The sequence below is a fragment of the Anomaloglossus baeobatrachus genome, chromosome 3 (genome assembly GCF_048569485.1).
Source record: "Anomaloglossus baeobatrachus isolate aAnoBae1 chromosome 3, aAnoBae1.hap1, whole genome shotgun sequence".
Lineage (NCBI taxonomy): Eukaryota > Metazoa > Chordata > Amphibia > Anura > Aromobatidae > Anomaloglossus > Anomaloglossus baeobatrachus.
Genome location: NC_134355.1, coordinates 290,879,351 through 291,023,529, shown reverse-complemented (window position 1 = coordinate 291,023,529; position 144,179 = coordinate 290,879,351). Strand labels below are relative to the sequence as shown.

Here is a 144,179-nt window from a genome sequence, read left to right as displayed (position 1 = left end):
GTTTCTCCTTGATATGTGTTATGTTTGTTATTCGGTACGAATAAACAAATAATAGAAATTATTGGTCATAAAGAATCCAAAGCCGAATATTTGACTATTCGTCCATCTTTAATGTTTAACACATACTCATTACAGCAAATTAAAATGAATTCAGAATATAAATTAATAATATTACTTCATGACAGCTGCATGGGTGATTGATGGTGAAGAGTGGCCCATGAAGGGGAGCCAAAGGCCAAATTGCCTTAAGCACAAGTGGCGTGCCGGGCAAGGAGTGATCTTACAGCTCTACTGCACAGTTTAGGCACTGGAGCCACAGGAATCTGATCTTAGCTTACTGTCTGGCGCTTTGTCTGTAACACAGGTGTGTGGCTTCATGACATCAGCACATCAAATGCCTGTGTCATTTAGAAAGTTCCCGACAAGAAAAGAAAGATGCAGTGCAGTAAGGGAACATATGGAGAGCTGAGTGATTTTTTCTTTTAAATACACTGGGGAGAGGACAATGAGGAAGGTTCAGAGGATGATTGGGATCAGAGTAAGGCATGGATAAGGGACTACGGCATTTTATAATGAACAGGGGAGGAGAATATTAGATATGGATTTCAAATGAATTGGATGGTGGGGGAGGATGCTAAGTACCTAATAGCGTTCTCCTCCATCCCACAGTTCATTATATGGCTGTGATTGCGTCCTCTCCACCCCACAATTCATTATAAGCCCTGATAGTAACCTTTGCACCCCCAATTCATTATATGGCACTGATAGCGTGCTCCACACCCCGCAATTCATTATACAGACCTAATGGAATTTTCCCCACTGCACAAATAATGGTAAGGCTCTAATAGCATCTCACACTCTCACAAGATATTACATGGCCTTCATAGCATCCTCCACACCACACAATTCATTATTTGGCCCTCATAGCATCCTCCTCCCTACAAGTCAATACATGACCCTGAATGTGTCTTTCCCACTTCACAATTCATTATATGGCCCTGATAGTGTCCGCCACATCCCACAATTCATTATATGACTCTGATAGCAACCTTCCCACCTTACAATTCATTATAAGGCCCTAATTGTATTTTCCTGCCCTTTTGACGATATCAGGGACTTAAAATTTATTGAGGAGTGGGCGAGGCAGGAGTAAGGGGGATAGCATACTTTGTAATGATTTAGTTATTTTTTTGTAGCCCATTCCAGTCTTGTGTAGGTCTATGATCTTGTCCCTGACATCCTTAGAAAGCTCTTTCGTCTTGCCCATGTTGTAGAGTTTAGAGTCTGACTGATTAATTGAGTGTGTGGACAGGAGTCTTTATACAGGTGACAATTTATGACAGCTGTCTTTAATGTAGGTAACGAGTTGATTACGAGCGTCTAGCCCGTGTGTAAGAGCCAGAACTCTTAATGGCTGGTAGGGGATCAAATACTTATTTCTCTCTGCATAATGCAAATACATTTCTATAATTTATGCAATGTGATTTTCTGGCTTTTATTTTGGATATTCTATCTTTCACTGTTAAAATTAACCTACCCTTAAAATTATAGACTGTTCATGACTTTGTCAGTGAGCAAACTTACAAAATCAGCAAGGGATCACATAATTATTTCCTTCATGTACATATCCATGAAAAATCAAATATCCGAGAATGAGATTTGTGATGCTCAAAGCATGAGCTTTTTTGATCTGATTATAAGGAATAGGATACACACCATGGGTCTGTGTACTATCTGAGAAAAACATCAGGCAGCACACTGACACTTCACACACATGAAGGAATGTAGCTTTTTTATGGATAGTACAGTTTATAAGTACTTATTGTACTTACTATGTAAAGGGCTGTTCTTACATAGTTTCCTCTTTTATTATACATAACAATGTCCCTTATTAGCATCCTCTCTCATTATGTTTGGCGTTATCCCTTATTATTTTTACATCCTCTCTTGTTATGTATAGCATCGTCCTTTAGGCCTTATTCACGCATCAGTATTTTTATATTAGTGTTTGTTTGTCAAAGGCAGGGGTGGAACTTAACAGAGAAATATTATAATTTAAAGATTAATACCTGTTCTGTGTTTTTGAAGCACAAATACTGATGAAATACTGATCAAAAATACTGATGTGTGAATGAGGCCTTACATTGTATATTCTCATTATTTTTATTATTCACAGCATCCTCTTTTAATAACATAATCCTTCTTTGTTAGATATAAAATAACAAAAGAATCCGATGTGTAAGAGACTGTGCTGTACATAATAAATGAGGGCACTATGTAATATATATACATGTGTATACATACTGTATATACATATATATCTATAGCTTTGTTGCCATAAAAGGAGGGGGGCACAGACATAATTTCTTGCACAGGGGCCCCAAACTATCAGTGTCCACCCCTGCTCTTTGACATTGCAAAAGGTACAAAATGTAAAAAATGGTAATATAATATGTACAGTACTGTACACAGAATTTAGGCAGTAGTGTAAAAACAGTAAATAATTTAATTTGATCAATTCACATTATCAATGGAAAGTGAGTAAAAAAAGTGAAATCTAAATTAAATCAATATTTTAGTGTGACCACCTTTTGCCTTCAACAGCATTAAAGCATCAATTCCTCTAGGAGAGCTAACCACAGATTTTCAGTGTGATTTTATGTACACCAAAATCTGAATTTTTTAACAATTTTTGCAACATTTTGAAAAATATGCAATTATTTGTTTTTAAAAAAAAAATCATAGAAATCTTATAAGACAGAAAAAAATAATTTTTTTGGACTTTTCCCAAAAATTTGGATCAATTTGTCATAAAAAATGTTTGCAAATACCACCTGATAAAAAAAAGTGAATAAAAAACCTCAAATGATGAATCAGGCCCCTTAAATATATTTATTTGTCCAATTGATAGCGCCAAATGATTTGTCTTTTGTCATCTTGTTTTTTTTAATAGTGGAAACTTAGTAAAGAAAAGTTTCCATTATGAACTTTATTTTGTTTATTTTTTATTTAAAATATTTTACAAGGAATAATGAGGAACTTGATTTTGAATACAAAATAAATGTTATTAATATCAAAGTGTATTTTGCCCAAAATTTGTTTTCCTTTTTATAAGTCAAATACTGCATAAGTGGCAATAAATGAAAAACAATATCAAAGATCTCTCATACATATCATTAAAACTTAATGATACGCTCATATATTCTTATTATCAATGTCGAGGTAAAATCTGATTGCTTTTGGGACTTAAAACCCCTAAGCATTATATTGGTCTTCTAGCGACTGTCTAGCTACTTGGCTATTTATAGAAAAACTGATTCATATCTTGTGTCAAATGAATGAAAATATTGATTTGTGGTCCATTTCAGTGCAGCAGAAAAAAGTAATGTTATTTTATAAATCTTTTGAGTCAAATATTGTGATATATAGGTAGGCTTTCCTTTACAGATGTTATATCAGTGTTTTTCTCTCTGCTTTTCATCACTGTTTTTCAATTTGGTAATGTTTTGGTATTGATTATATTTTTTGACACAGATATATTTTCTGTTGGGAATGAAAAGAAAAACAATATCAAGAGAAGAAGAAAATAGAATTTCAAAATGATACACTCTGTCTTTGGGCTTACACTTAACTATACCTTTTTGAAATCTATTCTTATTACATCACACTTCCATTGAGGCGCTTAACATGCAACTAAAATGATACATGATACAAAGTATTATTTTAATACTTCAAAATCTTTAGAAATGTTCACACTGAGTTATTTTTACTTAGGTTTCAAAGCAGATTTATTTAAAAATCCACATAAAAACGAATAAAAAACTCTTTGATATGGATTTTGACATGATTCCCCTTGAAAACCCATATAAACTCTGAACTCTGATCTCTGTATGTAAATTGGTTTGTTACCCCACGGTTAACCCTAGATAACCATGACCTTTTTTCCTACTGTTGTCCCAACTCAGACCTCCCTATTTTAACTTGCAAAATCAGTAAAAACAATTGAATAAAAAAAAAACCCATACAAAAAAATTCTGTGTTAAGATATTCTTAGCATTACTAGCCAATATGCTATCTTCTTTGAATCTGAACACCTAATGACTTTAGGCCCCTATAAGAAATCCTAATCCTTCTCAGGGAAGTCCGTGTTACTGTTTGGGCTCAGCCACCCGGATAGTGATATCATTTTAAAAAAAAAAAAAAAAAAAAAAAGGGAAAGAGAGAGAAAATAAATAAAGCCAGACCGTTATACTTACCGACCTTCCTGCAGCATGTCTCACTACTTCCAGGTCTGATCATATTCACTGCTTGCCCCACTCACCATCAGTTCCGGCTTCTGAGATTGGTTGCAGGCAAACTGCGCCCCCACCCTGTGTGACAGCATCTGGGATTGGTTGGAATCACACACACTGTCTCTGTCCCTATAGTGGAGTTAAAAAATATTAAAAAAAGGCATAGGGTCCCCAGTGCTTGTGATACCCAGTGCAGATAAAGCAGATGGCTACAGGCTACAGCTCCCAGCTGTGTGCTTATTTTGGCTGTGTATCAAAATAAGAGGGACCCTATGTGGCTTTTTAAAATTATTTACATAAATAATTTTAAAAAACGGCCTTTGGTCCCCCCAATTTTTATACTTAACCATGATAAAGCCAACAGCTCGGGGCTGGTATTCTCAGGCTGCTGAAGCCCATGATTATTGGCTCCCCCTGGCTAAAAATAGCAGCCTGCAGCCGCTGCAAAATTGTTGCATCCATTAGATTGCCCTGTTGCAGTTGCAATTGAGGTAATATAAGGGGTTAAAGTGAACCTGTCAGGTGCAATATGCACCCAGAACCAGGAGTAGTTCTGGTTGCATATTGCTAATCCCTGCCTGACCGTCCCCATATCTAGTAGAATCGAAAAGAGATCTTTAAGGTCCAGTCACACTAAGCAACTTACCAGCGATCCCAACAACGATAGGGATCGCTGGTAAGTTGCTAGGAGGTTGCTGGTGAGATGTCACACTGCGACGCTCCAGCGATCCCACCAGCAACCTGACCTGGCAGGGATCGCTGGAGCGTCGCTACACGAGTTGCTGGTGAGCTCACCAGCAACCAGTGACCAGCCACACGTGCAGAGAGCAGGGAGCAGCGCACACTGAGCGCTGGCTCCCTGCTCTCCTAGTACAGCACACATCGGGTTAATTACCCGATGTGTGCTGCAGCTACATGTGCACAGAGCAGGGAGCAGCGCACAATGCTTAGCGCTGGCTCCCTGCTCTCCTGGCTACAGCACACATCGGGTTAATTAACCCGATGTGTCCTGCAGCTACACGTGCACAGAGCAGGAGCCGGCACTGACAGTGAGAACGGCGGAGGCTGGTATCAAAGGTAAATATCGGGTAACCAAGGACAGGGCTTCTTGGTTACCCGATGTTTACATTGGTTACCAGCCTCCGCAGAAGCCGGCTCCTGCTGCCTGCACATTTAGTTGTTGCTGTCTCGCTGTCACACACAGCGATGTGTGTGTCGCGGGCGGGGAGGAGGGTGTCAGCACACCGCGCTCACCCCTTCTGCTCGGGTCCGGCAGTTGCTCCTGGTGGCTCGAGCCGTGGACCGGATCCCGGGGTGTCTCAAGCGACACTCCTCGCCCGTGAGTGTAAGGGGGTGTTTGTTGGGTGTGGGGATTGTTATAGTTCGTGACGCCACCCACGGTTGTGGTGATTGCACCACCGCTGCTCAGTGTGGGGGTCCCGGGGATGGTGATGCGGAGCAGCCAGGTGTTGTGTTGCCCCTCCGTGGGTAGGGGTTGGTGATCCCGGGGCCCGGTGATGAGATGTGAAGTGTAGGGCCTGGAGGGCGCAGGGGCGCGGGGGCAGCGCTGTGCCTTGCGGCACTATGGTACTCACTCAGCCTGACACACGGATACAGTTTGTACGGTAAACCAACGGCTGGTAGGACGGTCCCACAGACGGCTGCACCTGCACTCCCGGTAGGTAACGGTGACGTTTCTCTTCCTTGCACCTGTGTTGTCTGATGGTAGCGGTGGATTCCCTCCGGTTACCCGCTCCCCGACTGCAATCTGGGCCGGAGGAGCTCTACACTTTGCCCGCAGGCGCTGGCCCTGGGGAAACTTGTGCCTTGGCGGTGGCGGTGTCTCCCCGGTAATGGTCGGGCTGTTGCCGTCAATCGGGACTTGGTTGCTGGGGGATCTGCGTCCCCGTCACTGACGGATTTGGCAAATCTGGCGACTCCTAGCCTTGCCGGGGTCCGAGAGGCCCCTGCCCTGGTGCTGACTGTCCTTCGGAACACTGCTCCAGACCACCGGGCACACAGCCAACGGGGTCCTTCCAGGAACTTCCAAACTGTCCCCCTCCAAACAGTCACCGCCGTCGCTGACCTTGCTGTTCTGGCCCTACACAAAGCTGGGCTCTCAGGCTTTCTTTCCTTCTGTCACTTTGCTTGCTTTCCTCCTTTACTCCCTTCACTTTCACTTTGTTGTTTACTTTAGCCCCTGCCTGGGCTACTCCTCACTCCTTCCACTTCCTCCTCCCTCACTCGACTCTCCCTGGACTCTAACTGCTGTTCACTCTTTCATGTCCCTCACTGGACTGCCTGGTTTCTTCCTGCCTCCAGAGTTGTGAGCTCCTTGGTGGGCGGAGCCAACCGCCTGGCCCACCCCCTGGTGTGCATCATCAACCTCTGGAGGAAGGCAACAAGGATTTCTGGTTAGCAGGTGTGCCTACCTGGAGTGTGGGGTGTGGTGGTGTTGTGACCTGTGTTCCCTGGCTTGCCCAGGGCGACACATTCCCCCTTAGCAAAATGCAGACCGTCCGCGGGCTGCCGTCCTACACCGGTTTTATTTTTCTGTAAAAGGGGGTAACAGGGTTAAACAAACATCAATAACATTTTTAATCATAAACTCTTCCCAAGACGGGAGGCACATTTTCTTAAACGTTGCAACGGTATATGGTCACGGTTTCCGCTCTCTCCCACCCAAGCAACCTGGCCCTGATGCTGCCCCTAAAACCCAGGCAGCACCCCTTGACCCACAGTCCAGCACAAGTTACCCGAGCGGGATCTGTCCTTCCCCTCCAGAGGGTAGCCACCGGTTCCTTTGGTGGCTGGGCCCTGGCCTGCTCTGCTCAGGGCCCTCCCTCCAACCTGCCTCTCCGGAGGCGGTATTGCGGAAACGGTAACGGTACCCAACATATTTACAAGCCACTTAACGTTTGTGGTGCCCTGCAAGTTCACGGGCTTGTCCATGGCTAGTTCCCATGCATTTTAAACTTTAAACGGTCCCCACGGGGACAACGGTGCCAGCTCCAGCCGGTTGCAAATCACAAATCAAATCAGGTGAAACTTCGGTAATTATCATTTTCTTATCATTCTTTAAATTTTTCAAACACACTGACTTCTGGTCCCAACGGGGACAACTTTTAGGCGGAGGACCGCCGGCTTAGCAGTCCATCCTCAATCGTGGGGCTCTAGCACCACCTTCACATGGTGCACCGCTCTGGACCCCAATGGTAGCTCGCTGCAGGTGATCTTCTTCCATATTCATGCGGGCATGCACATCCGCTCTACACCCCTCTCGGGCATCGATCTCCCTGCGCAGCTGCTGTTGCCGTCGCTCCCAGCCGGGAGCACTTTCTTTTTGCTCCGGTTCAGCGTGTGCGAGGGACGGGCCCAGCCAGAGTCCCTCCGTGTCGGCTACGACCGGCACCTTCAGTAATGAGGGACCCCGCTGTGACATGGCCTGCTCTGCCTCTTGGCAGCTGCATCCCCGCCGTGCCTCCGGTGCATCTTTGCTGACGGGCTCAGCCTTTGGCTCCTTCCATAGAAGCGGTTCAGGGTCGTCATGAGCTTCTGCTGCAGGTCGGTCCGCCGGGGCAGATTGGCAGGGTACCGCTACCGGTGGTGGTGGTAGCGGGCCTAGTGGCGGGGCAGCAGCAGCTAACGCGGGTAGTGGGAGAGGCAACAGGGTGAACGGGTGTAGGCCGGGCCCCTCAGCCGCAGCGGCCGATCCCTCGGGAATACAGGGACGTGGGTCTCTTACCCGTTCCTCCAAATCTTCCTCCACCTCGCATCTCCACATAGCAGCCACCACTTCCACCATGTCGGCCTCCCGCTCCTCCAGGAGGAGCTGCCTGTGGACCTGCAGACGGCTGCTTAGCTGGACGGTCCGGACTTCCACCCACGCCGCCATGCCAGGCGCGGGGACCACGGTGTTGTTGGTCGGACTCAGCATCTTTAGCAGCGGCCTCTTCCAGGAACCAGTAAATGGCCGCAGGGTCCTGGCGTCCCTGCTTCCACAGCCGCGCTTACATGCGGCCAGCCGCCATCGCGTCCCCCTTAGCTCTTTCCGGCCCCTCCTCTCTCGGGGCGGGGTTTTGGCCTTCGCGCCTCTACTGCTCGAGAAGACGCTCGAGCGGGAACTTTTCGCGCCAAAGATGGCGGCTTCTGAAATTTTTCTGCCGGATGCCTCCGGCGGTAACAAGGCGCACCTCTACCTGACGGCAGAGCGGTAAGATCCTGTTCGTGACGCCAAGTTGTCGCGGGCGGGGAGGAGGGTGTCAGCACACCGCGCTCACCCCTTCTGCTCGGGTCCGGCAGTTGCTCCTGGTGGCTCGAGCCGTGGGCCGGATCCCGGGGTGTCTCGAGCGACACTCCTCGCCCGTGAGTGTAAGGGGGTGTTTGTTGGGTGTGGGGATTGTTATAGTTCGTGACGCCACCCACGGTTGTGGTGATTGCACCACCGCTGCTCAGTGTGGGGGTCCCGGGGATGGTGATGCGGAGCAGCCAGGTGTTGTGTTGCCCCTCCGTGGGTAGGGGTTGGTGATCCCGGGGCCCGGTGATGAGATGTGAAGTGTAGGGCCTGGAGGGCGCAGGGGCGCGGGGGCAGCGCTGTGCCTTGCGGCACTATGGTACTCACTCAGCCTGACACACGGACACAGTTTGTACGGTAAACCAACGGCTGGTAGGACGGTCCCACAGACGGCTGCACCTGCACTCCCGGTAGGTAACGGTGACGTTTCTCTTCCTTGCACCTGTGTTGTCTGATGGTAGCGGTGGATTCCCTCCGGTTACCCGCTCCCCGACTGCAATCTGGGCCGGAGGAGCTCTACACTTTGCCCGCAGGTGCTGGCCCTGGGGAAACTTGTGCCTTGGCGGTGGCGGTGTCTCCCCGGTAATGGTCGGGCTGTTGCCGTCAATCGGGACTTGGTTGCTGGGGGATCTGCGTCCCCGTCACTGACGGATTTGGCAAATCTGGCGACTCCTAGCCTTGCCGGGGTCCGAGAGGCCCCTGCCCTGGTGCTGACTGTCCTTCGGAACACTGCTCCAGACCACCGGGCACACAGCCAACAGGGTCCTTCCAGGAACTTCCAAACTGTCCCCCTCCAAACAGTCACCGCCGTCGCTGACCTTGCTGTTCTGGCCCTACACAAAGCTGGGCTCTCAGGCTTTCTTTCCTTCTGTCACTTTGCTTGCTTTCCTCCTTTACTCCCTTCACTTTCACTTTGTTGTTTACTTTAGCCCCTGCCGGTGGCTCGGAGCAGGGGATGGCGACCACAGGGGATGTTGGTGTACTCTCTGTTAGTAAAACACACAAGTCTCTGGTAAACCAAGGTGATGGTGTCCGGTGACGCGGCCGGTCGCGTTCGGGTCCCTCACCCGGCTGGTGGTCTCTATCCTTTTCCTGCACTGCTTTGTGTAAGGTGGACATTCCTAGTGTGAAACTCAGGAGTCCGCTCCCGGCTGGATGTGGCCTAAGGAGCCATACCCGCTGACGCTGACCCGTGGGATCTATGGGCCCAGGCGGTGACCTCTTATCCCTTATCGGTGGGCTGTTGTCTTCTATGAGGGACTTTGGGTGGGACAGGACCTCTAGTCCTGGCCTCAATCGGTTAATTAACCAGTTCCACTTGGTTCTGGTCCTGGCTTCAGGGTCCGAGTCCCCCCATTTATGCTCCGGTTTCTGGGTCAGTTCCCTGTGTCAGTGCCGGTGGGCTACAACCCTGTCCTGGTCCACCTTGGTTCTGCCGAGCCGTCTTCCCATCTCCTGCTGACGGAGACCACCGTCTGCCTCCTAGCCAATGGCACCATGGCTCCTATCCTGGTACCGTCCAACTTATACTTCACTGCTGGAGCTACACTTAGCTCCAGCCCACACTCCTCTCCAAACTCCTTTCTGCCCTTAACTGCCTGTTTTTCCTGCTCCGGGCTATCTGGACCCCTGGGTGGGCATGTCCCAACCGCCTGGTCACGCCCACTCATGTGTCTATCTTTCCCTAAGGGGGGGTGACTAGGGTTTTCTGGTGGGCTGTGTGTTTCCTAGTGAGGGAACGGTGTTATGCGGGGCCTAACTGTGACTACCTGGTTTTGCCAGGGCGTCACACTCCCCCTTGGTTAAACACGGACCATCTGCGGGCTGTCCGACCACCACCATTTATTTAACTGGTAAAAGAGGTAAAAAGAATAAAACAGTTACAAGTATAATAACATATGTACAATTAGGTATACTTTGTTTTCTTCCCTTACTGGAGGCTTGTTACTTAAACGTTGCACATTCAAAACCGGGACGGGACGGACCGGGTCCTTCTCAATTCACCCACGCAAAACAACCTATCCCTGATGCCACCTCTAAAACACAGGTTGGCACCCCTTGCCCAAGTCCAGGGTAGGTCTGGGTGTTGCCCAAACGGGCTAGGTAAAAAGTTCCTTACCCGGCATTCCTTTTTTAAGGGCCCCATGTCCAGGAGACCCCTGACCCAGAGGGTAGTGACCGGTTTTGCTTGTGATAGGGCCTCGGCCGACTCTACCGCAGGCCAATCCTCCAACCAGCCTCTCCAGAGACTGCAGCTTGGTGATACGCTTGGTCAGGGATTATTTACAAGACCCAAAGGTTTATGGGCTGGCTCGCAAGTTCTAAGCCATTGTCTTTTTGAACTTTAAAACGGGACTGTGAAACAACATCAGGTGGTCCCAACGGGGGACTTCAACTTTTTGGTAGCTGGGAACTGCTACCTAAACATCTTAATCTGGTGATGACTTCAATTGATTGGCATTCATTAACACTTATATTTACATAATAAACAGACACCACTCACTAGATTGCGGTCTCTCTGTACCTCAGTGGTGGCTGACCCAAGTTAGGGTGTCACTTGGAAATCCAGACCCTGCCTCCGTGCACAATTTAGTTGTCTGTTGTGGCCCTTAGGCATGAAGCTGTTGGGGCCCCGCTACCTGTGTGTAGGGCAGCTGTGCTCTTGATGGCTGGCACTTAGGATTCCAGTTGGGTTGTTTTATATGGAGAGCTCTATCCCCCGCGTTGTGCTGATGCCTTCAATCTCTGAGCTCTTAGGGAAGTTCATAAAGATACTCTCCCTACCAGGTTAACTATCAGGACGTTGAATCGGTTCCTGACCTAGGGTCCTGTACCCCATCGTGCTCGGTACCGGTCCGTTTATTGGGCTTGCTGATGCTGACAGTCCTCCAAGACTATGTCCGTTGCACCCTTTCCAATGTGACTACTACCGGTCCCCAACTCCTGTGGTCCCGGACCACCATCTGCGACCCAACCTTAGTCTTGCTCCCCGAGAGCTACTACTCCCAGCTCCTCACTCTTTGAGGGCTCTCACTGAATTACTCTGCTCTCTACTACCTCCCTCCAACAGTCTGCCTGACCCCTAGGTGGATGGCTCTACCCAGCTTGACCATCCCACTGGTGTGTCTGACAGGTATGATGTGAGGTGTGGTTGGGATTTGTAGTGCTGATTGTGTGACACCGGTTATTGGGAACCTGGAACCATGGGGGTTGCGTCCTGCACCCTGGGGGACAGGATGTAGCACCCTGATATAGTCAGGGGCGCTACAATGTTATATATGGACAACCCTGAAAAATCGTATCAACAACAATCTAATGTCAAGCACTTTTAATTTCATTGCTCATATTTTGGTTTCTATTTTGCATATGAAATTATTTTGGTTCAATAAAAACTTTTTCGTAAGGTGAAGCATTTTTTTCTATGTAGATTACTGTTTTCTTAATGTCACCAGTATATTTCCTACACCTTATAACAATGATGCTGCTCCATGGAAACTATACTTGCTACAGAAAAACTATATACATTTTATAAATCAGGACAAAAAGATGATTCAGAAAAGTACAAAGTCACCTGCGATGATTACAAAACATATTTTTTTGTAGACCTGTGTTATGGAATCCAATGACGATACAGTTCAGCTCACACATACAGCTAGCCATAAACAGAGCATTTCCAGAGGAAAGGCAGGGTTTTCTTTTTTTTTGGACATAGTACATCCAAAAACATTGCTTTTCCCATTAGTGAGAGCAATTCAGAGACGGCAAGTAGCTCTCACTGGGGTACCGGCTCCCATCATTCAGTGAAGAGAAACTATGCTTTGTGTTTGATGTTTCATGAACGACACATCCAAGCACCCGTGATACTCGGCTGAGCACCTAGTGCAACCGAGCACCCTAATGTTCTATTGAGTATCGAGCAGTGGCAAGCTCGCTCGCCCATCATTACTAGCAACATGTTCAAATAATTCACAAGAGTCTGTTTAGAGTAGAGATTCTGATGAAACCACTTTCAGTGAATGTGAAATAAGTTCCTTTAATGGTGGCTATGGTAAAAAGACTGTATGGGAACCAAGTCAAGAAAACCAAGGCAGAGGCTAGAAAGAAGACCAAATTCTATAACCAAAAATCACCTGCTAGATGTCCTTTTGTGCCACAGCTAAGGAGAGCTGCAGGATGGGAGCCTCAGCGGGAAAGTAGGCATAAAAAAGGTCTGAGTAAAGTGCTTGGAGCAAATTAAGGAGACAGACTACTGATCAGGGTAAAGTACTGGTAGGCAGTAGTCAGAGTCAGAGAGCTTAGACTAAAGGAGTAACTTCCCGGAAGTGGAAAGCAACAACTGCAGCCAGCCAAACTAAGGGCGGCTTTGCACACTACGACATCGCAGCTGCGATGTCAGTGGGGTCAAATCGAAAGTGACGCACATCCGGCGTCACTTGCGATGTTGTAGTGTGTAAATCCTAGATGATACGATGAACGAGCGCAAAAGCGTCGTTATCGTATCATCGGTGCAGGCTCCGACATTTCCATAATGCCGGTGCTGCGACGGGTACGATGTTGTTCCTCGTTCCTGCGGCAGCACACATCGCTGTGTGAGCAGCCGCAGGAGCGAGGAACATCTCCTACCTGCCGCCGGCCACAATGCGGAAGGAGGGAGGTGGGCGGGATGTTTACATCCTGCTCATCTCCGCCCCTCCGCCGCTATTGGCCGCCTGCCATGTGACGTCGCTATGACACCACACGACCCGCCCCCTTAGGAAGGAGGTGGGTCGCCGGCCAGAGCGACGGTCACAGGGCAGGTGAGTGCCTGTGAAGCTGGCGTAGCGATAATTTTAGCTACGCCAGCTATCACAAGATATTGTACCTGCGACGGGGGCGGGGACTATCGCGTGCGACATCGCAGCATCGGCTTGCGATGTCGCAACGTGCAAAGCCCGCCTAAGGCCTCTTTCACACGTACGTGCCTCCGGTATGTGTTTGGCAGTTTTCTCACGTACCGGAGACACGTACACACATAGACCTATGTATTCCTACGGTTTTGGACACACGTAAGTATTTTCGCACGGAATGTGTGTCCATTCCGTACTTACGTGTATCCATGTGTTTCTCACGGCAACATGTCCGTTTTCTCTCCGGCATCACTGGTGTCACACGGAACGCAAACATGTCACACGTAATGCAAACGAAAGAGGGAGAAAAGCTACTGCACATGGAAAAGATGCACACCAGTAATGAAAGATAAAAAAGAAGCCTTTATTGGGTACGAAATGTTAAAAACATTAAAACCAAAGTGCAACATAAAAGACAAACAAGAGGTGAGGTCAGCCCGCCCTGGGCCATAAACAATAAATATAAGAATGGCAGTGCCGTGCACCTGAGTGCCAAAATACAATGCTGAAAGACAGTCAATATGCAGTGTGTGACAACAGGTAATGCAAAGGTCGTATGTAGCAAGTCAAAATATATGATGCATGAAAATGGCCAGTACCGGAATAATGAGCACAACAAGTACAAAGTGCACCAGACTGATGCAAAGTAGTAAATGGAACACTTATATATACATGGGTATCAATAATTAGCCTGAAGCACAATACACAAGGTGAGTGTCTAGCAATGAATATGCTGGGCCCACTTTTTGAGTGCAAAGCAATATGTAAGGATATTACAAGCGATACTACGGCGGGCTAGCAGCGCACAGAACGGGCACAATGGGATACATGGGTCACCAGGGTATATGGACAAATACCAGAAGATAACCTAAGACGAATTGCACAGGATCATAAGCGGATAATGTGCATACTAGACCTGCTCGGCGGGTGCAGATGATAGAGTAATGCAGGCAAAAGCATCAGGTGGCCAGCATTTAGATCCTGAAAGTAGGACGTGTGCACCGCTGCTAGACCTCAATGTGGATAAAAATATATATATCCTGGTGGCCAAAAGCACAATACGTGCGGGTGGAGAGGTCAAAAGAGGGGAGACCAGAGGCCAGCAATGGAGAGTTAGGCACAAATAAGGTGCAGCAATTTGCCCAGGGTGGCTAGGCCAACGCGTATCGCCGCGAGAGCGGCTTCCTCAGGGAAAGTGCGAAAGTTCCTGCAAAGGCAACGTTATTTATGACGAAAGTAATAATTAGTAAAGTACACAGACCTGTGAGGACGTGGAACGGAGTGTGTGTGGCTGGATGGCGCCATCATGACGCGTGCGCAGTACACTGCTACGGAGCGGTGTAGCGATCAAAAAGAGAAGGTAAGCGATGGAATACCAGGGGGCGGAGTAGACGTCAGTAATGGCAAAGGTAAGACATATTAACGCAGGCGCGGCAGAGAACTGCGGAGTAATACAATAGAAGGGAAGCACTGAGAGCAAAAAAAGCTTACATGAATGATAGCGCTGATGAATATTATAATATATGGGTCCCTGAACAGGAAATGTAATCAAGAAATCAAACATACCAGTGGTACATAAGGTAAAACATGAAGAAATAAATAAATCAGAAACTAATAAAGATGCAAAATTACAGGGGGTGTGGTTTCAGCATTGTATAATGGTCACAGGCCACACATGTAAGATGGTCAGGGACTTCTCAAAAAGAAGGGTATATGAACACAGACACTTGCCATAGAGTGAAAATACACAATATATATAATGGAAAGAGTCTTAATAATTATGGCTTGATGAGTTGAAAACAGGAACAGTCTAGTGGTCAAATCACAGCCAATTTGGAAGGTGGCTATAGGCAGCTCCATCAGCTGAAGTTGTCTTTATATATCTGATAATATCTTCTTAGGTCCGAAGTATATGTCAAAAACCAAGATGTTATGGTGTAATGTGGAATCCATACGAATGCTGGAAGAAGAGAGATGGTAAAAAAAAAAAAAAAAGGGAAAGGGTTAAACGGAAAATCAACCCAAAAAACCTGTGAAAAGTAATTCCTCGTTCAGCCCCATGGGTGCGACAGAATGTAAATTATAAATCCAACGAGACTCGTGTTGGAGCAGCCACCTAGTACAGGAACCCCCCTTGCATTACCAATGTATTTCTGCAGGCCAATGATCATAGAACCCCGTGGGTTACCATGATGGTTAGACACAAAATACGAGGCCACAGAAGTAAGGGTTTTACCTTTAAGGACATCCGAGGCCGCCAAGTTGATTGTTGAGAAGTGCTTCTGGATGCGCTTCCGGAGTTCCTGCGTAGTTTGACCCACATAGATTTTATTACAGGGGCAAATGATACAGTAAATTACATTTCTTGTTTTACAATTAATGTAGGCACTGAGGCGATGGTTAGTGGAGTCTAGTGGATTACAGAACGTATTAAGTGTTGCATGCATGTACTCACATACATTGCAATCTCCGCAAGGAAAAGAACCCCTTAAGATGATGCCCCACTGTAGTCGGGTTGGAGGTCGAGTGAAGTGGCTATGAGTCAGAAGATCTCTCAAATTGGGGGCTCGACGGGCAGTTAAAAGAGGATGGGAAGAGACCACCATAGAAGTTTGTGAATCGGTAGTGAGGATGGGCCAGTGTTTCTGTAGGATTCATCTTACCTTCTGCCAACTGTTGTTATAGGTGGTGATGAATCTGGTGTATTTCTCTTGGGTCTTAGATCTGGCCTGAATCAAGGATGCCTGGGTCTCTTTTTTAGCCCTCTGATGTGCCCGTGCAATGATCTTACGTGGATACCCACGATCCAAGAACCTGTGGGTGAGACCGCTGGCTTGTTGGTCAAAATCCTCCAACTCACTGCAGTTACGTCTCACACGTAAGAATTGTCCAGTGGGAATACCTGTTTTAATGTGGGGAGGATGGAAGCTCGAGAAATGGAGGAGACTATTAGTTGCCGTCGTCTTTCTATACAGGCATGTGGACAGACTTCGATCCTTGATGGAGATGATCAAATCCAAGAAGGTGACCGCTGCAGACGAGATCGTATGGGAGAGGAAAATATTCAAGTTATTGTTGTTCAAGTCCGTAATAAATGACACACATTCCTCCTCTGAGCCCTCCCACACAAAGATGATGTCGTCGATGTAGCGGTACCAATGTGATATCCGCTCATGAAATACTCGGGATTGAAAGACTACAGTGGCCTCCCACCACCCTAAAAACAAGTTAGCGAATGAGGGCGCACAACGTGCACCCATAGCCACTCCAGAAACTTGGTTGTAAAAGGTGCGGTCAAACAAAAAATAATTATGTTTAAGGATGAAGTCCAATAAATCGACCAAAAAAGAATCATGCATACGGTCTGAACCACATTGTTGATCCAAGAAATATGAGACGGCCCTCATGCCCTCGTGGTGCCGGATGTTCGTATAAAGAGACTCCACATCACAAGTAACCAAGAGGGCATGGGGTTTCAAAACTACCTCGTTACAGACTCGTACACAATGAGATGTATCTTGTATGAACGATGGCAAGTTAGAAACCAACGGTTGGAGAAAAAAATCGACATACGTGCCGGCCTTCTCACACAGGCTGCCAATGCTGGCAACAATGGGGCGGCCCGGAGGTTTCTCAATGGACTTGTGCACCTTAGGTAACAGATAAAATGTGGGTACAACAGGGTCAGTGACCCACATGTACTCTTTTTCCTTTTGGGAAATGATACCTAGGCGACAAGCAGAGTGTAAAAGATGGTATAATTTGTGCCAAAAACCGTGGTAGGATCCGATGGTAGTTTCACGTAAAAGGAGGAATTGTTGAGTTGTCTTGAAGCCTCGTCCAAGTACATGGACGTAGGCCACAAGACAACATTACCTCCTTTGTCAGCCTCCTTGATGAGAAAGTTGTTGTTATTTTTCAGGTTGTAAATGGCTTGACTCTCTGCAGTGGTGACATTGGAGGCCTCAACGTGTTTGAGAGAAAGTTTGGCAATATCAGATTTCACCAACTCAAAAAAGATTTTAATGGCCGGTACCAAAGAGAAAGAGGGTGTGGCGGTGGACTTGTTGCAATGTGGGAATCGTCTCCTACCTTGAGCCTCCGTATTCTCTTCCAAGAGATCCAATAGGTCCTGGAACGTTTGGTGATCATCCGTTGGAAGTCCATCAAGGATCTGAGGTCTGTTATGGATCACCTGGAAGGTAATGTTGCGGCAGAAAAGGTATAAATCTTTAATCAAAGAAAAATGATCTACCTGGCGAGTCGGAGAAAAGGTCAGACCCCTCTCAAGTACAGACGTTTCCTGGGGTGAGAGTTGATAGTCAGAAAGATTAATGATCCATAAAGGGTCACTTACCTGAACAGTTTCAGATGTTGCTGTGGCATCCTCACCTCCACTTAGAATCGATGTTTGACACCTCTGAACGGGGGTCTGTGATTTCCATGCTTGGCCTTTCTGGCCGGATTTGTTCTTATGGCCGCCTCGTCTGACCCTACGTCTGGGTCGCTGCTTGTGGACAAAAAATCACTTGAACTATTCCCAGGTGTAATAGTGGGACCAGCCATGATGGTATTGTGGGTCCTGTTGGATCTGGCTCCTCTCTGGTTGCCTCTATGACGCCATTTGAAAGCTGTTCTACTGTCAAAGTCCATCTTGTCCCTCTGGTACTTGCCACATTTTTTGTCAATGATGTCTTTTTCGTATTTGTCCATCTGTTCCTTAAGTTTTATTTGAAAACCGCTCACCTGTGCCTGATCCTCTAATCTGGTTAATTTCATTTCTAGATCCTTGATATTGGTTTTTGTGGTGGCGAGCAGGATTCTGTCATGCTCCAAGAGCATATTGATGAGAATATTGGAGCATTTTAGCAGTCCCTGCTCCCAGGTGTCCTTAAAGGCCAGAGAGGGTTCCCAAGCAGGGAAAATATTGACTCGGAGGCCCCGAGGAACAATACCAGCCCTGAGGTACTCCTCAAGGCTGCGGATGTTCCACCATAGGTGTATGCCGGTTTTGTGGGCTGATGTAAGGTCAGAAGTCAATAAGGAAAAATCGTCAGAGACAGCTGGGATGACTCCATGGGAGAAGATGTTATTAGAGCGGGCCAGCCAAGAGGCCTCTCTGGAGTCCCAATCCATGTCAATAATTAAAAGGGGGGGGGAATCCTCACGAGGGGATGTGTACCAAAATTGTATATAAATGGACAGTGTATATTAAACCAACAATACAACTATTGAGAAAAAGTCCTGTGTGCAATAGCACAGTGTGCAGCTCCAAGAAAAAATGCCTACCACACCCAGAGTGGGGGGGAGGCACGAAGTGAAGTGTGGAACAAGGGAGGTAGGAGCGCACCACTTAAATCAGGAATGAGTGAAGTATGACGTATAACAAAAGAGGGAGAAAAGCTACTGCACATGGAAAAGATGCACACCAGTAATGAAAGATAAAAAAGAAGCCTTTATTGGGTACGAAATGTTAAAAACATTAAAACCAAAGTGCAACATAAAATGGTCGGATGTGTTCCATGCGACACTCACCGGAGAAAAGACATGTGTCTGTGAGAAAAAAACAACCCTTCTCCTGCCCTGCTGTCTCTGCCGCTGCTGTTACTTGCTGCCGACCGCGGCTCATTATGCTCATTGAATATTCACTTCACTGCAGCCGGAAGCAGCAGCAGCGGGGAGTCGTCAGGACCGGAGACCAAAGATCAGCACCACAGACAGCGATGCCAGGGAAAGGTGAGTGGAAAGTTCTCGTTCTCCGTGTGTTATCACGGATAACACACGGAGAACACACGTGTGCCATACACACGGCCCACCGAGGGCAATACACACCTTTGACATGTCCGTGAAAAACGTGCGTGATTTTCACGGACGTGTGAAAGAGGCCTAAATCAGTGATATAAGTGCTAATGTACTTGAAATTGTTCTAGCCCAGGGTTGGGGAACCTTTTTACTGCTGGGAGCCATTTGGAAATTTCTGCCAACCTTTGGGGGTCGCACAAAATTATCAATGTGAAAATGAATTGGCTATATTTGGTCAAACAGTTAATTAACTCACCCCTACTGTGGTAGCTGGAGCTGCTTCTCTTTTGTGCGCCTGTGATGTTCGGTGATACTTGTGTTGCTTCTCACAACTGCTTTTCCAGGTTTGTCACAGTCTGGAGCGCAGGCAACTCTTTGTGATAAAAGGATTGGTAGACCATATACATCACACAACAGACACAGGGACTGGTGTATATAAATCACAAGAGACACATACATGACTGAAGGGGCTGTTGGCATATACATCCCATAAGAGACCCTGGGATATTTGTATATACATCACTTAGGGACGCTGAGACTCCTGTATATACATCACAGGAGACACCTACATCACAGGAGACACTGGGGGCACATCCATCACACGAGGGGCTGGGGACAGGTATATGCCCCAAGCCCCCTGCTGTGATGTGTATGCTTTCAGACTCTCATTTGATGTATATGCGCCCAGCCCCTCCTGTGAGGTATATGCTCCCGGTCCCTCCTGTGAGGTATATTCGCCCAGCCCCTCCTGTGAGAGATATGCTTCCAGTCCCTCCTATGGGATATATGCTCCCAGCCACTCCTGTGAGATATATGCCCCCAGCCCCTCCTGTGAGATATATTCACCAGCTCTTCCTGTGATGTTTATGCCCCCAGCCATTCCTGTGATGTGAAATTGCCTCATACTGAGGCATACTGAGGCAATTTCCAGGACACACATATGGCCTCTATACTATAAGTGTTATCTATTGACTATCCCTCAGATTGATTTGTTTTCTCATGATTTTGCACCTTATCTAGCATAAGCACTTTATCTAAAGGCTGCTTGAGACTATTATGCACCTTATATAGCATTTGCACTTTATCCTGCATATGCACTTTATCTATTGCCAGCCTATCATAATTTTTGCTATGCACTTTACTCAGCACAAGCACTTTCTAATGTCTACTGTAATATAATGGTGCTGAATGGTACTGCTGTGCACCTTTCACATCTTTGTGAGGGTAAAGGTAGGGAAGTTCAGGGATAGACTTCGGAGAGTGGGGGCGCCACATCGTCTATATTGTTAGGGTGCCGACCCCCATGCTAGGTAGTGGACAGGAGGGAGTTATATCCTTGAGGTGTGATCTCTACCCTCCTCCCTTTTTACTTTGCACATTAGTTCACTGTGGTTATTTCGATGGTTTCAAGCAGTGCTTTTTTTGTAAAAAAATATTTGCTGGTAAGCATCTCTGAGACGAGGAGCGGGGGGGGGGGTGGTTTGCTGTTAGGCGCAGGCAGCCAAGATTGAGGAGGGGGGGTGGGGAGGTCAGCCGGCGGCCGAATTTGAGGAGTGGGAGGGAGTGCTGTCGTTGCTGTCGTGCTGCCGGGAGATCCTGTCCACGGTTTACTACATACTGCATACGGTACTGTATGCTGGATAGAGAGGCAGGGGGTGCAGAACTACAAGGCTCAGCATACTCCATCCACTAGTGTATGCAGGAGAGAGAGGCCGGGGGAGCAGAACTACAAGGCTCAGCATACTCCATCCACTAGTGTATGCAGGAGACCAGACAGCAGCTGCCGAATTACAAGGCTCAGCATCCTTCAACCAAGACTGTAGGCAGGAGTTTTTTGCCCAAAAACATATGTAAAATGTAAAAAAAAAAAATTATGTGGGCTTTGCCATATTTTTGTATGCTAGCCAGGTAGAGCATGCAGGTACGGGCTGCCCCCAACCCCCAGCTGCCTATTTGCACCCGGCTGAGAACCAAAAATATAGGGAAGCCCTTTTAATTATTTCATGAATTTCATGAAATAATTTAAGAAAAAAAAAATGACATGGGCTTCGCACAAATTTTGTGTCCAGCCAGTTACAACTAGGCAGCTGGGGATTAGAATCCGCAGCGCAGAGTGCCCAAGCTTTCTGGGCACCCCTGCTGCGAATTGCAGTCCGCAGCCTCCCCAAAAAATGGCGCTTTCATAGAAGCGCCATATTCTGGTGCTTTATCCAACTCTTCTAGCGGCTCTGGAGCTGGGTGGCTCACTGGGTAATAAGGGGTTAGGGCCAGCTGTATATTATCAACTGGCTCTAAGCCCGAAATTCATGGTGTCACGCCAATATTAGACATGGCCACCATAAATTTCTTGTAAAGATAAAAAAAAACATAAGACAAAGAAAATATTTTTATTAGAAACTAGCTGTACTACCCGGCTTCGCCCGGGTTAATAACTGTTGTTAACAAAATAGAATGTATTAACATTCCCGGGATAGAATGTATAAATAGAATGTATTAACGCCCAGGATAGTAACTGTCTCTCTGTTTCTCTCCCATTCTCTGTCTGTCTTCCCCTCTGTCTCTCTCTCTCTTTGTATGTCTGTCTGTCTCTTTCCTTGTCTGACTCTGACTGTCTCTGTCTCTTTCTTTGTCTGTCTCAATCTCTTTCCCTGTCTGTCTATCTATCTCTGTCACTTTCCCTGTCTGTCTCTTTCCCTCGCTTTCCCTGTCTGTCTCTTTCCCTCTCTTTCCCTGTCTGTCTCTTTCCCTCTTTCCCTCTGTCTCTTTCCCTGTGTCTGTCTCTTTACCTGTCTTTGTCTGTCTCTTAACCTGTCTCTCTCATTTCCTCTCTTTCCCTGTCTGTTTCTTTCCCTGTCAGTCTGTCTCTCTGTCTCTTTGTGTCTGTCTTTACCCTGTCTATGTCTGTTTCTTACCCTGTCTGTGTCTGCCTCTTTCCCTGTCTGTCTCTTTCCCTGGCTGCATTGTGACACGCCAACATTCCATTTAAGGGCGTGGCTGTGCATTCTTCTGAAGTTCTGGCTGCCCTGTGGCTCCCAGCTCCATTCGCTTTAATGGAGGCAGGTTTTTTGGCGAATAACTGTAAAGCGCGAGGTTAACATTTCCCCTCGAAACATAGCCTATGATGCTCTCGGGGTTCAGAAGTGTGAGTGTGCAAAGTTTTGTGGCTGTAGCTGCGACGGTGCGGATGCCAATCCCGGACATACACACACACACACATACACACACACATTCAGCTTTATATATTAGATAAAACACAACACAATTAGTGACTCCATCTTTATTGAAATAAAGAACCCCCCTCCGCAGTAATCCTGGGTCAAGGGTCCCGCGTCGTCCAATCCGGATCCAATATCATTTGATCGGTTTGCTGGAAGGCAAAGCGATCAGATGATGTAAGGTTAAAGGACATGAATCACATCACACAGCAGCTGATTGTATAAACGGCTTTTATACAATCAGCTGATGCATCAGTGCAAAAAAAAAACTACTCACATGTCTGCAAAATCCCAGGACACGTCTGATCGCTCCAGGAGCCGCCGGTAATCAGCTGCTGCAGTCACCTCAGAGTATCACCTGATCGCTTAAACTATCTGGGCTTTAAAAAGCCGGCCCCACCACTGGACTTAGACTGTCAGCTGATGCCGTAGCGTGACTGCACCAGCTGATTACCGGCAGGTCCTGAAGCCGATCATACGTGTCCTGTGCAGCAGACCGGTAAGTGTGAGATTTTTTTTTCTAGTGTTCCCGCTTAGCAGCTGGGAGCGGACATGGCGCCGGTGGTAGCAGGGGGAAGAAGGGGAGAAGGGGGGGGGGGGTGAGCACTGACCAGCTCTTTGGGGGGTAATCCACTATTCATTACCTTGCATTATAAAGACCTACATGGCAATGTATTCTGGTATGAGGTTATTTATATTACTCACTTATATACAGTAGCACTATTAATTCCACAGCGAATAACAGATGTGATCATCACTGTCCCTAATGGGGCTCACAATCTAAATTTTCTATCAGTATGTCTTTGGAGTGTGGAAGGAAACCAGAGAATCCAGAGGAAACCCACGCAAACATGAGGAGAACATACAAACTCCTTGCAGATGTTGTCCTGAGATTTTAACCCAGGACCCCAGGATTGCAGTGCTAACCACTGAGCCACTGTGCTGACCCACATTTTACATGACTTTTTTTTCCACTAGATATTAACTATTTTCATCATTTAAGTGAAACCTTCACTTCTTCCCCAAGGAGAAAAGGAATGACCAATAGAATGTCAAATCTAAGCAGATCTGCCATTTTTCCCTTTTCTTGCTGTAAGGCCTCATTCAGACAAATGTAAGAAATGTAAAGATGCTGACTGTATGCCAAAGCAGATAGTATTCAGACAACACAAAGACCAATGCAAGTCAATGTGGTAGATGAAAATTTTTACAGACGGTTTACAGATGGTTTGCGTAAAAAAAAAAGTAAAAAAATTGCAGCATGCTCTACTTTGATCCGTGATTTTTGGGATCAGACTCACACATCATAAGTCAATGGGTGTGCAAGAATCGGAATACATAAGGGTTACATCAGTAAGTCAATCGTTTTTCATGAATCCATTGCAATTATTAAGGTATACTGTATTTGGCCTATTATATTTTTAAATGTTGCTATACACTCCTCAACATGGAGACTGCAAAACCAAGAAAGAAAAGTCATTTAAATATGGAAATCACAGGATCGATGGACCTGACATCCCAGATTTGTGCGATGGGAGATAATCTCGGAGACACTGCAATCCATAGAAGCACGGCCACGCATGTTCTTAGATTTGATGGCAGATTTCATATCATCCACAAATGACAGACCCACAAAAGTCCATCTGCTTTCCCAACTGACAGAAAACAGTGGTAGAAACTAAAGATAAGCGAACCTTTCAAAGTTTGGTTCACTGAGCCTTGCCGAACAAACCCTATGTTCTCTGAACTGTTTGCCGAACTGAAAGCTAACCATTTAGAACCCCATAGGATTCAATAGGAAGCCAAATTTAAGTTAGATAAAACACCTTTGAGTGGTCAAAAAGCGTCCAAAACAGCAAAAACAAGTTTTACAGTGCAGCCCCACTGTTGTGACATAGCCATCAGCTTCCTAGACTATTGACATAAGAAATATTGAGGGGAATTAGAGACATGTGTAGGGCTGGTGCTCCGACACCTTTGCCAGTACAGACAAGACACAACTTGTAGACCCACTTTGGAGTCTTGATATTTAAAAACATCTCAGGCAAACAGTGGGACAGTGGAATCAATTGCCCCCTCCATTCTACCATAGTGTCTTTGCACAGCCGTGAGGTATGCTCCATGCACCACATGGGATGTGGCCTGGCATTTCCATTTTAAAAATCAAAAGGTGAATGAGTGACAGGATTAGGCCTCTTGCTCCCACACCCCTGCCAGTAGAGGCAAGACACAGCTTGGAGACTCATCTTGGAGTATTGATATTTAAAAACATTTCAGGCAGAAAGAGGGACAGTTGAATCAGTTGCTTCTCCCTCCCATTTCCCCATAGTGTCTTTGCAGAGCAGTGAGGTATGGTCCATGCAACCCATAGGATGTGGCCTGGCATTTCCATTTTTAAAAGTGAGTTCACAGCATCCATGCCTTCTGAAGCAGCGCATCCATGCAGGAATAGTGGCCTATAAATTTCTGTACCACCAGGTTGAGGATGTAAGCCTCAATCAGGTTAACATCCACCTTCCCCTTAGAAACAGATGTTTTGCAACTCTACACCCACACCTGTCAGACACCTGACACAAAATATAGATTCTTTATTTCCTGCCTGAGACAGCAATATTGGAAAGGCACTAAAAAGCACCAATATTTAGAAATATGGTTCACTGGCAAATTTTACACAGGCACTAAAAAGCTACAATGCCTAGAAATGTGGTTCACTGGCTAATTTTGAGCAGGCACTAAAAAATGTCAATACCTATTTAGTTAGTTCACTGGCAAATTTTGAGCAGGCACTAATAGGTACCAATACCTTGAAATGTTGTTCACTGGCTAATTTTGAACAGGCACTAATAAGTACCAATACCTAGAATTGGGGTTCAGTGGGTAACTTGGAGCAGACACTTAAAAGTGCCAAAACCTACTTAGCTAGTTCACCAGCAAATTTAGAGTAGGCACTACTAAGTAACAATACCTAGAAATGTGGTTCACTGGGTAATTTGAAACAGGCAGTAGTAAGTAGCAATACCTATTAAGAGTATTTACTGGCATCTCTTTAGCAGGCACTTACAATGCCAATTTGTAGCACACACCTTTCCCTACACTGCACTCCCCTATTCTACACTATCGCTCTCCTATCTATCTCAACTACCTAGGGTTAAACCCCTAGCTAAGCTAACAGTCTAGCAGCAGTGCACCTTCCCTAATCTGTAATATTCCACAATGATGCAGATGTTGCATGTTCTCCTTTTATTTGCAGTAGGACATGTGAGTTATGCAGCCAATGACACAAGCCCTTGTATATGATCCTTGTGAATGTTTTCTGCACTGTGATTGGCTGAAAGAACATCTTCAAATAAAGTTAAGAATGAAAAAAAAGTTGTCGATCCTCTTTATTCTCTCTAAGTCCCCACCCCCTCCACTCATTAAACACACCTCCTGTTCATCAGATAGCACCACAATCCTATCCAAAAGCATAACAGGTTACAGAGGCATAGCTAGGGGTTCAGCTCAGAGGGGGCAAAGCTTCTGAGTGGGCCCCTAATCAGGTAACCATATTTACAACTATAGTGCCGCACCTTAAAGGCTTGTGTTGGATCGCACTTGGACCAATATTATCCAAAGAGGCAGTGCACATGTTTGATTTTGTCCTTGGACCAAGTGGTGGAGAAAAAAAAACATTTCAGCATGCATGCACACACTGGTACAATTAAGGGTAGAATTAGGGCCGTAGTTGGCATACATATTGCTCTAAGCACTTAAATTGATCACGTCCCCTACCAGTAAGTGTGACTAAAGCAGTAAAACATGGGGAGGGCACCACCTACAGGATCTTAATAATCCAATAATAGTAACCAGACAGGGATTACCTCAACACACCAATATAAACATGTATCTGGAGAGAAAGGTGGTGTGCAAAAAGCAAGGGATACACCTGTATACGTGTACAAAAAGGTCTTTATTATAAAGCAAACAATCATGTGAACACAAACATATTAAAACCACTTAAAAAGGCATACAAAAAAGCCTATATGTACTTTGTTTATCCCCTGTAAGAGATAAAACATCGCCCTGGCAATATGAATGGTCACAAAGGCTATCCACATAGGGCTGCATACAATATGTAAGGGATCCTAGTGGTGAGACATAGTAGTTGGCATAGTTATAAGCATATTAGAATAAACAGCAAAAAACATTTGCACAAAACATAACAAATGCCATATCTACATAAACCACAGCATCAATATAAGATGTCAGTATTAGTAACAGCAATAATGATACAAGGATCCCTAAGATAGCAGAGTTACCAGCCCAAGCTGGATTTACCAAGAGTCAGGATCCATATAATAGCCAGGGTGGGATAGAATATTCCCCACGCGTATCGCTGTCACCTGGGACAGCTTTGTCAGGGGTAGAGTGTGCCCACATAGAGGGTTGGGGTTTAAATAACCCAGCGATTACCTTAACAGCTGTTTGTAGATCCACCTGATAATCAAAACCGCCGCGTTTGGTATGTCCCCGGCGTCCCGGAAGTCACATGCACGCTACCGTTCAATCAGGAAGAGGAAAGGGATTTCTGAGTGTTTTCGGGTACCGCGCATGCGCGGGACTCCAAAAAGATGGTGGCCGCCATATATGGAAAGTCTGACTAAAGCCTCATGCAGGTATGGCTAGGAGTATGCAAATTGCACACTTGTAGTGATGCTAGCTTACTCTCACCACTAGCAGTGGAAAACCCTGACAGCGCACTGTAGGCATGCTATCAGGATTCACAAGTCTGCAGTCACAGGTGATTAAACGAAGGCTGATCGGCTTTTGTCTAATATAAAAGCTACCTTAGATCCATGTGCCATATTAGTTGACTTATCTGATTGGAATTGTCTCACCTCATTCTTTTTCAACTGGCCCAGATGCCATGATAACTTTGGACATCCACAGCTCATCTTCACAGACTTCCATCTTCTTGGGTTTTCAACAACAAGTTTAACACGATGATCTAAAAAATAACAGTGTCATGATAATTACACATAAGTAAAAAATATCTGCACATGCTATTCACTAAATAATAAAGTTGAGCGATGTTCGAGTCGAACGGTTCGCCAATTTCATGTTCGGGTGATTTTGGGGGGTGTTCGAGTCGTTCGACGAACTCGAACGATTTGCTTAAAGTTCGGCAGTTCGAGTTACGTTCGAGAATGGTTCGATCACCAAAAGCGTGGCTTTTCACATTAAGTATTTGCACACGTTGCGTATCTGCATGCGTCCTGCGTCCCCAGCACAATCCCTCTCTCTTTCTTACTCACCGATCACGGGCGCGGCGCTGCACGGCTGTCACAAATCTCCGGCGGCTTTTCCTCTTTTGAAAATGGCTGCCACTTGATTATTCAATCAGGTATTCCGTGCCTCCCCACCGACCGGCGCCCATGATTGGTTGCAGTCAGACACGCCCCCACGATGAGTGACAGCTGTCTCACTGCGACCAATCACAGCCGCTGGTGGGTGGGTCTATATCATGCAGTAAAATAAATAAATAAATTTAAAAAAAAAAAATGTGGTCCCCCCCAATTTTGATATCAGCCAGGATAAAGCCACACGGCTGGAGGCTGGTATTGTCAGAATGGAGAGTGCCACGTTATGGGGAGCCTACCACCCTAACAATATCACCCAGCAGCCGCCCGGAATTGCCGCATCCATTAGAGGCAACAGTCCCGGGACTCTACGCAGCTTATCCCGAATTGCCCTGGTGCGGTGGCAATCGGGGTAATAAGAAGTTAATCATGGCAGGCGTCTCCCTGAGATACCTTCCATGATTAAACTGTAAGTGAAAGTAAATAAACACATACAACGAAAAATCCTTTATTTGGAATAAAAGACAAAAAAACACCCTCTTTCACAATTTTATTAAAATCCCCAAATACCCCTCCAGGTCCAAAGTAATCCACATGACACTGTCAGCTCTGCTACATGAAGATGACAGGGAGCACCATAGAACACGATCGCTGTGTCCTCTCCACGTAGCATCTGAAGTGAATCGCACTGTCACCAGAGACTTCACTCTGCAATGCAGACGTCAAGATTACCAAATCTGCCTATGTTTTGCATTAGAAGCAGTGGCTGAATGGTTAGAGCTCTTGCCTAAGAAGCATTAGTTCACGAGTTCAAATCCCACCCGTCCTGGGAAAGAATTTAATTTATTTAAAATTATAATTCTTATTTATTCATTTATAATTATAATTTAATTTAATTATGCATTGAGGGAAGGATGATGGGGGTTGTAGTGCCTGCGGTGATGATGGTGGTTGTAGTGCTTGCGGTGATGAGTGCAGTACTGCCGGTGTTTGCCAGTCCGTCCGTCCGTCCGTCTGACCGTCCGTCCGTCCGACCGACCGTCCGTCCGTCTGACCGTCCGACCGACCGTCCGTCCGTCCATCCTTGCAGCTGAACAATCTACTTCTAGATTCTCTACTGCAGTATAGAGCTAAAGATTACCAAATCTGCCTATGTTTCCTATTAGAGCCAGTGGCTCAATGGTTAGAGCTCTCGCCTAATAAGCATTAACTCACGAGTTCAAGTCCTGGCCACCCCGGTAAAGAATTTACTTTATTTTAAATTATAATTATTATTTATATTTCGAATTTAATTTAATTATGCACTGAGGGGAGGAGCCGGACATCAGCTGTGAGCCGCGGGACACATCTCTAAAATCGGAGCAGTTCACGGAATGAGGCTGCATTGCTCTCTCCTCTCTCTCTTCTCTCTCTTCTCTCTCTTCTCTCTCTCCCTCTCTCTCTTTTTCTCTCTCTCTTTCTCTCCCCTCTCTTTCTCCCCTCTCTCTTTTTCTCTTTCTCTCTCTCCTCTCTCTCTCTTTTCTCTCTCCTCTCTCTTCTCTCCTCTTCTCTCCTCTTCTCTCCTCTCTCTCTTCTCTCTTCTCTCTCCTCTATCTCTTTTTTCTATCTGTCTTCTCTCTCTCCATCTCTCTTCCCTCTCCTCTCTCTCTCGCTCCTCTCTCTTTTCTCTCTCTCCTCGCTCTACTCTCTCTTATCTCTCTCCTCTCTCTCTTCTCTCTTCTCTCTCTTCTCTCTCGCTCCCTCTCTCTTCTCTTTTCTCTCTCTTTTCTCTCTCTTTTCTCTCTCTTTTCTCTCTCTTCTCTCTCTCTTTGTTCTCTCTCTCTTCTCTATCTTCTCTCTCTTCTTTCTCTCTCTCAGACCTGGCGATAATCAGTTGATGCGGTCACCTGACGGAATCAGCTGACACTATAAGTCGTGCAATGAGGCCGGCTTTTTACCGCCCGGCCGGCTAAACTATCAGCTGCTGTCGGACAGGAGTCTGCACTGAAGTGTGTAGTTTGTTTGTTTTTTTTGCACTGATGCATCAGCTGATTGTAAAAAAGCCGTATATACAATTAGCTGCTGTGTCATGTGATTCAGGCCCTTGAACCTGACACATCATCTGATCGCTTTGCCTTCCAGCAAACTGATCAGATGATATTGGATAAGGATTGGACAGCGTGAGACCCTTGACCCAGGATTACTGCGGAGGGGGGTTCTTTATTTCAATAAAGATGGAGTCACTAATTGTGTTGTGTTTTATTTCTAATAAAAATATTTTTCTGTGTTGTGTTTTTTTTTTATCTGTACTAGAAATTCATGGTGGCTATCTCTAATTTTGGCATAACACCATGAATTTCGGGCTTAGGGCCAGATGATAATGTGGCTAGGGCTAGCTTTATATTATTACCCAGCGAGCCACCCGTCACCAGGGCAGCTGCAAGAGTTGGATACAGCGCCAGAAGATGGCGCTTCTATGAAAGCGCCATTTTCTGGGGCGGCTGCAGACTGCAGTTCACAGCAGGGGTGCCCAGAAAGCTTGGGCATCCTGAACTGCGGATTCCAATCACCAGCTGCCTAATTGTACCTGGCTGGACACAAAAATTGGGCGAAGCCCACGTCATTTTTTTTTTAATTATTTCATGAAATTCGTGAAATAATTAAAAAAAAAAAGGGCTTCCCTCTATTTTTTGTTCCCAGCCGGGTACAAATAGGCAGCTGGGGGTTGGGGGCAGCCCGTAGCTGCCTGCTGTACCTGGCTATCATACAAAAACATGGCGAAGCCCACGTAATTTTTTTGGTGGGCAAAAAACTCCTGCATCCAGTCCTGGATTGAGTATGCTGAGCATTGTAGTTCTGCAGCTGCTGTCTGCTGCTTGTCTGTATGGAGGAGAGCAGACAGCAGCTGCAGAACTACAAGGCTCAGCATGCTTCATTCACTAGTGTATGCAGGAGAGCAGACAGCAGCTGCTGTCCCGAGCTTTCTGGGCCCCTCTGCTACGAATTGCAGTTTGCAATCGCCCCAGAAAATGGCGCTTTCATAGAAGCGCCATCATCTGGCGCTGTATCCAACTCTTCCAGCAGCCCTGAAGCCGGGTGGCTCGCTGGGTAATAATGGGTTAATTCTAGCTTTGTTTTAATAGCTAGTATTAAGCCAGAGATTCTTAATGTCAGGCAAGTTTGACCTGGCCATTAAGAATCTCCAATAAAGGGTTAAAAAAAGACACCACACAGAGAAAAAATACTTTAATAGAAATAAATACACAGACACACTAAGAGACTCCATGTTTATTACTCCCTCTCATCCCTCCACGATGCATGGTCTTCTGTCTTCTTTCTCCTTCAACCCATGCAGCTCTGCTACATCAGACAGCAGTGCATGGGAGGAAGACGCTGCTGTTTACTGTGCAGTCTAATCACTCAGTGAGTGAGCAGAAGCTGCGAGCTGTAAGCGGTGACATCACTGCTGACACCCTTGCTAAAGTAATCTGACAGGCGTGTTACTATAGCAACAGTGCTCCGATTACGTGCTTCCCGGTGCCGCAATTCACTGGCTGTGGCAGCCAGTCCTTGCTTGTGGATGCAGGTATGGGGAAGCCGACCATGTGCCAGAGTATCTCCCCAGTGCATGGAGATGCACAAAGGAGCACCGCGTACCGGAGAGATGCACTGACAGGACCTAGCATGACGTCTAGCCATGTGACCAGCCTGTAGCCAATGAGATAATACACATGTGACTGGTCACAAGCTATTTTGACGTCACAAAAGGTCCTATCATCAGTACTGGTTACCGGGAGGACGCAGTGATTATCGGAAAGAAAAGCGGCGGGAGACAGAGTGCAGAACGCGTTGCGGGGACCTGTAAGTGTAATGGCAATGTTTATTAACTGTATGTGTACACGTATAATGTGTTTTTATGTGTTTGTGTTTGCCTGACATTGTTTTCAATGGGGTTCAAAGGGGTTCGTCAAACGTTCGCTGAACGGAGCCTCCATTCAACGAACTGAACTCGAACTCTAGGGGGGTGGCTCATCTCTACTAAATAACCCTTATACAGTGCACCTGAAAAAAGTTTGTCCCACTGCACTCTCTGACCAAAAAGAAACCCCCACACTGTCCCTCTTATGATACATGGCCTCCACACTGTCCAACTCATACACTACAACCACTGCACCATCCTTTCCCTATGAAAAATGGCCCCCACATTGTCTTTCCTTATGAAAAATATCCGTCAAATCATCCCCCCTCATGAACAATGTCCTATATGGGGTCCATACAACATAATGTACCTGCGATATGAATAATGGCCTCCACACTGTTCACATCTTCCGTGCCCCTTCTCCGTACTGTGCCGCCTTTTAACACCGCACAGCCTCTACAATATCTCACACAGCCAGCACCCCCATGTCCCACACACCTTGGATATCTATATTCCACACACCCTGCTCGCCAAATACCACATAGCCTGCACCCTCATATCCTACAAAGTCTGTGCCTTCATATCCCACACAGCCTGCACCCTCATTTTCCACATACCCTGCACCTCCATATCCCATACAGCCTGCACCCCCATATCCCATGCAGCGTGTGTAATGCCCCTGTAGCTTGGACGTTACAGGGTATTGTATAATATCCTTGCCGGGCAGTAAGAGGTCACCCTGGTAAATTCACACACACAGAAGCAGCCACCAGGAAGGAGTTAATAATTTTCCAGCACCAAGCTTAGGTTTACATAACACATCCTGTCTCTTAAATGAGTGGGAAGCAGGTGGCCTCACACATATAGGTCACCATGACAACGTGTTGAATTCCTGTGAGGGTGGAAACCTGAGCTGGGAGCAAGTTGCAGGGAAGATAGGAAATCCAGTCAGAACCATCTGAGATGTGAAACAGCACAGACCTCTGCAGAGACAGCTCCTGTAGAGGGGAACCAGCCAGACCAAGGCTAGTAACACCTAGAGAAAGGGGAACCGGTACGGGTTATCATGGGGAATGTACCTGCTAGCACCTGTGGACCCTGGCTGCTACAGGAGAGAGAGAGAAAGAGAGGCGGGCGAGTTCCCAAGAGCTCCATGCCACGGGGACCGCAACAATATGCACATGAAGGAAAGACCCTCAGATTACCCTGCCAGACCCTGCCTCTGACCTGCCCGGGACTGACCGGAGGCTACAACAGTGAGGACCAGCACCCGGGTGCGACTTTGAACAGACCAAGTGAATAAAAGCATCTGGAACCCGCACCCGGTGACTCTGTGCCATCGCTCTGTGCCTCGGTTCTCCCGTGGACTGCCACCCCCAGTTCTCACTAACCTCCCAGGGCTTCTCCGCTCCACCCGTGGGGAGTGATACCATCCCAGCTGCACCTAACACCTGCCCCGGAGAGAGACTGTGCTGCAGCAGCTAATCACCTGGTCGCATACCACGGGTGGCGCTGCTAGCAACCCCTGTTCCCGTTTAATACCGCTCCTGGGGAAGAGAAGAGTTGAAGGGGAGGTCAGAGGCGGAGGAGGCCGTGCTCCATTTGCCGCTGCAACCGGGGACATGCTCACCAGGAACCCAGTCATCCTCCTTCCATTACCTCCTTGTTACACCGGACTATCAAACTCTTTTAATGAAACCTGCCGGGGTAGCGGAAGTCGGGTCAGGCCACTCACAGCTGACCCTGAAAACCACTGGCCCGGTGACCGTGTAAGGCATGCAGGCTCCGGCGTGGGCGTTTCACATGCAACGTCATATCTCATTCAAACAAAAAAGTGAGCCGGAGTATGAGATGGTATACATGGTACTTGTGAGACCATTTTCACACTGGCCATGAGACAAAGAGAAACCAAGGAAAAAATTGTGAAAAAATACCCTGCTGTAACTAAATAAAAGCATAGTGCATATAAACATAGGGTACTTAGTAAACACTGTTTTTGATCAAAAAAAGCATAAAGCTATCCCACCAACGCCAAGGTGTACCCAGTTGGGATAGTACCTACACTCTCTAATATTAAAACCTTACCATGGGTCTAAAATAGGCCTCAATGTGGCTAAGGGCTGAGAGCGACCGGGTCCCAACAGGACACACACAGTCAGGGGGATTCACAGAATGAAATGTCCAGCTCGCTGAGAAGGGGGCCACTCCCTGTTTGTACTGAATACAAAAAAACTACATAAAAACAAAAAAGTGAGCCGGAGTATGAGATGGTATACATGGTACTTGTGAGACCATGTTCACACTGGCCATGAGACAAAGAGAAACCAAGGAAAAAATTGTGAAAAAATACCCTGCTGTAACTAAATAAAAGCATAGTGCATATAAACATAGGGTACTTAGTAAACACTGTTTTTGATCAAAAAAAGCATAAAGCTATCCCACCAACGCCAAGGTGTACCCAGTTGGGATAGTACCTACACTCTCTAATATTAAAACCTTACCATGGGTCTAAAATAGGCCTCAATGTGGCTAAGGGCTGAGAGCGACCGGGTCCCAACAGGACACACACAGTCAGGGGGATTCACAGAATGAAATGTCCAGCTCGCTGAGAAGGGGGCCACTCCCTGTTTGTACTGAATACAAAAAAACTACATAAAAACAAAAAAGTGAGCCGGAGTATGAGATGGTATACATGGTACTTGTGAGACCATGTTCACACTGACCATGAGACAAAGAGAAACCAAGGAAAAAATTGTGAAAAAATACCCTGCTGTAACTAAATAAAAGCATAGTGCATATAAACATAGGGTACTTAGTAAACACTGTTTTTGATCAAAAAAAGCATAAAGCTATCCCACCAACGCCAAGGTGTACCCAGTTGGGATAGTACCTACACTCTCTAATATTAAAACCTTACCATGGGTCTAAAATAGGCCTCAATGTGGCTAAGGGCTGAGAGCGACCGGGTCCCAACAGGACACACACAGTCAGGGGGATTCACAGAATGAAATGTCCAGCTCGCTGAGAAGGGGGCCACTCCCTGTTTGTACTGAATACAAAAAAACTACATAAAAACAAAAAAGTGAGCCGGAGTATGAGATGGTATACATGGTACTTGTGAGACCATGTTCACACTGGCCATGAGACAAAGAGAAACCAAGGAAAAAATTGTGAAAAAATACCCTGCTGTAACTAAATAAAAGCATAGTGCATATAAACATAGGGTACTTAATAAACACTGTTTTTGATCAAAAAAAGCATAAAGCTATCCCACCAACGCCAAGGTGTACCCAGTTGGGATAGTACCTACACTCTCTAATATTAAAACCTTACCATGGGTCTAAAATAGGCCTCAATGTGGCTAAGGGCTGAGAGCGACCGGGTCCCAACAGGACACACACAGTCAGGGGGATTCACAGAATGAAATGTCCAGCTCGCTGAGAAGGGGGCCACTCCCTGTTTGTACTGAATACAAAAAAACTACATAAAAACAAAAAAGTGAGCTGGAGTATGAGATGGTATACATGGTACTTGTGAGACCATGTTCACACTGGCCATGAGACAAAGAGAAACCAAGGAAAAAATTGTGAAAAAATACCCTGCTGTAACTAAATAAAAGCATAGTGCATATAAACATAGGGTACTTAGTAAACACTGTTTTTGATCAAAAAAAGCATAAAGCTATCCCACCAACGCCAAGGTGTACCCAGTTGGGATAGTACCTACACTCTCTAATATTAAAACCTTACCATGGGTCTAAAATAGGCCTCAATGTGGCTAAGGGCTGAGAGCGACCGGGTCCCAACAGGACACACACAGTCATGTGTCAGGGGGACTGTCATATCTCATTCAGCCTGCACCTCCATATCCCACAGAGACTGCACCCCCATATCCCACACAGCTTGCACCCCCATATCCCTCATAGCTTGCATCCTCATATTCCACACACCATGCACCCTCATATACTACACAACCTGCACCCTCATATTCCACACACCCATCACCACCATATCCCACAAACTCTTCACCCTCAAATTTTACACAGCCTGCACCCTCATATTCCACACACTCTCTACCCCCATATCCCACACAACCTGCACCCTCATATCTCACCCACCCTGCACCCTCATATTCCACACACCCTGCACCTTTCTATCCTACATACCCTGCACGCTCATATCCCACACACCCTGCCCCCATATCTCACACAGCCTGTACCCCAACTTACCCCTCTTGCAAACACTCTGCACCCTTTCACACCCCTCTTTCACTGTCTGTACCACTTATATGCATTGCCCTCCAAACCTCCCCATTTCCCGCTCATCAGGTCAAAGGCACAAAGCGACCACCCCTTCTGCTCCCTCTCCCCTGGTAGAATCAGTTATCGAACAAAACTGAACATTGCAAACTTTTGTGAAAAGTGCTCGGATTATCAAGCCCGAATCAAACAAGCGGCTCATACCAAATTTGAAATTGGCTAACCTTTATAGAGCAAGTTTGCTTGGGAGAAAATGCAGGAAAAATTCAATTCTACTGTTACTGTTAAAATGACCCTATTATTTGCCATTTACACATCTATTACCCCAATAACTTTCAGACGTGATTTAGATAATCAAATAGTCTTAGGGAACACCCAAAAGATTCCAACTTAATGATAAATTTATTTAAAGCTAAAATGTTTGTGCTGTTTGACAACAGCATCTGAACTTTATCCTGTGCTCCATTTGCAATACAATTTGTAATCTCACATAATTCAAAGTTATAATCATTATGGGTTTACAATTGAATAAAGTACTATGATATTGAAGTGACTAGCCAGGGAGGCCTCTGGCTGTGTAGTCGTGGCAGCTCTGTATTCAAGGCACATCCCCGACTTCATCACTTCTTCAATGCTGGGACAGTGTGTGTCAGTATCTTCATCGGCCGATGCACAAAGAGTCTTCAGGCAAAAGTTGAGATGCATAAAAACTGACATTTATTCACACATAAAAACACTCCGGACAGCAGATTCCGGCAATCTTGGTGGAGCTGGGGACAACCTGCCCAAACGCGCCCTCTGGTGGGGATATGCCCTAGATACTCCTCTTCTCTGAGCTCCCACTCTCCGGTCAAGCACTCACTGGACCCACACCAGCGGAATAGACCCTGAGGTTGCGTCCACCTCCTTATCTCCGGTGTCCCCTGGTGTTCCGCTCACACTCTCACACTTGCCGCTGCAGGTGTTCCCTGTCTGCTGTCCCGGATCCTTCTCCCCACACACACACAATCTCTCCCTAGATATCCGGCCGACTCCTCCTCCCCGGTGGCAACAGCCGTCCCACCCGACCACTAGGGGGTGCCCTAATACACAAAAATCACATACAGTAATAAAATTCAACATTTTTAATAATAACAATGCCGGGTAACTATGCTGAACTAGTAGGGGGTAGGCCCACCCACTACATGATCGCAGCTCAATTTTAAAGCCAATTTCTTGTTAATACACAATAAGTTCTTCATAGATTTATTATGTTTGCTTTGTGTAACGTAGGATAAGAAGCTGTACTTTTAGGACAAATATGTGTAGAACATTTCCCTGGAGTCAAGTTCAACATTAATGTGCCAGCAAACAGAATAGGGCAATAGGGCATTTAGACAATTCTTTGAAAAGGTAAATATTTACTTACAAGGTTGATTATATATACCATGTGGGAAAGCAACAGATGCTCAAATCAGATCAGAGTGAACCAGGCATTATAAGGGGACGAATCAGCAGATTTATCTACGCTTCATTGATCATGACCATATTCCCTGAGATGACTATGCTATTGTTACTGGTGCCAGTATTGGCATTAGGCAGTCCTGAAGTGTCCAGTAACAATGAGCAATACCCACCATTGTGGGAATTTGTCATTGAAAAGCTGACAGATTTCAGCAGTCATGATAACAAAGTTGTCATCGATCCCTTGGATTATCTCCAGAGGATGGCAATGTATAAAATATTGCTATTGTCCACTGCACCATTCTTGGATATGAACGAACCAGGTAACAAAAGGAACATCCTTTGGGGATTGCCTCTGCAACACGGATGGCAGTATCTTACAGGTAATGTAATCTGTATTACAGGGTCTTTGAGAGTCTAGTTTTTTATATATACCTTGGATTATCAAGGTGTGGTCATGTATGATAGCTTTAAATTGGGATGTGACCTTATATAATTCATTATGTGAAATAAATTCAAACTCTTGAAAAATTCTGATTTCCCCTTGAAATATGACTAAAATTTACATAACAATGTGGGGGTAAAATTCTAATTTTCCATTGAAATATGATTAAAATTTACATAACAATGTGGGGCACTTTTATTATTTTGGTTTAGAAATGTAATGCTATGTGCCAGTAGCATAGCTAGCGGGGGGGCAGAGGGTGCGGTCTCCCCGGGCCCCGTGCTCAGAGGGGGCCCACTCAGAGCTACAATTCTATGAACTGTATCAGTGACACTGCACCTTTAAATACAGTGGCTTGGCCACGTCACGAGGTTTAGGTCCTATCACACAGCGCACTGTTTGCAGAGGATTCCCTGCTGCTATTTCTCCAGGACCTGTGCGGTGCTCAGTGCCGGCTCCGCCTCCTTCTCCCTCCGTTGTCTCAGTGATTTCCTCCGGCCTCAGGCTGCTGGTAAGAGGCAGAGAGTATCTAAGATTGTGTGCAGTGGGGGAGGGGAGAGATTTACTGTGGTGACAGGGGGCTGTGTCCATTACTGTCCAGTGTGGAGACCTGATAACGTATGTACTGAGGGGATGTCTGTGTGTATGGGGGGAAGGGGAGCTGTATATTATAAAGGCCTGATAACATCATGTATATACTGAGGGGATGTGTGTTGGGAGAAGGGAGGCTATATATTATAATATATATTATAAGGGCCTGATAACATGTTGTGTGGGCTAATCATACTTTGTATAGGGGAGTTGTGGGCCTATTATAATGTATATAGGGGAGCTGTGGGCCCATCATACTGTGTATAGAGGAACTGTGGGCCCCTTATACTATGTATAAGGGAGTTATGGGCCCGTTAGACTGTGAATAGGGAGGTGTGGGTCCATTACACTGTATAGGGAGCTGTGGGCTAATTACACTGTGTATAGGGAGCTCCAGGCCCATCATACTGTGTATAGAGGAGCTGTGGGCCCATCATACTGTGTATAGGGGAGTTGTGAGCTCAATACACTGTGTATAGGGAGGTGTGGGTCCATTACACTGTATAGCGAGCTGTGAGCTCAATACACTGTGTATAGGGAGCTGTGGGGACATCATACAGTGTATAGAGAAATGTGGGGACATCATACTCTGTATAGAGAACGACAGAGCCCATCATATTGTGAATTGAGAGCTGTGCCTGGGAGACTCAGAAGACATTGTGACCGTCACAGGCACACTGCGGGCATTATTACACTCCAGGGGCAAAATGTGGGCACTTTTCTAGGGCACTTGCCAAGGGCAGTAATATTTTTGAAGGGGCAATTTTACCATCTAGAGGGCACAAATGAGGCATTATTATCATGTGGGGGTACAGTGGTGGGATTACTATGTGGGGAGGTAAGAGGAGCACTGTTATTGTACCACACAGCAGGTGAAGTAATAGGGGCACATATGGCAGCAGGGTCTCAGTATTGGGGTATCAGGAGGATGAGGGGTTTGTGCAGATTGGGAATAGATGGGTTGAGGCTTGAAATGTGAGATGTCAGATGAGTCTTTGTTGTAATCTGTGCAGATGAGTCCTGCCTTGAGAAGTCATCATGTCGGGCTGGGCCAGAAAGAAAAGACGAGGAAAGTGAAAGAGTTCATCAGAAAGAACATTAGCTGTAAGTCACCCCCTATAACTGTACTATAATCTCTCACATGTATTGCAGGACTGATATCTACCACTATATGGTCACCATATGGCGATAATATCAGTGTTGGCCTTTATGTAGATGTATTTTCAGTAACAGTGTGGTCATCTGCTGAGGTTCCTGTATACCTATTATTAAGGAGTGATACTATAGTTGTTAACTAGTTAGGGGCCCATTCAGATGTTTCGCCCCCCCTGAGCTCAATCACTAGCTACGCCACTGCTATGTGGCCAGGCTGAGTTTTTGTGCAGAAATTTTCTGCGCCAAAATCTGCACCTTGTGGCAGAAAAACGCATGCGTTTTTGGTGTGTTGTTGCCCCATACGTTGTTTAAGTGAAGTCAATGGCTGGAGCGGCTACAAAACTCAGTAAAAAAAGTACCAACATTTGACATGCTGTGGATTTTTTCTACTCCCAAATCTGCAAGGAAAAAAGAAAAAATACAGCACTTCAGAATTCTTATTGACTTGGCTGGCATAAGATTACACTTGCGTTTTTGTCACAAACTGCACTAAAAACGCATCAAAAACACACCGTCCACACACAACCTAAATGTACTTAGAAAACATCAGTCTGCCATTTCAGGTGTTAGTGAATATTAGTGAATGCTCAAGTATGTTGCCGTCTCTGTCACATTCATTTATGCACTGACGTTGTGTACCTTGCACATAGTAAAGAGGACCTGAAAGTGGAATCATGCTTCCCAAACACACACAGAACCAATCACATGCTGTATGCTTTACTCTAAAACTTCTATTGTTTATCGTTTTAGTGTAAATGTACCGCCCCGTGCTCGGCCGAGCCGCTCGGGTCCATGCTCGTTCGGTGGGTGATTCCAGCGCCTCCGGCACCCGGGGGTCACATCGCTCTGAAGGGAAGCTGGCGCTACGAGAAGGAGGGTGATCTTCGGTGGGGATGTTCATGGCCGCGGCCGTGGGTTTAGGGATGTAAGTTCGTGACGCCACCCACGGGTTGTGGTGAATATGGACACCACCGCTGCCGTTAACTAGGCTCCCGGGGATGGTGTTGTGCAGCCTGGTGTTGACCCTCTGTGGGCAGGGGGTGATGGCCCGGTGGTTGTGAGGTGCGGGCGTGTTGGTGCGGTGCGCGGCCCGAGGGCACTGTTGTACTCACTATGACAGATACACTGGAGTCTCTGGTAAACCAAAAGGATGATGGTCGGTGCCCGCAGCCGGCTGCGCTTGGTCCCCCACCCGGTTCGGTGGTTCCCGCCTTTCTCCTGCACCTCGCTTTGTAGAATTTGACTGCCTATGCTTCAGCAACGGTAGTCCGCTCCCGGCTTTATGTATGTCGGGGAACCCTTTTGCCCACAGGCACTGGCTCGTGGGATCTCTCTGCCTGTGCGGTGGCTTTCTACACCCTCGGTGAGCTGTTGCCGTCTTTCGGGTCTTGGGACGGGAAAGGACCTAAGGTCCAGACCTCAATCAGTAAATTCGACGTGGTCCAGTGGCTTATGGACCTCGTTCTGGGTCTGAGTACCCCTCCTGGAGCTCTGGTTTCCAGTTGGTTCCCCACTTCGGTACCGGTGGGCCACTACCCTGTCCCGGTCCCTTACGGTTCCACCAGCCGTCTTCTCGGCTCCTGCAGGCGGCAACCACCGTCTGCCTCCTTGTCACAGGGTATCTGGGCTACGACCCAGACCCCTGACAGACGTTTACTCTTTACTACTACACTCTTTCACCTCCAAAACTGATCTGTTTGTGTTTTTCCCGCCTCAGGCTATCCGAACTCCTCGGTGGACGTGGCCAACCGCCTGGCTCCGCCCCTGATGTGAACATCAAGACCTCAGAGGGGTGACTCAGGGTTTTTAGGTTGGCTGCTGTTACCTTGTTAGGGGAAGGATGTTTGTGCAAGGGCCTACCTGTGACTACCTGGCTAGTCCAGGTCGTCACATAAACATACTTTGCACTGAGCCACAGGACATGCATCTTGGTCAACTAGTCCAAGACCGGTCCCAGGGATGCCAACTTGAGTTTTTATTTTTTCTGGACAGTTTATCAAAAAACACAGACATACAATAATTTTTAGGACACAATGTAAATCCATAATAAGTCATTCTAATTTTAAGTGATGCCTGTCTATAGCCCAAAATGCTGCTATAAAGACATCAGCTGCAGTCACGGTAAACTGTAAAGTGATGATAATTACAATCAAAAAGATCTGTATAAGTTTCTTCTTCGGCTACAAAAAAAATCACAGACACCTTAATTTTTTTTTTAACAAACAGGGCAAAGTAAGGGTCTAAAGGTGGCTTTACACGCTACGACATTGCTAAAGTGATGTTGTTGGGGTCACGGATTTTGTGACACACATCTGGCCGCGTTAGTGATGTTGTTGCGTGTGACACCTAATAGCGATTTTGAATCGTTGCAAAAACGTTCAAAATTGCTAATCAGTGACATCCCCCCTAAGCTCAATTTTCGTTGCTGCTCCAGTAACGATGTTGTTCGTTGTTTCTGCGGCAGCACACATCGCTACGTGTGACACCGCAGGAACGAGGAACCTCTCCTTACCTGCGTCCCACCAGCAATTAGGAAGGAAGGAGGTGGGCGGGATGTTCGTCCCGCTCATCTCCGCCCCTCTGCTTTGATTGGAACACCGAACGAACCGCCCCCTTAGAAAGGAGGCAGTTCGCCGGTCACAGCGACGTTGCTAAGCAGGTAAGTAGTGTGACGGGTCCACGTGATGTTGTGCGCCACAGGCAGCGATATGTCCGTGACATAGAAAAGATGGGGGCGGGTACGCACTCTAGCGATCTCGCTAGTCAGATCATAGCATGTAAAGGGCTTCAAGGCTCTCTACACAGTAGAAAAAGGATTTTTCTCAAGAAATTTCTTGAGAGTCTAAGGCTAAGAACGCACTTTGCGTTCACCTACTTGCTGTTCTAAACGCACGTTTTGGGCTTAATTGATTTGACCAAAGTCTTTTTCAGAACTTTAGTGCTGAAAACGTATGCGTATTTATCGCATTTTAGATGCGTTTTCAGCGCTTTTTACATGCTTTTTAACCTGCGTTTTGACAGATGTGTTTTGAACATCAAGACACTGCTAAATAAAGTTTAAACAGTGAAACAATGAAAAAAAGAGAAAAAAAAGGAACACATAGAATTTTAGAAATAATTTAGAAAATAGAAATAATGATTAAAATTATAGCGGTAATATACTATTTTTGGAAAAATAGCAATAATTTATTATTTTTCTTTAATTTAATTGTTGGACTATGTGTGTGTGTAAAGGGACATATGAAATCATTATTTTAATGTCCAAAAAGCATGAGTTTTGGTAGTCCAAAACGCATGTTTTCTGCACATAAAAAGCAGGTAAAACGCAGGAATTTGTAGGAATCTTGGTTTTTGCAATTTCTCATTGACTTCAATGTTAGCAAAACGCACCCAAAATGGCAAAAACAACTGACATGCTGCTTCTTTGAACGCATTGTTTTTGCCACAAAATATGCAAATTAAACGCAGCATTTAGAAACGCAAAGTGCGGTCTGAAAATCACCATTTTCCATTGACTTTGCTGTGAAATAAAAACGCATGCCTCTCAAAACGGACCTAAAAAGCACCTGAAACGCAGGTGGAAACGCAAAGTGCGTTCTTAGCCTAAAAGATTGGCGCACTTGCGGTCAAAAACGTACCGAAAACCGCATGCGTTTTTACAGCTTTTTTGATGTGTTTTTGATGCGTTTTTTGATGTGTTTTTTCCACAAGTTGGTCCCAGTGTTTTTTACCATTATCTATCTTTTACGGACTTTCTTGGAATTTGTGATCGGTTGACAACCTTGGCTGATTGAGGCTATTTCTCCCTGCCCTGCTCCTTTAGATCGCAGGTCTCTTCCTTAGTGTGTATAATGAGAGGCCAGTCAGTCTATGAGAGTGAGGCATGTAGAGCCAGCCAGTCTTTCATATTATGTTTTCACTGAAACACCAATGCGTTTCGAAGTAAAGCACATTACTGCAAAAACACAGTCAGTGTATGATCCATGCCACCTGTGGTTTGTACAGCATGAATCTGCTGTCAGATCCCTTTTAGGCACTGTTCACATGTCCGTGTTTCCGACACATTTGGCATCCGTATTTTCATGTCTACCATAAATACCCATATTAACCTACGGTGATCTTTACATGTCCATGTTTTCTACCATACCGTATGTCTTTGTGAACCACAGAGATGACAAGGGCCAATATAAGTCTATAGGCCTGTGAAAAACATGTACATCACACAGATGACATCAATGTACCATCTGTATGCTGTACATGTGTAACATTCAAAAGTATAGGAGAAGCTTTGTAATTGCATTCTTTCTTTATCCATATAGTGAAAAATGGATTGTACATTGATGACACAGTGATGACACATAGCTGGTACACTGATGGAAAACACTGATGACCGGTACTACTTTTTGACAAACATGTTTTATACACACGTGTGAAGGGACCTTAATCCCTTCCCCCGGCGATTTTCCGTTTTTTCGTTTCCCTTCTTCCGAGAGCTGTAACGTTTTCATTTTTCCATCTATCTTGCCATATGAGGGCTTATTTTTGTGGGAAAAGTTGTACTTTTAAATGAAAACATGAGTTTACCATATAGTGTACTGTAAAATGGCAAAAAAATTCCAAGTGCGGAAAAATTGCAAAAAAAGTGCAATTGCACGATTATTTGGGGGGCATTTTATTCAACGTATTATCTATATGTGAAACATGCAGGGCACACAGGTAAATCACAGAATAATTCAAGCAACAACTCATGAATGATGAGAACAGAATAGACAGAGTCTTTCAATTTGCTTAATAAGAAGAGCCCATACAAGCCAAAGTTTAGAAAGATATTAAATATTTTATTAAAGTGCTGTTGGGTACAAAAATACATAAATATACATAAGGACCAGAGGGAAAGGTGCTGAAGGGGAAAGAACCCCACGTGTCCCGGAAAGTGAAAAGGGAAGATTATTTCTCAGCCGTGATCATAGAGGGATTGTTATGGGCAATTGCTCAAGGCCATAAGCAGAGCTGCGTCATAACATAATGAAAAGGAATCCACATGAGGTGAAAAAACCTTCCATGTGCCGTATAGTAAAAAGCAGCACTACTCACCTACTCAGATCACTAAATACCGGGATAAACACGGGGGGACCGGCGTCCCAAAACGTGTTTCGCGTTCAGGTATGCTTCGTCGGGGGACGGATAAAAAGTGTGTGCATGCACTGACCTTATATAGGCACACAAAATACCTCCGGGATCCACCCTCTATGTACGCGTAATGGGGAGTCCTGGAGACCGGAAAACCGCCCAGGTTCAGAGTCCACAGTGGGGACCGGATGGAAGAAAACTTCCTGTGACGTCACCAGTGTTGTTCCGGCCCCGCTGTTAAGGACGCCACCGCAGCGATGTCCAGGCAACAGGCACGCACCATGACGCGTCGCAGGGTACTGCCCCCCTCCCTAACATGAGAAACTGACGCTTATTACCAAGGTGAGGAGAATGTTCTCCGTATAACCCGGCCAGGGATCCCCTGCCCCTTCACAGAAAAGGACGCCACTGCAGTGATGTCTAGGCAACGGGCACGCCCCATGACGCCTCCCAAAATAGCCACCCCTCCTTCCCCGGCAAAAAGCAGCTGCTGCTTACTTCAAAAATAGAGGAGAGATTCTTCATATAATGCAGAGGGGGAAGCCCCCACCCCCCAGAGAGAGCCCATCCATTGATTATCCCACACCACAGGGGAAAACCACAATGTAATAGAAGGAGAACAGAAAGATGCAGGAGAATCCAACATACCCTATCAAGCTACCAATATAGGAGGGAGATAGGGAAAGAGACAGAATACAACATACAATGCAAAAATCATTCCTAACGCATATAACAACTATTAATTTTATTTTATTATCTATATGGTAAACCTGATGTTTCGATGTGATGCCTCAGGTTGGTACAACTTTGTAGACAACAAACATGTATAGGTTTATTGTTATCTAAGGGGTTAAAAAAATTCAGAAGTTGTCCTAACAAAGTGGTACAATTTTTGTGCCATTTTCCAAAACCCGTAGCATTCTCATTTTTTGGCGTATGGGGCTCATACAGCTTATTTTTTGCATTTTGAGCTGACGTTTTTAATTGTACTATTTTTGGACAGATGCTACCTTTAGATCGCCTTTTATTGCATTTTGTACAAAATTTGCAGCAACCAAAAACGTAATTTTGGCATTTGGAATATTTTTTCCTCTATGCTATTTACCAATCAGATTAATTGATCTTATATTTTGATAGATCGGGCATTTCTGAACACAGTGATACCAAATATGTGTATATTTTTTATTTTTTTAACCCTTTAGGTTTCAATGGGGCAAAATGGAGGTGAGTTAAACTTTTAGGTTTTTTTTATTTTTTTACATTTTTTAAAACTTTTTTATTTTATTTTACTCGGTCCCCTAGGGGACTGTAAAGATTAGCAGTCTGATTGCTTGTTCATTTCTCCTGATCATAGCTGCACATCTCAGACCAGAAGAAATGCTGCTCTTCCCTAACAGCCAGTGCTCTACCGGCTGTAAGAGAAAGTGACTCATGGTAGCACAGGAGTCATCACATGACCCTGTGCTACTGTTGCAACTATCGGCTCCCCATGATCACATCATGGGGCCTTCAATGGCGGAGAGGAATGGAGATTTCCCCACCGTTGCTATTTACATCGCTCTGTGACAGCAAGATCTAAGGGGTTAACAGGCGCGAGTGGATCATGGATCCACCTGCACCTGATAGCCGCACATGTCTGCTGTTCAAATCAACTGACATGTGCGGGACTCTGCCAGCTCACTGCAGCAGCCAGCGGTGATTAAGGCATCTTGAGCCATGGCGTGCTCAGTACGTCCAATGTCGTAAAGGGGTTAATTAAAAAAAATTAAATGCTAGTGCATTGATATGGTATGATATTTTAATTATGTTATCTATAGATCTACCTATATAAATATATATTTGTAAACATCATATATATATTGTAGGGATATAACTCACTCGTTTGTGGTGTGAGGTGGGCATAGGGAGCTGTTTCAGTAAAAAATCCTGGCTGGTTCATTTAGACTTCATAAACCATTTAAGATAACAAAATGAAAATAGCCTTTTTCTACACAAAGTGAAAATATAAGGCAAATAGTCCACACCACTGTGTGGGTTCGCCCACTCAGATTAATGTACAGCTCTCATTCCCAAGCAAGGAAAAATAACAGTGGAGATCTGCAGACCTCCACACTCAGAGACCTAATAAATCTACCTGAACTTTCTTAAGTCTTCCAGACCACACCCCGGGTGGGGGATATGTGAGCAGCCAGTCCAATCTATCTCTCTAAAGCCTGCTTTACACGTTGCAATTAGTTGTACAATCGCATTTGCGATGTGACACGCCCATGTTGCATACGGGATCTTATGAGATCACACGTAGGTCGCTCATTTGCTGTCACAGGTGCGTTAGTAGTCTATGTTAAATTGATCAATTTTGTGTGCGATCCTTTAGATCATGTGTTCTGTGACGTATGCATTGGGCACCTTTTTTTTTTTTTTTATTTATTGACTTGCCAAGCGTGTGTAATGTGTAGGGATGCGTTTTTACTATATCATCTGCCATTCAGCTCTGCTACATGGCCGCTAACAGCAGACACAGACAGCCATGTAGCAGAGCTGAATGGCAGATGACAGCAGACACAGAAAGAGCCGCACGATCAGAATGAACTCGGGTGAACTTCACCCGACTTCATTGTCATGCTGCGGCTCTGTCTGTGTCGCGTCCTGATTAGCGGTCACCTGTGAAGGACTCACCGGTGACCGCTAAACTCCTGAGTAACTGAATTGAGCAGCCCTCTCTCATACTCACCGATCCCCGATCCCCGGCGCTGCACGGCATTCACACTGCTCCGGCGGCTTTTACTGTTTTGAAAAAGCCGGCCGCCCATTAAACAATCTCGAATTCCCTGCTTTCCCCGCCCACCGGCGCCTATGATTGGTTACAGTGAGACACGCCCCCACGCTGAGTGACAGGTGTCACACTGCACCCAATCACAGCAGCCGGTGGGCGTGTCTATACTGTGTAGTGAAATAAATAATTAAATAATTTAAAAAAACGGCGTGCGGTCCCCCCCAATTTTAAAACCAGCCAGATAAAGCCATACGGCTGAAGGCTGGTATTCTCAGGATGGGGAGCTCCACGTTATGGGGAGCCCCCCAGCCTAACAATATCAGCCAGCAGCCGCCCAGAATTGCCGCATACATTATATGCGACAGTTCTGGGACTGTACCCGGCTCTTCCCGATTTGCCCTGGTGCGTTGGCAAATCGGGGTAATAAGGAGTTATTGGCAGCCCATAGCTGCCAATAAGTCCTAGATTAATCATGTCAGGCGTCTATGAGACACCTTCCATGATTAATCTGTAAATTACAGTAAATAAACACACACACCCGAAAAAATCCTTTATTAGAAATAAAAAACACAAACACATTCCCTAGTTAACCACTTTAATCAGCCCCAAAAAGCCCTCCATGTCCGGCGTAATCCAGGATGCTCCTGCGTCGCTTCCAGCGCTGCTGCATGGAGGTGACCGGAGCTGCAGCAGACACAGCCGCTCCTGTCACCTCCACACAGCTAATGAAGACAGCCGCGTGATCAGCTGAGCTGTCACTGAGGTTACCCGCGGCCACCGCTGCATCCACCGCTGGATCCAGTGACAGCGGGTAACCTCAGTGACAGCTCAGCTGATCGCGCTACTCACCGCCGCTCCTCTCACCTCCACGCAGCAACTGAGGTGAGTAGCGTGATCAGCTGAGCTGTCACTGAGGTTACCCGCGGCCACCGCTGGATCCAGTGACAGCGGGTAACCTCACTGACAGCTCAGCTGATCGCACGGCTGTCTTCATTAGCTGCGCGGAGGTGACCGGAGCGGCTGTGTCTGCTGCAGCTCCGGTCACCTCCATGCAGCAGCGCTGGAAGCGACGCTGGAGCATCCTGGATTACGCCGGACATGGAGGGCTTTTTGGGGCTGATTAAAGTGGTTAACCAGGGTATATGTTTGTGTTTTTTATTTCTAATAAATGATTTTTTCGGGTGTGTGTGTTTATTTACTGTAATTTACAGATTAATCATGGAAGGTATCTCGGGGAGACGCCTGACATGATTAATCTAGGACTTATTGGCAGCTATGGGCTGCCAATAACTCCTTATTACCCCGATTTGCCAACGCACCAGGGCAAATCGGAAAGAGCTGGGTACAGTCCCAGAACTGTCGCATATAATGTATGCGACAATTCTGGGCGGCTGCTGGCTGATATTGTTAGGCTGGGGGGCTCCCCATAACGTGGAGCTCCCCATCCTGAGAATACCAGCCTTCAGCCGTATGGCTTTATCTGGCTGGTTTTAAAATTGGGGGGTACCGCACGCCGTTTTTTTTAATTATTTAATTATTTATTTCACTACACAGTATAGACACGCCCACCGGCTGCTGTGATTGGGTGCAGTGTGACACCTGTCACTCAGCGTGGGGGCGTGTCTCACTGTAACCAATCATAGGCGCCGGTGGGCGGGGAAAGCAGGGAATACGAGATTGTTTAATGGGCGGCCGGCTTTTTCAAAACAGTAAAAGCCGCCGGAGCAGTGTGAACGCCGTGCAGCGCCGGGGATCGGTGAGTATATGAGAGAGGGGGATATACTGACATGGACAGAGAGTGAGGGACAGAGGTAGTGACCGACTGACAGAGATTAGTGAATGACAGACATTGTGAGGCGCTTCAGAACGCAGCTTTTCAGCTGCGCTCTGAAGCGGACCTTTTTTAAGCTGCGGTGCAGAGCGCACACCTGCGCACATAGCATCAGACACCAAAATCGTATGAGGGATGTCACACGTTACAATTCACTAGGTTCGTGCAACAAAACGCTCAATTCTAGACAAAGATACGATGTGTTTGCGATCAACGGTTTTGCGTTCAATCCTGATCGCACGTAGATGTCACACGCAGATACCTCACAAACGATGCCGGATGTGCGTCACTTACAACTTGACCCCAACGACGGATTGTGAGATATATTGAAGCGTGTAAAGTGGGCTTAACAGCTCATAAATCGGGCCCTTGTCAGCCCTATTAACCGTCTCAGTACTACAAATACGGTACTTCCAGGCTTACATCACAGAGGATAAACATCTCTGTGACACATATATCCCCTGCATGACTTTTTTGATTGCCATCTTACAATTATATATATATATATATAAATATATATATATATATATATATATATATATATATATATATATATATATATATATAATTGCCTTATTCTGTCTGTCAGTCTGTCTGTCTGCCTGTCTTGCTCCAAAATTGTGTCCTTACGGTGACACAAAGCTGATTGGCCGCTGGGCTCGCCATGGCCCTGCCCCCCACATGGATTGGCCGCTCGCCCATGCTCCGCCCCCACACGGATTGGCCGGCCGCTCGCCCAGGCTCCGCCTCCCACACGGATTGGCCTCTCGCCCCGGCACCCTGCACGCATTGGCAACTCGGCCACGCCCCGCCCCCTCACGCAATGCACGCTCGCTCTGGCCCCGCCCCCCGCATGCATTCCCCGAACTGACACAGAGCCACGACTCCCAGGTGAGCACTGTACCCCCGGGAGCCCACATCAGCGTACGCCGCCAACCCAGCCAACACATACCCTCGCATTGCTGGGGTTGCCGCCGTATGCTGGTGTGGGCAACCGTGCGAGCGGGGGACGGGATACGCTGGTAACCATGGTTGCATAGTTACCAGCGCATCAAGGTCCTGTGGAACATACACACACGCACACACATAACAACACACACACACACATCAGATCACACTCGCTCTCACACACACCTCACACACACAGCACATCGCATCCACACACTCACAACATCCTGGGATATTGCTTGCTTCTCGGCGGCGATACTGTGCAGTGACCTTCCAGGACCTGCCGGAGGATCACATGGCCAGAAGCATGTGGTATCTCCGGATGTTGTGAGTGTGAGCGCGTATGTGCGATATCGTCAGTGTGTGTGTGAGTGTATGCGATCGGATGTGTGTAAGTGTGTTCTGATGTGTGAGTGTGTGTGTGTGAGTGTATGCGATCGGATCTGTGAGTGTCGGCAGAGGAGCACGGCGTCCTGGGGGAGGCTGGGAGGAGAGAGGCTGATCCTGGGGAAGGCTGGGAGGGGGAGGCTGATGCTGGGGGAGGCTGGGAGGAGAGAGGCTGATGCTGGGGTAGGCTGATGCTGGGGTAGGCTGATGCTGGGGTAGACTGATGCTGGGGGAGGCTGGGAGGGTGTAGGCTGATGCTGGGGGAGGCTGAGAGGAGAGAGGCTGATGCTGGGGGAGGCTGGGAGGAGAGAGGCTGATGCTGGGGGAGGCTGGGAGGGGGAGGCTGATGCTGGGGGAGGCTGGGAGGAGGAAGGCTGGGAGTAGAGAGGCCGATGCTGGGGGAGGCTGGGAGGGGGAGGCTGATGCTGGGGGAGCCTGGGAGGAGAGAGGCTGATGCTGGAGGAGGCTGGGAGGAGAGAGGCTGATGCTGGGGTTGGCTGGGAGGAGAGAGGCTGATACTGGGGGAGGCTGGGAGGCGAGAGGCTGATGCTGGGGGAGGCTGGGAGGAGGGAGGCTGGGAGGGGGGAGGCTGAGAGAAGAGAGGCTGATGCTGGGGGAGGCTGAGGCTGGGAGGAGAGAGGCTGATGCTGGGGACAGAGAGGCTGATGCTGGGAGGAGAGAGGCTGATGCTGGGAGGAGAGAGGCTGATGCTGGGAGGAGAGAGGCTGATGCTGGGAGGAGAGGGGCTGATGCTGGGAGGAGAGAGGCTGATGCTGGGGGCAGAGAGGCTGATGCTGGTACAGCATGGGGGATGGAGCACGATGGGGGGTGTGCAGCATGGGGGATGGAGAATGATGGGGAGTGCGCAGCATGGGGGATGGAGCACGTTTGGGAGTGCGCAGCATGGCAGATGGAGCACGTTTGGGAGTGCGCAGCATGGCGGATGGACCACGTTTGGGAGTGCGCAGCATGGCGGATGGAGCACGTTTGGGAGTGCGCGGCATGGCAGATGGAGCACGTTTGGGAGTGCGCAGCATGGCGGATGGAGCACATTTGGGAGTGCGCAGCATGGGGGATGCAGCACGATGGGGAGTGCGCAGTATGGCGGATGGAGCACCTTTGGGAGTGCGCAGCATGGCGGATGGAGCACGTTTGGGAGTGCGCAGCATGGCGGATGGAGCACATTTGGGAGTGCGCAGCATGGCGGATGGACTACGTTTGGGAGTGCGCAGCATGGCGGATGGAGCACGTTTGGGAGTGCGCAGCATGGCGGATGGACCACGTTTGGGAGTGCGCAGCATGGCGGATGGAGCACATTTGGGAGTGCGCAGCATGGCGGATGGAGCACGTTTGGGAGTGCGCAGCACGGGAGATGGAGCACGATGGGGAATGCACAGCATGGGAGATGGAGCACGATGGGGAATGCGCAGCATAGGGGATGTAGCACGATGGGGAGTGTGCAGCATGGGGGATGGAGCACGATGGGGGGTGCGCAGCATGGGGGATGGAACACGATGGGAGGTGCACACCTCCCCCCAAAACACACACACAACACACCACACACACACTGGGAACCACAAACACCGCCCTACACAGACACCCACACACACAGACAACGCTGCACACACACAACATCCAACACACAAACACCGCGGCATACATAAATATACGCACATACTGCACAACACACACATTGCACAAAACATACCTCCCCCAAAACACACCACACCCACACAAACCGCGCAACACACACACACACACAACGCTACAGACACAGCGCTCCACAAACAACGCAACACACGCAACACACATACAACACCGCTCTCACCCCCCGCCACACCCAGACAACACCCAGAACATGTACAGCGCCCTACACAAACACTTGGTAACTACACACAACAACATCTATATATATATATATATATATATATAACAAAAATCATACATGAACTACACAATACGTAAATTCTAGAATACCCGATGCGTAGAATCGGGCCACCTTCTTATATATATATATATTCTGTATTTTTCTGACTTGAGACGCACTGTTTAGTAAAGGCCCTGTCACACACAGAGATAAATCTGCGGCAGATCTGTGGTTGCAGTGAAATTGTAGACAATCAGTGCCAGGTTTCTGGCTGTGTACAAATGGAACAATATGTCCATGATTTCACTGCAACCACAGATCTGCCAAAGATTTATCTCTGTGTGTGACGGGCCTTTACATAATGTCTTGCTAAAATTTATGAGTGTCTTATAGTCTGGAGTTAGTAAGGTCAGCAGTACAAGACCTCCTTGACTGTACCTGAAATCACTTGGTAGAGCATTTATAAGTACTGTGCTCATATCACTGAGATAACTAAGAGGCTATATAGTTCTCTCTATCTGTATAATTAAAGATGTTTTCCACTACTAATTTAATTGCTTTTCATATGACCTAACTCTTCCTAATAATCATTTTCCTAATATACTTTTATTACCTTCCCTGTAAGCTTATGTATTTGTGGCATCTATATTCCTCTATTGAGACTGGCTCCATCCCCCTGGTGTGTCCATTAAGCACTGAGGGAGGTGACTAGGGTTTATGTGTTTGGCTGGTGTTACCTGTGTGGGACTGGTGTTGTGTGGGGCGCTATTTGTGACTACCTGGCTAGTCCAGGGCATCACATATACACTAGCATAGATAAAGGGATCTTTATAAAAAGTATTTCTGGCTTCAGGGTTACCCCTTCAGGGTAAGCTCGGTCTGTGGTGCAATGGGTTCACACACATTAGCATAATAATAATAAATAATAATCTTTATTTCTATAGTGCCAACATATTTTGCAGCGCTTTACAATTCAGGAGGATCATATACAAACAAGTAACAGCTATAGAAAATACAATATTTAGAGGGGAAAAAAGACAACTCTGCTCGTGAGAGCTTACAATCTACAATGAGATGGGGGGACAAGGGACAAGTGCTTATTTACAATGACAATCCAGCCATCTCAAGGAAATAAGGGATAGATAATGGCTGCCTGGACCAGTTGGACCAGCATAACACCTTTGATGTTGATGATAGTTTCAAGACACCTCCAGACACTAGTCACATGCATTGCACAGGTGTGATTTTGACGCATTCTTCTACACAAACATTGCAAATCTTGAAGGTTTCAAGGGCTCCTTCTATGAATTATGAGCTTTTGTTCCTTCCATAACTTGTCTATTGCATTCAGGTGAGGTGTTTGACTGGGCTATCCTAGCAGCATTCTTTTTCTGAAACCAATTGAGAGTTGTTTTAGCTGTGTGTTTGGGATCCTTGTCTTGCTGAAATGTCCTCCCTCATTTCAACTTCATCATCCTGGTAGATGAAAGAAAATTTTAATCAAGAATGTCTATCATGATGTAACTGTAGGATAACAATGGACAGAGGCACCTATGCTGTCAATCATGCTAGGGAACCCTAGCCTATCCCTAACCTCAGGGTTACTCCTGATGGTGGAGATGCCTGAGTCCCATGCCTGGCTATGCTCCAGACCAGATCTATTTTGATTCCCCCCTTCCAGGGAAGGAAGAAGCAGAAGTGATAAGAAAACACAGATAAAGACGGAGAAGGGAACACCAAAAGTCTAACACTCTGCATACACAGGAATTGTTACGGTTGCTGTGGCACTGGAGACTATGTTCGGATTTCTTGCTACTGCACATGTGCAAGCGCTGGAGACTAAGGCTACTTTCACACATCCGGTTTGAGCACTGCGGCTCAATCCGGCTGTGAAAACTATGCAACGGATGCGGCAAAAACACCGCATCCTCTGCATAAGTTTTTACATGCGGCCCGTCCGTTTTTTTCCGGTTGCGGCATGCTACTGAGCATGCGCAGTGGAAAAAACCGCATGCGGCTGCCGGATGTGTTTTTTTCCGCATCGCGCCGCATCCGGCCCCCATAGGGATGCATTGGGAAAAGCGCCGCAGCGGCCGGATGCGGCGCGATGCGGTGTTTTTTGCCGGAGCAAAAAACGTTGCAGGGAACGTTCGATCCGGCCGCGGCATCGGCTAAATTTGCCGCATGCGGCAAAAACCGGACCGAACGCAAGCCCCTGCGGCACAATACGGCACTAATGTAAGTCTATGCAAAAAAAAACGCAACACGCGTTACAAAAGCCGGTTGCGGTTTTTCTGCAGAACGCCGTATTGTGCCGCAGAGCAAAAATCCGGATGTGTGAAAGTACCCTAAGTCCTATCTTGGAGCCATTGCACATGTGCGGGTGACATCATCGCTGACACGAGGTCACATGTCTCTGACACCTTCTAAGCTGATTGGCCGCTGGTCATGTGCTTGTGACACGTGGTCACATGTCTCTGACACCTTCTATGCCGATTGGTCGCTGGTCATGTGCTTGTGACGCTTTGCTCGGTGATAGGCCAGCGTGACGTCATTCCTGTCGTTCTGGCAGAGGATTGGCTCTGGTGTCCTCCATCTTGGATGAGGCACAAAGTCTATATAAGACCCTGACGCACGCCGCCCGGCGCTCAGTCCTCTTGGTTCATGCATGAGAGTAGACGCTCTGTGCACGTCCCTCTAGGCATCTCTCTGTCTATGCTAGGTGAGCGCTACCGGCAGGGTAGCGTTCTTATACCTTACAGCTTCGGCTGCGGTCCATATCCTTACATCTTAGTGGAGTGGACATAGGCAGGTGCCTGAGGCACATGGTCCGGCTGGGCCTTGTGATTCTACTCGTAGGTGGACGTTGCCGCTAGGGTAACGTTCCTTATACTGCGTCTGGCAGTTGTTCGTATCCTCGCACACTAGTGGAGTGAACATAGGTAGGAGCTTTGTGCGGCTTAAGCTGCTGTCCGTCTCCTGGCACCACTAGAGGAACGGACCTAGGTAGGTGCCATTTCACACTCACTGCTTTTGTCTCTGTGACCATTAACAGAGACCATACCACACACCCTCCAAGTAAGGGAGGAATTGCTTTATTTCCTAATTATATTCCTCTGTGAGTTTAACAGAGGTATTGCACTCTGCACTTGTGCTATTACTATTTACAGTGGCACACTTATATACCCCTTATCCTCTGCCATAGTCTGTAGCAGAGTCTTTGCACGGTGGACCCTGACTGTCTGATATTCCTTTGGGTTTTATTATCAGACAGCCCCCCATAACATTAGGACTGAGCCAAGGGTCTGGCAGTTATGGCAGAATATCAGCAGTTACACCGTTACATACAAGTACTTGAGTCGCAGCTCAAGACTATTGAGGATAAACCTCAGACCATGGTGACATCTGCACATGATCCTCGACTTGCTCTGCCAAACAGGTATTCTGGCGATGCCAGATCATGTCGTGGTTTCATTAGTCAGTGTCAGATACACCTAGAGGTCAACTCTTCTCGCTTCCCTATGGAGAGGTCCAGAGTAGGCTTTATCATATCCTTACTTCAGGACAAAGCCTTAGAATGGGTGACTCCCCTATAAGAGCGCTCTAATGTGGTTACTCTGAGACATCAAGACTTTCTTGAAGCTCTTAAAGCGGTATTCATGGGTCCGCAGGCTACCCATGATGCGGCCCTGAGACTGTTAGATCTATCTCAGGGTTCGTTATCCACTAGTTTGTATGCCATTGCTTTTAGAACGCTGGTGGCAGAACTAGATTGGCCAGAAAAGGTGTTGATTCCTATCTTCTGGAGAGGGTTGGCAGGCTATGTCAAGGATGCCCTTGCTACTCATGAGGTCCCTGCTTCTCTGGAGGACTTAATCACTGTAGCAACAAGGATCGACGTACGCCATAAGGAACGTAGACTCGAGGTCTCTTCCTCACGCCCTAAGCATCGGGCTATTCCAGTTGTTGAGGGTCCACTACCATCTTCCTCAGCATCTGAGACATCTCCCACTCCTATGGAGTTAGGTCATACGTCCCCCAGACTACGCAGGTCTGGTCCTCCTATATGTTACGTATGTCGTCAGGCTGGGCACTATGCCAACAAGTGTCCTAGCCGTCAGGGAAACTCCCAGGCCTAGTAACCATTAGAGGGGGGTTACTAGAGACGTCTTCTGCACCCTCTAAGTGTAGTATCCCAGGTCAGCTCTCATTCTCTGAGAATACATGGCCTATTATGGCTTTTGTGGATTCCGGAGCTGACGGGACTTTTGTGTCCTCGGGATTTGTAAAGAGACACAATATTCCCTCTATCATGTTAGAGGCGCCTATTCCTGTCCGTGTTGTTAATGGGACTATGTTGTCTGACTCCATTACATTGAGGACAGTTCCCTTGCGCCTTTCCCTGTCTCAGGGTCACATAGAGGAGATTTCTTTTCTTGTTTTGCCTGAGGGTATAGACGACGTTCTTCTGGGTCTCCCATGGCTTCGGACCCATGCTCCTCTAATTGACTGGGAGTCCGACAGCATTATTAGTTGGGGTTCGAAATGTCAGTCCCGATGTCTTCCCTTACCACCTAAGGTTGTTGCGGTTGTATCAACTGATCTCTCTCCCATACCTACACCCTATTTGGATTTCGCTGACGTGTTCTCCAAACAGGGTGCTGAGGTTCTTCCACCCCATAGGCCGTATGACTGCGCCATAGACCTTATCCCAGGTTTGGGTCCACCTAAGGGCAGGGTTTACCCCCTGTCAATACCTGAGTCGGAGGCCATGTCGACCTATATAAGAGAGAGTTTAGATAAGGGGTTCATTCGTAAGTCTGTCTCTCCCGCGGGAGCTGGGTTTTTCTTTGTTCGGAAGAAAGAGGGTGATTTGCGTCCCTGCATAGATTACAGGGATCTCAACGCAATCACAATAAAGAACAAATACCCGTTACCTTTAGTTTCAGAGCTCTTTGACAGACTGAGGGGAGCTGAGGTTTTTACGAAGTTGGATCTGCGGGGTGCGTATAACTTGGTACGAATTCGATAGGGTGACGAATGGAAGACCGCTTTTAACACCCGAGACGGTCACTATGAATACCTCATCATGCCTTTTGGTTTATGTAATGCACCCGCAGTATTTCAGGACTTCGTAAACGATGTGTTCAGGGATTTACTGTTATCCTCCGTCGTGGTGTATCTGGACGACATCCTGATTTTTTCTCCTGATCTGGAGACTCATCGTCAGGATGTCGTTCATGTCCTTTCCCGTTTAAGGGAGCACTCATTGTTTGCTAAAGCCGGCTATTTTACCTCACGCTCGTGAAGTGCACTCTCCTGCCTCTGATTCTCGCTCTAGCTATGAGATACAGGCCATAGTTGGCTCTAAGATGGTTAGAGGGCGCAGGTTCTTCTTGATAGATTGGGAGGGCTACGGCCCGGAACATCGCTCTTGGGAGCCTGAGGAGGCTGTCCATGCTCCCGAATTAGTTGCCGATTACCTGCGTAGCCGGGAGGGGGGCCCTTGAGGGGGAGGTACTGTTACGGTTGCTGTGGCACTGGAGACTATGTTCGGATTTCTTGCTACTGCACATGTGCGAGCACTGGAGACTATGTTCGGAATTCTTGCTACTGCACATGTGCGAGCACTGGAGACTATGTTCGGATTTCTTGCTACTGCACATGTGCGAGCACTGGAGACTATGTTCGGATTTCTTGCTACTGCACATGTGCGAGCACTGGAGACTATGTTCGGATTTCTTGCTACTGCACATGTGCAAGCGCTGGAGACTAAGTCCTATCTTGGAGCCATTGCACATGTGCGGGTGACATCATCGCTGACACGAGGTCACATGTCTCTGACACCTTGTAAGCTGATTGGCCGCTGGTCATGTGCTTGTGACGCTTTGCTCGGTGATAGGCCAGCGTGACGTCATTCCTGTTGTTCTGGCAGCGGATTGGCTCTGGTGTCTTCCATCTTGGATGAGGCACAAAGTCTATATAAGACCCTGACGCACGCCGCCCGGCCCTCAGTCCTCTTGGTTCATGCATGAGAGTAGACGCTCTGTGCACGTCCCTCTAGGCATCTCTCTGTCTATGCTAGGTGAGCGCTACCGTCAGGGTAGCATTCTTATACCTTACAGCTTCGGCTGCGGTCCGTATCCTTACATCTTAGTGGAGCGGACATAGGCAGGTGCCTGAGGCACATGGTCCGGCTGGGCCTTGTGATTCTACTCGTAGGTGGACGTTGCCGCTAGGGTAACGTTCCTTATACTGCATCTGGCAGTTGTTCGTATCCTCGCACACTAGTGGAGCGAACATAGGTAGGAGCTTTGTGCGGCTTAATCTGCTGTCCATCTCCTGGCACCGCTAGAGGAACGGACCTAGGTAGGTGCCATTTCACACTCACTGCTTTTGTCTCTGTGACCATTAATAGAGACCATACCACACACCCTCCAAGTAAGGGAGGAATTGCTTTATTTCCTAATTATATTCCTCTGTGAGTTTAACAGAGGTATTGCACTCTGCACTTGTGCTATTACTATTTACAGTGGCACACTTATATACCCCTTATCCTCTGCCATAGTCTGCAGCAGAGTCTTTGCACAGTGGACCCTGACTGTCTGATATTCCTTTGGGTTTTATTATCAGACAGCCCCCCGTAACAGGAATAGACAATCAGAGAGTAAGGAGAAAAGCAAGGGCAGGAATGTAGCAAAAAAAGGCAATGAGGGTTAGCTCCACAAGTGCACTGAGAAACAAATACCACAATCACCAGATAGTCTGGATCACAACATCTCACCAGACCAGCTAAGATAAATTATAGCTGGCATAGAAGGAAGGATCTATCCTCCCCTTCTATACATAGGAGGGGAGCTGATGTGATCGACCCTCACAACATATGATCAAAGGAGACAAACAAGCAGACTAGCAGACATTAACTTTTGCTAGCCTGACTATGAATTACGTACCACTCTGCATCACACACAGACACCAGAGAAGTTACTGGGCAGATTGTCAGAATCAGTAGTATGAAGAGATCCAGATGCCACCATAATAGTCGGTGAAGTCTGTAAAAATCTCTGTGTGACAATGTCTTGGAACATTTGTTTATTCATCCTTCCCTAAATTATATGAAGTTTGCCAGTTCCATATGCTGAAATACAGCCGTACACCATGATGTTCCCACCTCCAAACTTAACTGTTGGTATGGTATTAAAGACCTCCAAACATGGTTTGTATTATGGTATGTAAAGAGTTCAATTTTTGTCTCATCTGACCAGACTATATTCTTCCAGTATTTTACAGGCTTGTTTAAATGTTCTTGAGCAAACTGTAAATGTGCTTGAACATACTTTCTGTTCAGCAATGGAGTCTTGTGTATTGAACCTGCATACAACCGATCTCACTCGATCTCAACAATGGAGATTGAGTGCATTACCTACTGTTTTTTTAAAACAGTTGTACCTGCTGATTCCAGGTCTTTTTGTATCTCTCCATAGGTGGTCCTTGGCTCTTGGATAACTCTAATGATAATTCTTTTCATTCCTCTGTCTGAAATATTGCAGGAAGCACCAAGTTGTTGCAATTAATTGTAACATGATGTTTATTCCACATCTGGATTATGGTAGTGATCAGTGGAACACACTAGTTTAGAAATTCTTTTGTAACTAATGCCATCAGTATGATTTGCAACAATAAGGTTGTGAAGGTATGTTTCTTGGGTGACACCTTGGTATGTTGTGAATGTCATCTGAGTGGGTGCTGGTGTGGAGCTCCCTCTGGTGGCCAGGAGTGGTAATGAAGCTGAGTCTGAATCTGTGACTCAGACAGGTGTTGGAGTTAATTGGGAATCCAGGAAATCTTATTGCAAATCAGCCTAGTGTATCTGGAGAGTAGTTTCTGCCTGGCGGCCGCCGGTGGTGAGTATTTTCCTGCTGCTTCTGAAGATGGCAGGGAGCTTTCCCTTCAGTTTCTTCCATTTCTTCTGTGCCTGAATCTATTCCTAATAAGTGTGCTGGTTTCTGTGCTTGATTGCTGAAATTGCACTTAAGGCTGTTTCTGCTTATTCCATTTGGTTCTGTGTTGTGAATACATTTGAATTAGGTTCCAGTTTGGGGCTCTCTCTTGTGGTTAGTGCTGGTAGTACAGTTGACTTGCTGAATGGGAACCAGCCAGCTAAAGAGCATTGGCAATCAAGCCATTCTGAATGGGCCTATATAACTGAGTAGTTTGCTCTTGTTCCTGGTCGGTGCTCCATGTATCTCCTCTGTGCTAAGGACATTCTGCAGCCAGCCCTTCCTGCTGTGTATACAAGAACTCCTCTCAGATAAGTTGGTCTTTGTACTTCTGCTGATGGTTTTCACTTTCTTATTGTTTTTTCTGTTTTGATACTAATGTTTAATTCCCGATTTTGCCTTGTGGAGTTCTGGGTGGAGTTGGATCATTCCCTGCTGGCAATAACTGTGTGCTTTGCTCCATGTTCAACTATGTATTGTGTTTTTTCATGCTTGGTACTAAATTCAGCCCCTCCTCGATATTAGTATATATCTTGGATCACAGTTACACCAGAGTACTGATATAGTGGGGGAGAGCCTGTGTAGGCTCAGTATTTTTCCATATCAAGTGTGCTGGTATTTACTAGGGTTTTTACTGCTGCAGACAGTGCTCTTTACTATCCTTTCCTATGTAGATAGTTTGGGCCTCATCTTTGCTGAATCTGTTTTCCTATATCACCATAGTCTTTACATGTGGGGGCTATCTATATCTTTGGGGGATTGCTCCGAGGCAGATTAGCTTTTCTAATATTTCTCTCTGTAAGGATATTTAGTTTTCCGGCTGTGTCGAGGCGACCAGGTCATCGTAGGTACGTCCCACGGCTACTGCTAGTTGTGTGTCAGTATTAGGTCTGCAGTCCATTGAGGTTCCAGCCAATCTGGTTACTTATTGGGTTTCCGAGTTTTTGTCCTTTTCGGATCCTCCTCGGTCACTGAATCATAACAGTTCTGTGTTTGGTTTCTTGTATGTGAGGATCTGCAGGGGAAGACCCAGAGGTTTTAGTGTTTTTTTCCTATCAGGAGTTTGGTATGTTTTGCAGGGTTTTTTGCTGGCCGCAATCTGTTATCTGTCCTGTTCTGTTGTATCTAGTAAGTAGGGCCTCACCTTTGCTAATCTATATTTTCTATCTGTGTATTGTGTTTTCTTACATCACCGTTGTTGCATGTTGGGGCCTTGCTATTTCTTTGGGGACTGCTCCGAGGCAAGTTTTCCTCATTTCTATCTTTGACATGTAGCAAGTTTCTCCGGCAGTAACGAGGTGTGTTAGGAACATCCCACTGCTACTTCTAATGTTGTCCGATAGATAGGGGATTGCGGTCAGCTTAGTTTCCAACTACTCTTGTGGTTTTGTTATTTCCTGATTAATGGGATTTTTTTGTGATCGTCCACGGTTACCAGTTCATAACATTGGTAATTAGACCTTTTTATAGACCATCAGTTGAACAAGCTGATATTATTTTCAATAAGTACAGGATTGCTTTCTAGTTACTGATAGATATCATGGCTTTCTATGGCTTTTTGCACCTCTCTTTCTTCATGTGTTCAATACTTTATCATTGTGTCATTTCTCATTATTAGGCTGAGTTCACATGTCCTGTAATCATCCATTAGAATGCACCTTGCAGAGATCCTTTGCAAAAAAGTTATGCAAACACAACTTTTTTATAAATTGTTAAATATAATTGATTTCTGGTGGATAAGTTTTTCTATGGAGTCTATGGAGAATGTATCCATTAATGGTTTGCTATTTAGGCAACCATTTTGCTTGCATTTGTAATGTATCTGTTTTTTTTCTTACAGGATTAATTTTAAATGGAAGATAGATAGCAATTCGATAACGGATCCCCTCTCCATAGACTCCCATGTTAAAAAAACCCCCGATTTAGTAGAAATCATTTTCTGAACGGATCTTTGCAGGATTAGTTCTAAAGGATGATTACAGAACATGTGAACTCAGCCTTAAGGCCGCTTTACACACTGCGATATCGGTACCGATATCGCCATCGTGCGTAACCGCCCTCATCGTTTGTGCGGCACGGGCAAATCTCTGTTCGTGTCGCACAACATTGCCCGGACCCGTCACATATACTTACCTTCTTTGCGATGTCGCTGTGACCGGCGAACCGCCTCCTTTTTAAGGGGGCGGTTCGTTCAAAGTCTCAGCAACGTCACAGCAGCGTCACTGAACCACCGCCCAATAGAAGCAGAGGGGCGGAGATGAGCGGGACGAACATCCCGCCCACCTACTTCCTTCCGCATTGTGGCTGGGAGGCAGGTAAGGAGAGCTTTCTCGTTCCAGCGGTGTCACACGGAGCGATGTGTGCTACCGCAGGAACGAGGAACAACTTCATTACTGCTGCAGTAACGATATTTGAGAATGGACCACCATGTCGCCGATGAGTGATTTTGCTCGTTTTTGCGACGATGCAAAATCGCTCATAGGTGTCACACGCAACGGCATCGCTACAGCGGCCGGATGTGCATCACAAAATCCGTGACCCCAACGAGATCGCTGTAGCTGTAGCGATCTCGTAGCGTGTAAAGCCCGCTTTACACACAACTTAATTTATGGACATCTATGGCTTGATTTCTTTGCCGGTGTTGATTGGATGGGTCGTTACTGACATCTGGTGAGAATTTCATGTCAAGAGCCTCTTTAGAAATACATTTACTTAGAAAATTGATGATGTGTTTAATACTTATTTCACACTGTTTATATATATTTGCTTTTAACATACAGTACAGTTAGCAGCATTACAAACCTATGTTTTCATGTGAAGATTTGTTTTAATTGTATACAATAAAGAAGTTAAGCTTCAGCACAGATGCAAAATTCCCAGTACAGAAAGATAAACTTTTTCTATTTAGGTGCTATTATAGTAATTAAAAAAGCAATAAATAACAAACACAGATAATAAAAGAAAAAGCTAAAAGTTTAAAACAAAGTGTGTTCCTTTCTTTACAAAGACACTCTTGCCTGTTAAGCACGTATAATATTAATTCATTTTTGAAACAGATCATGGTGCAGGTTCAGGTAGTCATGGCCTTCTTATAAGGATTGCATTTGTAAAATAAGGTATGTAACTCTGAAGTTAAAATGACATTACTTTATTTGAGACTAGGGCATAGATCCCAGGGGGAGGGTGAGATATCGCTGCTAGTGATGAGTGAATCCGAGCTGCAAAGTTCAGGGTTTCAACCGGAGCTCAAATCCAAACATGGACTTCTCCCAGAAGTCTATGGTTGAGTTTGTAGTTTGGATATTGTTCAGATGCTGAATAAAGTGTATTGAAAGGCTGCAGCACAGCCAATCAGCAAGCTTTTCGGCTGAGGACGCTTCTACCGCCATGTCGGAATGTGTGTTTAGCACCCGCAAATACCAGTTTTAATGGTATGACTATATGCGTCTTGTCTTTTCATGCTTTTAATGTAAATCTAATAGAATATTGGATTTTTATTGTAATTTACTCGTTAACTCCTTCACCCCCGGGAGATTTGCCATTTTTAGTTTCATTTTTTCCTCCCCTACTCCTAAGAGCCATAACGTTTTTATTTTTCCATCAATATTTTTAGGGACTCAGTGAGAGCTTATTTTTTGAGTCTTGAGCTGATATTTTAACCCCTTCAGCCCCCAGCCTGTTTTCACCTTAAAGACCTGGCCATTTTTTGCAATTCTTACCAGTGTCACTTTGACAAGTTATAACTCTGGAACGCTTCAACGGATCCTGGCGATTCTGACATTGTTTTTTCGTGTCATATTGTACTTCATGTCAGTGGTAAATTTAGGCCGATATGTTTTGCATTTATTTGTGAACATTTCGGAAATTTGGCAAAAATGTTGAAAATGTCGCAATTTTCAAAATTTGAAATTTTATGCCCATAAATCTGAGAGATATGTCACACAAAATAGTTACTAAACAATATTTCCCACATGTCTGCTTTACACCAGTGCAATTTTTGAAACAATTTTTTTTTCCGCTAGGAAGTTAGAAGGGTTCAAAGTTCATTAGCAATTTCTAATTTTTCCAACAAAATTTACAAAAAAAAATCTTTTAGGTACCACATCACATTTGGAGTGATTTGAGAAACCTAGGAGACAGAAAATACCCAAAAGTGACCCCATTCTAAAATCTGCACCCCTCACTCTGCTCAAAACCACATCCAAGAAGTTTATTAACCCTTTAGGAGCTTCACAGCAACCAAAGCAATGTAGAAGGAAAAAATGAAAATTTAACTTTTTTACACAGAAATGTTACTTTAGCCATAAAATGTAGCAAGGGTATCAGATAAAATGCATCAAAAAATGTATCGTGCATTTTCTCCTGAGTACGCAGATACCTCATATGTGGTGGAAATCAAATGCTTGGGCACTTGGCAGGGCTCGGAAGGCAAGGAGCGCCATTAGAATTTTTGAGTGCAAAATTAGCTGCACTCATTAGCGGACGCCATGTCAGGTTTGAAGACCCCCTGAGGTGACTAAACAATGGAGATCCCCCACAAGTGACCCCATTTTGGAAACTAGAGCCCTCAAATAATTTTTCTACATGTTTGATGTGCACTTTCAACCCCTGGGGGCTTCACAGACGTTTATAACATTTAGCCGTGAAAAGAAAAAAAAAATTACCACAAAACTATTGCTTCAACTAGGTAGCTTTTTTTCACAAGAGTATCAGGAAAAAATGCATTATAAAATGTATTGCCCATTTTCTCCTGAGTATGCAGATACCTCAAATGTGGTGGAAATCAAATGTTTGGGCACATCGCAGGACTCGGAAGGCAAGGAGCGCCATTTGAATTTTTGAGTGCAAAATTAGCTGCACTCATTAGCATACGCCATGTCGGGTTTGAAGACCCCCTGAGGTGCCTAAACAATGGAGCTTCCCCACAAGTGACCCCATTTTGGAAACTAGAGCCTTGAACTAATTTTTCTAGATGTTTGATGTGTACTTTCAACCCCTGGGGGCTTCACAGAAGTTTATAACATTTAGCCGTGAAAAGAAAAAAAAAATTACCACAAAACTGTTGCTTCAACTAGGTAGCTTTTTTTTCACAAGAGTATCAGGAAAAAATGCACCATAAAATGTATTGTCCATTTTCTCCTGAGTATGCAGATACCTCAAATGTGGTGGAAATCAAATGTTTGGGCCCATCGCAGGACTCGGAAGGCAAGGAGCGCCATTTGAATTTTTGAGTGCAAAATTAGCTGCACTCATTAGCAGACGCCATGTCGGGTTTGAAGACCCCCTGAGGTGCCTAAACAATGGAGCTCCCCCACAAGTGACCCCATTTTGGAAACTAGAGCCTTCAAATAATTTTTCTAGATGTTTGATGTGTACTTTCAACCCCTGGGGGCTTCACAGAAGTTTATAACATTTAGCCGTGAAAAGAAAAAAAAAAATTACCACAAAACTGTTGCTTCAACTAGGTAGCTTTTTTTTCACAAGAGTATCAGGAAAAAATGCACCATAAAATGTATTGTCCATTTTCTCCTGAGTACACAGATACCTCATATGTGGTGGAAATCAAATGTTTGGTCACACGGCAGGACTCGGAAGGCAAGGAGCGCCGTTTGAATTTTTGAGTGCAAAATTAGCTGCACTCATTAGCGGACGCCATGCCGGGTTTGAAGACCTTCCGAGGTGCCTAAAAAATGGAGCTCCCCCATATGTGACCCCATTATGGAAACTAGAGCCCTCATGGAATTTATCTAGCTGTTTAGTGAGCACTTTGAACCCCTGGAAGCTTCACAAAAGTTTGTAATGTTCAGCCGTGAAAATAATTTTATTTTTTATTACCACGAAATTGTTTTTTCAAACAGGTAGCTTTTTTTTCACAAGCGTATCAGGAAAAAATGCACCATAAAACGTATTGTGTAATTTCTCCTGATTACACAGATACCTCATATGTGGCGGAAATCAATTGTTTGGGCGCATGGCGGGTCTCAGAAGAGAAGGAGTGCCATTTCACAGCAAAATTGGTTGGAATTATTAGCAGACGCCATGTTGCGTTTGGAGACCCCCCTGAGGTGCCTAAACAATGGAGCTCCCCCACAATTGACCCCATTTTGTAAACTACACCCCTCATGGAATTTATCTAGCTGTTTAGTGAGCACTTTGAACCCCTGGAGGTTTCACAAACATTTGTAATGTTCAGCCGTGAAAATATATATTTTTTTTTACCACAAAATTGTTTGTTCAAACAGGTAGCTTTTTTTCACAAGGGTCTCAGGAAAAAATGCACCATAAAACGTATTGTGTAATTTCTCCTGAGTACACAGATACCTCATATGTGGTGGAAATCAATTGTTTGGGCGCACGGCGGGGCTCAGAAGAGAAGGAGCGCCATTTCACAGCAAAATTGGTTGGAATTATTAGCAGATGCCATGTTGCATTTGGAGACCCCCTGAGGTGCCTAAACAATGGAGCTCCCCCACATGTGACAGCATTTTGGAAACTAGACCCCCCCATACAAAAAAATTAGTTTGGCGAAATAAAAAATACAGACGTCAGTAAAAAAAAATAATAAAATAATGAGCGCCTGCAACTGACACTATGGCAAGTGCCACACGTGAGAGCGATACACGAATCTCGTATCGCATCATCTGGCACAGCCACACACTCCTGTCTGGAAGAGAGCGACCATGCCGGATGATGCTATGTGAGACTCGTGCATCACTCTCACGTGTGGCACTGGGCTGACCCTTACAATAATCAGTAAAAAATACTGTAGTTGCCGATTACTACAGTATAATTTTACTGGCCCTAAACTAAGCTTATTTGTATTTCTTTCTTAGTTTACCGAAAAAAAATCAGGACGCACGCACGGATGTGCAGCAAAAAGGGGGGGACTAGGTGGGATGAAAAAAAAGATGGATGGAGGATAGGAGAGGGCGCGGCGGAGAATGGGAGAGGGCGCGGCAGAGGATGGGAGAGGGTGCGGTGGAGGATTGGAGAGGGTGCGGCAGATGGAAGAGCAGTGGAGGATGGGAGAGGGCGGGCAGCAGATCAGGGTGAGAGGTGGTGGAGGGGGCTTCAGATGAAGAGGATGGGAGAGAGCAGGCAGAAGATCAGGGAGGGTGAGAGAGGGGGCAGCAGATCAGGGAGGGGGGCAGCAGCTGATGAGGGAGAGTGGGCAGCAGATCGGGGAGGGTGAGATGGGGAGGGGGCAGCAGATCAGGGGGGTGAGATAGGGGAGGGGGCAGCAGATTGGGGAGGGTGAGATGGTGGAGAGGGGCAGCAGATCGGGAAAGTGAGATGGTGGAGAGCAGGCAGCAGATCAGGAAGGTGAGGTGGTGGAGGGCGGGCAGCATATTGGGAAGGTGAGATGGTGGAGGGCGGGAAGCAGATCGGGAACGTGAGATGGTGGAGGGCGGGCAGCAGATCGGGAAGGTGAGCTGGAGAGAGCGGGAAGCAGATTGGGAAGGTGAGCTGGAGAAAGCTGGCAGAAGATCGGGAAGGTGAGATGGCGGAGAGCGGGCAGCAGATCGGGAAGGTGAGATGGCGGGCAGCAGATCGGGAAGGTGAGATGGCGGAGAGCGGGCAGCAGATCATGGAGGTGAGATGGTGGAGATCGGGCAGCAGATCACGGAGGTGAGATGGTGGAGAGCGGACAGAAGATCACAGAGGTGAGATGGTGGAGAGCGGGCAGCAGATCGCAGAGGTGAGATGGCGGACAGTGGGCAGCAGATCGCAGAGGTGAGATGGCGGACAGCGGGCAGCAGATCGCGGAGGTGAGATGGCAGACAGCAGGCAGCAAATCGCGCAGGTGAGATGGCAGAGAGCGGGCAGCAGATCACAGAGGTGAGATGGTGGAGAGCGGGCAGCAGATCGCGGAGGTGAGATGGTGGACAGCGGGCAGCAGATCGCAGAGGTGAGATGGCGGACAGCGGGCAGCATATCGCGGAGGTGAGATGGCGGACAGCGGGAAGCAGATCACGGAGGAGAGATGGCGGACAGCGGGCAGCAGATCGCGGAGGTGAGATGGTGGAGAGCGGGCAGCAGATCGCGGAGGTGAGATGGTGGACAGCGGGCAGCAGATCGCACAGGGTGGGAGATGGTGGAGAGCGAGCAGCAGATCGCGGAAGTGAGATGGTGGACAGCAGGTAGCAGATCACGGAGGTGACATGGCGGAGAGCGGGCAGCAGATCGCACAGGGTGGGAGATGGTGGAGGGGGCAGCAGATGAGGATGGGAGAGAGTGGGTAGCAGATCACCGAGTGGGGCAGCGGCTGATGGGAGAGAGCGGTGGCAGATGAAGGCAGCTGCAGCAGATAGAGGAGATTGGCGGTGGATCGGCGGCGATGGCAGCGGATCGGGGGATTGGCGGCGGGCGCAGGGGATTACCAGGGCACTTGCAGGGATCGCTCCCCTCGGCTTCCACGGACAGAGTAAAGCGTAGGGGAGTGGTCACCGGCCCCAGATCCACAGTGATTGGAGAGATCGGTCACAAGGCCGATCTCTCCAATCAGGGCTGGGGGCGGGTGAAGCACCGATCACCCAGCTCCAGCCAATGGCCAGTGCTACAGCTGCACTGATCAGGGCTGGATTTCAATGTTTCAACCATTTTCAATGGCTGAAACATTACAGTGGCTGTGATTGGCTGAGCGTAGGTCCAGGGAGGAGGCACCACCCCTCCTGAGGTCAGGCAGAAGTACCCTTCTCCCCGTATCTAAGGTTTGTGTGAACCAATCGCACTCACCAGGGCTCCGGGGCCGCGATTTCGCCATGACGTACTGGGTACGTCATGGGTCGTTTAGCACCATGTCACCATGACGTACCCAGTAGGTCAAGGGTCGTAAAGGGGTTAATTATACAAATTTTTGGTAGATGAGTTGCTTGCTTTGCTTCTTATTACATTTTAATGCATTATTGTGGAGACCAAAAAACCTCCGTAATTCTGGTGTTTTCTTTTTTTATTTTTCTCGCTACGGGTGATGTGCAGTGCTAAGTTACACGCAATGATATCGCTAACGATATGTCGTTGGGGTCACGGAATTCGTGATGCCCATCTGGCGTCGTTAGCGATGTCGTTGCGTGTGACACCTATGAGCGAGTGTTAACGATCAAAAATACTCACCTAATCGTTGACACGTCGTTCATTTTCAAAAAAATCGTTGCTGGTGCTGGAGCAGGTTGTTCGTCGTTCCTGAGGCAGCACACATCGCTATGTGGGACACCCTGGGAACGACGAACAGCAGTGTTCCTGCATCCTCCGGCAACGAGGTGGGTGTGTCGTTAATGTGGCTGGTCTCCGCCCCTCTGCTTCTAATGGCGGGCCGCTGTGTGATGTTGCTGTGACGGCGCACGAACCTCTCCCTTAAAAAAAGAGATTGTTCGCCACACACAGCGACATCGCTAGGAAGGTAAGTATGTGTTGCGTGTCCTAGCGATATTGTGCACCACGGGCAGTGATTTGCCCGTGACGCACAAATGACAGGGGCGGGTGCTTTCACGAGCGACATTGCTAGCGATGTCGCTGCGTGTAAAGCAGCCTTTAGTTTACTGCCACACACAGCATTTTGCATTTGGCCCAAAGAGCTGTATTTTAGTGCTCGTTTATCTGTATGTGGAGTTTCTACCTTTACAACTACACAGGAAGATTGGGGATCTACCTTAAATGCAGTTAAGAAAGTTACTAATACATTTAGACATAAAGAGTTTATTATGGCAATGTCTAATGTAAAATGTAGGCTTGTTTCATTTCTATTATCAGTTGCCTTGTTAGATGAAATATGCATGAAAAACTATGATATGTGTGACGCCCCTGGACTATTAGGTCGTCACAGGGTACTGCATGCTCTTTCCCCTTAGTACATTATTCAAATCCCTCATGGTTCTGAGTCCCCATCTTGTGGTGCTGCCCCCAACAGCAAATCAAATCCTAGATACACCCTGCACCACACCCACCAGACACACAAGTGGGCGGTTTGAGTGGAATACGGTCACCCACCTAGGGGTCAGGAAGGGAAGGTTAGGAGTGTCAGTGAGTAGAGTGGAGTAGAGTGAAGTGAGAGTTGTGAAGTGGAGGAGGCAGGGAGCGGTCGCTCCCAAGAGTAGCTGTTTAGGTTGCAGACGGTGGTCTGGACCTAGATGAGTCGGACCCCCAGTCGCAGGGGGTTGAGGCAATGTGCCTGGACCTGTTAAAGAGAACGGTCAGCAGCCTGGTCCTATCATCGGTCTGGGACCAAAGGCATGGCGGGGTACACGGACCCTAGGTCGGGGAGAAGCTTCAGGCAACCCAGCAATTAACCTGTGGAGAGCAGAGCCCATATGGACTGTTCCCACTAGCTCCAGAATCAGGGCATTAGCGCAACGAGGGGGATAGGGCCTTCCATACAAGCGTGAGCCCTGAGAGCAGGCTCCCACACTTAGCCATAGTGGGGAGCGGGGTCCGGCAAGTTCCAGACTACCGGGCTACTATGGTGAATCTAAACTTTGTGCCAGGAGGCAGGTCACGGATCATCAGTCAGCACTGCAGGGGACAGGACCCGGACGAGCTCCCCTTGAGAGGCAGCGGCACCCAGAGACTTGGTTTACCCGATTGTCAGCTTCTGCTTACTAGCTGAGTGAGTACATGAGTGATCTCCCCGTCACAGCACCCAGTATCATCTTTCTGAGTCCTGGGGCATAACCCTACCTGTGGAGGGTAATGACACCTTGCTGCCCCATTCCATCACCCCGGGTACTCCCAACAGCAGTGCCGGTACTCCCAGTTACCGCACACCACGGGTGGCATCATGAACTATAACTCTCCTGTAAATATCCCCCTTTTACTTTAGAGTGTGGCCCCTAAGCCCCCGGGACCTTTGAGCCACGAACGGACACTACCCCCGGATCCGAGCGGTTCGATCTGCTGCTGGGGAGGCACATATGCAGAACCTTTTAAGTAGTAGAGGGCATTAAAGATTAGGGCTAGGCAATCTCCGTTTACGTTAAAGTGTTATAGTCAATTACATTTTTAGGATAAATCAATAGTACACATATAAATATGAAACTTTGTCATATATCTCATTAGAGAAATCTACTTCCTTCTCCTCTGGGACTGATTATTTATTCTCAAAATTCTCTATTGGGAAGTAAAATCTGTCTTCAGTGAATACAGAGTTTCCCATCACTGATATAGGAGATGGCAGTTGGTGGTGAGAAAGTTCTATAGAGGACTGTTACTGTCATTTTAGAAGAATTTTGCAGCAGAATGAATGAGTCCATCTTTAGCTCTTCCCTCTTCCACTCCCATAAAAGCACCAATTGTCCTTTTTTATTTTACCCATGCATTTTACCCATGAATTGTGAGTGCCCAGAAAGAAAAAGAGGCAAATTTTTCTTACAAAGATATATCACAAAGTTTCCTATTTTCATGTGTACTATTGATTAATGAAATAAAAATTAAAACAATGATTAGAGGTCATAGGTATTTTAAAGTCCCTGGCTCAACAATTTTGGTCTGTTGTGAGTTTAAGAAGAAAGTCACCGGTGTGGTTAACTTGAAATCATCAAAGAAGTAGGGCAGCACATAATTAAAGTCATGCAAATTAGTGGAAGTCTTTGTGGCTTCTAAACTTCAATATGTGCACTATTTTTCATCACATAAGTTGTCTGCTACATTTGTAATATATGATAAATTTACTCAAAACAATTCAAGAATTGTATTTAACACATTCACTCCAGTTTGTCTAAACTGGTAGAAAAAAAATCACAATCGATTTACCAAAAAGAAAAAAATTATTGTTCCTGTCCAGTCTTGCTGGGTATGGCAGATGATAAGTTAGTCGGCAAAAACATACCCCTAACGTCTGGTTCCCTTTGCAACATTTTGCTGCCTCCCAATCCATCAATGATTGAGGAGTGTTGACTGCATACAACTATAGTGTCTGCTCTCTCCAACTTCTCCTGTAGTCGTTGTAAAGGTCGGCAGTACAAGATAGAATTACAAACTTCAATTCTAGCTCATTACATCTCTCATTTAGACAATAGCTGTGAATCCTTACTTTCATGCGATTTGATCTTGTTGTGACCACAATGCAATAATCCACTTAAAATAACAAATAAGGCTCGGCACATCCGTGCCATTCATGATTAAAAAATGTAATCCCTTATTTCTTCCTATTAAAAAATAAGACATTTCCCTATCTATATATATAATTGCCTTATTCTGTCTGTCTGTCTGTCTGTCTGTCTGTCTATCTGTCTGTCATGCTCGAAAATTGTATCCTTACGGTGACACAAAGCTGATTGGCCGCTGGGCTCGCCATGGCCCCACCCCCCCCCCACAGATTGGCCTCTCGCACCGGCTCTCTGCAGGCCCCGCCCCCTCACGCAACGCACGCTCGCTCTGGCCCAACTGACACGGAGCTCCGATTCCCAGGTGAGTACACACACACACATCAGATCACACTCACTCTCACACACACCTCACACATCACATCCACACACTCACACATCACATCCACACACTCACAACATCCTGGGATATCGCTTGCTTCTACACCGGCTCCGTCAGGATCCCAGCAGCGCCAGACATAACCTTGCGATGCTGGGATCTTGACGGAGGCCGTGAACGCTGGTAAACATTATACACATCGGGTAACTAAGGTCCCTTGGTTACCCGATGTGTATCATAGTTACCAGTGTACACCGGCTCACACTCACTCTCACACACACCTCACACATACATCACATCGCATCCACACACTCACAGCATCCGGCGATATCGCTTGCTTTTCGGCCTCGATACTGTGCTGTTGTGACCTTCCAGGACCTGCCGGAGGATCACATGGCCAGAAGCATGTGGTATCTCCGGATGTTGTGAGTATGAGCGCGTATGTGCAATATCGTCAATGTGTGTGTACGTGAGTGTATGCGATCGGGTGTGTGTGAGTGTATGCGATCAGGTGTGTGTGAGTGTATGCGATCGGGTGTGTGTCGGTGTGTGTGAGTGTATGCGATCGGATCTGTGAGTGTCGGCAGAGGAGAGGAGGGACAGAGAGGCTGATGCTGGGGACAGAGAGGCTGATGCTGCGGGCAGAGAGGCTGATGCTGCGGGTAGAGAGGCTGATGCTAGCGCAGCATGGCGGATGGAGCACGTTTGGGAGTGCGCAACATGGCGGATGGAGCACGTTTGGAAGTGCGCAGCATGGCGGATGGAGCACGTTTGGGAGTGCGCAGCATGGCGGATGGAGCACGTTTGGGAGTGCGCAGCATGGCGGATGGAGCACGTTTGGGAGTGCGCAGCATGGCGGATGGAGCACGTTTGGGAGTGCGCAGCATGGCGGATGGAGCACGTTTGGGAGTGCGCAGCATGGCGGATGGAGCACGTTTGGGAGTGCGCAGCATGGCGGATGGAGCACGTTTGGGAGTGCGCAGCATGGGGGATTCAGTACGATGGGGAGTGCGGAGTATGGCGGATGGAGCATGTTTGGGAGTGCGCAGCATGGCGGATGGACCACGTTTGGGAGTGCGCAGCATGGCGGATGGAGCACGTTTGGGAGTGCGCAGCATGGCGGATGGACCACGTTTGGGAGTGCGCAGCATGGCGGATGGAGCACGTTTGGGAGTGCGCAGGATGGGAGATGGAGCACGATGGGGGGTGCGCAGCATAGGGGATGGAGCACGTTTGGGAGTGCGCAGCATGGCGGATGGAGCACGTTTGGGAGTGCGCAGCATGGGAGATGGAGCACGATGGAGAGTGCGCAGCATGGCAGATGGAGCACATTTGGGAGTGCGCAGCATGGGGGATAGGGCACGATGGGGAGTGCGCAGCATGGCGGATGGAGCACGTTTGGGAGTGCGCAGCATGGCGGATGGAGCACGTTTGGGAGTGCGCAGCATGGCGGATGGAGCACGTTTGGGAGTGCGCAGCATGGCGGATGGAGCACGTTTGGGAGTGCGCAGCATGGCGGATGGAGCACGTTTGGGAGTGCGCAGCATGGCGGATGGAGCACGTTTGGGAGTGCACAGCATGGCGGATGGAGCACGTTTGGGAGTGTGCAGCATGGCGGATGGAGCACGTTTGGGATTGCGCAGCATGGGGGATTCAGAACGATGGGGAGTGCGGAGTATGGCGGATGGAGCACGTTTGGGAGTGGGCAGCATGGCGGATGGACCACGTTTGGGAGTGCGCAGCATGGCGGATGGAGCACGTTTGGGAGTGCGCAGCATGGGAGATGGAGCACGATGGGGGGGTGCGCAGCATAGGGGATGGAGCACGATGGGGAGTGCGCTGCATGGGGGATGGAGCACGATGGGGAGTGCGGAGTATGGCGGATGGAGCACGTTTGGGAGTGCGCAGCATGGCGGATGGAGCACGTTTGGGAGTGCGCAGGATGGGAGATGGAGCACGATGGAGGGTGCGCAGCATAGGGGATGGAGAACGTTTGGGAGTGCGCAGCATGGCGGATGGAGCACGTTTGGGAGTGCGCAGCATGGGAGATGGAGCACGATGGGGGGTGCGCAGCATGGCAGATGGAGCACGGTGGGAGTGCGCAGGATGGGAGATGGAGCACGATGGGGGGTGCGCAGCATGGCGGATGGAGCACGGTGGGAGTGCGCAGCATGGGAGATGGAGCACGATGGGGGGTGCGCAGCATAGGGGATGGAGCACGATAGGGAGTGCGCTGCATGGGGGATGGAGCACGATGGGGAGTGCGCTGCATGGGGGATGGAGCACGATGGGAAGTGCACACCTCCCCCCAACACACACACACACGCGCGCGCGCGCGCACTGCACAACACACCACACACACACACTGGGAACCACAAACAACTGCCCTACACAGACACCCACACACAGACAAAACTGCACACACAAATATACGCACATACCGCACAACACACACATTGCACAAAACATACCTCCCCCCAAAACACACCACACACACACAAACCGCGGAACACACACACACAACGCTACACACACACAGCGCTCCACAAACAACGCAACACACAAACAACACTGCTCTCACCCCCATCACACCCAGACAACACCCAGAACATGTACTGCGCCCTACACAAACACTTGGTAACTACAGACAACAACATCTATATATATATATAACAAAAATCATACATGAACTACACAATACGTAAATTCTAGAATACCCGGTTGCGTAGAATCGGGCCACCTTCTAGTGTATATATATAATTGCCTTATTCTGTCTGTCTGTCTGTCTTGCTCCAAAATTGTGTCACCGTGACATTGTATCACCATGACAGTGTCATTACAGTGACAAATGTCGGATTGGTCGCTGGGCTCGTCCTGGCCCCGCCCCCCCACGGATTGGCCGCTCACCTCGGCCTGGCCCCGCCCCCCGCATGGATTAGCTGATCGCCCCGGCCCTCCGCACGCATTGCCCGTTCCAGCGTATACCGGCTCCCGGTACACATGTGCAGGGAGCCGGCATACGCTGACGCCTCGCCCGCTCGCCCCCGCCACACGTTGGCACACTCGGCCCCGCCCCCGGCGGACATAACCTTGCGATGCTGGGATCGTGACGGAGCCGGTGTACGCTGGTAACCATGATACACATCGCGTAACTATAGGAAGCGCTACCCTTAGTTACCCGATGTGTATCATGGTTACCAGCGTACACTGGCTCCCAGTACACATGTGCAGGGAGCCGGCATACGCTGACGCCTCGCCCGCTCAGCCCCGCCCCGGCACACGTTGCCACGCTCGGACCCGCCCCCGGCGGCCCCAGCATGGGGGATGGAGCACGATGGGGGATGTGCAACATGGAGGATGGAGCATGATGGGGGGTGTGCAGCATGGAGGATGGAGCACGATGGGGGGTGCGCAGCATGGGAGATGTAGCACGATGGGGGGTGCGCATCATGGGGGATGGAGCACAATGGGGGGTGCGCAGCATGGAGGATGGAGCACAATGAGGGTGTGCAGCATGGAGAATGAAGCACAATGGGGGGGTGCAGCATGGGGGATGGAGCACGATGGGGGGTGCGCAGCATGGGGGACGGATCACGATGGGGGGTGTGCAGCATGTCGGATGGAGCACGATGGGGGGTGCGCAGCATGGGGGATGGAACACGATAGGGGGTGCGCAGCATGGGGGTTGGAGTACAATAGGGGGTGTGCAGCATGGGGGATGGAGGACGATGGGGGGTGTCCAGCATGGGGAATGGAGCACGATGGGGGTGCGCAGCATGGGGGATGGAACACGATGGGAGGTGTGCAGCATGGGGGATGGAGCACGATGGGGGGTGCGCAGCATGGGGGATGAAGCACGAAGGGGGGTGTTCAGCATGGGGAATGGAGCACGATGGGGGTGCGCAGCATGGGGGATGGAACACGATGGGAGGTGTGCAGCATGGGGGATGGAGCACGATGAGGGGTGTGCAGCATGGGGGATGGAGCACGTTGGGGGGTGCGCAGCATGGAGGATGGAGCACAATAGGAGGTGTGCAGCATGGAGGATGGAGCACGATGGGGAGTGCGCAGCATGGGGGATGGAGCATGATGGGGGGTGCGCAGCATGGAGGATGGAGCATGATGGGGGGTGTGCAGCAAGGGAGATGGAGCACGATGAGGGGTGCGCAGCATGGGGGGTGGAATACGATGGGAGGTGCGCAGCATGGAGGATGGAGCACGATGAGGGGTGCGCAGCATGTCGGATGGAGCACGATGGGGATGCGCAGCATGGAGGAAGGAGCACGATGGGGGGTGCGCAGTATGGGGGATGGAGTACAATAGGGGGTGTGCAGCATGGGGGATGGAACACCATGGGAGGTGCGCAGCATGGGGGATGGAGCATGATGAGGGGTGCGTAGCATGGGGGATGGAGCACAATGGGGGGTGCGCAGCATGGGGGATGGAGCACGATGGGGGGTGCGCAGTATGGGGGATGGAGTACAATAGGGGGTGCGAAGCATGGGGGATGGAGCATGATGGGGGGGTGCGCAGCATGGAGGATGGAGCATGATGGGGGTGTGCAGCATGGGGGATGGAGCACGATGGGGAGTGCGCAGCATGGGGGATGGAACACGATGGGAGGTGCGCATCATGGGGGATGGAGCAAGATGAGGGGTGCGCAGCATGGGGGATGGAGCACGATGGGGGGTGCGCAGCATGGGGGATGGAGCACGATGGGGGTGCGCAGCATGTCGGTTGCAGCACGATAGGGGGTGCGCAGCATGGGGGATGGAGCACGATAGGGGGTGCGCAGCATGGGGGTTGGAGTACAATAGGGGGTGTGCAGCATGGGGGATGGAGCACGATTGGGGGTGCGCAGCATGGGGGATGAAGCACAAAGGGTGGTGTGCAGCATGGGGAATGGAGCACGATGGGGGTGTGCAGCATGGGGGATGGAAAACGATGGGAGGTGTGCAGCATGGGGGATGGAGCACGATGAGGGGTGCGCAGCATGGAGGATGGAGCACAATAGGGTGTGTGCAGCATGGAGGATGGAGCACAATGGGGAGTGTGCAGCATGGGGGATGGAGCATGATGGGGGGTGCTCAGCATGGGGGATGGAGCACTATGGGGGGTGCGCAGCATGTTGGATGGAGCACGATGGGGGGTGCGCAGTATGGGGGATGGAGTACAATAGGGGGTGCGCAGCATGGGGGATGGAGCACGATGGGGGGTGCACACCTCCCCCAAAACACACACACACCGCCACACGTGCACCGCACAACACACCACACACACACTGGGAACCACAAACACCGCCCTACACAGACACCCACACACACACAGACATCACCGCACACATACACACAACACCCAACACACAAACACCGCGGCTACATAAATATATGCACATACCGCACAACACACACACTGCACAAAACATACCTCCCCCCAAAACACACACACGCACTCCACACCCACACAAACCACGCAACACACACAGCACCACACGCACAGAACGCTGCAGACACACAGCGCTCCACAAACAACGCAACACACATAACGCAACACACATACAACACCGCTCTCACACACCCCCACACCCAGACAACACACCCAGAACATTTACAGCGCCCTACACAAACACTTGGTAACTACACACAACAACATCTATATATATATATATATATATATATATATAACAAAAATCATATATTAACTATACAATACGTAAATTCTAGAATACTGCGTTAGAATCGGGCCACCTTCTAGTGTAATAGTAACTGTTCTGCAGTACTCGTGTCATCTTCCTTTATTGACTGTGTTAGCGGAATGGGTTAAACTAGAGAGCAGTTTGAGAAGAGACTGCAGGCTCAGGCCTGATAAATACTGCTTCATGCCACCTTCACACGTCCATGTGTCCGGTACGTGTGAGGTCCGTTTTCGGACACACGTAGACCCATTAAAATCAATGGGTTTGCGCACACGTGTCCGTGTGGAGCATACGTATGTCTGTGTGCTCCATACGTAGACATGTCCGTTTTTCTCCGGCAGCACGGGTGTCACATGACCCGCACACTGATGTGATCCGTGTAACATCAGTGTGACATGTACCAGAGAAAACCACGTTTTTGTGAAATAAAATGAATTTCTATACTCACCTTCTCCAGAGCTGCTGTCTCTACCACTGCTGTCACTTGCTTCCAACCCCTGCTCATTATACTCATTGCATATGCACTGCACCGAGGACCGGAAGCAGCAGCAGAGCCGGAGACAGCAGCACCATGAACAGGTAAGAATAAAAGTTCATGCTTTCCATGTGCTATGCGAATGTCACACGGATAGCACACTGACAGCATGCACACACATACGCACCTTCACAATGGACCGTGCAAAATGTGTGTGTTTTGTACGGACGTGGGAAAGAGGCCTCAGAGAGGAGGCTGAGTCTTCTCCATTTTTCTCCTCCATGCTGCAGAAAACACAGAAATGGGGCAATGAATAAAAGAAATCTCCAGTTCTCTCTAGTATTAATTTTTCTGCATGTATCTTAGATTCTCTGATTGGCAGCGTGTGTTGGATCACTTGTACCCATACAAAGCTATAGTAGCGTGTGAAACATCGGACTGCAGTGATGACTTCGCATGCCATACGTTCATCTAACTACGGCCTTAGGATGTGTTCACGTCAGCGTTTATAAAATCGACCAGATACCAGCGTCCGTATGTCATGCAAGTGTTATGTGAATCTGCATTTTTTTTTGCCTAGAGTGCACCCTAACAAAGTAAACATTCTTTGAAAAGTCGGAATATGAGTCTCAACCAACTAATTAGTCTGTGCTAGATCCCCATCTGACTTCCCTCCACTCCAATGGACTTACCGGTCTTTCCCTATGTGTGCTCATGGAGAGAGACCTGTCAGTCATCGGTAGCGGATCCAGGAGAAGCCAACTGGCTTTTAAAAGTATGATTCTTCTGGAATGCCACAGTGTTTCATAGTTAAATATACACAATTGCAGCATGACTCTGAAACAAGTTTAATAGATTGTTTATTCACAGTTTTTTCAGCTGTTTTATTTGATGTATTGGATGTATTTGGTTCATAGCATCAGTAAGAAGTTGGGTAGTTCCAGAGTTTGAACAGTAGGAGTATGTGCATATGTTAAGCATTTGTACAGACATTTCTGTATCATAAATAATAATAATAATAATAATAATAACAATTAGTAATAAATATTATTAATAATAATCATTTTTATTTATATAGCGACAACATATTCCGAAGCACTTTACAATTGATAAACATGTCTTTTGGCAGGATAAACGTTGCATAAAAAAATACATGTTTTTGCATCCAATCTTGATGCATTTTTGGTTGTGTTTTTCCCATTGATTACAATGGGTGAAAAACACTGCAAAAACAGTGAAAGATTCGGCAAGCTGCACATTTGAAATTCAACTCTGCAAGGAAAAACATGTGCATGAAATCTCAGAAATCTCATTAACTTTGTTGGGACTGTAAAATGCTGCATTTTATGATGCAAAAATTCGTGGGGGATAAAAAACTGGGATAAACACATCACAGACGTGATCTGTGAACGTACTCTAAAAGGTCCAGTCACACTAAGCAACTTACCAGCGATCCCAACAACGATAGGGATCGCTGGTAAGTTGCTAGGAGGTTGCTGGTGAGATGTCACACTGCGACGCTCCAGCAATCCCACCAGCAACCTGACCTGGCAGGGATCGCTGGAGCGTGGCCACACGAGTTGCTGGTGAGCTCACCAGCAACCAGTGACCAGCCCCCAGCGCCGCGTGGAAGATGCTGCGCTTGGTAACTAAGGTAAATATCGGGTAACCAACCCGATATTTACCTTGGTTACCAGCGCACGGAGCTACACGTGCAGACAGCAGGGAGCAGCGCACACTGAGCGCTGGCTCCCTGCTCTCCTAGTTACAGCACACATCGGGTTAATTACCCAATGTGTGCTGCAGCTAAATGTGCACAGAGCAGGGAGCAGCGCACACTGCTTAGCGCTGGCTCCCTGCTCTCCTAGCTACAGCACACATCGGGTTAATTAACCCGATGTGTCCTGCAGCTACATGTGCACAGAGCAGGAGCCGGCACTGACAGTGAGAGCGGCGGAGGCTGGTAACAAAGGTAAATATCGGGTAACCAAGGACAGGGCTTCTTGGTTACCCGATGTTTATTGTGGTTACCAGCCTCCGCAGAAGCCGGCTCCTGCTGCCTGCACATTCAGTTGATGCTCGCTCGTTGTCACACACAGCGATCTGTGCTTCACAGCGGGACAGCAACAACTAAAAAATGGCCCAGGACATTCAGCAACAACCAACGACCTCACAGCAGGGGCCAGGTTGTTGCTGGATGTCACACACAGCAACATCGCTAGCAACATCACAAAAGTTGTTCGTTAGCAGCGATGTTGCTAGCGATGTTGCTTAGTGTGACGGGGCCTTAAGGATTTAGAATGTGTACACTTAATCAGTTAATCAGTTTCTCTATTGTGATGTAAGTTATGGTGACTGGCGACTCTATTTTCATTCTAGGTCGTTTACGAGATCCATCCATGCAGCCTTCTAGTGGGCAGAACAATCAAGAACAAACAAAGATTTCACCAAAAAGTTGGTGGGCATGTAAGTATAGCCATATAATGTGTTAAAGGCTTTCACCAGTCAAACAAGTATTATTTACAACAATTAGCCAAAAGACTTCAGTTTTATCAGCATTAGGTTACGCTCATACGACAGTATAAAAATTGCTCTGATTTTCTTCCGGAATAGCAGGACTCTTTTTTTCTCACGTCATCTGTGTGCACCGTGTATATGATCAGTTTGTTTTTTTACAATAGCATCTAATAATCCTATGTTACGGATTTGCAATATGTCCGTACAATTTGGATGCCTTATGTGGCATATGATTTTTTTATCTCTCCAATTGACTTAAAGGGTGAATCTTATCCAATTTCAGAGTCAAATTGCAGAATGCTGGGATTTATTTTACTGACAAATTCTGTCAGTGCAAACAAATTGGTCATCTGCACTGCCTCATTGCATAACACACATCTGATTTATATGTTCGTCTCAATGAGCCTTAAATTTTATTACTCAAGGTATTAATCAATTGTACTTTCCTTAAGTTTGTGCCCACATTTTTGGGAGATGTACAATTAGATTTAGAGATGGGCAAATCCGAGATTCAGTGTTCATATCAAATACCGACTTTACAAAAAAACCAGAGTTCGGGTTCGGAGTTCAGTGCTTTACGTATGAAAACCACTCGCTGTGCTCACGTATGCTCTGTCCTCAGCCCAGTGCAAGCCACTTGCAGTGTTTGAATGGCTCACACTGAGTACAACAACAACAAAAAATAAAAATGAAAACACCCCAGGATGTGATCTGTCTATGGTTGGCTGTATGTGGGCGGAGAGCTAACTGCCCAGTTAGTGACTTCTATTGGAGTTCAGGTCAAGTTGGGGTCCCAAACCAAACTTAATTTAAAGTTCAGTTGAACACGCCGAACCAAACTTCCATGGGTCCGCTCATCTCTAATTAGATTTTATCCATGTGTAAACCCAAAGATGACTCTTTGAAACCAGAGACAATATCTGCATGGTTTGTGTATTCTTCATTTTTATAGTTTTTCCCCCACATTCCAAAAATAGTGCTTATCTTCACATAAAATAAATAGGGTTTATCAAGTACCTCAAATATTCAGCTTTGTGAATATTTTCTGAATAGGTCGCCGCTATTCGACTATTTGATGCACAATGTAAGTCTATGGGAAGCCCGAACAACAACTATTCGAAACCATTCGGGCTTCCCATAGACTTACATTACGCATCGAATATTCGCATAGCGGTGACCTATTTGTCGGATATTCGCAAAGCCAAATATTTGAGGTATTCGATCATACCTAAAAATTAACCCTAGTTTAGGTAAAGCAATTGGATTGATAGAAGATGTGCTCACAAACTTGTGAAATGTTTTTAAGCAATATATTATACATTCCGCAACTTTCAAATTGCAAACAAGGAAGGAAAACTGTTAGAATTATGGAGACATGTTAATGATATGCAAATGATTACAAAAATGGAAAGAAAATATTCTAAACATCTCGAGTTTTTCAGTGTTGCGTATGAGTGCCACATGCAGAAATATGCACGTGTACACCTTAGTATGCTATCAGTGAAGTTATTAATGTTTTCCATGATTAATGCACTGAAGCACCCAACTCATCAAAATCCACTGCTGTCATCTAACTTTGTTATTGCTGACCAGTTACATCCCAGATATGCTCAATGGGAGACACTGTAATACTATTGTATGTACTGAGGATTTCGATTGCGTTAGGGCAATGACAACCAGAGGCGAGTTCTTGGTGCAAGATGTTTATAATATGCAACCAGCAATATGTACATAAACAGAACAAAAACACAGTAGAACATACACACAGGAAATACCTTCCAGGATCGGAGCGAAAGGGAATTCCGTGGACCGCGCACCGGACTCCCCCAGGGAGACCACCAAGAGCGAACCCCTATACAGGGACTGTCTGGCAATCACCCCAGAAGGCCTAAATGCGCAGCAGCCGGGACACAAAAGGGCAATAGGTAAGTCCAAAAAAGTCCGTACGGTATGAGTCCAGAGCGGTTAAGAAACGGAAGGAACCGGGCAGAAGTAACGACCAAAGACGGCAAACGGAGTCCGGGCACAGCTAGATGAGACCAGATGAAGTCCAGAGTCGGTGTCGGTTGTTTTTCAAGGGGATCCAAATAACAATCAGGCACCAAGAGCAGCAGGGCAGGAGCACACAGGAAACAGTATACTCAGGCACTGGACTAAGCTTTAGGGGCGGCTTTTAAGCAGATGGACAGGAAGTAGGTCAACAGAACAGAAAACTCCATGTTAACAAAGGGCAAGCTCTTTCAAAAGAAAACTGGAAAACCCGGAACTCTGACGGGTACCGCCGATGAAACTGAGCAACCTTCCGGGGCGCTCGAATGTTACCCACAGGTTCCCAGGAATCGTCCTCGGGGGGAGTACCCCTGCCAACGTACCAGATACTGAAGCCGATGCCGATGGAGCCGGGAATCAATAATGTCCTCAACCACGAACTGCTCCTCGCCGTCAAACATCACAGGCGGAGGAGGAGGCACGATACGACCATGAAACGTATTAGGGGAAACGGGTTTGAGTAGAGAAACATGAATGACCGGGTGTACCTTTAAATGGTGCGGCAACCTCAGCCGACAGGCCACAGGGCTCACGATTCCGGTGATCTTAAACGGACCGATGAATTTCTGCCCCAGCTTCTGCGAAGGAACATCCAATCTCAGGTTTTTGGTGGATAACCACACCGAGTCCCCTACCTTATACATGGGTGCCTGTTTCCGGTGAGTGTCTGCCGACTTCTTGTAACGCTTCTGAGCCAAAGCCATAGTGTCCTTTAAAACCTCCAGATTCTGTCGTAGCTCCGTCAATCTGTCCTCCACCGCTGGCACCGAAACCGCCACCGGTGACCTAGGCAAAACATTCGGATGGTAACCCAAGTTAGCGAAAAAGGGCGTTACCTTAGTGGAGCTGCTCTGAGTGTTGTTATACGAGAACTCCGCCAAAGGAAGCAGCTTCAACCAATCGTCCTGCAGATGGCTGACATAACATTGTAGGTACTGCTCCAGGGTCTGATTAGTCCGTTCGGTTTGCCCATTTGTCTGAGGATGGTATGCAGAAGACAAACAGACATTAATCTGGAGTGCCGAACAAAACCCCTTCCAGAATTTAGACGTGAACTGCACGCCCCGGTCAGAGATGATCTCATCTGGTACCCCATGCAATCGGAATATATTCTGGATAACCAAATCTACTGTCTCTGCGGCTGAGGGAAGACCGATACACGGAATAAAGTGAGCAGCTTTTGTCAACCGATCCACCACCACTAAAATGGTATTGTTACCGCCTGAGACTGGCAATTCCACAATAAAATCCATTGAGATGGATCCCCAAGGGCGAGATGGAACGGGTAACGGTTGAAGGAGTCCCGTAGGAGCCACACGAGGGACCTTGCACCGGGCACAAACCACACATGAGTGGACATAGTCTTTCACATCCTTTAAACAGGTTGGCCACCAGAAAAAACAACTCAGAAATTCCTGCGTCTTCTGTACCCCCCTATGACCTGCCAACACGGAGTCATGGACCAACTTGAGAACCCGAAGTCTTACGGCCTCCGAGACATAAATACGTCGCTCTCTCAACCACACACCATTCCGAAGGACAAGAGTCACATCATTCGGGGGGGCAGCAAGAAATACGTCACCATCATAGGCCAGCTTGATGTCCTTCCACAAGTCCTGGTCCTGGATTACTCCAACGAAATTGGCATCTGATAACACGGTCTGAGACGGGGTTCCAGGCACGGAGTCCATGGCGTGGATTCGGGACAAGGCATCGGCTTTCCCATTACGTGAACCTGGACGGTATGTAACGATAAAATTGAACTGGTTAAGGAATAAGCTCCAACGGGCTTGCCGTGGAGACAGGCACCTGGCAGACTTAAGAAATTCCAGGTTACGATGATCTGTGAGTACTATCACTTGCTGCGCAGCTCCCTGTAAGTGGTGTCTCCATTCCTTAAAAGCTGAAATAATCGCCAACAATTCCTTGTCCGCAATGTCATAGTTCTTTTCTGCAGGGGACAACCGGCGAGAAAAGAAAGCACACGGATGCAAGAGACTCTTGTCCCCAGTCCTTTGGGAAAGGATAGCCCCTAATGCATAATCGGAAGCGTCGACTTCCACAATAAAGGGGAGTGCGGGATTCGGGTGTATTAGTATTGGCGCTGAGGTGAAACAAACCTTGAGACGATTGAAAGCTTCCTGGGCCTGGGCAGACCACACAAACCTCTGTCCTTTCTTGGTTAACAGAGTGATAGGACGGATGATCTCTGAAAAGTTACGGATAAAGCGTCTGTAAAAGTTGGCAAAACCGACAAAGCGTTGTACCTCCTTGATGTTTCCCGGTTCCGGCCAGTCTAGAATTGCTTGTATCTTGCCAGACTCCATGTTCAGTCCCTGAGGAGAGATGACATATCCTAAAAATTGTATTTGTGAGCAATGGAATTCGCACTTCTCCAGTTTAATATACAGGTGGTTATCCCTCAGACGGGTAAGTACTGTCTTGACGTGCTCCTGGTGTTCCTGTAGGGAATCAGAAAAGATCAAGATATCATCCAGGTAAATCACCATGAATTGGTCCATTATATCCCTAAAAATATTGTTGACTAGGTGTTGGAAAGCCGCAGGAGCGTTACAGAGTCCGAAGGGCATCACTAGATACTCATAATGTCCATACCGACATCTGAAGGCTGTTTTCCACTCGTCCCCGGGACGTATGCGGAGTAGATTATATGCCCCACGGAGATCCAATTTAGTGAATATCTTTGCCTGTTGTACTCTCTCCAATAGTTCGGGAATCAACGGTAACGGATACTGGTTCCAGATGGTTATCTTATTTAGTTCTCGGTAGTCGATACAAGGTCTCAGAGTCCCCTCTTTCTTTTTCACAAAAAAGATGGGTGCCCCTGCTGGTGAGGTAGAAGGGCGAATAAATCCCTTGGCTAGGCTTTCATCGATGTAATCTTTTAGTGCTTGTAACTCAGGTGCCGCCAACGGGTAGACATGACCAAACGGGATCTCTGCCCCTGGGAGTAAGGGGCACTTTGCACATTGCGACATCGCAGGCCGATGCTGCGATGCCGAGTGCGATAGTGCCCGCCCCCGTCGCAGCAGCGATATGTGGTGATAGCTGGCGTAGCGAAAGTTATCGCTACGCCAGCTTCACACACACACTCACCTGCCGTGCGACGTCCCTGTGGCCGGCGACCCGCCTCCTTGTTAAGGGGGCGGGTCGTGCGGCGTCACTGCGACGTCACACGGCAGGCGGCCAATCAGAGCGGAGGGGCGGAGATGAGCAGGATGTAAACATCCTGCCCACCTCCTTCCTTCCGCATATCCTACGGAAGCCGCAGTGAGGCCGGTAGGAGACGTTCCTCGCTCCTGCGACTTCACACACAGCGATGCGTGCTGCCGCAGGAGCGAGGAACAACATCGGACCATTGCGTTAGCATAATCATGGATTACGCCGACGCTGTACCGATGATATGATTACGACGCTTTTGCGCTCGTTAATCGTATCATCCAGCCTTTACACACTGCGATGTCGCATGCGATGCCGGAAGTGCGTAATTTTCAATTTGACCCCACCGACATCGCACCTGCGATGTCGCAGTGTGCAAAGTGCCCCTAAGTCTATGGGACAATCATACGGTCTATGCGGGGGAAGCCGATCTGCTTTTCTTTTGTCGCATATATCAGCAAAGTCATGATAAACCGGGGGTAGAACAGGTACCTGTACAGTGCCCTCCGCATTCGGTGTTACTGGAACCGGTACAGTTGGACTAATGGTCGGACCACTCTGCGGTAGGAAGGATATTTCTTTAGTCTCCCAATCGATGACTGGATTTGTAGACCGCAGCCAAGGAATTCCTAAAATTATAGGAAAATGGGGAGAAGAAATTAACATGAAAACAAGGGTCTCCTGCTGACCTGGTTTCATCACACATTCTAGGGGTACTGTCTCCCGATCAACTGGTCCAGAAACTAATGGAGAACCGTCTACCGTCTCCATGGTAACCAGTGAGGATCTTCATTGAGTCTGGATACCGTGTTTCCTGGCAAAAGAAGAGTCCATGAAATTTCCCCCTGCCCCAGAGTCTATCATAGCAGATGTAGGAATTAACTGTCCCTCCCACCGGATCTGAATGGGAAGCAAGCAATGGGTGTATTTCCCTTCTGAGTCCTTAGGTGAAGTAGACATTACAGTCAAGGGAAATACCGCATCCAGGTGTCCACTTGCCTCGGAGATATCGGACTCTGCGTCCGTGTTGTCACACTCTGCCATGGCTGCCAGTACCTTATTTGGGCGATTTGGACGTTTTGGGCAGTCAATCAGAAAATGGTCCGATTGACCACAATAGAAACACAAACGCTCACGGAGCCGGTGTTCACGACGTTCGTTGGTCTCTCGCTTTTGTAGAGAGTCCACTTGCATAGGAACATCCTCGGCCTCCCGTGGCGTCTTGAGAGCGGGTTCTCTAGAAGGAAACGCAAAGTTGGTTACCCGGTTTACAGCTGCCCATTTTTTCTGTCTACGTTCCGTCAAGCGGGTATCGATACGCACACAGTGTTGGAGAAACAGTTCAAAATCCCGTGGAGAGTCGGAACGAGCTAACTCGTCCTTGATGGTACCGGACAAACCCTTTCTGAAAACTGACAATAACGCATTGTTTCCCCAGTCGGTGTCTACCACTAACCTTTTGAACTCAGTGGCGTATTCGACGACAGACCGCTTTCCCTGATGCAAGGAAAGAAGAGCTGATTCGGCGGTAGCACGGCGATTAGGATCATCAAACATTTGCGCCATTGCTGTTAAAAAGTCATCGAGGTGATTTAAACGGATATCACGATTCTCTATCATAGGATTAGCCCAAGCCAGTGCTCGGGAGGTTAACAACATGATTATACATAACACTTTTGACCGGTCAGAACGGTAATAATCAGCATGTATATCAAAAAACAGTATACACTGGTTAACAAATCCACGAAACTGACTACGATCACCACTGAAACGAAATGGGGGTAACCTAGGCATACCGGCCGCTGATACGGACGTAGTGGGGGCGGCTTCCTGAGCCTCCACTCGGGTTTGCAAATCCTGAATAGCCGGACCCAGTACCTGGTGATCATGGCCCAGCTGTACCTCCACATCTCTAAGCTTAGTTTGCACCGCCTCCATCTCCTGCTGCAATGAGTTAATCATGGAGAAGAGCTGATCTACTCGTGTCTCAGTCATTGCCCCAGCGAAATCCTTTTATAGGCCTGAGTATAATGTAATACTATTGTATGTACTGAGGATTTCGATTGCGTTAGGGCAATGACACCCAGAGACGAGTTCTTGGTGCAAGATGTTTATAATATGCAACCAGCAATATGTACATAAACAGAACAAAAACACAGTAGAACATACACACAGGAAATACCTTCCAGGATCGGAGCGAAAGGGAATTCCCTGGACCGCGCACCGGACTCCCCCAGGGAGACCACCAAGAGCGAACCCCTATACAGGGACTGTCTGGCAATCACCCCAGAAGGCCTAAATGCGCAGCAGCCGGGACACAAAAGGGCAATAGGTAAGTCCAAAAATGTCCATACGGTATGAGTCCAGAGCGGTTAAGAAACGGAAGGAACCGGGCAGAAGTACCGACCAAAGACGGCAAACGGAGTCCGGGCACAGCTAGATGAGACCAGATGAAGTCCAGAGTCGGTGTCGGTTGTTTTTCAAGGGGATCCAAATAACAATCAGGCACCAAGAGCAGCAGGGCAGGAGCACACATGAAACAGTATACTCAGGCACTGGACTAAGCTTTAGGGGCGGCTTTTAAGCAGATGGACAGGAAGTAGGGCAACAGAACAGAAAACTCCATGTTAACAAAGGGCAAGCTCTTTCAAAAGAAAACTGGAAAACCCGGAACTCTGACAGACACGTTTGGAGATGCTGCAGGACATAGTAAGCTCATTATCATTTACCTATCATTAACCTATCATTTTACCTATGATTTCCATAATTCCACGTTTTCTTCTTATTGCAATTTCGTAATATATAAGAGGGCTATCACAAAAATGTGCAGGTAAAAATTATTATAGCTCTATACGATAGAGATTTAATTATGGGCAGACTGATAAATGGTGAGATTCTTTTGTGTTGATCATTTGGAAGAAAAAGTTTACATAAAATTGGTAAATTTGTGCATAATTATCTTGTCTTTTCCGTCTGTTTTGTGAGAAAACATTCAGTATTTATGCAAGATTTTCATTTGATTTAGATTGTAAATCAGAAGAAATGTTTCCGTATTATTTTGGATTTTCTAACTAATTTTGCCAACTTCTTACATGATTTTACATGATCATAAGAATTATGCTGTACAGGAAACATGTTTACCATTTGTTGGATTACTTTAAACTCTACAAACATGTAAAAAATTATTTGAGAATTATTCAGCCGTTCCATCATTTTAATTTATATGAACATATAGTACCAGTGTCAGACAAGCTGTCGGAACAGTAAATACAAAAGTGTTAACTTCTCGTGTAAACTTTTCCCAATTTGGTAGAACTGAATGTACTAAGAATTTAAAAATCTCACAGTAAACTATAAATAAAAGCATTCATTTTCACTCACATTAGTATCACTGGGACACCTACACAAAGACCCAAATTTTGTTGTTAAGAAATGCATCTACGTATGGATCATATACTGTATCTTTAACATATGGAGTATGCTGACATCCCCTATATACAGCATGAGCCCTGAAATAGCTCCCTATATACAGTATGAGCGCACACATTGCTTCCCTATATAAAGTATGAGACAGCACATAACCCCTTATATACAGTATGAGCTCCCACATTGCCCGCATATATTCAATGTGAGCCCCCACATAGCCCCTTTATATACAATAGAACCCCCAAATAACCCCTTTATATACTGTGTGAGCTCCCACATAGCCTCCTAAATACATTATGAACCTCTCATAGCCCCCTATATACATTATAAGCCCCTCATAGCCTTCTATATACTTTATAGGCTCTACATAGCCTCTTATATACAGTATGAGTCACAAATAGCCTCATAAATTAATATGAGCCACCAAATAGCCTTATATAGATTATGAGCCCCAAGTTGCCTCCTATATTCAATATGAGCTCCCACATAGCCTCATATATACAGTATGAGCTTCCACATAGCTTCCAATATACATTTCTGATCCCCACATAACCTCCTATATACAGCATGAGCCCTGACATAGCCTCCTATATACAAAAATAATAATAATAAAAATATATATATATATATATTTTATTTTTTTTTTGAGCTCCCACATAGCCTCCTATATACTCTATGAGCTCTCACATAGTCTCCTAAAAACATTTCTGAGCCCCCGCATGGCACCCTTCATATATTATGACCTCCCACACAGCCTCCTGCATACATGCAAACATCCCATGCACATGGAAAAAAGCCACATTTTCCCCTTGCCCTCTTTTCCCCTGTGCCCCTCCAGTCTCTGGTGTACTAAAGCTCAACACAGCACACACGCCGATGTGATTGCATTGTGTCTGATGTGCCCTGACAGATTGGTGGAATGGAGCCAGTGGCACTATCTTCCATTAATGTATTCATCTTTGTCTGCAGCAGCAGCACAGGAAGGCATGGTGTGGACTGTGGTCCACTGTTTTCAGCCCTTTGGCTATCTTGGTCCACTGGCCAGACTGGAACAGACAGAGGGTCGGATGTGGCCTGCAGGCTGCACTTTGCTCAGTCCTGCTCCAGGGCCTTATTATGGACTCATAGGCCCTCGGTATGCTTTTATGTAGTTCCTACATTAACACTAATGGGCACAAAAATGTCTAAATGCAGACTCTGGGAGCAATTTTACGCATCCAACAGAACCATGATAAGATTTATTCTTGCGTTAATGAATGGGTAACAGTGAGTCCTGAACAGACTAATAATGATAAAAAAGGAAAAATCACAAGAATAACCGTTCTATAAACAGCAACTGGTACTCCACTGTATAAATGGTGGTTGAGTTTCATATTAAAGCAACACTATAGAGTTTGTTTATTGTCTGGAGTAGGGGTTTAACCAAAGTCACCTGCCTCTGGTCTTATATTCACCATTGGCATTTTCACCATTTTTTAGTGTTGCTTCGGTCTCATGGCCCCATATTGTGACTGTAACTTTTGACTGGCCGCAACGAGGCCAGAACGAGGCTTTTATAGAGTTGTATTGATTTGTGGCCTATTGCTCTCTCCATTAAATACTCCAGCTGCCGGCAGGTCAAAAAGTGCTGGAGACCGACTGGAGCAACGCTGATAACAGGTAAAGATGCCGGTGGGCGTGTATAAAATCAGTAGCAGGTGACTTACATTCAAAGCACCACTTCTAGAGTTAAAAAAAAACTGCTGGAGTGGGTTATAAGCAAAATATATTGCCATCTCTCTCATCACTAGTCCTCCAATTCCTTCCTCTGAAAATCCCTTCATTGGCTCTCAATTCCCCAGCATATGCAATTCAGACTACTAACACTGACATACACAGCCATCCATAATCGGTCCCCCCCATATACTGTATCTCTGAACTAAGCTCCCGATATCTTCCAACATGTAATATCTGGTCCTCCCAAGACCTCCCTTTCTCTGCCTCACTTTTCCTTTTCTCATCCAACTGCCTTCAAGACGTCTCCTGGGCATCTCCCATCCTCTGGAATTCTGTGTTCTAACACATCACTACATTTGGATGCTTCAGATGGAACTTGAAACCCCATCTCTTCAAGAAAGCTTACAGACTGCAATGGCCCTCACTGCCACCTCATCACCACTGGAACTTCTGCAAACCCCCAATCTACTGCCTTTTTTCCATTATCTTATAGACTTTAAGCCCACAAGGATAGGTATCCTCTTCGCACTGAACTAGTCAGTCATTGTTAGATTGATTACTGTAATTTGTATCTGTATTTTGTATGTAACCTGTTCTCACATTCAGCACCATGGAATCAATGGCGCTGTAAAAATAAATATTGTTATTATTATTATTAGTAGTAGTAATAAAAATAATAATAATCAAACTCTATAATATTCAGTTTTATAAATATCTTAAATATCTTTTTAAATACATTTATTCTACCATTTATTTTACTTCCTTGTAGGTATGAATTACTATTTGTCCGTCATCCCATTTCTTGCAGCTATTGATGCTGGATTATTTCAAGGATTTCCTTATGACATAGTTATATCTCATCCTGACAAATTTCAGTCTGACTTTTGCTATAGTGGTGAAGAATGTCGCAGATCTTCTCCTAAAGCCATGGATGAATGGACAGCCTTTTTTCAGGTAACTGTTTCTAAAAGTAAAAAATGAATATGCCTTGGGTATAATAATCATCACTATAGTAAAATATTAAGACTTAAGTGGAGTATGGATAGGTATTACCCCAAAAATGTACACAAATGAAGGTGCAAAACTCCAGCTGACGATTTCACAAAGTCATGACAATCTGAACAATGCGTTTTAGGGTTGAGAGATCCCTTTATGAAGTAACAATGTGTCTCTGTAGCTTAACTAATGCCGGCGTCACACGGGACGATCTATCGTGCGATCGCACGAGCAATCGTACCCGCCCCCGTCGTTTGTGCGTCACGGGCAATTAGTTGCCCGTGGCGCACAAAGTCGTTAACCCCCTGTCACACGCATTTACCTCCCGGACGACCACACTGAGGGCGGCGAACATTCTCTTCCTGAAGGGGGAGGGACGTTCGGCGTCACAGCAATGTCACACAGCGGCCGGCCAATAGCAGAGGAGGGGCGGAGATGAGCGGGACATAAACATCCCGCCCACCTCTTTCCTTCCGCATTGCCGGCGGGACGCAGGTAAGCTGTGTTCATCATTCCCGGGGTGTCACACGGAGCGATGTGTCCTGCCCCGGGAACCATGAACAACCGTTGCACAGAAGAAGAAACGACTTTTTGAAAATGAGCGACGTGTCAACGAGCAACGATAAGGTGAGTATTTTTGCTCGTTCACCATCGCTCGTAGCTGTCACACGCTACATTATATCAAACGATGCCGGATGTGTGTCACTTACGACGTGACCCCGCCGACATATCGCCCGATATATCGTACCATGTGACGCCCGCATAAGGGGTGTCTGAGCCCCAAAACGTGTTGTATACTCAAGAGACTATACCAATCATAAATATATGTTGTTCTTGTGGAGTATCTAACTTTGTCTTAACACATCATTCTGCAGCTTGGTTTAGCATGTCTAGGTTGAGGATCGAGGACATCGGCAGTAGTGTCTTTCAGATACATTTCATTACATGCCCGTATTACAGTTGTTCCCACTGTAGCACAACCACTCACAGTGGGCATCTTTATTTATTTATTTTATAATAAATGAATAAATTATTATTATTATTATTACTCTCTATTCATTTTTAGCCTCAATGTATTAAACAGATATGCGCCATTCTCTTGTTTTTTCTACTGTTCGAATCCTCGCTGTATTGTCATCTTTTTTGTTTAAAAAGTCATTCTAATTACTGTATACTATTTTTTTTCTTGAAGGTTAATAATGTTTTTAATTGAAGGAAAATCAGCAAAGCAGATTTCTATCGTAACCCATTAACGACCGCGGGAAGTAAAATTACGTCCTAGTGGTCATAGTGGTCATCGCGGGCAGCCAGGAGGGATTCACGCATATATCAGTTGATTTGTACAGATGACATGTGTGCCTCACAGGCACGAGTGGAATCGCATTCCACCCGTACCTGTTAACCCCTTAAATAGCACTATCAAAATGGGACAGTGCCATTTTAATGGCGATCGCAGTAAAACTGTACTCCCGGTCGCCATCGGAAGTCACGTGATATGATCACATAAAGCCAATAGTTTCCATGGTAGCACAGGGTCATGTGATGACTCCTGTAGCAATCATGGCTCACTTCCTGTTTTACACGGCCGAGTGCTGTGTGAGGCAGGAGATGATCATTTCTGGTGTTCACAGCTGTGTAGCTGTGATCAACAGAAAAGAACGAGTAGTCAGACTGCTGATCCTTATAGTCCCCTAAAGGGCTAGTAAAGTAACAAAAAAAGTTAAAAAAAGTTTAAAAAATTTAAAAAAAACAAAAACCTAAAAGTTCAAATCCCCCCATTGAAAATGAAAGCGTTAAAAAAGGGTTAAAAATATACACACATTTGGTATTTCTGTGTTCAGAAATGCCCAAGCTATCAAACTATAAAATCAATTAATCTGATCAGTAAATGACAAGTTTTTTGGTCACCACAAATTTTGCGTAAAATGCAATAACAGGCGATCATAACATAGCATCTGCGCAAAAATGGTACTATTAAAAACGTCAGCTCGAGATGCAAAAACTAAGCTATCACTGAGCCATGGATCTCAAAAAATGAGAATTCTACGTGTTGCGGAAAATGGCGCAAAACGAGCGCCACATTTTTGGAAAACCTTTTACATTTTTTCCCTGTGTCACTATGGCTCAGATGACTGCATTTGGACAACTGATCCAGACTCTCTCTCGGGAGGTACGGATCTATGCTCCCAGGTTGTACAGCAACTGCAGCAAATTGCAATGCTAGGTTTTCTAAATTGCTAGGTTTTCTGGTCTCGCTGCATGCCCAGGCACAACCAGAACCCAAGATAGCCCTCCCGGATAAGTCTGCTGGTGTAAGGGATAAGTTTACTACCTTTAGAGAAGCCTGTAAGTTGTACTTTAGGCTCCGTCCTTGAACTTTCGAGAGTGAGGAACAGCTAGTGGAGATTGTTGTCTATGTTGTAGGCAGGGCCGGACTTAGCCTGAATGGTGCCCTGTGCAAAACTGCCCCTTGGTGCCCCCCCTACTGATTTTTTACTCAGTTTCCCAGGAAACAAACAAGGACAGGAGGCCATTTTTTTATATCCTAAGAAAATTGATCTCTTCAAATGTACAATAAATTACAAATTTGTGCTGGAGAATCTGCACCTCAAATCCACCACGTCTGATCTAGTTTTTTTAGAGGTCTTCCGATTTCAACCATTTATGCCATATCCATGGATATTACACCCCATCCTAGCTCCGACTCCACCCCTCAAGCCCTCCACACTATATATACAGTGCCTACAAGTAGTATTCAACCCCCTACAGATTTAGCAAGTTTGATAAGATTCAAATAAGTTAGAGCCTGCAAACTTCAAACAAGAGCAGGATTTATTAACAGATGCATAAATCTTACAAACCAACAAGTTATGTTGCTCAGTTAAATTTTAATACATTTTCAACATAAAAGTGTGGGTCAATTATTATTCAACCCCTAGGTTTAATATTTTGTGGAATAACTCTTGTTTGCAATTACAGCTAATAATCGTCTTTTATAAGACCTGATCAGGCCGGCACAGGTCTCTGGAGTTATCTTGGCCCACTCCTCCATGCAGATCTTCTCCAAGTTATCTAGGTTCTTTGGGTGTCTCATGTGGACTTTAATCTTGAGCTCCTTCCACAAGTTTTCAATTGGGTTAAGGTCAGGAGACTGACTAGGCCACTGCAACACCTTGATTTTTTCCCTCTTGAACTAGGCCTTGGTTTTCTTGGCTGTGTGCTTTGGGTCGTTGTCTTGTTGGAAGATGAAATGATGACCCATCTTAAGATCCTTGATGGAGGAGCGGAGGTTCTTGGCAAAAATCTCCAGGTAGGCCGTGCTATCCATCTTCCCATGGATGCGGACCAGATGGCCAGGCCCCTTGGCTGAGAAACAGCCCCACAGCATGATGCTGCCACCACCATGATTGACTGTAGGGATGGTATCCTTGGGGTTGTATGCAGTGCCATCCAGTCTCCAAATGTCACGTGTGTGGTTGACAGCAAAGATCTTGATCTTGGTCTCATCAGACCAGAGAACCTTGAACCAGTCTGTCTCAGAGTCCTCCAAGTGATCATGAGCAAACTGTAGACGAGCCTTGACATGATGCTTTGAAAGTCAAGGTACCTTACGGGCTCGTCTGGAACGGAGACCATTGCGGTGGAGTGCGTTACTTATGGTATTGACTGAAACCAATGTCCCCACTGCCATGAGATCTTCCCGGAGCTCCTTCCTTGTTGTCCTTGGGTTAGCCTTGACTCTTCGGACAAGCCTAGCCGTGGAAGGCTAACAGTAGTTCCATAAGCCTTCCACTTCCGGATGATGCTCCCAACAGTGGAGACAGGTAGGCCCAACTCATTGGAAAAGGGTTTTGTACCCCTTGCCAGCCTTGTGACCCTCCACGATCTTGTCTCTGATGGCCTTGGAATGCTCCTTTGTCTTTCCCATGTTGACCAAGTATGAGTGCTGTTCACAAGTTTAGGGAGGGTCTTAATTAGTCAGAAAAGGCTGGAAAAAGAGATAATTAATCCAAACATGTAAAGCTCATTGTTCTTTGTGCCTGAAGTAATTCTTAATACTTTAGGAGAACCAAACAGAATTCTTGTGGTTTGAGGGGTTGAATAATAAATGACCCTCTGAATAAACTTTTCACAATTTAAAAAAAAAAAAATAAAAAAAAAAATAACATTCTTTTTTGCTGCAGTGCATTTCACACTTCCAGGCTGATCTACAGTCCAAATGTCACAATGCCAAGTTAATTCCGAATGTGTAAACCTGCTAAATTTGCAGGGGGTTGATATATATATATATATATATATATATATATATATATATATATCACACACGCACAGTTATGGCCAAACGTGTTAGCACCTTTGAAGTTGTTCCACAAAATGAAGCATTTCCCTTAGAAAATTAATAATACAACCCCTACATCTCCCCTCTCCATAATATACTTTCTACACCGCCCCTTTCCATAATCTCTCTTCCCACACTGCCCCTATTTATAATATTCCCCCACACACTGCCCCTCAGTGTACCCCCAAACGATATCGCTGTGTATAATATCCCCACACACTGCTCCTCTGTATGATATCACACACACACACACACACAGACACACACACACACACACACACACACACTGCTCCTCTGTATAATATCTCTCCCACACACACTTCCCCATGTATAATATCCCCCACAAACACTGCCCCTCAGTAGAATATACCCACACAATGCCCCTGTGTATAATATTCACACACACACTGCTCCTTTGTATAATATCCCCCCAAACACACTGCTCCTCAGTGTAATATCCCACACACACTGCGCCTCTGTATAATATCCCCCCACACTGCTCCTCTGTATAATATATATATATGACAAGCTTTTCTCCCCCCCATTCACCTTTTGTGCCTCCCCTATTTCCTCATAGACTGTAAGCTTATGAGCAGGGCCCTCACTCCTCCTGGTATCTTAATTTTGTTATTTTGTATTGTCTCAAATTTGTCTGTAAATGTCCCCTCTGAATTGTAAAGCGCTGCGGAATATGTTGGTGCTATAGAAATAAAACTTATTATTATTATAATATCCCCCGACACACACTGCATCTCAGTACACTATCCCCCACACACACTGCACCTCAGTATACTATCCGCCCACACACACACTGCTCCTCAGTATAATATCCCCCCACACACTGCTCCTCAGTATAATATCCCCCCACACACTGCTTCTCTGTATAATATCCCCCACACACAATGCCTCTCTGCATAATACCCCACCACACTGGTCTTCTGTATGATATCCCCACATACACACTGCTCCTCCGTATAATATCCCCCCACACACTGCTCCTCTGTTTAGTATCCTACACACACTGTTTATCAATATAATATCCCCCACACACACTGTTCCTCTGTATAATATCCTCCCACACCCACTCCACACATCCGGCTAAAGCAAGGCAGGGGCTGCAGTCAGCGGGCGCCCCCACGACCCAGGGCTGGAGTCAGCGGCCCCCACCACGACCCGTGGCTGGAGTCCGTGCCCCCTCCATCACCCGCGGCTGGAGTCAGCGGCCCCCCTGCCCCCTGCGGCTTGAGTCAGCGACCCCCCCAACCCCTGCAGCTGGAGTCAGCACTCCCCCCGCGGCTGGAGTCAGCGCCCCCCCACCACCCACGGCTGGAGTCAGCACCTCCCGCGACTGGAGTCAGCAACCCACCCGCGGCTGGAGTCAGCGGTCCCCTCACCACCCGCAGCTGGAGTCAGTGCCCCACCACCACCCGCGGCTGGAGTCAGCGCCCCCCGAGTCAGCACCCCCCCGCGGCTGGAGTCACCGCCCCCCCACCCCCCACGGCTGGAGTCAGCGGCCCCCCCACCACCCGCGGCTGAAGTCAGCACCTCCCGCGACTGGAGTCAGCAACCCCCCCCGCGGCTGGAGTCAGCGGCCCCCTCACCACCCGTGGCTGGAGTCAGCACCCCCACGCCCCCCGCGGCTGGAGTCAGCGGGTCCCCCACCCCCCCGGCAATCGTCAGCTCATAGAGCGCCTACCTCTCCCTGCTGGATGCCGCACGCTCACCAGCTCCACGTTGCCCGTAGCACTGTGATGAGGTGCAGAGTTATGACCTCATCACATTGGGCTGCGGGAGGACGCGCTGCCTCCCTGCTCTGCTCCACTCACAGTGCCTCCTCCACCACATGACTAATTTGCATGCGATGCCCTAGAAGGACTTCACATGCACCTTAGTCATGTGCAGACTGCAGTTGTTGCTGAAGCGTTACCGCCGGCCAGGGGCTACATAAAGCTAAGTGATTAACCGGCTAAGTAAGTAACCGGCGACGGTTACAGTAAAAACGTAGTGCTGGGACTGGAGGAGCCAGGACATTTACGACTTCTTACCTCTCTGCTGCACCCCCCCCTGAAGCATGGCCGTCGGCGCCCTGTGCGACCGCATAATATGCGCTTGCCTAAAGCTGGCCATGGTTGTAGGGAAATCCTTTCTTCTGTGCCTTCTCTCTGCCAACCAATTCTCCATCATTACGGTTGTTTTTTTCTCGGCTTTTGCCCTTATATACAGCGACCCTGCTGGCATCACGGTCACGGAGTCTAAACTCTGAAGGCTCCAGCACATGGCATGGCCAGCGGAGGAGTTCCGGAGGTGGGCCACTGACACCCAGTAGAAGTCAGGTAGGTTTAGGGATTCTCTGTTGCAATACACCACCCCTTGCTGCAGGCCGTCATGGCCCTCGCTATCAGAGTGGATCAACGTCTCAGGGAGAGACCCTCTAAGACCCTGTCCTCTGTCATTCTCCCTGGAGAAGCATTCCCACTGGTGCAAATGACGAACCCATGCAGTTGGAGGAGACTGCCTTCAGTCTGGGTCACTTGCGGTTCGTTGTGGGTCTAGTTCCTGCTTCTACTGTGGGGATAAGGGTCATTACATTGGGGTCTGTCCAGAAAGACCTAAGCCAAGTTCATCTGGCAATAAGCCGCATCCTCTTGGTTGGGTGGAGGGAAACAACCAGGCCGTGTACATCTCCTCCATCTAAACATCCCAGTTTACCATCACAGCAGAGGTGGTTATTGGTGGAAAAACTGAGACGATCTCTGTGCTGGTGGACAGCGGAGCCGGTGCCAATTTGGTGGATTCTTGCTTGGCTCAGACTCGGAGTCTGATGTGTAGTGCACTAACAAGGTCCATTCCAATCATGGCTATTCGCACAGCTCCACTCAGCCATAGAGAGTTCACCCATACAGTGCCTAACATCAACCTGCAAGTGGGCTCTGTGCATAGTGAACGCCTGTCCTGCTATTTCTTGGAGGGTCTGCCTACTCCCATCATGCTGGGACTTGCCTGGTTGAAGAAGCATAACCCTGTGATTGACTGGCAGTCAGGGGAAGTAGTCAGGTGGGGCAATTTCTGTGAAACTAAGTGCCTGTATGCTATAATTTCTGCGGTACTTATTAAATATTCGCTACCCTGCCCACCAGTAGTGACCACCAAAGTGTCAATCAAAAATAAGAGTGCGCTACCCCAAACTCAGGGAAAGAGTAGGCTTCAGTGTGGCCCCAGTAGAAGTGATAGGGGGAGGGTAGTTGATCCCACTAAGTGTGCGGTTCAGCTTTACCTACCCACAGCACTTAATACCCAGGGACATAGTCCACAGTTCCTTGCTCCGGAAGTGTGTGTTGCCTCCTACTGGTAACTGGAGGGACCTGTTCACATTTAAGATGAATGACATTACCAATCTTGAGAGTCCAGAGGCCTCTTATTAAAGGGGAGGTACAGTCAGGTTTGTCTCCTTGTTTTTAGAGACAAGTGACAGTATTTGGATTGGAGCCTCTCATCTGGCTCTTTACATTTAATTGTTTTTTGTTTCTCTTAGTACTGAAATGGTTAAATGTCAGTTTTTCTTTTGCAGCTTTTCCAAACAGTTCCAAACTGAGTGTTTCAGCCGCACTTACTTTGTAGTCACACCCTTCAGGTTTAAATAGTGGTGTTACCCAGCAATCCCTGCTGTAGATACAAAGTAATTTGGTCTCTGGCCACCTTGGAGGAAGATTCTGCTGAGGAAGTTTCCTGCTCTCAGGCTTTATCCTTTTTATTGCTTTTCCCTCCTGTTTGTTTTACCTTACCTTGTGTTTCATCTAGTGTACCTCACCTGCCCTCCACTAGTCAGGGCACCTACAGGGTCTTCTCAGGGTCTCAGATTCCTGGCTATGAGATTAGGGACAGCTGCAGGTGAGGATAGGAGATGTCCCACCATCCCCTCTCACTAGTCCCAGGGCCCCCTGCTCTTATTGTGTCCCCCGGTGTCCCCTTTGTTAGTTGTGTTTTGTTGCGTGTCAGACGCACGTAGGTCTCAACTCTCCCACCACACCTGTCTTACCCAGGAAGCGTGACAAAGACACTTTATTTTTATAAAAATTACACTATAATTCTGGTGCATTTTGCTTGATAAATAAGCCTCAATCTAATTTTAATCATTGACTAATTTTGGACTTCGTCAGTATAGCCTTAAAGGCAATCTGTCACCAGGTTGTTCTTTTATGAGCTGCGGCCAGTACCAGTGAGCCTTTATATACAGCATTCTAAAATGCTGTATATAACTGCCCAGGCCACTCTGTATAATGTAAAAAACACCATTATTATACTCACCTATTGGCACAGTCCAGTCCAATGGGCATCACTGCTCTTGGTTCCGGTGCCTTCTCTATCTTGAGCAATCGCTGTCTTCCTTACCAGCACTGTGTGGATTATGTTCCTACGTCATCCACACATAGTCCCCCTTTACGATCCTGCGCATGCACACTTTGATCTGTCCTTCTAAGGAAACATCAAAGACACAAGAGCATAATGGAGGCCTCTGTGTGGATGACATAGGACGTGGGAAGGAGGCTGGAAAGGAGGATGGCAATTGCATAAGATAGAGGAGGCACTGGACCCTGGACCAAGTGCCCCCCTAAGTGAGTATAATAAAGGCATACCTCCCAACTTTTAAAGATGAGAAAAAGGGTAATTTTAGGCCACGCCCCTAACCACACCCATTTCACAATCTGTCACACCCACATCCAATCCTATTCAGCACTGCTCATCAAACACTGACCTGCGGTGCAGCTTTCTAGACTGCAGCATGTCAATTGTTTGCTGCAAATTCGCATGCATCCTCCATAGGGAGAACATAAGCAGGAGACCGCAACGCACTGAACTCTGATTGTGGGTATGAGCAGCTACAGTCTTCTGCGTTCTCCTGCGGAGGAGACTCGTTGCCCCGCAGGTCGGGACCTGCCCCATCCAGGACGCAGCAAGTCCTGATCGTGAGCACATACCCTTATAAACAATAACTGTAAACAGAAAAAATATCTACAAGTACTAAAATTATATTCTTAATGCAAACTCTGTAGTATTTGTTGTATTTCTTTTAAATTTGATACAGGTAAAATATATCTTTGTACCGTGTTAGCCAGTAGAGATAAAAAATTGTTTAAAAGAACTGAAGTCCACAGTGGTTGATACCTTTTAATGGCTAACTGAAAAGATGGTAATAATAGCAAGCTTTCCAGACTACTCAGGTCTCTTCTTCAGGCTCAATATAACACAAAATCTGAAGAGTCACATATTTATACACAACAGGACATAGAATGGCGCAGTAAATAACTTGAGCATCACATAACTTTTCTTATTTACTGCCCCATTCTATGTTCTGATGTGTATAAATATGTGACTCTTCAGATTTTGTGTTGTATTGAGCCTGAAGAAGAGACCTGAGTAGTCTGGAAAGCTTGCTATTATTACCATCTTTTCAGTTAGCCATTAAAAGGTATCAACCACTGAGGACTGTCAGTTCTTTTAAACAATTTTAAATTTGAATATTTTAAACTATTTTAAAGCAGATCTGACACTTAAATCTGCACTGCACTATATAAAAGCTGCACATCATAAATCAGATCTTCTCTATTACTCTAGATAAAATATCTTTAATAATATTGTGCGTCTGGTTAATAGAAGCAATTAGAGAATACTGTAGACTTATTGCTCTGCTTGTCTGCTGAAATCTGCATTCTGATCTCTGTTCAGTGGTCCCTTAGGGGTTTCGTTCTGAACCCCCCGCAGAACGAGTTTTGAACATATGCACTGACGAGGCCATTTACTATAATGTTGCAGATGGAGTCACCGTGTGCTCTGTCGTGCACCATTTTCGGGAATAAACACTTTCTGGAGACGGACACGCAGACGAAAAAGACTCTCTGGCCCCGATGCACACACAGAAACGCACATAAACAGATACGTACACATACAGGCATATGTACATATACGGTACATATTTGAAGACAAATTCCCTAAAATACGTATAAACAGACAAATTTATACACACAGTCATATACACTGACATACATAGATATATACATCATACATGCACACACATTAGAGGTATTAATATGGGGAATCCGACAGCCGCCGCAGGAGGAGCTGGGGGCTACAGTATATACATCACAGGAGGGGCTGGGGACTACAGTATATACATCACAGGAGGAGCTAGGGGCTACAGTATATACATCACAGGAGGGGCTGGGGCTACAGTATATACAGCACAGGAGGGGCTGGGGCTACTATATATACATCACAGGAGGGTCTGGGGATATAGTATATACATAACAGGAGAGGCTTGGAGGATAGATAGTACTTGAGGGGGCATACATATTAGGCCTGTTTCAGACATCAGTGATTCTGGTACGTATGTGCTAGTATTTATACATACCAGAATCACTGACATATGCAGACCCATTATAATCAATGGGTCTGTGTACACATCAGTGATTTTTCACTGACTGTGTCTCCATGCTGCATCCATGCGTATCAGTGATTGCTGCACGGAGACATATCTGTGTTTTTCTGGAATCACTGATGTCCCACTTACTCACTATGGTGTGGTCCTTGAAACACGTACCAGAAAAACATGGACATTGAAAATAAAAAGCATTTTTAACTCACATTTTCCAGTGACGCTGTGTTCGGCCTCTGCTAGCAGCTGCTTCCTGCCCAGCTCATTACTGTCATGCATATTCATTATGTATGACACAGCCGACCCGGAAGTAGCTGCAGAGGTGAGAGACAGCGGGGGCACCGCATTACTCTTCAGCACCATGGACAGCAGGAACGGGACAGGTGAGTTTTTCTCCATGTGCATGGGAAATATACGTTTTTAATACATCAGTGAAAAACGTCTGTGTTTTTCACTGATGTGTGAGACAGGCCTTACTGGGGGGTGGCATACACTTTACTGAGGGGCATACATGTTATCGAAGGGCATACACATTACTGGGGAAAATACACTTTACTCTGGGGCATACAACTTACTAGGTGGAAATACACATTACTGGTAGCATAGATGTTACTGGGAGGCATACAGCTCTGGTGTTGGGGTTCATACAGCTCTTGGGGGGGGCCCTATACAGCTCTGATGGGGGGTGCCCATGGAGCTCTGGTGAGGGCGCTGGGGACCTACAGCTCTTGTGAGGGTGGCTGGGGGTATACAGTTCTGGTGAGGGGGGCTGGGGACATACAGTTCTGGCGAGGGGGGCTGTAGGCATACAATTCTGGTGAGGGGGGCTGGAAGCATACAGTTCTGGTGAGGGGGGGTGTCTGTAGGCATACAGCTCTGGGTAGGGTGGGGGTCCTCATACAGCGCTGGACTCGGTGACGTTTCCTGGTGCTGCGGCTTCTCTGGCTCCAGTCTCTTCATCTGTGGACAGGAGCTCAGCATGTCGCATGGTAGCTCCGCCCACAGATGAACTTCCGTACACAAGCAGCCCAGCGGTGAGCAGTGCACGCTCGGCTGCAGGTGCCAGGTTTAAAGCGCCGACAGCCAGGGAAGTGTGACTGCCGCCGACCCATACTTTAGCAGCAGCACAGAGTCAGAGCAGTTTGAAGTAGCACTCGGCTCTGCTCACGTGGATAGGAGGGGGAGAAAGCGAGACGGGAAGAGAAAGCAAGATGGGGAGAGAGTGGGTGGGCGGAGCCACGGGATATATGGCTCATGGTCGTGACAACGGGACACCGGCTCAAAACCGGGACAGTTCCACTGTATCCGGGACGGTTGGGAAGTATGATAAAGGTGTTTTTTACATTATACAGCTTGGGCTCTTATATACAGCATTCTGGAATGCTGTAAATAAAAGATTACTGATGGTGGCCGCATGTTATCAGGGAAAATCCTGGTGACTGGTTCCCTTTGATCTACAAAACTCCAAGAGGAAATCCTTTAATGGCACCATAATGGCATTTGTAGTATACTGTATACTAGATTCTATTTTTTATTTTAGTAACTTATGTAATAGAGAAATGCATATTTTCCAAGATCATAAATATGTCTAAACATTTGATTTGTTATATTTTAATGCAGACAATACAGACATTTAATCAAAATTCTGACATTTCAATTCCACCATCATCCAAAGAAGATAAAGCTTTATCCTCTATGTGGAAGGCTCATGTGGAGTCTATTAATATTGCACTTCCACGCTGCTCAGCAAGGTACAGTGACTGAAAAGCAAAATTGCTGCATAGATATTTGATGACAGCTTTGAGAGGTTTTGTTAGGTTTTGTGTTAGTTTATCGCTTTTTTTCTTAATGAAAAAATTCTGAAAATGTCTTAATACTGATTTTTATTTTGCTAGCAGCAATCAATCATGCTGTTTAATTTCCTCCATAATGTTGCCCTTGAGAATTGTATTGGAAACTTAATTTTAAAGGGGCTTTCTAGTTTCAGAAAATCCCTGCTCCACATTTTTGAAAAAAATAAAAGTCTGCTATTGTCTGCAGTGCTGACGTCATGCCAATAGTGCTGCGCTAATCACTATACTGTGGCATCAGAGCTGCAGGGAATATCAGACACAAGTAGCAGCAGCCGAGATTTAGTACTGGAAACCAAGGAGTTTTTATTTATTTATTTTTTTTAAAAAAACCCTGCTTTTGGGGATCGTAACGCTCTAAAATTGGAAAGCCTCAATAATGTCAACTTTTTTATTCAATTTATGAAGCATTCAAATATTTAGAAATGAATATTTATTGTAAATCCTCAAACATCCTGACTCATATAATTTTTGTCTGTGTAGGTTACAGTACCTTTCTGAACCAGAAGAAAGCTTTGGAACAGATTGGGCAGCGACAGTTCATTTCATTGCAGCTACTAATTTCCCCACTAATCTTCAGAGTACAAATGAGTTTCAGACATTTCTGCCTGGTAGGATCTTAGTGAAGGGTGACAAAGCTCCAAACATTCTGGATTTCTCGGGACAACAGAATAGGGTTTTATGGACATTACATTTTCTTCAGGAAGCCAACAAATTTTCAGGTATGTTCACTGTATAGATTTACACAATAAGGCTAGGTTCAGATGACCGTGTATTCTCTCATCCTAGAGAATCGGGTAAATTATGCAAATCACACTCTGATCAAACTATGATCAGTGATTTATCAGAGTATGTTCGTAGTGTGATTCGACTCTCTCGGATGAGAAGATAGAGACAAAAGTTTCTCAATCTTCTCCATCCTGTCTGTCTGTGAAAATCAGATTAAACTCAGATGTCATCCGAGTGCAATCTATTGTTTTCAATGGACCCATTGAATTTCATGGCTGACTGTGATCTGATAATCAGACCAAACTCAGGCATGCAACATGGATCCATAGAATAACATTGGTCAGAATGTGATCCCGTGTTTAGTCACATCACACTTGGACTAAAGATATGGCCGACTACACGAGCCCTTAATATCTAATTCCAGTATCCAGCAGGGAAATATTTATCACATAATGTTATATTTGCATTTCAATAAGAAAACATTTTTAATAATGAAAAAAAAAAATAATTTAAGAGTTCATAGTGGTTGATTCCTTTTTTAATGCCTAACTGAAAAAAAGATAATATCTGGTAAGCTTTGGAGACTTCTTGGGTCTCTTCATCAGGCATGGTATAACACAAAATCTGAAGAGTCATATTTATACACAACAGGACACAGGAAAAGGGCAGAAAGTAAGACACGTAACGTGACCTGTATTTTAAATAATGAAAATTCAAGTTACCATTTTCATTATGACTAAAAGGAGAAGTGCAATTTGTACTTGGGTTATAGTTTATTTCTTACATCTTTCAGATCCTATACCCCAAAACCAAAGCTCCATAGTAAACTCACCACAAAAACGTTTGTGAAAAACATCTTAAATTTGACATGTGAACCACATTTCTGTCTAACTTGAGCAAGTTATGTATGGATTAGAAATCTGCCCATTTCCAGCCTTGCTGAAGCATCCCCAGATCACAGATCATCCACCAAATTTCACAGTGGGTGCAAGACACTATGGCTTGTACACCTCACCAGGTCTCTGTCTAACTATTGGATGACCTGGTGTTGGCAAAGCTGAAAATTACACTCATCAGAGAAGATTACCTTATTCTAGAAATTAGGCAGATTACACTTTGCGAAGGACGTATGAATCAAGCCGCATACAAGGTTATCCTGGAAAACAGTTGCTTACGTCTGCTCAGGCAATGTTCCCCAATGCTGAGGACTGTTTTTTTCCAGCAGGACAATGTACCATGTCACACAGCTAGGTTAATAAATGTGTGGCTGAAGGACCACCACATCAAAAACCTGTCACGGCCAGCCCAATCTCTAGACCTGAACCCCATTGAAAACCTCTGGAATCTAATCAAGAGGAAAATGGATAGTCACAAGTCATCAAACAAAGATGAACTGCTTAAATTTTTGCACCAGGAGTGGCATAAGGTCACCCAAGAGCAGTGTGAAAGACTGGTGGAAAGCATGCCAAGGTGCATGAAAGCTGTGATTAAAAATCATGGTTATTCCACAAAATATTGATTTCTGAACTATTCCTGAGTTAAAACATTAGTATTGGTGTTTCTAAGTGATTATGAACTTGTTTTCTCTGAATTATTTGAGGTCTGAAAGTACTGCATTTTTTTGTTATTTTGATCATTTCTCATTTTCAGAAAATAAATACAAAATTTATTGCTTGGAAATTATGAGGCATGCTGTCAGCAGTTTATAGAATAAAAGAACAATTTACATTTTACTAAAAAATATACCTATAAAGAGAAAAATCAGAGAAACTGACAATTTTTCAGTGGTCTCTTAATTTTTTCCAGAGCTGTATATAGAAATGGCTTCCTCAGGAGGCCTGAAGAATAGTTCCTGAATAAAGGTTTATCAAAAAACTTGAGAGAAATAATGTAACAACCTCTGTGACACATAGATGCTAGCGTACCTGTCACTAACATACATAGAGGCGCACATTGATGTCTAAAGAGCAAGAGCCACACTGGCAGCAAAGCGTCCAGACAAATTTGTCTCCTGTGGTTTCTCTGTTAATGTCTGCAGTTCACAAACCTTAAAGTGTGGTGTAAATTCCCTGGTATGCATCATTGTGCATGGCACATACACACTACCTTTCATGTTTTTATTTTATAAACCTGAAACGCATCATCACGCTTGATGCATGCGCACTGCCTTCCAAAGATTTCATTCTTAGCTGTACCATTAAAATTCTATTTTGAAGGTAAGTACACTCTAGAAATTGATACCGTGCAGCCTACCAGATTACCTACAAGAAGAGTGTATGTAGCTTTAATGCAACCACTGAAAGTAGAACTAAAAGATTTACAGAGAAGAGGCATGATAGCACCGGACCAGAAGAACACAGATCGGATCAGCAGTCTGGTCATAGTGCAGAAACTATCAGGCAAGTTAAGAATATGTATTGATACTAAGCCACTCAACAAGGCGCTGAAACGAAATCATTACCCAATGCCAACATTAGATGATGGTCTCCAAGATCTATCAAAGGCTAAAATATTTTCTGAAGTCAAATGATTTTCAGCTCACCCAGTTTCAGCTCCCGCTGTGCTGCCAGCGTGAGCCGAGTGTCATGCAAGGATCGCACATAACCCCGTGTGGCCCCAGCCATACTCTGAGTCTCCTGGACTGGACACATGGTTTTGTTTTCAAATGATTGTCTGTATGGGTCAATGAAACTCTATGCGTCTGTGTGCTGTTTGAATATAGCACTACATCCAGTACACTACTCAAGACCCTGTATACTGACACACCATATATACTTTCCATGAGATTTCTTTTATAAATATACAGACCAAGACCTCAATACTGAACTGATGTCACAATGGATCCCGTAAATTTTGAATGCACTAGATTAGTCCTAGAGCCAATACATTGGCTGCATGCAGCATGCAGCTATTTTTGTTCTGGCTAACTATGTAATACTGGTGCATAACGTTCACAATTCTGGCATCAATTTTGCCCTGTGAAGATTTAATAAAATGGGCACAACTGATATACGTTAAGTAGATTTTTAGTATGCACCATAAAATCTGTTTCTTGTCGTCTTTAGTGGAGGACACAGAATCGTGGGATAGTCTGCTGACACTATTATTGCATCTAAATAAAATTTGCTTCTCCTAGGCAGACTATACCTCACCTGCTGGAGTCAGCCTTCCTTAGTTTTGTGAGAAAGCAGTATGAGAAAGGAAAAAAAAAAACAAGAGTAGAAAAAATATAACCACATGGCCAACCGGGTCACCAAGGGAGGGAGCTGGGTCCCCCAATGAAGATTATGAGAAACAGATTTTACAGAGAGTACCAAAAATCTACTTTTTTTGTTCATCTCAAAGGGGCCATAGAATCATGGGACATCCTAAAGCTGTCTCCAGGGTGGAAAAAAAATCATACTGTTACCACCTAGCCTTCTGTCCCAAATAAGGCAGAAGTCTAAGATACTAGCATCCACAGTATATTGCCACAAAGGCTTGCATCTGCCAAAGTAAAAGTATGGACCCTGTAAACTTTAGAAAACATATGAACCAATGTCGAAGTAGCTGCTTTACAGAGCTGCAAAGCCGATGCCTGATGATACACCGCCCAGGAGACTCCCACCGCTCACATAGAGTGTGCGTTAACCATAAAAAAGCTTGATCCAGAGGGCAGTGGTTGCTTTTGAACAGGCCTGACCTCTACATGGGACCTTGAGGTATAATAAACAAGGAATCAGAACACTTGAATGAGGCCATTGCCGAAAAATAGTACTTTACAGCTCTATAAAGTCTAAACTGTGGATAGCCTTCTCCATAGAATAAGATTGTGCCAGACAAAAGGAGGGTAAAATAATATCTTCCTTTAGGTGAAAACTTGAGATCAGATAAAAATTGACCTCAGCACTACCTTAACTTGATAAAGGACAAGGTAAGGAGTGCAAAAAGACAGAGCCGTAAGCTCCAAGATTCTCCTGATCAACGTGATGAGTATAAGGAAAGCAACCTTATAAAAAGGACAAAGTAGAGAGATCTCTCTGCCTCAAAAGGTGAAGACTGAAGAGCTTCCAAAACAAGACTCAGATCCCAATGCTCCAGGGGAGCTTAATAGGGTGGTCTAACGTGCATGACCCCCTTGGGGAAGGTCTTAACTTAAGGTTTAGAAGCCAAGTTCCTCTGTAATAAAATAGCCAGGATGGACACCTAAGCCTTGAAAGAACTAAGCGCCAGTCTTGCTTCCAAATCGGACTGCAAGAAGAAGAGCAGCGCTGGCATGGAAAAGGACATTAGCGAAGTACTGCTAGATTCACACCTACAAAAATAGGCCCTCCATGTGAGATGATAGACTCTTAATGAAGTTTTCTTCTGGGCCCTAGTCATAGTCTGAATGACTGATTGAGACAGACCTGTGGCCCTCAAAATCATGGTTTCAACAGCCATGCTATCAAATTAAGTTCTCATAAATTCGGATGGAAGAATGGACGCTGGGACAAAAGTTCCAGGCAGAATGGAAGAAACTATGGGATGTACACCAGGAAATTGACCACCTCTGAATACCAGTCCCTCGTGGGCCAGTCTGGAGCAATGAGAATTACTGGAACTCTCTCTGCCCTGGTCTTCTTCAGAAGTCTACCTAGAAGATGTTATGGTGGAAATCGGTAAGGCAGAGAGACTACTAAGACATTACCAATGCATCTATTGCGAAAACATAAGGGTCAATGCATCTTGTCACAAATAACGGTACCTTGTGGTTCAGTCTGGACATCAAGAGATGGACATTCAGACTACCCCACCATCACTAAAACTGCTTGAACACTTGAGGACAGAGAGACTACTAACCTGCAGGAAAAAAAGTCTGCCTCTCAATGGTCCACCCCTGGCATATGAACCAGTGATATAAATGAATTTTTTTCTTCTGCCAATTCCAAAATCTCTGCTACCTCCATCATGGCAGATGAGCTTTGTGTACCTCCTTGATGGTTGATATAGGCTATAGGCCTATTGTCTGACTGGAACCCTTGGACTAAGTGCTGCCAATGTAAAAGGGCTGGATGAACGGCTTAAGCGGGGTTCACACTAAGCGACAGCGACAACGACGTTGCTGTTACGTCACCATTTTCTGTGACGTAACAGCGACCTTGTAAGTCGCTGTTATGATCGCTGCTTAGCTGTCAAACACAGCAGAAGCAGTAGCGATCATAACGTCACTGTGCTACATGTGCAGAGAGCAGGGAGCCGTGCTTAGCGCTGGCTCCTTGCTCTCCTAGGTACAGTACACATTGGGTTAATTACCCGATGTGTGCTGCAGCTACATGTCACAGTGCAGAGAGCAGGGAGCCGCGCACACTGCTTAGCGCTGGCTCCTTGCTCTCCTTGCAGGAGCCGGCACTGGCAGCAAGGGCGGAGGCTGGTAACGAAGGTAAATATCGGGTAACCAGGGAAAGGGCTTCCCTTGGTTACCCGATGTTTACGCTGGTTACAGCTTACCGCAGCTGCCAGACGCCGGCTCCTGCTCCCTGCTCGCTTCATTTCGTCGCTCTCTCGCTGTCACACACAGCGATGTGTGTGTCACAGCGGGAGAGTGACGACCAAAAAATGAAGCTGAACATTCAGCAACAACCGGCGACCTCACAGCAGGGGCCAGGTCGTTGCTGGATGTCACACACAACGACAGCGACGGGACGTCGCTGCAACGTCACAGAAAATGGTGACGTAGCAGCGACGTCGTTGTCGTTGTCGCTGTGTGTGACACCAGCTTTAGAGCTCCAACACATTGATTGAGAAAAGTCTTTCTTTGCTGCTTTAAACTCCTGCCAAATTATGCAAGAGCACTCCCCTGCCAGAAAAGCTGGTGTTTGTGGTGAGCACCTTCCACTGAATGGGGCAAAAGGAGCAACCCCAAAGAAACAAGGAAACCATTAGCCATCCAGGGATTGTATTGATCTGTTCCAAGAGGCTAGAAGCATGTTCTATAGAGTTCTTGACTGAAACTGAGCAAATGGAACTGCATCAAACGCTGCCATCATCTTTCATAGGACTCTCATACAAAATCGAAGAGGATGCTTGCCATTACATCTCAAAGCCCTGATAGAAGACTGATGAGATAGTTTCGTCCCCTCCGGAAGAAATACTGATGGTTGAAGAATGTTGAATACCATAGCCAGAAATTGTAACCCCTGTGTTGGGACCAAAACAGACTTTTGACAACCCAACCAAATTGCTGCAGGGTCTGAAGAACAATATGAAAGGAAGACTGCTGACAGGGTCTTACTTACCTGTTTTGAGGATCCAGAATTCCCTATCTTCTGCTCCATGCACACACTTGTTTTGTGCGGTGGCAGGCAAGAGCTAACTGGCTTATGTGCTTTCCCTCCAGTTAACCTACGAAAGGTCTGGAACAGACCATGCATCCAACTGACACTACTAGAAACTGAGGAGGCCTGAGTCTGGCAGATGAGGGAGGAGACAATTTTATTTAGATGCAATCATAGTGTCAGCCTCCAAGTGGCAGCTAAGCATCCCATGGTTATGTGCTCACCAAAAAACAAGAAATATGGAATACACATAAGAAAACATAATCACACATTTGTAAAAAAAAAATAAATTGAAATTTGGTTTCTGTTGAGATTTTCTGAGACGGAATATCATATTTTCATCAATGAAACTGTGTGAGGACTTGTTCTTTGCATATTGTTGCTATTTTAGGATTTATATGATGCTTTGATCATTTCTTATTTCATTTTTAGATTGAGTTGAAAAAACAATTCTGGCATTCTTTATGGATTTTACTAGTTAATTATTTTATATTTTGAAAGATCAGACTTTTACAGATGTGGAGATAACAAACATGTTCAGGTGTTCCCCCTGTGCACTGCGTAATCGCCATGATATTCCCATATTGTTATGGCCAGGTGGAAGGGCAGACCCAGGAGGTGGATCCACTGGACCGAACTCCTTGATGATGGTAAGGGGTCCGGTAGCTGGAGCACTACAGGTAGCAGGGCAGTCCGTGCACAAGAGTATAATGGAGAAGTCCCTGGGACCACGGAGTCACTGATGGTAGTCCGGGTGACGGAGCTCAGGTTCGGAAGCCGAGATGATGTCAGGCGGAGTCCGGAACCGTTGGAGCGAGATGACGGGTCACCACAGGGATCCGAGATGGTACGGACTGTCAGGATGGCAGATAAGCAGCGTTCGGGGTGCGGGATGCGGCAGGACCGGATGGCGAGGCAGGATCGGCTCTAGAAGAGAGATACGTAAGTATGGCAGAGAGACACAAGGAGACCTGACTCCTAGCTTGGGAAACACGAAGATCATTCCCCGCCCACTTGGAAAATAAACCCCTTTATACCCTGAACCTGTGTGCTTCATTTCCTGTCAATGGACGCTGGCCCTTTAAGAAAGGGTCAATGACCGCGCGCGCGGCCTAATGCGCATGCGCGCGGCCCGGGTGCCAGAAGCCAGAGCAGGAAGCTGAGAGGAGGAAGCAGCAGAGCCGGGCTGGGGCTGAGACGCCGACGGGCGCCGGGAGCAGGGACCAGGACGCCTGGGAAGCGCCGGCAATGGATGCTGGAGAGCGGGGAGCGGTGGAGACCGGACTGAAGAACCGGGGAGCGAGGCAGGGGAGCCGGGGAGCGTGACAGGTGAGCCGGGGAGCAGCGCAGGGGACCCGGGGAGCGTGACAGTACCCCCCCCCACGCCCCCCTCCCCGCAACCGGGACAGGAAGGCACGGATCAGCGGAGTACCCACATTCTCCCGGGGCTCCCAGGACCTATCCTCAGGACCATACCCTGCCCAGTCCACCAGGAAGAACTGTCGACCCCGTACGGTCTTCATGGCCACGATATCCCTTACCGCATAGATGTCGTCATCGGCAATAGGAGGAGGAGCCGAACTGGCAGCAGCGGAGAAGGGACCAAGGACAACCGGCTTGAGCAGGGAGACGTGGAAGGAGTTGGGTATCCTCATCGTGGCCGGGAGCTGGAGCTTGTAGGAGACCTCATTGATCTTGCTGAGGACTTTAAATGGCCCGATGTAGCGAGGACCCAGCTTGTAGGATGGTATCTTCAATCGGACGTACTTGGAAGCAAGCCAGACTAGATCTCCAGGAGAGAAACACGGAGGGTCCAGACGTCTCTTGTCTGCATGTCTCTTCATCCGCAGGGAAGCACGCCCAAGGGACGCCTTGACAGAGTCCCAAATGGTTGCAAAGTCACGGGCTACAGCATCAGCAGCAGGGACATCCGAAGAAGGAGATACAGGCAATGGGACGGAGGGCTGAAGTCCGTAAACGACATGAAAGGCAGAGCTGGAGGAGGACTCACTGACGTGGTGGTTATGGGAGAATTCAGCCCAAGGAAGAAGCGTGGACCAGTCGTCGGGATGGGCGTTGACGTAGTGTCGTAAGAAGGAGGTCAAGATTTTATTGACCCTTTCCACTTGGCCATTAGACTGAGGATGGTAGGCAGAAGAAAAGTCCAGAGTCACTCCCAGATGTTTGCAGAGAGCCCTCCAGAAGCGGGAGGTGAACTGAGTTCCTCTGTCGGACACGATGTGTGATGGAAAGCCATGCAAGCGGAAGATGTGATGTATATAGGCGTCCGCGAGTTCCTGAGCAGAGGGCAGTCCAGCCATAGGGACGAAATGAGCCATTTTAGAGAACCGGTCCACCACGACCCATATGACTGTGTGTCCGGAGGACAATGGCAAGTCCGTAATAAAGTCCATTGCAATGTGTTGCCACGGAACTGAGGGTATAGGCAGAGGCAGAAGACGGCCATATGGCAGGTGTTTGGGCGTCTTGTTCCTGGCACAAGAGGAGCAGGCAGAGACAAAAGCAGCGACGTCCGTGCGAAGGGATGGCTACCAGTAATGACGTACAATCGCACTCCATGTTCTCTTTTGACCAGCATGACCGGCTGTTTTCGAGGCATGGCCCCAGTGTAACACTTTTTGCCTATCAGTCTCAGAGACATAGGTCTTCCCGGGCGGTATCTGGGCCAGGGTGACAGGGGCCACCGGAATGATTTTACTAGGACAAATGATGGGTTGGGATGTCTCCTCCTCCTGCTCCATGGGCATGAAAGACCTGGACAAGGCATCAGCGCGTACATTCTTGTCCGCGGGTCGGAAATGGAGCTGGAAATCGAACCTGGCAAAGAACAAGGACCACCTGGCTTGCTGTGGGTTCAGTCGCTTTGCGGACCGCAGGTATTCCAGGTTCTTGTGGTCCGTGTAAATGATTACGGGGTACACTGCTCCTTCCAGAAGGTAGCGCCATTCCTCCAGAGCCAGTTTTACTGCCAATAGCTCTCGGTCACCGATGGTGTAGTTGCGTTCAGGCGCTGAGAAGCTCTTGGAGAAGAAACCGCAAGTCACCATCTTCCCGGAGGAGGACTTCTGCATGAGCACTGCTCCGGCTCCCGAGGAGGAGGCATCCACCTCCAAGGTGAACTGGCGGTTTAACTCCGGACGGTGGAGCACAGGAGAGGAGGCAAATGCCCGCTTCAGAGAGCCAAACGCGGCGTCGGCCGCAGGTGACCAGTCCTTTGGATTAGCCCCCTTCTTGGTCAAGGCGGAGAGAGGAGCGGTCAGAGCTGAGAAGTGAGGGATGAACTGGCGGTAGTAGTTGGCGAATCCCAGAAAGCGTTGGATTGCCTTCAGTCCAGAAGGAGGAGGCCAGTTGAGAATGGAGGAGACCTTCTTTGGATCCATCTGCAGTCCGGTATCAGAGATGATGTAACCCAGGAAGGGGAGAGAAGACTGCTCGAAGACACACTTCTCGTACTTGGCGTACAGACGATTCTCTCTCAATCTTTGTAGAACCAGCTGCACGTTCTCTCTGTGGGTCTGGAGATCCGGAGAGAAGACAAGGATATCATCCAGATACACCACCACACAGACGTAAAGAAGGTCCCGGAAAACGTCGTTCACCAATTCTTGAAAGACTGCTGGTGCGTTACACAGACCGAAGGGCATCACGCAGTATTCATAGTGCCCATCGCAAGTATTGAACGCGGTCTTCCATTCGTCCCCAGAGCGGATGCGGACCAGGTTGTAGGCACCCCGAAGGTCCAATTTGGTGAACCCACGAGCTCCTCTAAGCCGGTCAAACAATTCGGGGATGAGCGGCAGAGGGTACTTGTTTTTCACGGTGATTTGGTTCAATCCCCGGTAGTCTATACATGGGCGTAAGTCGCCTTCTTTCTTCTTCACGAAGAAGAAGCCTGCTCCAGCAGGAGAGGAGGATCTCCGAATGAATCCCCTTGCCAGGCTCTCTGTGATGTAAGTAGACATGGCCCTTGTTTCGGCTGGAGACAATGGATATATCCATCCTCGAGGTGGTGTTGTTCCCGGGAGCAGGTCGATGGCACAATTGTACGGACGATGTGGCGGAAGTACCTCAGATTCCTTTTTATCAAAGACGTCCGCAAAGGACCAATAGGCCGAGGGCAGTCCCGGTAGGTTCTCTGGAACCGGAGATCGTCGGATGGGTTGTATGGCCTTCAGACAGTTCTCATGGCACGAAGAGCCCCATCGGGTGATTTCACCAGTGCCCCAGCTGACTGATGGTTCGTGTGTCCGTAACCAGGGAAGTCCCAGCAGGATTTGATGGGACATGTGTGGGAGGACGTAGAGAGCGATGTTCTCGGTGTGCAGGGCACCGATACGCAGTTCGACCGGCCTGGTGATCCAGGAGATGGTGTCAGAGAGGGGTCTCCCATCCACAGAGGCAATCACGAGGGGTTTGTCAAGTGGAGTAACAGGCACCTGGTACTTGTCCACCGTGGCCTGCTGGATGAAATTGCCTGCTGCCCCAGAATCGAGGTACGCCTCAGCCGTGAACCGCGTCTCTCCCGTTGTCACTTGCACAGTCCACATAACCGGGTCTGAGAGAGTCCCAGCACCTAGGGTGGCCTCTCCTACCAACCCTAGGCTTTGGAGTTTCCCGGCCTCTCTGGACAGGAGCGTAGCAGGTGTGTGCCCTCTCCGCAGTAGAAGCAGAGGCCCTTGGCGAGCCGCTCTGCTCGACGTTGTTCAGACTGCCGCACACGGTCGATCTGCATGGGCTCGTGGACGGAGACACCAGATGCCGTTGACTGTAGTACGGCGGGCTTCTGCGGAGGAGAGGAATGCCGTACCGGACGTCTCTCACGGGACACCTCTTTGGATCGCTCCTGAAAGCGAATGTCCACTCGAGTCGCTAGGGTAATCAGGGCATCCAGGGTGGACGGTACGTCACGACCAGCCAGCTCATCTTTAATTCGACCCGAGAGTCCTTCCCAGAAGGCGGCGGTTAGGGCCTCGTTGTTCCTGCCGAGTTCCGAAGCCAAGGTGCGAAAACGGATTGCGTATTGACCCACCGTCAGAGTCCCTTGATGTAACCGGAGAAGAGATGAAGCAGACGCGGAGGCGCGTCCGGGCTCGTCAAAGGTGCCACGGAATGCCTGCAGGAACTCCTGGATGTTCGTGGTCACAGGATCCTCCTTCTCCCACAAGGGGTTCATCCACGCCAGTGCCTCACCCTCTAGATGGGACATGATGAAGGCGACCTTGGCTTGGTCGGAGGCAAACAAATGCGGCAGCTGCGTGAAATGGAGGGAGCATTGGTTTATGAAACCCCTGCAGGTCTTGGGATCTCCGGCGTACCGGGGTGGTGAGGCCAAACGAAGTCTGGAAGCATCCGAAGAGGCTGCCACGGGGGCTGGAGCCGTGGATTGGCTAGTGGAAGCCCGAGACGCTGAAGATGTAATTGACGCTTGTAGCGTGTTCAGGCAGGCGTCCACCGAAGTCATGAAGTTCAGCATGCGGGTCTGGGTCTCACGCTGGCGTTGGAGTTCCTCCTGCAAGGCCGCTAGTGCTTCAGCGGGATCCATGGCCTGATCTTACTGTTATGGCCAGGTGGAAGGGCAGACCCAGGAGGTGGATCCACTGGACCGAACTCCTTGATGATGGTAAGGGGTCCGGTAGCTGGAGCACTACAGGTAGCAGGGCAGTCCGTGCACAAGAGTATAATGGAGAAGTCCCTGGGACCACGGAGTCACTGATGGTAGTCCGGGTGACGGAGCTCAGGTTCGGAAGCCGAGATGATGTCAGGCGGAGTCCGGAACCGTTGGAGCGAGATGACGGGTCACCACAGGGATCCGAGATGGTACGGACTGTCAGGATGGCAGATAAGCAGCGTTCGGGGTGCGGGATGCGGCAGGACCGGATGGCGAGGCAGGATCGGCTCTAGAAGAGAGATACGTAAGTATGGCAGAGAGACACAAGGAGACCTGACTCCTAGCTTGGGAAACACGAAGATCAGGCCCCGCCCACTTGGACAATAAACCCCTTTATACCCTGAACCTGTGTGCTTCATTTCCTGTCAATGGACGCTGGCCCTTTAAGAAAGGGTCAATGACCGCGCGCGCCGGTGCACCGGTGCACCGGGTGCCAGAAGCCAGAGCAGGAAGCTGAGAGGAGGAAGCAGCAGAGCCGGGCTGGGGCTGAGACGCCGACGGGCGCCGGGAGCGGGGACCAGGACGCCTGGGAAGCGCCGGCAATGGATGCTGGAGAGCGGGGAGCGGTGGAGACCGGACTGAAGAACCGGGGAGCGAGGCAGGGGAGCCGGGGAGCGTGACAGGTGAGCCGGGGAGCAGCGCAGGGGACCCGGGGAGCGTGACACATATGTCATAGATCGGGAAGAACGCCTTCCCAACCATGACGTATTGGTGCATCATAGGTCATGAAGGGGTTGTAAACTTTTTTATTTTATTTTATAGTCACTTTGTGAGACTTGAATGTGGGATTGCCTGATTCCTTGTTGAATATACTGCAATTTCAGTTTATAGATAAAATCACCATATAGCTGCATTTTGTGTCCGTACCCCAACATAGCAGTCATGGATGCCTTCAGCAAGCCCTCAGCTGCCATGGTAAGCCATTAGTAACCTGAGATCACATTGCAGAGGGGCTAATGGGGGAATGGAATGGCCCCCAGATTATGAACCAACATTCCACTGTCATACTTTACTATGTAAAGATTATTTGGATACTTCTTTGGTTTGCTGTAAAAGTCATTTAACATTATTAATCAGAATAATTTTTCATCTATGTAGTATAAAGTAGGCATGCCAAAAGAACAAGGTGACTGGACAGTATCAATCTCTACTGCTATTAGCTAAATGGCACTTGATGTTCTGGCACGATTCCTTGGAGAGAAGATGGAACTCTCCTTCTACTTAATAACATTCAGTAAGGAGAACCAAACATTCATTACAACCCTACTGTGAGTTACAGAACTAATTGTATTGATCTGTTAGTAAAAAGCAAGCTCTGGGAAGTTCTTCATTTGTGATATGACTCGGCTGTATTACCGTATTTCACATCTGGCTGCACCATTATTTCACACCAGTTCACTTCTTTCCGAGGCTGCATCAATTTACTGAGCACATATTAAACATATTTTTTTCATGTGCACCTTGATGAACATTAAGGGAAATGTCACCTGCATAGAAATGTTCTGCAAATAATTCTGATATAAATTTTCCAGTTGACACAAGCGTGTTTGAGTAAATGAATTCTGAAAATTACATTTGAAGTGAAGGCATTCAATTATTCAACTTGTAATATTAAGTCAGCAATCTCTACATTCAATTATCCATCAAAGTACATAAAGTTTGGCAAGCATTATTGCCACAGAAACTGTAAATAGTGTGCTTCCTAAAAATTACATGTGACAGCTAAATTTGATCAGGGTTACATTGTACACTGAATCTCATTTCTTAAGCCGAAAATCTATTATCGTGCAAGTGCAAAGAAAATGTGGTCACTGACTCGCTGAGCCCACCACAGAGCACACTCCTTCACCACAGGATGTGAAAAGAATAAGATAGCTCCTCTCCAACCAGAAAAGGTTACAAATGTGTTTCTTATTGTTCATATGTTATCTAAAGCATGCAAAAGGGAATCCAGTAATAATCATCTTCTGATATTTACGAATACATGCAAGTCTATTTTCTTGAAAAAAACATTAATTTCCAGAACTAAAGAATGTTACAGATAACTTTTACAACCTCAACACTATTGTAAGGATTGATTAACTGGAAATCACACTGTACTAGATGTATAATGTCAGACAGCCTGATCTCCTGGTCTAACCTCCTGCATGAGTCAGTGAAGGGGGAGAGGGATTGCAGCTGAATTTAGCTGTGTCCCGTTACAACCCCTTCTGCCAGCTCTCCTCCATACCACTGTTGGATCTGCTGTACTGCTCCTCCCCCATACTGGCTGTTCTGAATTATGAGCTAATATATCTGTTCTGTTTGTTGCGTCCCTCATGAATCACACTCTGTGGGTCTTTTCAGACTCTTTATTACAAGTGGTGTTGTGCGCTATTACATCTGTCTGCTGCCTGCACCTTGTCTACAGTGCCAGCGAGTTGCCTCCTCTTTGTGGTGCACATATAGGCCTCTTTCACACGTTCGTGAAAATCATGCACATTTTTCACGGACGTGTCAGAGGTGCATTTTGCCCTCCGTGAGCCGTGTTTAAGGCACACGTGTGTTCTCTGTGTGTTATCCGTGATAACACACGGAGAACGGAAACTTTCTACTCACCTGTCCCTGGCGTCACTGTCCGTGGTGCTGATCTTAGGTCTCCGATCCTGCCGACTCCCCGCTGCTGCTGCTTCCGGCCGCAGTGAAGTGAATATGCAATGAGCATAATGAGCGGCGGTCGGAAGCAAGTGACAGCAGCGGCAGAGACAGGAGGACTGGAGAAGGTGAGTAAAGGTTTTGTTTTTTACCTCAGACACGTGTGTTTTCTCCAGCAGGTGTCACACAGAACACCTCCGTGTGGTCCCTTTGCATTCTGTGTGACACCTGTGATGCCGGAGAAAAATGGACATGTTGACGTGTGGAGCACACGGACATATGTATGCTCCACACGTACACACGGTCCATGGCAAAACACGCACGTAAGCGCAGACCCATTGATTTTAATGGGTCTACAAGTGCCCACTGCCCATGTCTCCGGTACGTGTGGAAAAGGACCAAACACGTACCGGAGACACGGACGTGTGAAAGAGGCCAACAAGTAGTTAGACCCCTAGAGGCCATACAGCATATAACATCTTTCTACATCCTTTCTCTTTTTAACTGGAGGAACAATTAAACATAATAAACACAATGGTTAATCTGACCAAGTAAGAGATATTTACAATATATACAGTTAGAGATAATCCTTGAGGTGTGCAGGCCTTCTGATCATTCTGCCCACCCTAGTAACATAAGAAGTGTCACTGTTTACCTCTGGTAGTTCTTCTGATTCTGGTAATATACCTTCTGTCTCTGGCTAGCATCCTCAGTCATTGTTGGCACTTGGCTTGAACTTGCTGCGACATTGTCTTGGGTGTCAGGATACTGTTCAAAAGGCCATGAATATTCTTGTTCTTGTGTTTTCCTCAGATTTCTCCTTAAGGCCGCTTTGCAAGCTGCGATATCGTTACTGATATCACTAGCGTGCATACCCGCCCCCATCGGTTGAGCAACATGGGCAAATCGCTGCCCGTGGCACACAACATCGCTAGGAACAGTCACACTACTTACCTGCCTAGCGATGTCGCTGTGTCTGGCCCACCGCCTCCTTTCTAAGGGGGCAGTTCGTCACAGCGACGTCACTAAGCGGGCGCCCAATCAAAGCGGAGGGGCGGAGATGAGCGGGACGACCATCCTGCCCACCTCCTTCCTTACTCATTGCTGGCGGGACACAGGTAAGGAGAGGTTCCTCGTTCCTGCGGTGTCACACATAGCGATGTGTGCTGCCGCAGGAACGACGAACAACATCGTTACTGCAGTAGCAACGATAATTGAGATTGAGGGGGGTGTCACCGATTAGCGATTTTGAACATTTTTGCAACGATTCAAAATTGCTAATAGGTGTCACATGCAACGACATCGCTAACGCAGCCGGATGTGCATCACAAAATCCGTGACCCCAACGAGATCGCTTTAGCGATGTCGTAGCGTGTAAAGCCACCTTAAGGCTTCTTCCGTCCTCTGTTACAGTTTCTTAGGATCGAGGTCCTTGTTTCTGGACAATCTTTGCCTTTTGCTATTGTTTGTTATATTTGCTGCTTGGCTGTAGCTGTATATTGTCATTCCTCTGGAGATTCGGCAGATCATTTGCAGATTTATTGTAATAGAAAGGTTGCCTATTTTGATTCTTCTTTAGTTTAGCTTTGTTGTTTACACCAATTTTTGCTTTAACAGATGAGTAGCGGTTGGTAAGAGTGTCTTTGTACACATACTTATGAGCCTGTATGCCGGACCGCTGTCTATGTCTTGGGTGGGGGTGTTTGATTGATCCAGTATAGACAGATATACATCAGTACCTGCCTGTTTTCCTTTTTCCATGAGTCATTTGGCCATTTTTACTGCTGACTCTGCTTTTCCATTACTCTGAGAATATCTTAGAGAAGACGTCTGGTGTTCAAATTCCCATATCTTGCTTAAGGTTTTGAACTCTTCTGAAGTAAACTGAGCTGCATTGTCAAAGAACACGATATCCAGAATGCCATACCTGGTAAAATGGGCCTTGAGTTTAAATCACTGTTCTCGTCCTTGTGTCCTGTAACAAATCAATCTCTCAGAAGTTAGACAAATAGTCCACTGTAATCAGGTATTCTTTGTCATGACATGTGAATACGTCTGTTCCAATTTTTTTTCCAATTGGCCTCTGTGGAATTTCATGAGGTCGCAATGTCTCCTTTTGTTACTTATCACTCCAGGATGCACATTTCACATTGTGCTATATAGTTTTTAATGTGGTCATTCATTCCTGGCCAATAAATGGATTCTCGTACCTGCCGTAGAAGCACGTAGACATCCTTCCCTCCCTAAGTGAGAAGAGTTCAGTGTTTCCAGAAGATCTCTTCTGAAAGCTTCTGGTATCTCTGAGCTCTGTTTCCTTTAAAGATGATTCCTTGCTGCACTAACAATTCATCTCTAATGTGGAAGAATGGAGAAACTTCCCTTAGAGCATGTTGCTTGTACTTTGGGCAGCCCTGCAAGATGAGAGTCTTTAAGATCTGGAGAATTTTATCCTTCTCTGTGAAAGTCTGTATTTGCTTCAACTTTTCTTTTGACACTGCAAGGTAGTCACACATATTGATGGTTTCAATGTCATTCTCCTCATCATTTGTGACAGGTAGGTATGCTCTGCTTAGAGTATGTGCAATCAATAAGTCTCTTCCTGGACAGTAACAGATGCCAAAATTGTATTTCTGAAGTCATAACAACATGCGCTGTAGTCTCTTTGGGGAATTCAGTAGTTGTAGTAGTTGTATCTTTGTAATGCTCTCCAAAGGCTTGTTATGCGACTGCACCATTACCTGTTGACAATGATCGCATGGTCTATGGCTGGAGTGCTCGCGGTCCTCTGGACAGGCCAGTCCAGAAATAGAACTTGAGGCAAATAGGAAAGGAAGGACCCAGCAGCAATTAACTTAAAAATAAAATCCAAGGCTTTATTAGGTCATCTTAAAAACAATAATCATCCAAGAGGCTCCATAATATACGCCAAAGCATAAGAACTTGGCTCATTTTGGACTAAAAAGTAAAAACAAAGTCCTTAATCATAAGTAAAGAATTACTTATAAGGACTTTGTTTTTACTTTTAGTCCGAAATGCATCAAGTTCTTATGTTTGGGCATATATTATGGAGCCTCTTGGATGATTATTGTTTTTAAGATGACCTAATAAAGCCTTGGATTTTATTTTTAAGTGAATTGGTGCTGGGTCCTTCCCTTCCTATTTGCCTCAAGTTCTATTTCTGGACTGGCCTGTCCAGAGGACCGCGAGCACTCCAGCCATAGACCATGCGATCAGGCCACAGCTGCGGGGAGCGGGCCAGTGCTGAGGAGGAGAGGGAGGGATTTATCTCCCTCTCTCCTCAGTAGACGACAAATGCGATAATAGCGCTGCTCTCGTATTACACAGGTGTAACGGGAGAGCAGTGCGATGTATCTCTCGCCCTATAGACTTGCATATGTGTGAGTGGAACAGGATCGCATTCCACTTGCAGCATGATGTGACTGTTTTCTCAGTCCGATTAGGGCTGAGAAAATAATCGCTCATGGGAGCGGGCACCAAGGGTAACATTGGTCCGAGTGGAATGCGATTCTTTATCGCATTCCACTCACACCGTTTTCTCGCCGTGTGTCTTAGGCCTATGGCCTATTCTCTTTTGTGTTTGCAAATCCGACTCAACGATTAACGTTTATGAGAATCTGTATAAAATGCATTGAATGTGGAAGACAGACTGTACTTCAGAGTTCAAACTATGTTTCATCCATTGTTCACCTGTTTTTCACTCACCCATTGTTAAGGGTTAATAGATAAATAAAAGTTTAATCTACTTCAGTTTTCATAAACGAATGAGAAAAGAAGAGAAATGCAATATGGATGCTACACGGATGCCCCAAATAATAAAAACCAGTCATTTTTTTCATGCATGTAAAAACAGCTTTAGGCCCCCTTCATACGTCCGTGAAAAACACGCACGTGTGTTACGGGCCGTTTTTCGGGTCCGTGTCCCGTTTTTGTGTCCGTTTTTATGGTCCGTGTGGCACCTGTGTGAATTGCGTATGCTAGCCGTGTTTGTGTGTAGAACGTCCGTGTGTGTGTGTGGAATTAACTTGTATGTGTACGTGGAATGTCCGTGTGGAATGTCCGTGTGGAATGTCCGTGTGGAATGTCCGTGTGTGTGATGCACAATGTCGTTTATAAATGTCGGCTGACAGCAGACAGAGTTGCGCGATGAGAATGAACTCGGGTGAACTTCACCCGACTTCATCCTCATACCGCGGCTCTGTCTGTGTCGATTACTGATTAGCGGTCACCTGTGAAGGATTCACCGGTGACCGCTAATCCCCCGAGTGACTGAAGTTTCCCCCCCTCTCTCATACTCACCGTTCCCCGATCTCCGGCGCGGCGCTGCACGGCATTCACACTGCTGCGGCGGCTTTTACTATTTTGAAAAAGCCGGCCGCTCATTAAACAATCTCCTATTCCCTGCTTTCCCCGCCCACCGGCGACTATGATTGGTTGCAGTGAGACACGCCCCCACACTGAGTGGCAGGTGCCTCACTGCACCCAATCACAGCAGCCGGTGGGCGTGTCTATACTGTGCAGTAAAATAAATAAATAAATAATTAAAAAAAAACGGCGTGCGGTCCCCCCCAATTTTAATGCCAGCCAGATAAAGCCATACGGCTGAAGGCTGGTATTCTCAGGATGGGGAGCTCCACGTTATGGGGAGCCCCCCACCCTAACAATATCAGTCAGCAGCCGCCCAGAATTCTTCCCGATTTGCCCTGGTGCTTTGGCAAATCGGGGTAATAAGGAGTTAATGGCAGCCCATAGCTGCCACTAAATCCTAGATTAATCATGTCAGGCGTCTCCCCGAGATTCCTTTCATGATTAATCTGTAAATTACAGTAAATAAACACACACACCCGAAAAAATCCTTTTATTAGAAATAAAAAACACACACATATACCCTGGTTCAACAATTTAATCAGCCCGAAAAAGCCCTCCATGTCCGGCGTAATCCAGGATGGTCAAGCGTCGCATCCAGCTCTGCTGCATGGAGGTGACAGGAGCTGCAGAATACACCGCCGCTCCGGTCACCTCCACGCAGCAACTGAGGTGAGTAGCGCGATCAGCTGAGCTGTCACTGAGGTTACCCGCTGTCACTGGATCCAGTAAGAGCGGGTAACCTCAGTGACAGCTCAGCTAATCGCACGGCTGTCTTCATTTGCCGCGTGGAGCTGTCGGGAGCGGCTGTGTCTTCTGCAGCTCCTGTCACCTCCATGCAGCAGAGCTGGATGCGACGCTTGACCATCCTGGATTACGCCGGACATGGAGGGCTTTTTCGGGCTGATTAAATTGTTGAACCAGGGTATATGTGTGTGTTTTTTTATTTCTAATAAAGGATTTTTTCTGGTGTGTGTGTTTATTTACTGTAATTTACAGATTAATCATGAAAGGAATCTCGGGGAGACGCCTGACATGATTAATCTAGGACTTATTGGCAGCTATGGGCTGCCATTAACTCCTTATTACCCCGATTTGCCAAAGCACCAGGGCAAATTGGGAAGAGCCGGGTACAGCCCCAGAACTGTCGCATATAATGTATGCGGCAATTCTGGGCGGCTGCTGACTGATATTGTTAGGGTGGGGGGCTCCCCATAACGTGGAGCTCTCCATCCTGAGAATACCAGCCTTCAGCCGTATGGCTTTATCTGGCTGGCATTAAAATTGGGGGGGACCGCACGCCGTTTTTTTTAATTATTTATTTATTTATTTTACTGCACAGTATAGACACGCCCACCGGCTGCTGTGATTGGGTGCAGTGAGACATCTGTCACTCAGTGTGGGGGCGTGTCTCACTGCAACCAATCATAGGCGCCGGTGGGCGGGGAAAGCAGGGAATAGGAGATTGTTTAATGAGGCTTTTTCAAAATAGTAAAAGCCGCCGCAGCAGTGTGAATGCCGTGCAGCGCCGCGCCGGTGATCGGGGAATGGTAAGTATGAGAGAGGGGGGGAAACTGACCGACAGACTGTGAGAGAGGGACAGAGAGACCGACAGAGAGACCGACCGACGGACTCAGGGAGATTGACCGACATACACAGAAATAGAAAGAATAGCCGACATCACTAGAAATAAAAACACCAAACGGACACGGACTATAGGTAGATGCATACGTGTTTACTAACGCGTGTGCACATACCCATAGACTTTCATTGTGTCCACGTGTGCGTGCTCCGTGCAGATAACGGACATGCATCCGTGCAAAACGCAAACACATACGGATCACGGACACGCACACACGGACATAATGAAATAACGCACGTGTGACCACAATCATAGATTAACATTGGTGCACGTTTGGCCGTGTCTCCGGTATATACTGAAACGGACCAAATACGCACGTGTATCACGGACGTGTGAAGGGGGCCTTAGTCACAGAGATTGAAAGGACAAAAGGTTCTGCCAAAATGATTTTATTTTAATAAAATTAAAATGTGGGCATGTGATACTTTGCTAATTTGGTTTATAATAATAACAATCTTTATTTATATAGCTCCAACATATTCCGCAGCGCTTTACAATTCAGGAGGATCATATACAAGCAAGTAACAGTTATGGAAAATACAATATTTAGAGGAAAAAAAAGACAAACCTGCTCATGAGAGCTTACAATCTACAATGAGATGGGGGGGCAAGGTACAAGTGCTTATTTACAATGACAATCCAGACATCTCAAGGAAATGAGGGATAGATAATGGTTTCCTGGACCAGTTGCCCAGAACCTTGAGATGCATTTGGGTGCCATGGAGTGTGACATGGAGTTATGTTGTCAGAAGTTGTAGAGGGAATATGTGAATTTAGTTTGGCTAGGGAGTGTGATAGGCCGCCCTAAAAGATGCATTTTTAGGGTGCGTCTGAAGCTGAGAAAGTTGTGATTTGTCCTAACTTCTTGCGGTAGAGCGTTCCAGAGGGTTGGTGCAGCTCAGGAGAAGTCTTGGATCCGGGAGTGGGAGGTTCGAATTAGTGTGGATGTTAGTCGAATGTCATTTGCAGAGCGTAGAGAACGGGTCAGGTGATAGACAGAGAGGAAGGTGGAGATGTAGGGGGGTGCCACACTGTGGAGAGCTTTGTGGGTGAGAAGAAGCAATTTGAATTGGATCCTATGATATATGGGCAGCCAGTGCAATGAATGGCACAGAGCACAGGCATCCGAGTAGTAGTTAGCCAGATAGGTGACCCTGGCTGCTGCATTGAGGATGGACTGTAGAGGCGAGAGTCTAGTTAGGGGGAGACCAATTAATAGAGAGTTACAGTAGTCAAGGCGAGAGTGGATCAGGGCCACAGTGAGGGTTTTTGTCGTTTCCATTGTGAGAAAGGAGCGGATTCTAGAGAAGTTCTTGAGGTGCAGGCGGCAGGAGCGGGCAAGAGATTGTATGTGGGAGGTGAAGGAGAGATCAGTGTCAAGTATAACACCCAGACAGCGGGCCTGCTGCCTAGGATTTATCGTTGTGCCACACACAGAGAGGGAGATGTCAGGTTTAGGAAGGTTGGAAGACGGAGGAAAAAGAAGAAGTTCAGTTTTGGAAAGGTTAAGTTTCAGATAGAGAGCAGACATGACATTGCAAACTGCAGTCAGGAAGTCACTTGTGTTCTGTAGTACAGCTGCGGTGAGCTCAGGGGATGAGGTGTATAGCTGTGTGTCATCAGCATAAAGATGGTACTGAAAGCCAAATCTGCTGATGGTCATTCCAATTGGGGCAGTGTAGAGGGAGAAAAGAAGAGGGCCAAGGACTGAACCTTGAGGGACCCCAACAGTGAGAGGAAGAGGAGAAGATGTGGAGCCAGCAAATGATACACTGAATGAATGGCCAGAAAGATAGGAATAGAACCAGGAAAGAACAGTGTCCTTTAGGCCGATAGAATGGAGCATAGAGAGAAGGAGATGGTGGTCAACAGTGTCAAAGGCGGCAGAGAGGTCAAGAAGGATAAGCAGAGAGTGGTCACCATTACATTTTGCTGTCAAAAGGTCATTGGTCCCTTTGACAAGGGCAGTTTCTGTTGAGTGTAAATGGCGGAAGCTAGACTGTAAAGGATCTAGAAGAGAGTGGGTGGAAAGGTAGCGGGTGAGGCGAGAGTAGACCAGGTGCTCCAAGAGTTTGGAGATGAAGGGGAGATTGAAGACTGGTCTGTAGTTGCTTGTCCAGGATGGATCAAGGGAGGGTTTTTTTTAAAAATGGAGTAATGATAGAGTGTTTGAGGGAGGAAGGGAAGATACCAGAAGAGGGAGAAAGATTGAAATTTTAGTTAGGTGAGTGGTGACAACCGGAGAGAGAGACTGCAGTAGAGGTGAGGGGAAGGGATCAGTACGGCAAGTGGTAGGACGAGAAGAGGATAGGAGCCTGGAGACTTCCTCCTCTGTGACTGGGTCAAATGTGGAAAGTGAGCTGGATGGGATATGGGGGGGGGATGGGATTCACAACGCTTGGTGGCTGGGAGCTGATCTCTTGGCGGATGTTTACTATTTTCTCTGGGAAATACGAGGTCAGGTCATCAGCATGAAGGTCTGTGATAGGGGTCTGTACTTTTGGACTGAGCAGGGAGTCAAAGGTGTCAAAGAGCTTCTTTGGATTGTTGGCAAGTGAGGAAATAAGGGTGGTGAAGTAGGTCTGTTTGGCGAGATGAAGTGAAGAGTTGTAGGTCCTTAACATGAACTTTTAGTGGATGAATTTTTCTGGTGTGCGGGTTTTCCTCCATAGGCGTTCGGCACTCCTGGAGCATTGTTGGAGAAAAAGAGTTTGGGATGTGAGCCAGGGCTGTTTTACTCTGTGTTTGGTCTTTTTGAAGGTGAGGGGCGCTACTTGGTCTAGGATACTTGTGAGTGTGGTATTATAGTGCTTTACAGCCAGATCGGGACAGGAAAGTGAGGAAAAAGGGGACAGTGATGAGTGTAGAGATTCTGTAAGTGTCTGAGAGTCAATGGCCTGTAGGTTTCTCAATGTGTGATAGGTGGGAGTGTTCTGGGGTGGGCGAGGGTTTGTGAGCTTGAAGGAGAGGATGTTGTGGTCAGAGAGGGGAAGAGGTGAGTTGTCAAAGTGAGAGATTGAGCAGAGGATGTGTCTCAGAGGATGAGAGCTCTGAGAGGCCAAGGGAGGTGGTAAGAGATAGAAACTGGGATGCAGATGGGCAGGGGGGGCTGTTCATGGGGATGTTAAAGTCTCCTAGGATAAGGGTTGGTAATTCTGAGGACATGAAGTGCGGTAGCCAGGCTAAAAAGTGGTCAAGGAACTGGGTGGGTGAGCCTGGGGGACGGTATATGATAGCTACTCTGAGGGAGAGGGGATGGAAGAGTCTGATGGTGTGTACCTCAAAGGATGGGAATGAGAGTGATGAAGCTGGGGGGATGACCTGGAAGGTGCATTGTGGGGACAGGAGTAAATCAACTCCACCACCATGTCTGTTTCCAGGTCTTGGTGAATGGGAAAAGTGTAAACCACCGTGAGAGATGGCAGTAGGGGAAGTAGTGTCAGAATCCTGAATCCAGGTTTCAGTGAGGGCTAGCAGGTTAAGAGAGTTATTGAGAAAGTAGTTGTGGATGTAAGGAAGCTTCTTACATATGGACCATGGATTCCAGAGAGCACAATTAAAAGAGGGAAGCAAGGGTGTACAACTAATGTTAATAGGATTATCAGGGTTTCAATGGGAGGTGTGGGAGGGGGTAAAGTTAGCATGGGGTGGACCGGGCTTCGGAGAGATATCATCTGAAAAAAGTAAGAGTAGAAGGAGAAAGATCAGATTGTTTTTGAACTTGTGGCATGCCTTTTTTTGCCAGACCCTGGAGCATGAAGGAGTGATGTTATTAAGGTAGAGGAAAAGAGCGTGGGAGCTGCACATAGGAGAGGGGAGGAGGGAGGGACTGATGTGGATGAGTGGTGATGGAGAGGGGACAGGGCGGTGAAAGGGGACAGTAATGGCACATAGGATGATAGAGAGAAATAATAGTCATGGTGGAAACAAAGTGTCAAAGAGTAGTTTACCTGCTGCTTCCTGCCCTGACTAACTGCCATTGAAATAACTGCCCAGCACTTAGCAACGATGCCACTTTGCATAAGATGGCACGCATGCAGGCACCCCACACGAGTGCACCCCTTAAGTAAGCCCCAGATATATAGGGAAAGCTAGAGGAATAGGTAAGGGGGATTGTGGGAGGTCAGCTTGTTAAGGGAAATTAAGTTTATTGAATGACTTTGTAAACTGCAAGTGTCACAAACTAATATTGTAATAGATGGCGTAGTGGTGCAGTCTACTAAACATAATAGCATCATTGAGTGATCCTATTCTTCAAGACTCTGCAAGGTACCTCCTCTATCTAGAAGGCAGGTCAAGATGCTCATTAGAAATGGGGCAGTGGTAAACTGCATATTCAGCTTCTGTCTCCATTTTTTCCCAGTGAGCACTTTTTCTATTCAGAATTACTAAACTAATAATACATTTTATTTAGCAAATCTTATGTTTGACTGACATGTCCACTTGCAATCTTCAACACCTTTTTAAATGATATCTTGGTCTATTCTTGTGGTCTTCATCTTCCTTCTCACCTTTTTTTTCTACTTTGCATTAAGAACTCTTATGTCAATGAGATTACTCAGTTTATTAAAGTTGTTATTATTTTAATTCATAAACCTAATAAGGACTACACATAGTAAAATTTTTGAGAGCCTTTTCAGAGTCACTGGGTGCTGACGGCAAGACACAGGGGGCTACCTTCTCCTGTCAAATACTATAGATGATGCATGATTGCCATCAACGGAGGTAACTTCATTGATAAGAGCTGCAGCATGAGCCTAGCTGGGTATTATAGCAATGCTGTGGGCCCACTATCTAGTACCAATATGTTCATTATGACAAATACAGATGTAACCTTTATTAAAATGACAAGATCATGATGCAGAAAAGTGTACCATGACACCTAACTATACAAACTCATTGACGTTTGTTGTGTAAGGTGTTATGAGTAGAGATAAGTGGATCTGGCAAAATTTTAATTTGTCAAATTGCAGTTTGTCCTGGGAAAATCGATTTTAGCAGAGAAATTATTCTCCATGAAGTGAATGTACTTGATTATGCGTTGGAGTCTCTACAGACCCCAGAGCATAATAGCCATAATATGTAAAATCTACTAAGAGTCACTACAGTGCTCACCTGTCCAACCCCGCTGCTCCTCACAGTTCCTCATCGGCCCTTGCTGAATGTCTCTATAACCACCATGAGCACTAAACTCCTGGACCTCTGCACACTAGGCTGAGACTTCCGGCTCTCATGAGGCCCCTGACAGTTATGCGCATCAGTTTGTATGATCATGGAGCACATCGCAAAGGATTTCAGCTCTTGTGGTAACAGTAAGAAGATGCAAAGAAGGAAAAAGTCTCTATCATCCAAGAAAGGCAATGGGTGAATATTGACAACCTTATTTTATTCGATCATAGATTTAAAATTTTACACACATGCGGCATGGTATGACCACAGAATCAAAGAGGTAATTATCCTATATGTTTTGGCAACAAAAATTCCTTATTCATGGAATATGCAGAAGAACAGGGGGTTGTGAGGAGCAAAAGGGCTGGAGAGGTGAGTGATATGGTAAGTGTAAGATTTTTTTTTGTTTTTAAACTTTTGATGACAATCTATAGTTGAGAAAATGGCAACTAGCCACCATAGTGCTAAATGTTTGTAAAATTCAAGTAAAAGTCTCTTATCTCTAGTTTATCTACATTGTACTATCTTTCATGTGCTCATGATTCATCTTATTTTAGAACCATCAATAAGCATGGAAGGATGATATTCTGCCACATATACAAAATAAATGTACCCATTATGCCTAAATTTGCAGATTTGCGGGCGAACAATAAGAAATAATAATTTCAAGGAGTCTGTTACAATGGTATTATTAAACTAATATAAGGCACTATTATCACAGTTATTATTAATATTGTTATTATTATTATTATTATTCATAGAGATAATTTGTGCATTTGCTCTCCCTTTTGTTTCTCAAAGGTGGTTTTATATTGGAACTCTGGAGACAGGCCATGTGTACTGAAAAAGGAAGAGAAGAAGGAAGAAATCTCCTTTACAGTATGGCAAATGACCCAGGAATGGCACCACAGACTATGATTAAAATTATTATGCAAATGGCTTCAGCTTGTGAGCAGCAGAAAAAAACGAAAAAATAGCCACATTGTATTTACCGCCACCAAATTGTTAAAAAGCCTACGTGACACTCTCGATGTTGCACGCAATCTTTCTAATTAGTTATTCTTGCTTAGCTCATTCTCTACTTTTTAAGACAAATCTAGCTGAGAATACAAATGGGAACACAATTAATTAGTCGTCCAAGTCATTAGAAGATTGATACATGGCCAAGTGATAACTAGGCTTAAGCAGCACTTTGCACTTTAAGCAAAGGATCAAACTGTAATAGGACAAGTGTTTTGCCTTAATGACTAGATATTATTTTCCTTTGATTTAATTGAACAGTACTTTGTCAAATTTCAAAAAGCAATGCCATTAAGCCCACCTCAATGAACGGTAATGATAGCACCGCAGCCAATACCAAGGGATTATATGTGTTGGAAGACAATTATTGTTTTCTGTTCCCACCATTGCATCTGAGTCAGGTACTAGATTTGAGAGCATTGACTAATGCCACAAGTACATTGCTTAGCGAATAATTAAAATCTTTACAACACTTATTTTTTTTCACCATAACAGGTCAATTTTATGCTTGGTGAGTGTACTCGACGCAATCAATTTTTTTTAGTCTATAATTATATTTTTAGATCTGGAAAACATTTTCCTAAACAGGGAAAAATAATAATACAAGAAACGCCTGAGAGTTTTGATTAAATATGTTTATGACCTTTAATATCTTTAGATTCAGCTTTAAATGGCTTTGTGTCACTCAATGGCTACGCTTCTAATATGGTGTCATTATGTAACAATTTTGAAAAGAAATAAAGTAATGAGGTCTAAAGAAGTCAGTTTATTTCTTTAATTACTCGGTTGATAGATCATAGTAATTATATTTTAACAGATATCCTGTATTATAATCTTAAAGTAATTACCACAGCTGCCAGCTGTTGAATAATTAGGTTAGTTCTCCGAAGAAATGTTTTGCCATAAGCAATGTTTCTATCATTAACAACATATATACAGGAAGATTAGACGGTCAGTGGAACATCTGCAGAAGATCATAATGGCTCCATGGTAAAGGGCTTGCTGTGTAATTTGGCCACAGCTGGGTCATTACTTGGTATTAAGGAGGCAAAATCAATAAAGTTCTTGAGATGTTGGGAAAGGTGATACAGATTTAAAAATGATGCACCTACCAACTAAAAAAACCCCCAAAGGAATAAGTTATATTGACTTAAAATATGACAATATCATCATTTGCTCTTTAATTCAAGTTTGTGATAGGCCTCTTTTACATGTCCGTGAAAATCGTGCACGTGTTTCACGGACGTGTCAAAGGTGCGTATTGCCCTCGTTGTGCTGTGTGTATGGGCTACATGTGTTCTCCGTGTGTTATCCGTGATAACACATGGAGAACGGGAACTTTCTACTCATCTGACCTCTGTCCCTGGCGTCGCTGTCCGTGGTGCTGATCTTCGGTCTCCGGTCCTGCTGACTCCCCGCTGCTGGAGCTTCTGGCCACAGTGAAGTGAATATTCAATGAGCATAATGAGTGGCGGTCGGCAGCATGTGACAGCAGCGGCAGAGACAGGAGAGCAGTAGAAGGTGAGTAATGTTTTGTTTTTTTTCCTCGCAGACACGTCTTTTCTCGGGTGCGTGTCACTCGGAACACATCCATGTGTTCCGTGTGTGTTACGTGTGACCCGATTGCGTTCCGTGTGACACCCGTGATGCCGGAGATAAAACGGACATGTCGGTGTGAGAAACACACGGACACACGTAAGTACGGAACGGACACACGGTCTGTGCGATAATACTTACGTGTGTCCAAAACCAAAGAAATACATAGGTCTACATGTATACGTGTCTCTGGTACGTGAGAAAACTGCCAAACACGTACCGGAGGCACGTACGTGTGAAAGAGGGCATAGATTGTATCAGTATACAAATCAGGAATAGATCTCCTATTCATAGGAGCAAAATTATGGCCCAATTCATCATTGTATTTCGTAATTCCATTTTTTTGTCGTGAATATCTCACAATCAGTGGCAAATATATCCAACGAGTTGCATATTCTACACTGAATAAAAATATAAATGCATCACTTGTTTTTGCTTTCAAATATTTTTCACAAATTTGTCTAAATCTGTGTTAGTATGCACTTCTTTGTGGAGATAATCCATCCATCTCACAGGTGTGGCATATCAAGATGGTGATTAGACAGCATGATTATTGCACAGGTGTGCCTTAGGCTGGCCATAATAAAAGGCCACTCTAAAATGAGGCAAAGTAGAAAGGGATGGAATCTGACACTGATGATATAAAACTCTTCTTCATTGGGTAAGCATATAGCCAGATAAATAAAAATGGATCCAAGGACACATAAAAAACTTTCACGCTTCAAACACTAGGCTCCTATTCATATTCATACCTATGAATAAGAACCTAGTGTTCGAAACACTAAAGGTTGTTATGCGTCCTTAGATCCATTTTTAATTGTTTGGCTATATGTTTACTTGTGATGAAAAAGCACTAAAATGCTTGAATGCTCTTTACTCGAATCGAGCAGGTCAGATGCTCAGAAGAACTCAATTCAAGTAACAAGTATAATGGAAGTCAATGGTGAACTCTAGCTTTTTTCCAGAAGGCCCAACCAGGAGGTCTGTAAAATCACTGAAATGGATGGAAACATTGCTCAAATAGACTAGGAATAGCATGTGTGAAGCCCGGTCATCCCAGGGACGTCGATCCACCTTCAGGGACGCCACAGGGTCTTCTTTAGTATATGGCAAGGCAACAGGTATGTAGTTTTATATTGTAGTATAGTATGTATCGTGACGCCACTCACGGTTTGCGGTCAGGAATATGGGTGACCACCACCGCAGGTTTAATGAGCGTCTGGGGCTGATGGAGTCTGCAGTCGGATGGCGTGGCCTCCCATGAGTAAGGCTGGCCCCAGGGGCTCAGGTGTGTAGAACAACAGGTCCCAGAATAACTCAGTCTCAGTACAAAATGTCTTTCAACTGCTCTTTACTCACTTTTGTTGTTTCTGTGAGGTAACCCGGGCGATGCTAAGATAAACCAGGTGAGAACCAGGAGCTCCTTCAGGCCCGTCTAAGGGTAACCATTAACTCGCCTTCCTTGCACTTCTTTTTACAGATAACCCCTGACTTGAAGTACCATGGGGTTCATCCAGGGAAGTCGCTACTGCCTTTTCTCCCCTTTTTGGCCCGTTTTCCGGCAGCGTGGACCAGGTGAGATGTGGGGAACATAATTACCTGAGTCTGGTGGTGGAGAAAAGCCCGACGTACATTTCGCGGTATGCAGCACGTTGCTTACTGCTTCATCATGGGGGAAAAGTCGTGGGTGGTGCACATGTCCGTTTGTGCAACTCCTAAATACCACCGTGGTAAGTGAAACCGCGAATGGGATTCACAGTTCCCGGAGGCAGACGGCGCATGCGCGGGCCAGCCACAGCGTCCGCTGTTTCGCAACCCCGGCAGTCAAGGAGTCAGGCGCATGCGCGGGGGCCCGAGCATAAATGCCCGAGCCACCGCGCACGCGCGGACTCCATGAAGATGCCGGAGCACGGCCAGGGGACGGAGGTCGGACGCGCGCACGCGCACAAGACTACAGCAACTGTGAATGGACAATCAGAGATGTGAGTACATAAAGAGGGAAACAAGCCAGAAGAAGAATGGGAGAAACAGAAAAGGTGTAGAAAACAGATGTATACATGACAATTGGCATTAAGCCTTATAGAATAGGTGACAATAAAAGCCTAAACAAAAAAATGGTAGATAAATAGAAGAATCTTCAGAATACAAAAACGATGACTGTAAAGGCATAGGAAATCCCAGATGTAGTATAACTAGAAATACCATCTCTGGATATCAATGATTTTCAAAATGATCAAGTCCAATCCATTTGGTAGGAAGTCACATGGGGCATGTAGCAACATATGATAAAGAGGCTAAAGAAAGAAAGAATATGAAAAAAATATGAGTTAAAATAAATTAAAAACCACAAAAAAACAGACACCTGTTTTTGCAATGGAAAAGTTACACATCCCTTATCATATACAGGTTTGTTTTAATAATATGCAATAGCAATATAGACCAGGGAAGTGCCATTGCAAAAAATTAAAACAGAGAAAACACCACCAAGAGAAACAAAAGAGATATAGCCTACAAAAATGAGGCAAAGCTCAAGGCTTCATTAAGACCCTTAGGAGCGACCGTGTCTAAAGCCACAATCCATTTGGTTTCCCTTTGGGAAAGCATTTTTTTTATATTACCACCCCTTATGCCACTATGGACCACTCTTGGTGGTGTTTTCTCTGTTTTAATTTTTTGTAATGGCACTTCCCTGGTCTATATTGCTATTGCATATTATTAAAACAAGCCTGTATATTTTTTTTCATATTCTTTCTTTCTTTAGCCTCTTTATCATATGTTGCTACATGCCCCATGTGACTCCCTACCAAATGGATTGGACTTGATCATTTTGAAAATCATTGATATCCAGAGATGGTGTTTCTAGTTATACTACATCTGGGATTTCCTATGCCTTTACAGTCATCATTTTTGTATTCTGAAGATTCTTCTATTTATCTACCATTTTTTTGTTTAGGCTCTTATTGTCACCTATTCTATAAGGCTTAATGCCAATTGTCATGTATACATGCTAATCATTATGAACGATTACATCTGTTTTCTATATTTTTTCTTTTTCTCCCATTCTTCTTCTGGCTTGTTTCCCTCTTTACGTACTCACATCTTTGATTGTCCATTCACAGTTGCTGGAGTCTTGTGCGCGTGCGCGCGCCCGCCCTCCGTCCCCTGGCCGCGCTCCGGCGTCTCCATGGAGTCCGCGCGTGCGCGGTGGCTCGGGCATTTATGCTCAGGCCCCCGCGCATGCACCTGACTCCTTGACTGCCGGGGTTGCGAAATGGGGGACGCTGTGGCTGGCCCGCGCATGCGCCGTGTGCCTCCGGAAACTGTGAATCCCATTCGCGGTTTCACTTACCGCGGTGGTATTTAGGAGTTGCACAACCGGACAAGTGCACCACCCACGACTTTCCCCCCATGATGAAGCGGTAAGCAACGGGCTGCATACCGCGAAACGTACGTCGGGCTTTCCTCCACCACCAGACTCAGGTAATTATGTTCCCCACATAGGCAACTTTGCCCAGCTCCCCTGCTGACATCTGATTTTGTCCTCATATGTATGTTATAATACTTTCTGGATAAGTTCTGCTTTAAATACTCCTAGCACTGTCTTCCACCGCTATTCCGTGCATATCAGATGACTGTATTCCAGTGTCATTATACACTTTACACTCGCAGGTATATAGCACTTTTGCTTCAATCACTTCCACCAATGCCTAGTAGTGTATATCATACAAGGACTTTTCTGGATTACTTTTGTCTACACAATTTCCAGTCCTTGTCCCTTACTGTCCATCAGTGCATAGTATATGACTATATTTCTTAGCTATTTTAGCTATTGTATACCATCTGCACTTGTATGCACTATAGCTTTCAAATAGGGTCACCAATATCCTTTACTCATATGTAACCCCCCATTTTGTGGCTCCTTTGGGTATCCTGTCAAATTGTTATCTACCATCCATATTGCCCCCCCCCCAGGTGGGACAATTTTATTTTGATTTACCCTTTACAGGACCTCAGGCCTCTCTTATCCAGTTTACATTTTAACACACATCTCTCATCTTATTCATGTCAAGGATATAGGAGCTTCATTATATCTCCTCTTTGGGAACATTCTTTTCCTGTATGTCTGCACCAGGCTACTGTTTCTGTCCATACTATCTGTCCCCCATCCTCCTTTCTTGCAACATATTATAACTTGTTATCCATGTGATGCACTGTGCACTTTAAAAATTTGTATAATAAAATTGCGATATTTCCTCAGCAATTTTTGCTCATGTTCTCCTTCTTTGCCAATATGTGCCCTGAGCTGCTGTGAACCCGTTGTGGCCCCTCCACTGGGTTCTTTCTATTTTGAGTCTGTCTCCAATGGAATGTAAAAGTCTTATCACCTATCTGTTACTAACCGCTGGGGTTAATGCCAGTTAATATTACACAGTTGACACCAGCCACAAAAAATATTACCCTAACTGTGACTGTACCAGGGCAATAAGAAAGAGTAGGGTGAAGTGCCAGAATTGGCTCATCTAATAAGATGCGCCAATTCTGTGGAGGATGGGACCCTGACGAGCTCCCCTTGAGAGGCAGCGGCACCTAGAGATTTGGTTTACCCGTTGTCAGCGTCTGCTTATTGGCTGAGTGAGTACATGAGTGATCTCCCCGTAACGGCACCCAGTATCATCTTACAGAGCCCCTGGGCATACCCCTACCCATGGAGGGTAAAAACACTTTGCTGCCCCATTCCATCACCCTTGGTACTCCCAACAACGCAGCGGCGGTACTCCTAATTACCGCACCCCATGGGTGGCGTCACAAACTATCATCTCCCTGTAAATATCCCCTTTTTCTTTAGAGTGTGGCCCCAAGTCCCCGGGTCTTGAGACCCTCGAGCAACGAACGGACATTGCCCATGAATCTGAGCGGTTCGATCCGCTGCTGGGACGGCCCACCCTCTAAAACCTTGGCGTCACGAACAGGATTCGAACAGGACCCACTAACCTGGGTGACATGTGCCTTAAAAATCTGAAAACTGCGTGTCAAGAGTCCCGTCCCCACAGTTTCCTGCCATGTCCCGCCATTTTCCGCAATCTTTGGCACCAAAACGCCGTCTTCTCGACCAAAAGCGCGCACAGCCGAAGCCCTGCCCCTCGTCCTGTAAGTTTGCTCAGAACCGGAAGTTGCCAGAGGGCCCCAGCGCAACAGTGAGTGGCTGGCGAAAACCAAGGGGGCATGACAGCATGTAACAGCGTAAGTGGAGCAGGGACGCAAGGACTCTGCCATAATGTTCCTGGGTACCGCAGAGGCAAGATGGCGGCTGCGCGAGACTAGTCACCAGAGCGTGCTGCTCCTGGGACCACGACCTGGATCGAGCAGGAGACGGAACAAATCTACAGGAGGATGTGGACGCAGTTCCTCTTTATTCTGGACCACTGGAGGGGAGAGATGAGGAGCCTGGTAATGGCGGTGCGAGCCAGTGAGACTGAAGTCCCACACGAGGAGCGGGTAAGCAGCTACCCAGCCCCGATTGATCCAGCTTATATGACTGCGGGGTCCTGTCTGCCTGCCTCCGATGCAAGTACTCTGCCATCGTCACCCTCGTCCTCGGTGAACGCCAAGCTGCCTATCCCAACACAGGCAGCAGAACTTTCAGCCCCTATTTGCCAAGAGCAAGCTGCAGAGCTTCCGACCCAGTCCCCCAACCACGCCACGACAGCGGCTACCCGAACACCGGGCCGACCAGACCCGGCCACATCACTGGGCCCGTACCTTGATACGGAGCACCCGGACTCTGCACCCTCGGCTGCAGAGAAGTCGGTCCTTTCTTCCATGATGGCGGAGACGGAACCTAAGGAGCTGCCAGCTCCGCCACCGCGCGGCATCCCAGTGGCTGTTGAGGCCATAGGAGTCCATCTCCGAGAGCTACCAGTGAGGCAGGTGAGGCCGGACGCTGATGCCCCTTATTGGAAAGAGAGAAGCAGCTGCAAAAATTGCAATTGGAAGTAGCCACCAGAGATCAGCGACGACGGGAGATTGCTGCCTGCACCCAAAAAGAAAAAGAACACAAGGAATAGCACCTTCCGAGTCAGAGGACCGTGGTACCGTGGTCTTGTGGAGCACTTTGACCCCGACCAAGGATGGGGGTTCATCCACGAAGCGGACCTTACGGCTGGGGTGTTTGTGTCCCGGCGGGATGTGCCACAGCATCTCCCCCAGGGGGCATCCTGGGCGGAATCTGGAGCCGGAAGACATGGTTTCCTATACCGGTATGCCGTAGATGTGACCAAACATGTGTTGATAGATGAGAAGTTCCTGCCGGCGTCTGTGGTGCGTGGTTACAAGGAACCGTGGTCACGGGACTTGGCTATCTAAAGGTTAAAAACAAATGTTAGCTATATGTGCTTTCCTTTGTTATTTTTCACAGTTTGTTATTTTCCTTGAGTAATAATAAGTGATGTTTATATGCAAATGATAACCAATTTTAATCAACAGAGTGTTTCACCTGATTAAGAAAAATTCATATGATGTTGCACCTGGTGCATGGACTCCGTCTTCTTTTATATATATCTTTAGTAGTAAAAATGGACCATGGCTGCGGGACCGGTTGCTGCCAGCATGGACTTGTGCTATTGAAAATAAGTTGCACCTCCTGTGCCTACCAGAGTCGTCCTTTTTAAATCCGGGACTTCAACCCTGTCATGGAACCAATTAGGAACCAGTGGATTTCAGGTTTTTTGGGTGGCGGGTTAATGGGATCTGGGACGTTCGGACTGGACTGTTGCAGGAAGAGGCTGCAACGGAGCTGGTAGAGCCTCCGCTACTAACAAGACCAGTAGCGTTCCATCGTTACTTAATAAAGATGAACTCTAAAGTTAATGCAACGTTTAAGTGAAGTACCTCCCCTGTGAGGGATATGAACCTGTTAATAAAAATGTTATTTCTTTTGTTTTTCCTAGTTGCAAAATAAACCTCTGATGTCCTGTAGCTCGAGGACGAGCTACGTTTAACCAAGGGGGAATGTTACGCCCCTGGACTATCAGGTCGTCACAGGGTACTGCACGCTCTTTTCCCTTAGTGCAGTATTCAAATCACTCATGGTTCTGGGTACCCATCTTACTGTGCTGCCTCCAACAGCAAATCAAATCCTAGGAACACCCTTCACCCCACCCACCAGACACACCAGTGGGCGGCTTAAGCGGAATAGGGTCGCCCACCTAGGGGTCAGGAAGGGAGGGTCAGGAGAGTGTCAGTGAAGTGAAGTAAAGTGCAGTGAAGGAGAGTGAAGTGGAGGAAGCAGGGAGCGGTGGGTCCCCAGAGTAGCTGTCTATGTTGCAGATGATGGTCTGGACCTAGAGGAGTCAGACCCCTGGTCGCAGAGGATTGAGGCAAGGTGCCTAAACCTGTTGAGTGAACAGTCGGCAGCCTGGTCCTATCACCAGTCCTGGAACGAAGGCACGGCGGAGTACACGGACCCTAGGGAAGCTTCAGGAAACCTGGCAATTAACCTGCGGAGAGCGGAGCCTTTATGGACTGTTCCAACTATCTCCAGAATCGGGGCACTAGCGCAATGAGGGGGATAAGGCCTTCCATATATGCAGCCCACTAAAATCCCAAGCGTGAGCCCTAAGAGCAGGCTCCCACACTTAACCACAGTAGGGAGAAGGGCACGGCAAGTTCCAGACTACCAGGAGGCAGGTCACGGATCACCAGGCAGCACTGCAGGGGACAGGACCCGGACGAGCTTCCCTTGAGAGGCAGCGGCACCTAGAGACTTAGTTTACCCGGTTGTCAGTGTCTGCTTATTGGCTGAGTGAGTACATGAGTGATCTTCTCGTCTTGGCACCCAGTATCATCTTACAGAGCCCCGGGGCATACCCCTACCCATGGAGGGTAACAACACCTTGCTGTCCCATTCCATCACCCTGGGTACTCCCAACAACGGCAGCGGTGGTACTCCTAATTACCACACCCCACGGGTGGCGTCACAAACTATCATCTCCCTGTAAATATCCCCTTTTACTTTAGAGTGTGGCCACAAGCCCCCGAGTCTGGAGACCCTCGAGCCATGAACGGACATTGCCCATGGATCCGAGCGGTTCAATCTGCTGCTGGGGCGGCACACAGACCCAGATAGCATTAGGCACCTTCATGTAGTATGCAGCCCTATATAGCACAGTGCAGACCCAGATCGCATCAGGCACCTTCATGTAGTATACAGCCCTATATAGCACAGTGCAGAGCCAGCTAGCATTAGGCACCTTCACGTAGCATACAGCCCTATATGGGACAGTACAGACTCAGATAGCATCAGGCACCTTCATGTAGTATACAGCCCTATATAGCACAGTGCAGAGCCAGATAGCATTAGGCACCTTCATGTAGTATACAGCCCCCATGGTCGTCTGGCCACAGTAACTAGTACATACTCACTTCTCCTCGTTCCCCCGCTACTCTGGTCTCCTCAGCGCGTCCACTGCTGTCACTCGCTCTGACCTCACTGCAGGCGCGCAGTGATGACGTCACTGCGCTCCGCTGCAGTCCAGTCAGAGTGCCGACACTCCAGACACAGCGGGGAGAATGATGAGAGAGGCACTGCTCCCTCTCTCATCATTGCTTTCAATTGTATCGGCAACTGCGATGCCGATAAAGTTGAAAGCGCGATCCTCGGCGGGGGGGGAGGGGCTGGTGACAGCGCGGCCACCGGGCCCACCTGAGTAGCGGTGCACCACTCCTGCCAACGCAAATGGCCCCCCCAGCAGCCAAGGGCCCCAGCATTTGACCGGGTTTGCTGGGTGCTGACGCCGGCCTGGTTCGAGAATTGGATAACAGCTGTGGAGAAAAAAGATGAAGGGTATGTCCACATGCTGCGTTCTTGATTTGACAAAGAAATACAACCTCTGGCAAACTTTGACAACTGTAAACACTGCATTTGACAAAAAAAATGCATCCAAAATGCATGCGTTTTGAATGTGTTTTCAATGCATTTTTACCAGTGCGGTCCCACGGCGATTCAGCTCTGCTACATCCCTGTTCTGTCACAGCAGCAGCATAGAGCATGACTGGCCACTGACAGCAGACAGAGACACAGTCGTGCGATGAGAATGAACTTAAGTGAACTGAATCTCTGACGTAAGTGCCCAGACACAGACAGTAGTGTGGGGCCCGCAGCTGTGACGTCAGAGGTTCACCCGAGTTCATTCTCCTTGTGCTGCTCTGTCTCTGTGTCGTGACCTGATTTGCAGTCACTGGTGAAGGACTCACCTGTGACTGCAAATCACCTGAGTGAGGGCACCGCTGATCGCGTGGCTCACTCCAGTCAGTCAGATGATTTTCTGTCACAGCTGTGGCCACGAATAACCTGAGTGATGTCACCGCTGATAGCGCGA

The 144,179-nt window shown here is 46.8% G+C and overlaps 1 protein-coding gene across 1 annotated transcript; it reads left to right on the top strand.

Annotated features, from left to right (window-relative positions):
* Positions 1–37,452: 37,452 nt before the first annotated feature.
* C3H6orf58 (chromosome 3 C6orf58 homolog) lies at positions 37,453–133,923 on the top strand. Its single transcript, XM_075338278.1, has 6 exons — positions 37,453–37,810; positions 81,521–81,607; positions 92,799–92,983; positions 105,415–105,545; positions 106,128–106,366; positions 132,988–133,923. The coding sequence occupies exons 1-6, from the start codon at positions 37,504–37,506 to the stop codon at positions 133,161–133,163; spliced, it is 1,125 nt and encodes a 374-aa protein (XP_075194393.1). The 5' UTR covers positions 37,453–37,503; the 3' UTR covers positions 133,164–133,923.
* Positions 133,924–144,179: the final 10,256 nt, after the last annotated feature.

What these genes read in the sequence shown, in the direction of transcription:
- C3H6orf58 (XM_075338278.1), top strand. Translation starts at nt 37,504, where the DNA reads ATGACCATATTCCCTGAGATGACTATGCTATTGTTACTGGTGCCAGTA. An exon ending in CTTCCACGCTGCTCAGCAAG is followed by an intron (nt 105,546 to 106,127) that starts GTACAGTGACTG and finishes TTGTCTGTGTAG; the next exon opens with GTTACAGTACCTTTCTGAAC. An exon ending in GGAAGCCAACAAATTTTCAG is followed by an intron (nt 106,367 to 132,987) that starts GTATGTTCACTG and finishes TGTTTCTCAAAG; the next exon opens with GTGGTTTTATATTGGAACTC.